Source organism: Solea solea, chromosome 19, assembly GCF_958295425.1.
Source record: "Solea solea chromosome 19, fSolSol10.1, whole genome shotgun sequence".
In the NCBI taxonomy this organism is placed as follows: Eukaryota; Metazoa; Chordata; class Actinopteri; order Pleuronectiformes; family Soleidae; genus Solea; species Solea solea.
In genome coordinates, this window is record NC_081152.1 from 4,630,520 (window position 1) to 4,737,571 (window position 107,052).

Below are 107,052 nucleotides of genomic sequence, written 5' to 3' on the forward strand. Positions count from 1 at the left end.
AGAAGTAAAAGTAAAGAGTTAGATCTTTTAGTAGTAAATTTATCAAAAACGTGAGGAATAAGGATTGAGCCATGGTGGTTTAGTGGTAGGGTGAGTTGTCTTTCAACTGGAAGGTTGTGGGTTCAATTCCTGACTATGATCTATGCGTGTTCTTGAGCAACACTTAACCCCATGTTGCTTTGTGTGAATAAATAAAAACTGTACTATAAAGCAGCTCATCAAGACTAGAAAAGCTGTATATAAATACAGACCATAATACTAACTCTTCTTCTTCTGATTTTATGTGTTAGTAACGAGTAAAAAAGACAGTTAGAGGAAATGTAGTGGAGTAAAATTTGCTTGAAATATAAACAAATAAAGTACAGATATGTGAATTTTGTATTGAAGTACAAATACTTTGTAGATTACAATACTGGTGGTAGGTGACAATTTATGGCCTTAATAAATACACATAATTAAAGAATTATACAAGATGTGATGATTTTATTTGGAGGACAAACAGGAGTGGAAAATAACGGTTGGAATTTACCAATATTTGGCTTACTTAGAACAATATGCAAAACAATAAAGCTGAACCATAACCTTCTTATTTTTCTTCACTTTCTGACATTTCCTGACTATGATGTTGTTGAAATCACAAATTTAAAACATGTACATAAAACAACCCCCAAGCCTCTCAAGCTCGGGGGGGGGGGGCTAATCCGTTTGCCCGCCTTTCCTCCCCAGTTGCAACAGCCCTGGTCTAAAGAAGCATTTATCTCTGATTTGGTCCTTGAGCCTTTTATTGCATCACAGCTTGTAACCCACCTGGGACGACCGTGAACGGGTTAGAACTGGATGTTTACCCTGATAGCTGCTGCATATGAACTCTGAGATGCATGTTTAAAGTGAACTCCTGCCACGGAGGAGCAAATTTCACCGATCATTTGACACAGAAAACATCCGTCAATTCTATTGATAAACCTCGTGATAAACTCAAGAACAGGATTGGAACTGCGATCCAGGTTGATGGAGGCTCATCTGTTTGTCAGGCACTTTGTGCCATTGATTGTAGTTAAAGTGAAATGTTGCCGCTGGTGCTTCGTCTGATCCTGACTAACATGGGCTGAAAAATGCTGAAAAATTACGTCTAAAATTAAACAAATGAAGACATTATACTTTATTAAAAGTTCATTTTGTCAGTAAGTATCTCCTCTACTTTCTTTTTTATAAAGTTTATAAATGTGTTTTCTTTATTTTTCTATTGCGTGCCTTCAGGGCCACCGTACTTGCAAGATGAATTAGCACCACATCATGCACAATTCAACCCACTAGATCAGGGGGGTCAAACATATGGTCCGTGGGCCAGAACCGGCCCGCAGGATGAATTTGTGAAAGTTTCACATCACTTGCACTAAAAGCCCTTTTTTTAAGAGGAAAAAAGAAGAGAGACCACATCACACCAGTGTTGCTCTCTCTTCACTGGCTTCCTGTTTATTTAAGGATTGATTTTAAGATTTTATTGTTGGTTTTTAAAGCTCTTAACAGTTTGGCAGCATCTCTTCTTCTTCACACTCCATCCCAAGCTCTGAGGTCTAATAACATTTTAGTGCAATAATCGCTTTTACAGACTCACCTCTTCTTTGACCTTCACTTCAGGATAAAAATAGTCAACCCAGACAATTCTATGTAGTTTTTACCATTTTACTATTTTATTATGTCACTATTTTACTTTTATTTTATTTTTAATATTATGATTTATACCTTTCGTGTTGCTGTGCCTTTAAATCTGTAAAGCACTTTTGTCAACCGTGGTTATTTTTTAAATGTGCTCGAGAAATAAAGTTGACTTGACTTTCTCTGTGGTGTTAATCTTTGGCTTTATAAACAGATAATCTCATCGCCATGGTAATCTGGGCAGAATGACGCATGTAGACAGGGTTTGTGTTGTGTGTCCATTAATGTCTGTGACTTTTTTTTTCATTAATGCATTTTTGTTTTACAAATGTTTTTCTTGAAATGCCCAGACTATGGTTGCACAATATAGTCCCTATTCTTTCCATTCTATTCTACATAAATAGTAGTGTTCTGTGTAGTTATGGCCTCTAATTGTTGTTTTTTGCATTTTAAATAAAAAGGGATAAGAGTGATGGGACCATTCTTTTGTGTTTTTACAAATGTGACCAAGTAGAAACCTGACGTAGGTATCAGGTATGTTAGAAAAAGGGGGGAATTGAGTCTCATCTGGTCGAGTCTCAGTCTCATTGTGAATTATTACAATAAAGATAAAACATTGCACCGTTATCCTGAGGGTTAACAGACACACTTTGATTTCATTCTCTCAGGAGGACATTTGACAGACGCAAAGCACTGAGTGGCAGGACAGACTGCAGCAGGTTCAGGTGACAGACGCAGGTAAACTCCACGAGGACAGCTGGTGGACAGGTGTGGAATTACAACCACTGACAAGTATCTCAACTGCAATGGTTTTAAAGTTAAGAGGAGTAAAACCGTCACACCTGACTGAGGGAGCGTTTGTGTGTATACACCAGCAGCAGAGCACTTTTCAGACGTTTTATACTCCAGCGCCCTCACTTCGTATAAGTCGTAATATTGGATTGGATTAGATTTTGTAACATTATTTAATTTAATTTTAAAATTGGTTTCTCATCTTGTCACTGGTTGTAGCATTAATCATGACTTTGCTTGATTAATAATGACTTTATTCTTGTAATATTCCAACTTTTTTCCTCATAATATTACAACTTTATTCTCATAATATTATGACTTTATTCTCATAATATTATGACTTTATTCTCATATTATGACTTTATTCTTATAATATTACGACTTTATTAATATTCCAAGTTTGTTCTCGTAATATTATGAATTTATTCTCGTAATATTACGACTGTTTTGCTGTAGAGGGTGTTGTTGTTGCTGTTGTTGTCCACTCTGCTGCAGGAGCATTAAATACTTCCTCTTGATCCTCTGCTGCTTTTTTTTTTTTTTTTTTACAGAATTGTCGTTGTCGGAACAACGAGGGAAGAGCTGCTGGTGAAAATAATATTTGATCCTTTGCACCAGTGATTACCAACTCGTGTAAAGGACTCTTCATTACTGTATCGTTTGTTTATTTATGTTTATATTCGTATTGATGGCATTGCACATATCTATATCTCCTTGGCTTCCTGCAGTAGCGTGTTTTCTACTATTTTTTACATTTACATTTTTTAAGGTTTTCTGCTATTTTATGGACCAAGCGATAAATCGAGAAATATAATCGACAGATTCATCAATTATGAAAATAATCGTTAGTTGCAGCTCTATTTAAAACGTCAATATTTTCCCTTTGAGAATTTACAAGTGGAATCACTGCCATCGCAGTTGTACATTAACTCACATGTCAATTAACCACCAGACCGACGAGTTCAGCGCAGTGAAGCAAATCAAAACAAGTTCAGGAAAATGCACAAGAGCTCAGAAGTTAATGTGGAAAACATAACCCAACTGATAAAAAAGTGCTTGCACTGCAAAGGGACGAAGCACGGAAGATGATCAATGGAAGATACAAGCCCAGGAAAGGTTTCTGCTCCTAATAAGCATATCAGGATGCCTGGAATAAGCTAGATCACAGAGATGGACAGTCATTTGTTATCCAGAGGGCCTTTAGAGATCCAAAAAATGTCAACCAAAACATTCAGAAGGCCTCAGGGATTTCTCAGACTTCTTGAATGTTTACCAAGATGCCATACCTCGCGTGACACTGTCTCCAGATATGAAACGCTTGCGAGGAGAATCAAAAGTTGCCTGATTGGTTTGCATCTCGCTGGAACCACCAGGTAACACAGATGCTGAATAACAAGAGACGATTTCCAGCCGTACTAGAAGGACAGCAAAGATTATGTGAAGGTCGCTTGAAGGTCGGTCCACAATGCGAAGGACTGTCGCCATCATCATTCCTGTGGCATTTGAATAGGAAAAACCTGTCACTCAGGTTGTTCCAGACATTGATGAACAATCAATCACTTGTTTACTTCTTGACACGCGAGGAAGTTAGCAGCTCTCTACACACTGACAAAGTACTCGTACTATAGGCTACAACATGAACAACCATGTTGGGAACGGACACAGTTGTGGAAAGTCAAAGAGTTTCAAAGCTTTGTGTGAGAGGCATTAATTCCACAGTCCCGATTGACCTTCCTCTCGCCTACACTAACAACTCTATCCCAGTATTTGGTGCCCAAATACATGTGAAACGGCAAAGCGTTTCCTCCACTACAAGACTGCGATGTTGGACTTATCATAGGCATAATACAAATACAGAAGGATAAATGTACTGATGTACTGTGAACGTGTGTTTTTTAAGGCTCAACCTTGTTCCTGAAGTTCATCGGTGTCGTACACAATTTGTCGGTGACATCTTTGGTGTGAATGGATTTAATAAATTCCTGAAACTTCAGTCAAAGGGTTCCCAATACTCTGGAAAACCTCATGTCCCGTCCCTGTTCCCAAAAAGACACGTCCCACCGCGCTGGGTGACTTCCGGCCAGTTGCACTGACAGTACATGTCATTAAGACCTTAGAACAGCTGATTGTCCATCACCTCAGACAGGAGGAGCACCACGTGCAGGACCCAGCACCATCCTCTACCTGAGTCCACTCATCTTGACAAGGGTTATGTTGCAGTAACAATCACATTTTTTGGTTTTACCAGCGCCTGCTGCCAGACAACGTGAATAAAATAAGTCAGCCAGTATTCCCCTTATCCATAAAAGCATGTTTTACTAAATCATTAAACACTAAATTATGAAAACCTCCAGTTAATAAATAGATACCATGTTAGTAATGTCATCTGTTTATTTAAATAACACAAAGTCCATCTTCTTTCGTTTCTCCCTTTAGGGGGCGCCACAGCGGATCATCTGCCTGTTTATGTAACAGTTATAAGTTTGTCATCTCTTAATGTAAGTATAATTGCTCAAAATATTTATTTTTGTATTCATTTTATCACACCTGATTTTAATGTGTGTGTGTTGCGTGTTGCCCCTCCCTTTTATTTCTTCTTCGTGGGTTTTTGTTATAAATATTGTCTTTTGTATATATTCTTCTGAAATCATGTATATTAAGCTTGTATGTCGCTCGCCCTTTCATTTTATGACGTCGGAGAGGTGTCGGAGTGGGCCGCGTTACTGATTTATGTCTTTTGTACATATTTCTCTGAAAATCAGTGATTAAAGACATCGCTGCAAACTGGTCTGATTCTTGGCTGAAAACACACACAACGCAGAGCCTCGCTGGTCACATTTAAAAACTCTAGACACCAGAAACAACAACGTCAGACTAGAGCACTAAGAACAGGTGAATGTCAAGTCATGAACCCTGAGAAATGATTATTCTGGGTGTTAATAATTCATTGGAGAGATGAATCTAAACAGAGTAACAGCATCTTGTGAGAAGTGCCAGCACTACGTAACTACGTTACTACAGTGATGCAAACTGCGATACGCTGGTTAAAGGGTGAAGTTGTTTCTGCTCAAGACAGACAGGTTACACACTGCAGCTTTAACTTTCATTTTATAATGTAACTTCTTTCCCTTTCTTATTTGAATCTGCTTTGATCTTTATTGACCATGAGCAGCAGTTTGTGGAGAAAAAACTAACATTTTAAACATATTCAATAATTCTAGATCTTTAGATATTATATTTACATTTTTAAATAGTGTTTATCTTAAAGGATTTGGCTTTATTTTGTAGTAGAACATTGTGTGTTGTCATTAAAGTGATTTACTTGTTTAATCCAAGTTCAGTATCACACACACGAATACACGACGACACTTTTATGCTCTGACAGCCCTCTTAGGTTAAAAAACATGGCGGTTTAAATAATGTAAATAACACAACTATAATTAATGCACTTTACAGTGTTACATTTGTATCAATACAATTCAAACACAGGTGACCCTGAGGTGGTGGGATGGAGCCTCCAAATCAAACACAGTAGGGCCCCATGAAGGCCCAGATCCTGAGGCTCTTGACTTTTTATCTTAAGTTAAAAACCTGTTTGGTTCTAATATCTCAAACATTAATGACGCAGACAGAGTCTTGCATTATTTGTGAAAACTGCTCGTGATAAAGAAGGAGGTCTTTAAACAGAAGACGCAGAAGCAGGAGAAGAAGAAGGGAGGCTGTGTGAGAGGCGGGCGGTTCTTGGTGACATCAGGACAAACCTCGCCCCTCTCTGATTATAAATTGAGCGTGGATCCCTCCTCAAAGCCCTTTCCAAACTCACAAGGACGCTGTAGTTGGGAAGAGTGGGCCGGTCACTGCTGCAATAACCATGGCACCAGCTGGAGAAAAGAGAGTAAGTGAGATGATTCTGAGTTTAAGTCACTTGAATTCCATCTTGGAGTTGTTTGGTTTTTCTTTTGCGCACACTGTGCGCCAACCATGTCACAGACTTGGTGCGCGTGTTGCTGTGTCCGTGAACGCAACTTTGTGACGCACATTTTGCTTCCACGCGCGCAGGGCATCCTGGAGCGTCTGGAGGCAGGAGAAGTCGTTATCGGGGACGGAGGCTTCGTCTTCGCCCTGGAGAAGAGAGGTTATGTGAAAGCAGGGCCGTGGACACCTGAGGCTGCTGCCGAGCACCCGGAGGCCGGTACGGAGCTGTTGTTGTTGTTGTTGTTGTTGTTTAATCATTAAAACAAGCGTTCTGATTTTCGGATCAAACAAATGCTCGACAGATGAATTGATCATGAAAATAATCGAAAGTTGCAACTAATTCTATTAGATTTTTCTCCTTAAACCAAAATTGAACGATACATTTGTTTGATTCATGTGTCCAAAATCAATGCACATCACATGTCAGTCATTCATATAAACTGAATATTATAGTGGTTCATAACAACACAATGTTTTTGTTTTGGCAAAAAAACACTGATTTCATTATTGTTTTGCAGTTTCTGTTCATCAAATATCTTGATTTCTGTGGAGAAAGTGATTTATTTATTTATATATTCTTTTACGTTGTCAGAAATCCACCATATCTCACAGTGTCTTTGCTCTTGCAGTGCGGCAGCTGCACAGGGAGTTCCTGAGAGCAGGCGCCAATGTCATGCAGACCTTCACCTTCTACGCCAGTGATGACAAACTGGTGAACAGAGGACACGCTCAGCGCTTCACCGTGAGTAGATCTGATCTGATCTGATCTGGCTGCAGCTGCTCAGTCCCCTCCTGAGTCCTGAGTGAAGGGGGGGTTTCTGTCACGGCAGCCGCTCATCATCACACATGGTGTGAAAGTTGACCCCCTGCTCGCTTGTCTTGTTTTTCCTGAACCGTAGGGCCAGCAGATAAACGAAGCAGCGTGTGACCTGGCCAGAGAGGTGGCCAATGAAGGTGACGCTCTGGTGGCAGGAGGCGTCTCTCAGACCCCGTCTTACCTCAGCTGCAAGAGCCAGGACGACGTCAAGGCCATCTTCAAGAAACAGATGGACGTCTTTGTCAACAAAAATGTGGACTTCTTGATTGCAGAGGTACGTGGTAGAAGAACAGCGGCTCCTTAAAGGCGTTACAGTCCAGCTGTGCGTCCACCACAGGCCTGAAGTCACTGAGGGAGCAAAACGTTGTCAGAAAACCTAATTATCTACCAAAGAATTGGTAAAACACACACAAATTGAATTGAGCATTAAAGCTGCACATGCAGCTTAAATATTGAGTCAAAATGAGAAATTTGAAGCTCAGAGAAGCAGCATCTCTCCATCTCCACTCTATTAACTAGTGTCTCTTCTGATCAAAGGGTGCATAAGCTGCAGCTGAGCAGGCTAAGTAACCTCTCCCCCCTCCATGCCCTCTCATAGCATCTCTTAACTGCTTGAGTTACCATACACTCACTTAAAAATAGCCTATGCTACATGAGCCATGTCATTTCATAACTTCCCAGAGTAAAGTCGCACGCAGTCACGCTGCACCTTTCCCTGTAGAACTTGTTCTTTTTTCCATGTGTGCCTCCTCACGTTAAGTAACACCAAATTAAAACCAAATTAAGTTCAGCATCAACAGACCCAAGTTGAGAGAAGCAAATATTCCTAAATTAAAAATAACCACAGAGCTCCTGTCACTCCACTTCAAGAAACTGTGTGTTTTTGGACACGGAGAACAGTAATACTGCAGTGTATAAAAACAAGGACAAGGAATTGGTTTCCATTTTACTAAATAACCCACTCAAAGTAATTAACCAGTCATCAAACATCATTTCAGCCTTTAAGTATAGATTTGGTATAGTTTTCGGGGAAAACTAGGCACAAATGTACATGGAGGAATAAGTATCTGCACCACAAGTTGTGTAACTTTGTGAAAAAAAAGTGCCAAAAGTCACAACTCTTGTATCATAATGTGCATGTTAATGTAAAATGTGTGGGTGAATGCGGCCTTTTTCACACAGAAGACACAGATTTTCACGCAGGAACTTGGAAATGATCAATGGAAGCTTATTTTTATTTTTATATCTCAGTCTTGCTCACGTGGATCCTTCAAATGCATCAGCACCAAGTGCTTTCCAGTACCTGGCAGTGATGCGACATATTCTAGCTTTAAGGTTACACTGTTATTTTGTGGAGCAACGGCGCCCTCTGTTGTCAGAAAGGGTAATTCATTGTGGTGGTTCTCAGAGTCTGAGGTGGTTTTGTTTTGGTATAGAACAAGCATCATTCTTTTGACACGGCTGAAACTCACTGGACTACAACACGGCTGAACTGTGAGAGTTTTCCATTTTGACAGGTGAAGGAAAAGCACAGGTGTAAATGACAACATGGCTGATTGCTGTCTGGGCTTCATTGTTTCGCGCTCGCCGTCACCTGAGTCGTGTGGACTGAACAGAGCCATCATGAGTGTGAACCTGTGCTTTTTCTAAACATGTGGAAAAAGTCTCATGTTTATTGTATATTCCTATATTCATGAGCTCTGGCTTTAGGACCTGCAAGTGTTGACACACACACCAAACCATTTTAATTCTTTGTGATGACGTTTTTCATTATTTTGAACTTATACTTTGAATTTAGGGCTGAACAATTAATGTTTTCAGTGGTTGCAATTTAATTTGTCCGAATTTGACTGTTTGGACTATACTGATTATCTTCTCTGCAAATTAAAAAATGCATACATGTCAGATCACATTCTAAAGTCAATACTGAACTGAACCCCGACTCAAAACATATCCCATATCCCAAATAGAACTGCAACTAATGATCAATTTTATAACTGATTAATCTGTTAATTATTATCTCGATTTAATCGATTTGTTTGGTCTATAAAATGTCAATCAGTGTTTCCCGAAATTCGTCTTTTCGTTCGTCAAAATTCAATTGTCCACAAACCAAAACAAACCACAAACCAAACTGTTTCAGTTTTAATTATACTTTTTTGGTCAAATGTAGCAGTGAAACCAGAGAATATTCACATTTAAGAAGCTGAAAAATCTGAAAAAAAAAAACTAAAACCTAATAATCAATTATCAAAATAGATGACGATTTCATTGAGTCATTAAATAATCTTTGCAGCCCTAATCCCAAATTACTCATCTGAATCCCAACACTCCAATGTGCTACAAGAAAGTGTAACAGAAATTTCACACGATTTCACTTCTAATAAGATGAATTCATGTGTTTTGTTTGCCTGCAGTACTTTGAGCACGTGGAAGAGGCTGAGTGGGCAGTCCAGGTTCTGAAGACCTCCGGCAAACCAGTGGCTGCATCTCTCTGCATTGGACCTGAAGGAGACCTGAATGGAGTGAGCCCTGGAGACTGTGCTGTCAAACTCGTCAAAGCTGGTACGACAAAACTCAAACTCACTGTGAATGTAAGACAAATTGTCGGGTCAGGGTTGAGTCTCAGCTTCTGACTCTGACTCAGTTAATGAAGATTAGACTTTGGCTCTTGGGACTTGAGTCTGGAAGGAATATAACACATTTGTCACTGTTTCATAGACCTGGCATTTGCCAAGTAAATGTCCCCATTCATGATTAACCTGAGGTTACACTGAGGGAAGGGAGAGGGAAGACAGTGGTTGGAGGCGGGGCTTGATGAGCCTGTCAGTAGCAGCTGTGACTGATGATATTTAAATGTGTAGACACCTCGTCAGGATTCCCATGGTCTCCTAACCCTGACTTTAAACAGAGTGAGCCCTGCCTCTGTGGCTAAAAACCAAAAAAATTATTCTAAAAACAATTCACCCTCATGCAATAAACAGGATTTCACAATGGTGTTTTAATCATGCTTCCCACAAACATGATGGTCTGATATTAGAAATGCATTATCCACCAATGACAACTAAGCACTCCCTGTGCAGCTGTCCAAGTACCTGCATGTGCTTTGAGTTTATATTTTCAATAGTTTCTTAAATGTGAATATTTTCCAGTTTCTTTGCTCCACATGACAAAAAAAAATCCCTAAACGAGAACATCATTTCCAGGATTAACATTTTCTGACATTTTTCAGTCCGAACAAGTACTCCATTAATTGATTATAAAAATAATCTATAGTTGCAGCACTAAAAATATATCTATTTATATATGTACAGCCCCTTTTACCTTTTAAAAAAACAAAAAAAACCAGTACATTTTGACTCCTTCTGTGTGAAGGAACGTGTGTTAAGTATCAAATCAAGTAATCAATGTCCAATCTAAATGAATATAATGCATTTATTTATATCCCGGGCACAGGTACGGTTCAGATCCACGTTATTTTTCTGTTATACAACGTCGGTAAATTAGGATACAAACTATACACATGCCTCCTCCACACACACCTGAGGATAATGAATGACCTACGTATGAGACCTTTCAAACCTAATGCCCTCATGAGTTAATACACATCAGTGTGTGGTGGTTTCTGATTCGATAACCTTGAGACCTGATCATCGTTTTTCCTTTTTTTGCAGGAGCTCACATTGTGGGCATTAACTGCCACTTTGACCCGGAGACCTGTGTGAACACCGTGAAGATGATGAAGGCGGGAGTGGAGAAGGCCGGCCTGAAGGCTCACTACATGTGCCAGCCGCTGGCCTACCACACCCCCGACTGCAACCGCCAGGGTTTCATTGATCTGCCCGAGTTCCCCTTCGGTACAAATACCCACCAACATTTTTTGTTTTGTTTTGTCACAAATGTCTGAGTCACAAACTCACTGACAATGTTGTGTCTTTTACAGGTCTGGAGCCAAGGATCCTGACCAGGTGGGACATGCACAAATATGCCCGCGAAGCGTACAAAGCTGGAATCCGTTATATCGGAGGCTGCTGTGGATTTGAGCCCTATCACGTCCGTGCCCTGACTGAGGAGCTGGCCCCTGAGAGGGGTTTCCTGCCTGCTGGCTCTGAGAAGCACGGCAGCTGGGGTAGTGGCCTGGAGATGCACACCAAGCCTTGGGTCAGAGCTAGGTAAAGACATTTCTGTTCCACACCGTTTCAACACTGGGTATGAAATTAATAAAGGGGCGTACACATGAGATCTGTTGCTGCTGTTTCTGGCTTCGGTCACAGACCTGGGAGGGTAGAGACATGTGGAGACGAGAGTAGAGCAGAACTCGATTCTCATCATGCCATGTTTGAAACAATTCTTGTGGGAAATGCCAAGATTTCCCGCAAGAAACGGGAAATGCCTGGCACATGGATTGCCATAGCTAACCAGCATGAGACTGTCATGTTGCTTCCCCTCTCGTGACGTGTGTGACAGATATAAATGATCTTACAGAACTCCTCTGTACCTCCCTATAGGGCCCGTCGTGACTACTGGGAGAACCTGAAGCCTGCCTCTGGTCGTCCCTGCTGCCCCTCCATGGCCAAACCCGATGGCTGGGGCATCACCAAAGGCCACGCTGACCTGATGCAGCAGAAGGAGGCCACGTCCCAGGAGCAGCTGAAGGCTCTCTTTGACAAGGCCAACAAGGGCCAATGAGCTCCATCCCTGAGGTGAAGATCTGAAAGGAAGGAGCCAAGCGGTGGTGTGCGAGGAGGCAAACTCACACATCCCCTGAGTTTACATACCAAAACAAATATAATGGTTATTTCTGTCTTAAGGACCATTTTTTTTTTTTAAATATAACTTTACAAATGAGCTTTCCAACCGTAACTAAGATTGAGTGCCTGTTTAAGTACAGTGATATCTGTAAAACTAACCTTTCTACAAAGCTCGGAAGAGCAGCTGTGATGTCCCTAACACTCCAAAACAAGTGCTTGTTGTCTTAAAAGAAATTAATTCTATGTCGCAATAAACTTCCAACTGAACAAAAGCAGCATGTGTCGGTGTTGTGTTTGTTTTTGTCAACAAGGGAGCAGGTTGCATGTTGTAGGTAAATCAAACCCTCAGCAAATAAACTCCTAAAGGATTATAGGACGTCGAGTCTTCACACTGAGAGTTTGTTCCCTTTGTTCCCAAGACATTTTGGACAATGCTATGCTTCCAACTTTGTGGCAACAGTTCGAGGAAGACCCTTTTCTATACCACCATGACCGTGCTGCAGTGCACAAAGCAAGGACTATAAAGACTTTACCGACCTGCACAGAGCCCTGACCTCAACCCCATTGAGCACCCGCCAGGATCAGTATCTGGTCTGGCAGATGATTTAAAAAAAAAAAAAAAAAATATATGATCTTGTTCTCATTATTTGCTTGTCTCCCATCTTTTTAGAGCTTTTATTCTGAAAAAATATGAACTGATTCAGTTTCGAGATTCTGTTGCTAGAATTGAGAGTTAAAAACCCTGCAAACAAATATCAACTGTACAAGTTTGTATCTCACACACATTTGTCTTCATAACAAGCTGCTGATTGAAGACAACGTCCACATTATTGTTGGCTTAAGGCAGCAAACGTGGGGTTTTGTTTTTGACTGAAGACGTTTGAAGGCCTGATGAAGATACGATGTTTTGGCCCAATATTCAATTCCCGCGGCCACATTTACTTACCGACTCCTGCTCTACAGAATGAATGGGCACTAATTCCCATAGTAACACTCCAAAATCTTGAAAGTCTCCAGACAAGAGTGCACACTGTTATAGCTGCAAAGGGAGACCAACTCCATATTAAAGTATTGTATTTGAAGCATTTGAATACTTTACAGTCCCTGTTGGTTTAATGGTCAGGCGTCCAAATACTTTTGTCCACATAACGTGTGTGTTCAGACTGTAAGAAATGTGTAGCTGATTGTGTTAATGGTGCAGTGGTGATGATGGGCTGAAAGACGGGGTGTCGACTGCACATTTTTAGTAGTGATATAAAGTAGCAATAATTGTGCAAAAGTCACAAGACAGACCAAGTGAACTTTGAACTGTGACAAATCCCCAAATTTTGCAAATTCAATCCGATTTTAAACATTTTGAGTACTTTTTGCTGTGTTTATATAGTGGGTGAAAATGAAAGAAATGTTTAATCAGAATGTCTAGGTTGTGCTGTGTGTGCGATGGCTTCGTAGAGGCCTGTTCAATAAAAACACAAAGACAAGCTTGTCATTTTATCTCCCTCTCTCGGGGTCGCCACAGTGGATGATCCATATATATTTGATTTGGCGGAGATATTTTTGTTGGATGCCCTTAATGATGCAGTCCTCCCATTTATCCAAACTTGGGACCAGCACTATGAGTACACAGGATGTGCCCCCCCTGTGGCTGGGGTCAATTTAGAGTTAACAATGAACCCTTGACCAGCAACCCTCAGCTTACAAGCCCAATTCCCTTCTGCTTGGCCATGGGCTACCCTCAATGACAAGTTGGTCATTGTGCAATCAATTTTTTTTCAACATTGTTCTGTAAATCAATCTTTTTGGTCATATTGCTTTATTACCAAATAGTGTTTTTTTTAAAGTTTGTTTTAAGTTTGTTTTGGGTTTTTTTTCAACGAAATGTCCACCGTACAAATGGCTTTGAATGCATCACATTTTAGTTCTATTTAATGAACATAACTTCAAACATTTGCAGCTTACACCCCTTAACCAGCTTGTTAACTGAAAACGGCATTCTACGAGCAACATGAACAAAACCCAGTTACAACCTAGAAAACAGGCAAAATATCTCTGTCAGGCAAAGTGGGACTTCACTAATCCACAGAACAATATTAAATTGACTAATAAAGTAATACATGTGAGAAATAAATCACTTTACCAGTGGTGTTTAAAGGTTGAAGATAATGAGCACATGAAAACATGTCCAACTTGAAACTTGACGTACTGTTACTGCCATCTAGTGGCCAAAATATCCAGCACACACAGGCTAAATACTTTGTATTTTCCCCCCCACCATTCAGTCAGAACTGGAGAAGCGTCCACTTGTCTACATCATAAGTACTAAAGATACATTAACCTGTGTGACTGAAAATCTTTATGGATACCCATGTTTGAATGTGTTTAGTTGCTTTTGTTGTTGTTTAGTTGTTTTGTAAGTGAAAAAGTTTGGTTTTCATCGCTTTAAAATAAGTATATTAGGCAGGCTGTCACCTTGCTGCACCAAGTTTCTACAGCAGCCCAAATGGACAAAACAGTCATCAGAGCACACATATCTTGAGACTTTTCACTCAATTAAAGAAGAGTGGCTCAGTTCACACTAACCTGATGCATGAACACATGAAGAAAGGGGGAGGAAATGGCAGAGAGAGTGGAGGGAGTTGTAAAAATGAGTGTTTACGTGCTTTCTGGTGAGTCAAGGCCATGTCGTTCCCTCACATGCTTGGAAAGTCTGCAGTCGTAACATTAGACATCGCTCATTTTTCACACACTGGGCCTTTAAGGCCTTGTGGTTGAATGTCAATTTAAATCACCAGGTGTATTTGACTGGATGGAAAGAGCCTGTTGAATCTCAAGTCTCAAAACAGAAGAGCCATGACTGTTCCTGCTCCAGAGTAGAATTATTAAAGTTAATATTTATACTGGACATCCAAAGGGACGTTTGGATGTCTGTGTTTCTTCAGCTGATCTCTCTCTCTGGTGATGACATGATGGAAATGTCAGGATGTGGTGTTTAAGAGGCTGGCAAACTGTGTAAAATGACATAATGTATGCCATTGTGCCCCAAGAGCATTATTAAAATCTTTCCTACCGAGTACCGACTGACTCCTTTTAAGATGTTTTCATGAGACCAAGCAGAGGCCCAGAAGGCAGGAGGAAACAAATTCATATTTAAACTAAATGTCATTCTCTGTTCATTCTGTTTTCTCTTTTTCTTTTTAAATATAAATCAGATGATTCACAAACAATTTGCAGCTGGTTGACAAATACATTTTTTTTCTATTTATTTAAATCAGCATTAAAAAAATAATGCATATCGGTTTATGTCAGAAGGTGTCAGTATTTTTGACTCAGCCGGGTTGCCGTACAGCGTCATAGATTTGCCCACGTGCAGATGTTTATGCTCCGCGTGCACGTTTGCGAAGACCGAGAGGGTGGGGGGGATTATTCATAACAAACAAAGAGCGTCGAATTATTTAATTATCAGAATTGATCACTGACATATAGAACTCGTTCATGTTGAACCGTATTATTTCCTTGTCGTCTGCTTTGGGTAACTGGAATGTTATGGTGCCTTCAGGACGCCTGGGGCAAAAGAGTGCACAAGTGTCAAAGGTGTAACCCAGTGCGACCCCGAGTAATGACATCTTTCACAATCACGTCTTCGTGTTCATTGCTGTATTAAATGTTCAATGTGACATTGACAGAACAAAAGAAGGCACGATTAGCTGTATTGTTTTGACTCAAACCTTCTTCAGTAGTAAAATATTATTGTGTTCACGTGGGTTTTGTGTGGGGCTAATCATTTCTTCGATCCACTCTTTCTAAGTCGGTACATTTTGGTCGATTAAAAGTGACGTTTGTGAAGAAGAAGTTTATTTTTTACTGACTTTTTTATGACTATAGTGAAGGCATCATCTCGGGGACGAAAGGGGAGGGCGCAGCAGTGAAATCCCTCCCCGGATTTGACGCTCGCTCGCACACGCACACACGCACATTCACTGCTTGTAAACAGAAGCTCACACGTGACACCGCGCGGTCGCATTGTCTGCACACGGACAAAGAAGAGTCCCAGACTGCGTTATTCTCGTTACCGACGGGTGTCGGGCAGGTGAGCGGGCAGGTGTCATGACAACCAATGTTACGTGTCCCGAAATGAAGCCGACTCGTCCGCTGCGTTTACACCGCGGTGTCCGGTGAACTTCTCCGCGCCTGGTTGCCAGAACCGAGCCTCCGGAGGGGGAAACGACGTGAGCTGCGCACTCGGCCGCTCGCGCACAGCTGACAGTGGGTAAACAAAGCTGGGAACCCTTTGTTTCACCGCTGAATATACACTGGTTCGTTCGCATCTGCCCTCATGGATTTTACTTTTCTGGTCAACGCTCATCGCCATAGCTCACTAGCTGAAGCCTTTTAGCCACGACATCTTTTTATATAGCTTACGTTAATCTGCTTGTCTCCGCCACTGGCTGAGTGAGATGTCATTCACCATGGAGGACAACTTGGAGTCCGGGTGGGTGTCGGTTCGACCCAGGGTCTTCGACGAAAAGGAGAGGCACAAATTCGCTTTCATCGTGGCCTGGAATGACATCGAGGGAAAGTTCGCCATAACCTGCCACAACAGAACCGTGCAAAGACGGGCCACTTTTCTGGACCCGCTCCTCGACTGTAGTCGCCCCCTTGCCGCCGCTGCTGCTCCTGCCCCCGGTGCCTCTGTGGCAGAATATCACAATAAAAGTCCAGTTACGAAGAGGAGAGATGGAGTCTGCCAAGCGACGAAAGTTAGACCTCATTCTGTCCCTAAAGGGGCAACGAAGACCAGCGCCGCCGAAAAGAAGGCTTCGAAAGTCGGGGGCTCACAGACATTAGAGTGCGTCAGCCACACGTTAGGGTCCTGGGACATTGTGACACCCAAGGTCATAGATATCGAAATACTGGACCCCGTGGATGTCCCGTTGTCTCCGGATGATGTAGACACAGGGGACAGCGAGGGCAGCGGTCGAGAGGACTACAGCTGGGCCGGACTGTTCTCCTTCCAGGAGCTGAGGGCAGCCCACCTCCAGCTGTGCTCCGTCAACTCGGACCTGGAGCCGTGTTTACCGTCTTTCCCGGAGGAGCAGTCCGGAGTGTGGACGGTGCTCTTCGGCGGCGGTGCATGCGCCGGGATGTCGCAACGGGAGACAGAGGCCCTATGCTATCAGCTGCAGGTGTACCTGGGTCATGCCCTGGACACCTGCGGCTGGAAGATCCTCTCACAGGTGCTCTTCTCCGAGAGCGACGACGCGGAGGAGGAGTACTACGAGAGCCTGAGTGAGCTGAGGCAGAAAGGCTACGAGGACGCGCTGGACCGAGCCAAGAGGCGGATGCAAGAGGTGAATCTATCTATCTATCTATCTATCTATCTATCTATCTATCTATCTATCTATTATGGATGCACAATATTGGACTTTTTGTCGATATACAGTATGCCAAATATCAGGGTCAATAACGATACCAATTCTCTACACGCAATTGCAGAGGTCATTTACTGTACTCTACTGTAGTAGAAAATAGTTTTCTTCATTGTGCAAAATAAATAAAGTTAAGAAATTTAAATTAATATAATATATCTGTTTATCTTCATCCATTAATGCAGTTTAAGGCCAATATCAGCTGATATCAATCCAATAATCATGCTTCCCTGCACACACAAACTGTCAACAGTGTCTTTATTTGGGAAACCTGTTCAACAGCTTGTTAATGCTGATGCACTATGCAAACACACTTTGAGATTTTGCATAGTTGCTATGAATGTTCTGCCTCATCTTATTTGTGTTTACTATGTGTTTGTAGTGGCCACATGGTTGGCCTCCCACATGCAGTGATGGGGATTAGGTCACTCTAAATTGACCATGGGAGTGGATGGTTGCTTGTCTCTGTATGTGCCCTGCGATGGACTGGCAATCTGACCAGTGTAGCCCACCTATTGCCCTAGGTCAGTTGAGATTGCCACAGCACCCCCCCATGACCCTAGAAAATGGATGGATCTATTAAGAAAAGTAAAACTAAATCAACTGGTTTCTTCAACACTAACTCAAGACCGAACATAACTTTTAACTATCTTGATTTTTTAATCGCGATAATTATTGACATCAATTGACTTTAAAACCTTTTTTACTAAACAAGCTTATTTGCATAGAATTTACTGCCGAATGTAATATATTTAATAATGTGATAATTACAACCATATGTCTTGTTATCACTCTATATTGTTAGCAAGCATGTTTACTTTTATATTCTGTCTCTGTTCTATCTATCATCTATCGACAGCTGTGCCTCAGCCACACACATGCTGTGTTTAGGGGTCACCGACCATGTTTTCTTTATAACATGATATTAAGTGTGGGGGGGGGGGGGGGGGGGGACCACTCGGGCTGTGAGTTTGGACACCTCTGCTCTATATCTTCCATACTGTGCTTATTATGACCTTAATACAGGGATTAGATTACACTTTAGATCAGTTGTTTCCAGAGATTGGTTATGGGTTGGTGATTTTTTTTCTTCCAACCTTTAATATGTTGAATGGTTGAAAGATGGTTAGAAAGTTACATGAAGTACAAAGTGTTTCAATATAAAAGGGGGAAAGTCTGCTTTAGATGGTACTGAAAAGTTTGAAGTTGAACTTAGAGGAAGCTGCAGGAAGAGCCACGAGACTGGTCTCATACTGCATGTAGTTCTCGCAGCATAATTGTGCCTCCCTCTCCTCCTCTTCCTCCTCCTCCTCCTCCTCACCCCCACTGTGATGAACCATCTGTTGCTGCGAGTTCACAGGCCTGTAATATGACCGCTCCTGGCCAGACATCGCACTCCAGTTGGCCGAGCAGTGTGAAGGGAGTCGCTCAGAAACACAGCAGAACAATCAGGGGTGGAGTTAGAGAGATGACGTGTCAGCACAGCTGTTGGGATTGTTTCAGCGTTGGTAGCCAGCCACACCAACCAAAGACATGCAGTTAGCTCCAAACAAGCATGTGAGAATCCACTGGATGTGTTACTTTATGGGTGTAGCATCGTTTGTCTAATGTTACCAAAGTGCTGTAGCAGTCACAACCGACAAATCCGGCTGGAGGAGAATAGATCTAGTTCAAGTACTACTAAATAAACACAGAGTGATGACGCTCCCTGGAGAGGAGACACGGCCCCAGGCAAAGTCTGTCACCTGCTCCCTTGTTTTTGTTCAACAGATTGACTCACAAAGAATAAAGAGCAGGGTCAGGACGAGGAGAGCGAGGGTCACTTTCATAGCCACACCAGTTAAACACAGTCAATCCCATATGACAGCTCAATATAATAGCATTTAACCTTTACAAAGATAATAAGTGTGCTTAATTAATGCAAGGATTAGCTTTTAACATGACCCGACATACAGTACTATATATCCTAAACTGCTTTTATCAATCAATTTACTGAAATGCATCGTTTGATTTGAAAACTGTTAATTAAAAAAGTTTGAACTCAATGACCTGGCAAAGAGACTCAACAGTCTGCTTGTTTTATTTGAGCAAGAAAACACTGAATGGATCGGTAAAGAAGATATGCAATTGTAAAAAGCAACAGAGACACAATTGTCTTCCTAACTCGTCTCTTTATTCATGAAATGAAATGGGTTTTTAATTCTTTAGTCCAAGGGCCTTTACAAACGCAGAGGAAGGAACACAATAACACCGGTTCTTCAACAATAGGACACGTTATTTTGAGTCTGCACATGCTTCCATTTGCACAATCCCCAAGTTCACTCTCGATAAACTTTGACTGTAGTTAATATAACAAAGTGATGCTGGAGGACTGACAGTCGTTCAGAGGTCATAGTCGGAATTTACTGGATAGTAAAGATAGGAAAAGGAGGACACACAAATGTTTCACCTCTAATGTAGTAACATCTCCTCTAAATAACAGTAATTTGACAGGTCACTCTGAAATACATTGTTGAGCTGTAATAGTGATGATTAGTCACTCAAAGGGAAAATCTGGGCTTTTTAGACCAAGTAATTCAATGTTCTGTGAGTTACGATCTGTGTTTTTGTCAATGCCATTAAAATAAAACGGTATTTTTTAAGACGGCAACAGTGAAGAATCTTGGTCCTCGCGACATCAATATTTAAACCTTGTTCTCTCCATTTTGGGGCAGGGTAGTATACCAAGTTTTTACTGATTGCGAACCACTTACACGATATGTAAATACACAAGATCGGAGCCAGCTCTAGGCATAGGCCATGTAGGCTGCCATCTACTGGAGGAGCACCACAACCACAAAGGGAAAACAATGTATATACAGTATATATATGAATTATATGGATACAAATCTGCCCATGGGTGCCTTACTTCCATTAACAAATGAAAATATCTCATAATATAATAATAGATCACTAAAATGCACGGGGCCGGCCCTGCACATGATATATAAATTATACGGTATATCACTTTTTAACCCTGCTCAATTTCAAATAATTGACCCCCAGCAAAACGAGACACTGCCAGCACAACATTTGCATTTACTTGAATCTTTCCATTAACTTTGTAGGTATTCTCTTTTCACAAGTACCTCAAAAATCCTGAACTATCACCTACACTAGGAATACTTTTGAGTATTTTGATGTTCTACCTCGTCACACATGAGAGTAAACTGAATGTTTGGGTTGACTATGAAAAGTGTTTCTTTAGTTTTTTCTGGCCTGGCAGCTGTGTGTGTGTGTGTGTGTGTGTGTGTATACAGCAGGTGGAGGATCACTGTTGTGCCCTTACCAACAACTTTACAACTCAAGATGCAGCCTCAGGCTCCTGACTCATCACACATCACACGAATAGGCACGAGGAAAAACCTGTGGAAAACATCAAATGCAGGACGTCCACGTGTCAATCATTGACCACAAATCACATTTTTTTTCTTATCTGAGGCCTGTGGTTAAACACACACACACACACACACACACAGCTCACCAACAGTAAACCCAACACGTTGCAAGCTTCGGGATAATGACTTTGCTTTGCTCTGTGTTCTGGTTATGATGTGTGTGTGTATATATATATGTAGATAGTAAAAAACTAATTAAACATTGACTACACTGTAATGGAGGGAGTATAAATATAAACAGTGTGATTGAAACAGCCTTGATGTTTGACATCAAACATGAGCCTTGTTGAATGTAATGTGACCCTGTGCCAACAACAAGGAATCCAAGTTACAGTTCCAACTACTTATTTTCATTATAAATGAATACTTAGATTAATTTTCTCTTAATAATGAGTGGAGTTTTACATGTATTCTTTAAAGAAAAACAAGACCATATAATGACACGTTGAAAACAGCACATATTTCAGACTAACTTCAGACTAATCACCTTCTTTCGAGGCTGCAGCGTGAGGTGTTGAGGAGTTTTGCTCACCTCATTAATATCAACCTATTATTAGAAACACCTCAGTATAATGCGGTTTAGTTCAGCAGCACTACAAACCACAGCCTCTAACCTTACAATTGAATCAATACAAAAGTTTAGGATGTGTCACAGCACTGTTGTTTTAGACTCCACTTGTATTTCTTTGTATCTTTGACGTGAATGATCTTTTTTTAAGCTCTTTAATAGCAATATAACAAAGGTCCAGGATACAGTCTATGCACACACATTTACTCAGGAACAAAAAAACTCTCTTAAATGATGTGATATTTGTTTTGCGATAACTGTCAATATTGACTTTCATATCCTTTTTGGCTATGGCTGAAAATAGGTGTTAGGTAAACAATTACTACTCAAAGTCAGCATGTTGGATGCAGGAGAAATGGGCAGGCGTAAGGAGCCAATGGCTAATGTTTCCGCCGGCTCGGCTTGCCTCGGCACATTGCGTTTCCACTAGCGATAGTACCTGGTACCAGGTACTTTCTTTAGTACCTGCTCTGGTGAGGTTCCAAGAGACCTTAGGTGATACTATGCGTGGCGTCGCCAGACTGCCGGCCACTGATTGGTCAGAGCGCCATCACAGGAAGAGACGTCCGACACAAGAATCTGTGTAAAACAAAGTCACGGCAGTTTCATGCAGCCGTGCAGTGATGACTCCGCCCACATTGAGTAGGTACTATTTTGTAATGGAAAACCAACCTAAACTGTGCCGTACTATGTCGAGGCGAGCTGGGGCCATAGGTGGTGGAAAAGGGCCTTTAGTGACTTTAACAAAGGGAAGATCACAACTGGATTAGAGCAAAAAGCCAGTCTAAAAAACGGCAAAAGCTTTTGGGATGCTCACGGGCAGCAGTGGCGAGTGCCTGTTGACACAAGAAAGGACCAACCATGAGCCAGGCTGAACTGAGCAACACGGAAAAGTTCAGTGATGTTTGCTGGAGGAAAATGTGCAGGGCTTCAGACGGTCCATACTGATCACAATGTGTTGACATTGTCCTCTATGAAACCACATTAGTAAAGGATTTGTGGCAGTCGGCCTGATTTCACTTGAGTCACGTCTGTGCTATTTGTGGGAAAGATAACAGTGTATTCCCCTCCCGATAGACTTCCTTTTCTTTCCACGGCTCTGAAATAGCACCCGCTTTCAAAAAGTGTCTGCTCGTAGCGCAGTTGAGGCGTGTTCTTCCTGTGAGATGTTTCAATTAAAAGGCAGAAAGAGAAGTGCTGCAGGAAAACAGAGCAGATTTAGCACAGGCGAACTGGAGTTAGCTGTGATGATAGGGCTGCAGCGACTGCACTCCAGCTCAAATCACTCTCAACATCCTGTAATTATGGACCCATTGCTCTGTGCAGCCTTGTCCACTTTAACAAATAAGTGTAGCACACAATATGTTGTTTTCGTGTTTCAATTAAGCACAGTGAATGTTACACTCATGCATGTGATTCAGATGTTTTTATGTTGATTCTGTAGAACACCTCTAGTATTTCATCCATATATTCTAGATTGATCAGGAGACTGAAAAGCAGAAAAATTAAAATTAATTAATGTTACATATTTAGCTTTTTTTTTTTTTGATGGATGTGGTGAATTGACGGTGAGATTGAGTACCAGCACGTGGAACTCTAGACTGACACAGACCCTCATTTCAGTATGAGTGGAACCATGTGTGGCTCTCCACAGACACAGAACGCAGAAAGTATAACCCTGACCTGACAGCAGCAATGGGCAGGAAGTGAGCCAAAGGACATCGCCAACAGCAGCTTTAACCAACTCATTCTTTTGACCACAGTTTACTTGAAAACAATTACTTTTCGATACCATGCGGTTTGATTACAGCCCACATTCTGTGAAAGTAAAGTAATTAACATTTTGAAACTAATTTAAATTTGACCCTCCACCTCACAGAACCTGCAAACACTCAACACATGGTGACTCTGCTGGCGATGTTGTTTTTGCCTTAGTTGTCCCGCGACTCACTGCAATGATTCAAACTGTTCAGATGTGGTCAATAATCAGTGTATAAATCAGGACAAAGAAAAGTGTCAGTCCTCCACAGTTAGACCCCCGGACCAAAGACTGATTGGCATTTTGCTTTAAATCAGTTGACTAATAGTTTTGGCTCTAATTAAGACATGTAACCCTGCCAGCTCAGCAGCTCTCACACACTCAACACTCACTGGCCTTCTGCTTTGCACCAACAATACATTTGACTATGTAAATACCATTACTGCAGAAAAGAGGGGAGGTTGCATTACAAACAAAAGCTAAAGAGGTGGTAAAATTAAATGTCTCTTAATCTTAACAAAATGTTCTTTCACTTAATATGGCACATAAAAGAGTTTTCTAGCTGGTGCCAGAGCAGGAGTCAGCTCATTTAGCTCAGGGATTTTCCCTCGCTGCCTGTGACTGCAGGGGCAAGGGAGCTGGTGCACGGTTGGCCAGTGGTTACCACGGAGACCCTGGACCCTAGGTAAACAGTAGGAGCAGTGTTCAAGCTGAATCGTGCTGTGTCTAGGCCAGTCCCCCAACATGGACGGCTTTGGGAAAAAAGCAGTCTGGAGTTAATATAAGAGTGTCCATTCATAACGAGAGAGAGAAGAGCACTTTATCCAGCACTTTGCACGAAGGTCGCATGGTGGCAAATTTCAATATTATATGAAGCAGGGGAGAAGGAGGTGTATTGTCCTGCGTAAATGGAATCTAGTGGTTTTCTGAGAGCAGGGAGATGAATTGTGTTTGTGTGTACAATAGCTGTTTTGATAGCATTTATCTCAGGAACAATGAACACTCTGTGGTTAGCTGGACATATGGTATGAATCAGCAGCAGTTGGGACCAGTGTATTCTCACTGTACTTCACTCAAACAATGTATTTTATAGGTTAATTCCTGACCACACATGCGAGTGTGTGTGCTTTCTCACACTCTTTGCTCTTGTTCCTATTAAAAAATGGCCTTGATTTTTTTTTTTTTTACCATGAGCCGTTGAAAGAGCTTTTGTTTGAGACTTGGTAATTATGAATAAGCACACATTCAAATCCTGGTCCAAAAGGTCCACTGTGTAACATTTAGGAGACATACATTGATTACAGTAGCCATAAATGTGTTAGTGTAAGTGTGTCATCGCTTTAGGAATTAAAATGGTTTGATTTTCATAGCCTTAGAATAAGACGGAGTGTGTGTTTTGAACAACATCTCATCTTCGTTCCAGGTGTTGGACAAGCACAAGGCCATGGACAGCATGGTGGAGCTGCTGCAGGTGTACCCTGAGGAGGACGAGGCGTATGGAGAGCTGCTGGAGGCGACGACTCAGCTCTACCACTACCTGCTGCAGCCATTCAGGGACATGAGGGAACTGGCAATGCTGCGCAGACAGCAGATTAAGGTAACACAAACGCACACAGACACACATACACACACACTACCATCTGTTTGAGGGCTTGATTTAAGTAGGTTTAGACCTCGATGTAACTGGTCTGTCCCTGGAACACACTTTGACTCGTGTCAGGCTGCTTCTCTAGTCGAGTGCTCTCTCTCTCCTGGTTACAGTGCTGTTTTTTGGTGGTTAGTGCTCAGAAATGGTCCCTGAACCACTCGCAATGAAGTCCTCCATTGGACGTACCCTTCTAAGCCCACTGTAATGACATTAGCATTAGTTGCTGTGGCTGCATGCAGCGGTGATGGTGTAGTAGCCGATCCGTGCTCCCCACTAGCTTTGTATCGGGGGGCTGTGGAGGGAAGAGGATCAGCCAGAGAGGCTTTTTTTTCCTCCACCCAGAGCAGCTTAACAACCAGCATAAGTATTATTACAGCAGCCACTAAACCACTCAGTAATTCTGCAGCCTCAGCACACTCTTCTGTTTTCCACATCCATCTTTTGTTGTTTTGCTTCGTTAGAGGCTTGAAAATGGAAGTAAATCTGCCGGCTAATCTCTACTGTCTCACAGCGCTGAGTTCATAGGAACACAAGACAAGCCCGGGTCAATAGGTCACAGTCCAACTGTTCTGCTTCTTCACTGCTTCCACGGGCTCAAAGAACGATGGAACATACTGTGTGTTACGGTTTCTGACTCAAATGCTTCTGATGTAATCGAAACACAGGAGGAGAATGGGTCAGTTCTCCAAGACCCAGAGTATTTCACCCTCTGTTTACTTTTCTCTCCCAGAGCCACATTCCTTACACAGCGAGATGATCCAACATTGTGTCACAGCACAACTGAGTGTTTGGGTGTGTTTATGAGTGTATATTATGATGGAATTTTGGTTCTTGGGCGGGTGCTGAATCTAAGTTTAGAAATTTCACTCAATCACCAAAATGTAAGCAGCACTTTCTCTAAAGTCTGTTGATAGTGGATGTTTTTTTTTTGTCATTGTCTATATTTATCCTGTTAAAGCAGAACTATGCAGGATTTTTGACCCAAATTGAACAGCTTCAGAGTCATGGTGATGGTTAAATGTCTTGTTGTAGGGAAAGTTGGGGGCTGTCTCCACTCCCTTTACTGATAGCAGTAGAATCAGGAGGTCTCTCAGTCTTGGGTCTCGCGAGAAACACAAATTACTTTACCGCACTACACACACACAACCCCTAGCCAGGTACTGGCTATAAGATCAAGGCAGTGATAGCGTTATTTTAGACATCGTGGCAGAGTGGGCAAAAAAAGAAGCAGAGGAAAACCGTTGTCGGAGGAAGCGAGGAAGAGGAAACGACTTTCTGACCGGGGAAAGGGGCCACACATAAATAAAGCATGTAAAATGGATGCCGACAGGCATGGACATGGCTGCATAGCTTATGTTCGCCAGCTCGGTTGAAAACAAATGCACATGGCCAGGAGAGGGGAAGGGAGGGGGGAGCGTCAGCATGGAGTTTTATGACAGTGAGGATAAAGCGGTAGACGATACCTGGATGGATGGCTGTTTAAAAAATATTTATTCCAAAATTTTAGGGGGAGCTCTGTAGAGTTCATCCTCATGTCACAAACTAACTCGCCAAAACACGACATCCGTCATGTTTTGGCGAGTTTTTAGCTCCATCAGTGAGGGTTAGGGTTAGTTACTGTTACATGCTCCTCATGACATGCTCCTCCTGCTCTCTACCTGAGAATGTAAACTCCAAACGTTGCATAGGTCTGGAGCTTTACCACCTGCTCCCCTTTAGGGCGAACCAACGGCTGAAAACAAAGCTGTATGCAAATGAATCATTGATGCCAGCAGAGGCAGTTGGTTGTTTCTGAACTGATGAGTCAGGGGATCACGAGAGAGATTTCACTCCACGTTAAAGGAAGGGAAGGGAAGGGAAGGGAAGGGAGAGCGAGCACCTCAGGATTTAGGACACGCAGTACTCGGTCATTTACATGCACTTTGCATCCCTGCATGATGTTGTTAAGCTGGGGGAAAACAAAGAGAGCAGTGCCAGTATGAGTATGATTTGGTAGAAGAAGGGAAGTTTATTCTGACTTCATCGTCTGCGAGTGTGAACGCACGTGTCACCATCACGGTGCCTCACGCTGCAAACCAAATGAAGTGCAGATGAGCTTCAGTCTGTTTCTGTTTATCAAACGTGGAGGAAATGTACAGACAAAATGTCCATATATTAGGAAATCATGTAGTGATTTATATCCGTGGGTTTTCCAGGTCCTTTTACAGAACCCCTAATGGTTATTTATTTTCAGTATTGATTCATTTTTCTATTAAAGCTGGAGTAGGTAAGATAATATTGGAGTTATTGATAAATATTTATCACTATTCCATGATTTAGCATGATTTCAATTAGTATAAGATTTAATTAGACTTGATCTATAAATTGTCAATGATTGTAAAGAAAGGCCTTCACAATTCCAATAGGCACAATGTGACATTGTCATGTTACTTTATTTTATTTTATGATAAGATACATCCTAGATACAATAGGATGTACTTTAATTGACCCCTAATTAGGGAAATCCAAAGTGACAGGAGCCAAATGTAGCAAGAGATAAATAAATACATTCATAAATAAGAACAGAAATAGATTGTAGATAAAATGTAGGATAAGAAAGATAAAAAAGTAAAAGAAATAATATAAAAATAAGACCATTATAACAAAGGAAGAATGGTAACGACTGAATATTGATCAGTCGACTCTATGATGATTAAGTCAGTAAAGCAACAGCTTTCCACCAGACCTGGGCCTCAGTCTAACCGAATGAGTGAATGACACAGCAGATGGACGGATGAATGAATGAGCACCTGAATGAATGGACAACAAAGGGCGTGGGATATTTCGGGTGAATGGTGCATTGTGGGACGGCGCTATTACATGTCAGCGCGGCGCAGGGTGGGTGTCCTGTTGCCTGGAAGGTCAGAGTCCAGCCATGAATTAATAATATGGTTTCTCAGTATGAGATAGTTTTGTAACACAGTGAGCTCCAGTTACTGTTTCACGTGGACTCGACCAATTACATGGCAACAGTTGTCATGGTAATTGAGTGAGCTCCGTTACCTGGCTTCACTGAAGCTAACGCTAAATCGTTTGGATAACCTGGATTCTCAGTTAATTTGGGGGTTTTAATGTCCGTATAAATATATTATATATTTAAAGGCATGTATTAATTTGTATTTTATGGGTTTATTCCTCTTGAACATCAGGGGGCTCATGTCACTGATCACAGGTGGAAGCAAACAGTTTTTGACTGTGCACGGAAGACCTGTGTTGGATGTATAAGGTCTAAAGACTTGGTATGAAAAACTTATTGAAAGTAACGTCGCAACAGAATGTGGACAGTGTGCAAATAAAGGCATTTTGTAGAAGAAAGTATCCGTTTGTCCGAGATACACATCTGAACAATCTATCATTTAGCAATCAGTCATGGCTGAAAATGGGACTTGCGTGTTTCTGCAGCTGAAGCAGAGAGAGGCAGTCAATTAAATGTTCTTTTATGAGCATAGAAAACATTAAAAAGTGAGTCTCGGGAACAAATTTAATTAAATAGAAATTGATATTATTGGCACAATATCGGTATCGGCCGATATTGGCTTAATAGGCTGCTACCGCCTTGAATTCTATGCCTGTTTATTTATTTTACTCAATAAAGAAACATTAATATCTACGTCTGCTGCGACATAAGTATGAAAAATATCATGTTAATTTCACTACTGAAGAGACCTCTGCAGTTGGGTGAAGGGAAAAACATGTATATATCTGTATTGGTTATCGTCAAAAAGCGCAGTATCATGCATCCCTAAAGAATATACAGTATGTTAGCTTTATATAGCCTGAGAATAAGCGTTCTATATGTACTTTAACCAAAGGGCCTTGCTTCACGAAAGCTGCCATCTTGTGCCGCCATGTTTTCACAGGAATGGACGAAGCAGTCAGAGTGTTTGTTTCATGTTTTGAAGCAGAGGCTTACTCTTGCTTACAAATGAAGAGAAGAACACCATCGCTTTAGGCCACCGTAGTCCCTGCAGACCCGTGGAGGTTGGTGGCTGCAGCTGCCTGATAAACGCTGTATAATCTAACACTGTTACTGACAAAAAAAAGGCTATTTTAACCAAATGAGATAAGGGCCGCCATGTCGTCGTCTCCATGCTGTAATCACTTGACCGCGGGAACTTGGGTCACGTCTATTTCAAGCGAGTGTGTCACGTCTGTGTTTTGTCACCCGCAGCCGTTAACCAGAGGTGTTACAGGAAGTGGTTCAGAGGCGGTCGTTCAGAGTCGTAAACAAACAAGTTGGCAGTGCATAACTTACTTACTTGAAAACAGCTGCGTTTACTGCTGCTCACAGACATGGTGACATTAACAAAACATTAGCATCTCCTGTTACTGCCGTGCATTGTGACAAGTGAAAATATGCAGCTTAAAATACAAGGGCTACATTGTGATGTATGAGGCTCACAATCCACATTTTAGTCGCCTAATTTCTCCTCAGTGTGTCTCACATTGTGCGATAATGTGTGTGAGAGGTGATGGATGTCACTTACATTGTGTTAGTCGGTGGGCTGCGATCAGGTCAGGTCACCAGGTGACTTCAGACGGCTGCAGCGGTAGATTATAGAGTTTCTCCATGTCCTCCTGCCTTTGTTATTCAGTCTGCTGTAAGAAAGTGATGTGAAGTGAGTTTTCTTAATGTTTCATACACAAACCCTGATTCAAACTAAGAGCAAAGCAGATACTTACTGTATACCTGCACCAAGAGGTCGCCTGACAGGTCATGTGACTCCCCAAAGTTTTTCTATCTTTGAATAATCACAACGTCAATCATGAGAACAGTGTATTGGCAACATTATATGCGTAAACAATACAGTACTCTTTGTGTTGTGAGAGGAGTAGAAGGAGGGGGAGACAATGGCCAAAAGGCCTGCTGCCAACTATCAGTCAGAGGCTTAAATACAGCACAGAACCACTGTTCACAATAGTTCACTGTTGATACAGTGCTTCAAAGTATTATTTCTCTTATGTTCTGACATCCCGATCAGTCATCCTCCTGCCAAGTCCCTCGTATTTCCGGTGAAATGTCCGAGTTCATGTAAGAACACGGGGAGAAAGTCTGGATAATCCAGAGCGGATGAATTCCTGCGTACACGAGCCAGGCTCCGCCCCCTTCACCTGGGTCCTCTGCAGTGTCTCACCCAAAACAGTGTCTCACTATGTTCCCCACATCTGAACGGCATTGACATTACTCCGAGTTCGCCGTTGACTTAATATTTATCTTGTCATTTGTCATCTGATGACATAATCCAGATTAAATGTTATGTTACGACCCAACCCTGGTCAAACAACAGACATCTTTCATTCCATTCGCGTCAAGCGTGTCACGGAAGCTCTCTGCTGGCATCAAATGTCGGGATTCCTGTTTGATGTGTTCACATGAAGAAGGTCGATCTCTCTCTCGTCAGTGCTGTGATGCTGAACTGTGTCCTCTCTGAAGAGAGATACCTTGACAGTGACATCATGTTATGAGGAAGGTTAAATGTCTTTTCCCCCCCTTTTTCTGCTCTATGACGTAATCTCTCCTCCCCCACTAGCTCCCACTTTCACCCCCTCCCCCCCCCAAAAAAAATAACCCTCCCTGTTCTTGTGCCTCACGTGCAGACACACAGTACAGAGCAGGGAGTCTGCTGCCTAACATACAGTAAATCAAGGCCTTTGAGGTTTGTAGTGATTCCCCGTGCTCTTGTTTGTTTTTGAGCACCTTCTCACATCTGTGTTGCATTCACTTATTCATATAAAATGGGGTGTGTGGCTCCACCCAGGGAGTTTTCTCTGTGTGCTTGATGTTTTTTGGGTCTTGTATTTCTCTGTAAATTCCCAGGACAGGACTCTCCACGTGGCACTGCTTATCCCACAACCCCCTCCCCCCCTTTCTCACCCCTTTTCTTTCCCCACAAGGCCTGAGACGAGCTGGTGAGCTGCCAGGAAACACCATGTGACCACCAACAAGGGACTGGCACGAGTGCAGTCTCACTGGTTTTGTTATCAAAGTTTTCCTCATCTTTTATACCAGCCCAGTAGGACACTGGGTTAGTGTCACTGTACACACAAACATGAACAGACATGCCTGTGATCATTAGCCACTGTGAGCACCATCTCCTGTAAGTTGCTGGAACTGCAGCACACTGCGGTGAATGATGTGGGTCCAGTGGCCCTCAGGATGGATGGGATGGGATGGATACAGGCCACATTTGAACACAACAGGAAGTAGCACTGAGCAATGTATTGTTTTCAAATTGGAGCCTCAATTTTTCATTGTTCTGTGCCAAGTTTACAAAATATCGTAAACCTATAATGTATTTTCCACAGAAATATTAATGTAGATAGATGTACATTAACCCTTTAACAAAAGTTAATGAAAGCTGAGTGGTTGCAAGTCAAAGCCAACATGTGGTTACTACGGTTATTTGCAGGAAGCCGACGAATCAGCATCTTTGTGACCAGAGAGGAATGAGTTGGAAAAACGTCTGAACATAGTTTGAATTTTTTTGGCCAGTTTTTGGAAATTGAGACAAAAACCCAAACACACGTTACTTAAAATATGTTTTACACTGTTCAAATATCAAACTTAACACACAAAATCTGGTGTTCATGTATAACTACAGTGTTGTTGTTTTTTAAATAAAACTTTTTGAATTGTTAATATACTATTTTAACATGCAGTAAATTGCAAATAAATGCCAGATATTGACATTTGAAGCTTAGGTGTTAAAGGGTTAAAATAAATACAACAAATATCTTTGGAAGGGAGAAGAAATTTTGTTTTGTTTATTACACATCAGAAATGCACCCATTTTGTTTGTTTGTTTGTTTGTTTTTTTCTATGAACTTTTATGAAATTTTGTCCTGGTTTACTTTTCTCTTTTTACTATTTCACATTACCTGTATTTGCCCTTAATTTAGTTATTTGTTAAAACTATACAGTATATACGGCACAAAGGAACTGCATTATTCCATATTCAAAACAAAAACACTTAAGAGAATAACTTTATATATCATGTCTTTGCTCAATGTGACATGAGATCTAAACACAGAGAGAGCTTTGTGGAGCTGATTGACCCAATCAGCATCGTGTGAACTCATTTTGTAATGATTTGAATGTAATATTTTTGTCGTGTTGCACATGCATAGAATGGGGGAGGTTTTCTTCACAGCTTGCGTGTGTGTTTCTGTACTGACTGTACTGCTGTTACCTGTCTGTGCAGATCTCTCTGGAGACGGAGCGGCTGGGTCCCCGTCGCGTGGAGAGCCTGAAGAAGGAGGACGAGGAGTGGCAGAAGAAGGCTCACGCCGCCGTACTGTCCATACAGGACCTGACTGTCAAGTTCTTTGAAACCACGACTCGGGCCCAGAAAGGTAAAGACAGCAGCACAGTATTTAAAGCCATCATTCCCCCGCCTCAGTTCCTCACCTCTGACTTCTGACTTCTGTAAGTTGCCCCTAGTTTACTCCAAAAAAGAATTTGAATCCACAAACAATCTCAGCTGTGTAAAGAAACAAGTCACTGGGTTGTCTTCTTTAAGTGTGAAATTGAAATTTTACTTTTCTGGATTTTCACTCAAACAATGTCCATCAGAGCTGCAACTAGCGATTATTTTCATAAACGATTAATCTGTAAATTATTTTCTCGAGTAATCGTTTGGTCCATAAAATGTCAGAAAACATTAAAAAAAAAATGTTGACCAGTGTTTGTCAAACCTGGACATGATTCAGTTTTTAATGATTTCTTTGTTACCTGGAGCAAAGCTTCAAATCCATTAATCGATTAATTTAGTAATCGATTAATAATCGACCAATCGAGTAGTTATTTCAGCTCTAATGTCCATACATTGACTCTTAATATGAAGGACATTTAGACATATTTTTGTATAAAACAAGGCACTCAATGAATCATTCATTGCATAACAATACATTCATATTCCTACAGTATAATTTGCAGAGCAGCTTTTAAAGTTAACCATTAATATTTTATAGTTATTTGAAACTGCTCACACTGCTTTATGGCTAATGTTCTTCATTGATTATTTTCATGATTAAATGGATAAATCTAAAAGCGATAAAGATATTGACTTTATACTGATTTTAAATGGAGCAAAGACGTCCCTCTCACATTTTATCACCTAATCATTTCTGTTGATGCATTAACTGCTGCCACTCGTTCAAACTGTACTTGTTTCAGCGATCCACGAGCGCATGCGTGCTGACCAGAGGAAGTTTGGCAAGTCAGCATGGGCATCGGCGGTGGAGCGCATGGAGCAACTGCAGTACGCCGTTTCCAGAGAAACTCTGCAGCTGATGAGGGCCAAAGAAATCTGCCTGGAACAGAGGAAACACGGCCTGAAGGAGGAGGTATAACATGTCTCTCTCATTTAGACTGAGGTGTGTGACGTTTATCTGAGTGAGTTTTCAGAGAGACAGAAACACTTGAATATGGAGAGAGAAATATGACCTCATGACCCAGACATCCTGTCATGGAGTCCATAACATCCTGCTGTACAACAGTGGAAATGACTCACGGGGAATGACGGCCAGGATCAGATGTTTTCTTTATGACATTTTCTAAACTGCAGCTCAATCCACAGGGATACTGTAAAAACAAAATACACATGTGAGGCAGTGGAAAATGAGCCCATTTGTTAGCTTACGGACGTGTGATGTAATTAATCATGTGGCTGTGGATCTAGATGCAGAGTCTCCAAGGTGGGGAGGATGCCATGCTCCGTCTGGACCAGCTGGAGGCGCTGTACTACGAGCTGCAGCTGCAGCTGTACGACATCCAGGCCGAGGTGCTGCGCTGCGAGGAGCTGTTGCTCACTGCTCAGCTGCAGAGTCTGCGCCGGCAGATGACAGGTGAGCACCAGTTACTTCACTCGGCACCACAAAAGCCGATATTAGGAAGTGACCATTGATGTTGGCAACTTCTGCGAGACTCCGCGAGTTTGTCGGCTGACAGCAGACAAAAGAATTCCATATCAGTGTCTTTAAAAACCAGATTCAAAGCATCTCACTGATGCCTCTACATGATGTATTCCTCGGTGACATCACAGCACTCCCACTCCTCTGCTACCATTGTTAACCCTTTAACACCGAGCGTATCGCAGACAAAATGTTTGCGCAAGTGCATTTTGCATTACCGTAATTACACGACGTTCGAGTTTGTGCATTGGAAAAATGTGGCACGTCAAAGCCAACGTGGTTATTACCGTGGATACGGAGGATAGAGTTGGAAAAACACCTGTAGATAGTCACTCAAATTACAAATTTAACAAAAAAAAGTACACTTTTTTAACATGCAGTAAAATGTAAGTAACTGCCACATATTGAAAGTTATTCTGGAAAAATAGATATTTACAGACATTTTGAGCCTTAGGTGTTAAAGAGTTGATTTCATTGATGAAAAATGTTCGTCAATGACCTTTTTATTGACGTTAAGTAAATAAAACTAAAGTCAGTATGACAAAAACTATGACGAAATGTACTGAAACTGATTCATATTTCGAAGTTACGCATTACAGCTTTAAAATAATCAATTTGTAGATGATTGACAAAACAACAACCCGCCACAATACTAACGTCATCATCAAAAAAAGTTATGCACTGCAGGTTTAACTTTGAACAGCAGCTAAACACAACTGTGCTCTTCATCAGTCTGTTCTCATGTTGCACCAGAGCGACAGGACGAAGTTGTTTACTATGACGCCTTTGAGAGCCCCGATGCCATGAAGGGAGTGGACGACCCCGCAGCGCCACCTTCTCCCCTCAGAGACGAGGACCTCGGAGTCCTGCGGCAGAAGACGCGGCAGCTCGAGGCTCGCCGGGGTCGCATCACCGCCAAGAAAGTCTACCTCAAAAACAAGAAGGCAAGCTCGGACGAGTCACAGTCGATGTCGTCGGTTGAAGATGTCATTCATTCATTCATTCATTCATGTGTTATTTCTTTTTTTGTATATACAGGAAATCTGTATTGTCAATCACAATCAGAAGCTCCAGCAGCGTCACGGTAGCTTTGCTGACAGCAGTTTGCCTCAGGAACTGCAACAGGTGAGACTCACACATCCTTTACAGCTCCAGATTTACTGCAAGTCATGTTTCACCACTCGGGCATTTGGGAGAATAAAGAAGTGAATGCTGTGCAACCTCAATCAAGCTGCACATGAAGCCAGAATAGTCACTTGTATCTGTCCCGCTGGGTAAAAGCATTAAAAGTATATTCAATTCAAAGAGCTTCTCAGTTACAGAGAAGGCAGAAGTCTGTCTTGACATAAAACAAATCACTTCCTGCATGCAGCAGGGGAATGTTGCAGTGCAGCGAACACTACGATACTGAGAAACACACACACACACACAGAGAGTTGTGTGGATCTGATAGGCCTCATCTGCATCATGTGACCTCATTTGAGTGGACATTTGTTTACATGTACAAGTTACACACCCTGCGGTTTTGAATAGTCACTCTGTCGTCGATTGAAGAACCCAAAACAAACGCCGTGCTACAAGGCCAAACCTCCTCTGTCGTTTCATGTTAAGGAGACTGAAGAGGACGATGAAGCCAAACAAAACGCCAGAGTGAGCCAGGACAGGCAGAGGACGCTGGACAGACTCCGCAGCCTCAAACAGGTGAGATCATCAACAGTAGGAAGTAGTAATTTAAGTCAATTTGAATGGAAGACTATGGAAAAATGGAGTTCATGGTCAGGTTTGTAAATGATGTTCCAATTTCCAAGGAAAATAAATGATAACGCACATCCCAGTGTGATTGACAGTAGCATCATAGGAGTGTAATGGTGAGTTGCCTCTTCTGAAGAGAAACCTGTCAAACAATCACTTCATCTCTGTTTCCTCACCCACACAGCGTTACCCAGGTCAGGTGACTCTCAAATCCAGCCGCCTGCGTCTGAGTCAGACTCACAGTCGGAGGAGAGCGGGAGAGCAGCCCAACACCCAGGCGGCCGGCGTTCAGACCGACCGCATCTCCGACCTCCCGCGGCTCTCCGCCGCTCCCCCCCCTCCCCCTGACATCTGCGGCTACGACAGCATGTCCCTACCAACCGTCGACCTTGACGGTCTCTCCTCTCTGCCTCCCTTCCTCTCGCTGCCTCCCGTCTCAGGTTCACCATCTGCTCTTTTGCCCCCTCCGCCTCCTCCGCCTCCCCCTCCTCCTCCTCCCCCACCACCTCCTTCCTTGGAGGACCAGTACCAGGGTCACGAGGACAGGGCTGGCAGCCCGGCGCGCCAGCATAACTGCGAGTCCGACTCCACCTCACTGCCCCTGGCCCCGTTTTCCCCTCGATTCTTTGACAGCAGCCAGCTGCTGACGGCCAGGAAGAAGCTGAAGAAGACGGCCTCGCTGGACGCCTCGCAGTGGAGGAGAGGTGAGGAGGCAGCGACTCGTGACTCAGTAAAAGTCATGAGGATTTACTTTGCTTTTTATAAATGTGATCAAGTGATTGCTTTAAACGGATCCTGAAGAATCCTGGTTGATTTGGCGACACCTTGTGGTGACTGGCTGCAACAGAAACACTTTTTTTTTTTTTATAACTTGTTGAGTCAGTAGAGGTTTATAGAACAAACATCACTTCACATCTACTGTATGTTCACAGCAAAGGGAAGTATAACAGCAAAACCGCATCAGAACCAACATTTGGTCTGATTAGATAATAGATCTCATGACTAAATCATTTCCTATATGATTAAATCAATGAATTAATCAACAAAATGACGGGGTAATGACAACAACTGATGCTCAAACCCTGATTATCTGCTTAGTATCAGCCCAACACACAAGACGATGGAATCAACAATGTGGTTTTTTATATCATATTTGTTGAAATCCTCTTCACATACCAATCACATCAAAAAATAAAGTTGTTATTTCAGAGGTAGGAGTTAAATAGGAGCAGATTTTACACACCTGCAGACCCCAGTGTTAATTAATCTGGATCAATATAATGACTGTTAATGCTCTCTAGTCCAGTTGGTGGCACAAACTTAGGCTGCATTCACACCAGTCCTTCTTAATCAAACCCTAGACTCTGGTCCGCCTAAAAACGTAGGTCTCGGTTCGCTTCAAGCGGACTACAACGCAGGGCATTGTGGGTAAACGCAACCAAAACATACGTGCGTGTAGAACGAAACGGAAGTTGTCCTGCATTAGCGAGTTTTCTTGTTTATTGTCTTCAGTAATTCTCGATGCAGCGCCGCCTCAGGTGCGGAGGGGAATACATTATTCATAAAGCTTGGTTCGTCTCACTAAAGTGCAAAAGTGTGAAAGCAAACTCGGACCAGCTGACTGTTGCAACCCTCAACTGAACCGAGTCCCCAATCGTACCGAGTCTAGCGGATTATTAGGTGTGAAAATGACATAAGAGGATAGTAACCATGGTACCCATACACGCAAAGAATACAAGGAAATGTAAACAAGGGTAAACTGGCCAGAAGTCGTCTCTTCACAGGCACAGAAAGTGTGACCTGGACTTACACAACACAGCTGTCGTTACTCACCCCCTGCTCTCTGCAGTCACTTTTATGAGTTCACCAGTCGTCCTACAGCAGAAAGAGTATAACCGGTTAATTGCAGCCAATAATCACGTCATGTTATGATCTCAAACCTGCTCATAAACCCCGTGCGTGTGTGTCTACAGCGAGCTCCCCCATGGACGAAGTGCTGGCTTCCCTTAAGCGGGGCAGCTTCCACCTGAGGAAGGCGGAGCTGCGCGTCCTGGCGCCCGACCCGGACGACGACAGCAACAACATCCTGGCTCAGATCAGACAGGGCGTCAGGCTGAAGAAGGTGCGCACCTGTCCGGAGCAGCAGCAGCAGCAGAAACGTCACAGCAGGACGTTCCCCCACTCGGCCGACGCTCTGACCCGCAGCATCCACGAGGCTCTGAGGCGGATCAAAGAGGCGTCACCGGAGTCTGAGTCCGAGGACGAAGGCCTTCCATGCACTGACTGGGAAAACTAGTTCATTGGAAGTCATTTTTTTAGCCATTATTATTATTATTATTATTATTGTTGTTATTATTATTATTATTATTACAAACGTGGAGCCAAAATGAAGAGACACTGAGCGACGGCTCAATTCAAGCAGACGTGTCAGGGTTTGAACGCCTGAAGAGTTTGGTGCAATCTGAACAAAAAACACCTTGATTTATCCTTTTTTTATATCAGAGAACGACTGAGTTTGTTTCCTGCTTGTTCATGTGTGTTTTTTTTAAAAAAAGATGGACCACTAATCTTTTTTTTTTTTAATTTTACATGTCGCTGCTGTGACATTGTTAGTGAGGAGACGACCTCTTGACCTCCCACTGAGTCGTACTGTACTGTAGTTTGCTGTGATGGGTTTGTTTTTAAGAAGTGAGTATTTTCCTTTTTCTGTGTCTCTCACTCTCACGGACAGATAGCGTTCAGACTCTCTCACTACACAAGGATGTCTAAACATTTATTATGCAGGACAGGAGGATTCCCACTCACCCAAAGAAGGAAACTGACCCTTGACTGGTTTAAACCTTCTCATCTTCCTTTTGAAAAATATTGGAACTATTTACTTAAATTTTTATTTTATTTTTTACACGTGAGAAGTGAAGCTGCTTCATAATGGAACATTGCACATTTTAGTTTTTGTTTCATATTCATCATCCTGACACCAAAACGTGCAATTTTTAATAAACATATACAGATCATGTAAAATATGATCTAACATAAAGATTATGTATATTAAACTCTTTGAATTTAGCTTGTCCTCAAGTACAGGCCTCATTGCGATAGTTTTTTTTTTATCAAAAACTGCTGTCCAAACAAAATCTGAACACCCAAACATTATACTATACAATATGATGCTATATTATTGTACTTTTTCAGATTAAGTGTGAATATCGCAGCACAGGGACACCATTAAATCCAGTATACATTATATTATATTAAACATAATTCCAGTCCTCTCAACTGCAGAACTTGTCACATTTTGAAGTTTTCAACTAATCCACTGAGACATGGCTGCTAAAGGCTAATTCTGCATATTTTAAATAGCGCTAATTTGAAAAAAAACAAACACACGAACAAGTTTGACAAGAAATGTAAGCGCGTTATCAACAGTTTAATTTGTGTCCCTGTGACTTTTTAAAGAGATTTTACTATTCAATAAACTTCCTGACTGGAACTATAAGAGTTAAAACAGTTAAATGAAGATTATTGTTAATAATCGTAACCGTTAACCTTTGTCTTGTACATACATACATACTCCCACGCTCTGAAAACCAAATCAGTATTTTTGACAAACTATACTGTGTACTGTCACTTTTTAAAACATATTTTGACACTTTTTTAAACGGGGGGAAAAATGTATGGATTTATATATCGATTCAGAGAGGAAAACAAAACACCTATAAATGTCACTGTGGGCACCAGGAAATTGTGACAGGACATTTTACATGATTTCATTTAACATATAATCAGTGAATTAAGAGAAAATCAGCCATATTTTACTGTTAAAAAAACTATATCCACACTGTTTTTGTTTAGTTTTTTCCTTTTAACGCACGTACACGACCGACTCCAGACGTGGAGCAGCGTTTAAAGTTTTATAGTGCGTGTGCAGAGATTAGCTGATCTCAGGGTTCAAGCTTCATTTATCTCTGGTGTCGTCATTGTCTCCACAACATTGTTTGATATTCTTTGCTGTCATTATTTTATTTACCCGAGAGTCTCTGTCGCTCTCTTTTTGCCTTGTTTTATTTCCCACGCTTGTTTACTTTACAGAGTTGTTGTTTTTGAGTTTGCTGTGTGTGTGGGTGTGTGTGTGTGTATGATTTTATACCAGTCTGTTATGTACGAACTGTGTCAAATTTACTGAAAACTTTTAAGTCACACTTTCTCGGATTTAACAAGTCACGCACTGAGAACCAAGACTTCATTTAAAGGACTAGTTGAACATTTTTGGACATGTAAACACTCTAATCTTGCTCAGAGTTAAAGGACTTTTTAAAAAAAAACACAAATAATTTCAGCTATTTTGCCAAAGCAAGCAAGTTTATCATCCATTTTGATCAGCGATACTGTAAAACTGTGGCCCTACAGTGTATTTAAGGTCACACTTTATGATTAAAGCTGAAGCAGGCAGTATGGTTTTGGTGTTTTTTGATCTTCTGTGATCTTGAGTTCTGGAAAAAGAAGTCGGCGTTTCTCTCTGACCAAGAAGAAACTGACCAATCACAGAGCAGTTCAGGGAGAGCGAACGACAGCAGCCACATAGAAGATAGAAAAGTTGCTATTCCAGCTTTGGCAACGACTGCCTACGCTGCAAAGAAACCTCAAAGAACTGAACTGAGAAGGAAAATCTAAGACAACTTGAGGAATCTTAGAAGAGTGTCCGTTAAAAACGCCTTTAATATTTGAACGGCTTTACAATAAAAACATGCCAACGCGTTTCAGCCATCATGGCCTTCGCGTTTTGGCGCGGAAGCTGGTTTTTTTTTTCATAAAAAAACGCCGCCGTGTGCATGTGACCTATAACTCAACACGAACATGAGCAAAATAAGTGACTTCCTCTTCACGCTACACTCTCTGAAGTGCGTAAACAAACAGCTGCCAAGAGTGAAAACTTAAATACGTTTTCTGTCCACGCGAACATTCACCCATATGATTTTTACGTCACGTGTAACTGTAAACCTCTCACTGCTCTCAGTTCCTTCATCCTTTCACAACAATCCAAATAATGACTTTCATTCCACCCCAGTTTGACCTTTAACCTTTTCTGTTTTTGACCTTATTATGCACGGAACTGGTCTGAGGACGAACCCATCACAACGCAAGTGCAATAACGAAAGATTTGAGAAGAAAAAACATGCGTCATTTCACAGATGACAGTAAGGAAATGTAAATCATGAAAACTATATCCGCATGCCTAAATGTATTGAAGTATTTATTGAGACTTCATATTTTTAAGAATTTTTTTAAGCACACAAATGTCAATGTACTTTATAAACTTTTGGTCGCTTTTTTTTTGTTTGTTTTGTCTCCTACCATGACATTCCTCTCTGCTTTCTATATCCTACGTAATATATATATATTTTGTGTCCTTTTAAAAATAAAATAAAGAAATAAACAAACCAACAAAATGGTTTTGAATGTTGTTTTTTTTTGTTTCGTTTTCTTTTTTCTTTGTTCTTTGTTCTTTTAAACAAATCAGACTTTAGTTTGTGTTCAGGATTTTGCAGCACTCAAAGGACACTTATTTATCATGTAGATTTAGAATTATAATCAGTTCTTACACATTAAATAAACAGTTGGCACCACAATGTAGCTTTGAGCAACTATAAGAGGTTATTCATGTGGTTTCCAGAATGCAGATTTACACTCAATATTAATAACAGCGTTTACATATGAGCTGATCACATGATTTACCTTTTCAGTCGCTTACAAAAACATTGCTGATCCCTGACATTGACGTACACACATTCATAGAATCGTCAAGGTTTTTTTTTTTTTCTTTTTTGCTGTCCAGACATTCAAAACCAAACTGAATAGCAATTGGAACAAGGTCCTACTTCCTGCAACCACATGTCCACAGAGGTCCATGTGACACATTTAGTCATACTCACATTTCTGAAGGACGACAAGTGGACGAACATGCACCTGTGAATTGTACGCGCCCAATTCACATCCAGTTGCTGTTGTTTTGGTCCAAAGAGACAACAAAGAGGATGGTAATCTGGGTCATTTATACACTGGGGGCCTTACTCTCTCACCTTTAAGGTAAAGACAGTAAGAAACAAGTAGAACGCTCTCTTTTCACCTGAAATGATCTGCACCATGTGAACATGAAGACACCCAAACGTGGACAGTATGACCTTAGTAGCCCTTAGATTCGAGTGTTTTTATGAACTAGGCTTGACCTGACCTGGACGGGGTAATTCTGGTGGAATCGGTTTCCTTGGCAACTTCATTCGGACTTTGAAGGAGTTCCTGTGAATTAGTCCAAAAGTAAAAAAAATGTAGTTAAATGGTTAGAGTGTGAAAGAACAACACGACAAGTTGATTTTCATTTTTCTTTTTACTATAAACTCAAAATTACAATTTGTGTCTTTCATCATGTAGTATAATCAACATTTAAAAGTATTATTCAAATGGGGGTTGTTATTTTTTTTTTTTTCTTCCTCCATTTGAAGCTGTAATATTCTCTATTTTTCGACGTGATAAAGTCACTGCTCAAGTCTCGCATATGTAACAGAACCAACATCAAGCCCTTAGATAGTGTTCTCCGGGTGTACGTGCTCCGTCCCTCTGAACATTGCTGAATTTTTGGCAATAGTTAATCCCACAAAAAAAAGGTATCGCAAGTTAGCTACCGTCGATGCATCTCTGTACCAAAGGCAACATCAGCACAAATTCTGTACAGGAAAACGTCATTTGGCAAAAGAAAATGAAAAAAAAAGTTTCTTTGCAAATCCGACTTCCGCTCGCCTGCCGTGTTTTCCACTTCCTTTGATAAATAGTTCAAAAATATTGCCTTTTTTTTAAAAAAAAACAAAACAAAAACAAAGTACCTTGACACCCATGTACCACACGATAAGAAGGATTACGAGATGTAAATAAAGATCTTTGCTTTTTGTACAGCTTTCATCGGTTACTTTAGTAATAAATTAAGAAAGGGAGAGAAGGATTCAATCATTGCACTTCAAGTAGCAACAGAAACGATAAGGGAAAGAAAAGCAGATCATCTGATTCACCCACACACACACACACACACACACACAAACTCCATTTTTACAAGTGCACTATGATCGTATAGAAAGAAAGACGACTGAATAAAATCCCAAGATTGGAGTAAAGTTACCTGAAAGTGTTGTTGTTTACCCTCTGATGCTGATCCCTTTTCTTTTTTTTGTATTGCTTTTATTTTGTAGAAGAATAGAAGACGTTCTGTTGTCGTCGTCCCTTTTTTTTTTTTTTTGGTTCGTGGTCCTTTAGTGGATTTCAGTCACAGGAGGAACACTGGTAGTTCAACACATTTGATTCTCCAGAGTTCAAATAATAATAACAATAACAACAATAACAATAATAATGATAATAATAACAATAATAATTAAAAACGATTGAATCTCAGGGTATAAGAAAAGCTCGAGTCCTTCTCACCTGACTCTTTAAAAGTGTTCATTTGGCTGATGATGACCGTTAGAGGCTGAGATAAAGAAACCAAAGAAGAAGATGGGGAGGGGGGGCATAATAATGGTCCGCTCCGGGTGTTTACAAAACTGCACCAAAGCCAAGCTGAAAGAGTCCAAACGTAGGAAGGAGCAAGAAAAGGTGACATCTGCTCGAAGAGGGTCAAAATAAAGAATCCAGAGTTTCTGTGTGTGATCCAGAGTGAGGTGGAGGGAAGGCGAGTCCCGAGCAAAGCCCTCGTCACTTGGCTGTTTGTAAACAATGTGGCTGTAGCAAAAATGTGTGTACCGTTAATGCATAACACGTGTAAACATACCCTCTCGCACGTATGTGGAAATCAAACAGCAGAAGAAGAAGAAAAAGAGAGGATTTCTTTCTTTCTTTTTTTTACATGTCGGTGATGAAGTGAGCGCCAACATGCAGGTGGAGCTCTTCCACTGGAGCGGCTGGTTGTGTTGGTGTGTGTGTGTGTGTGTGTCTCTCTAGCTACCCTCGATGAGCTTGGCCAGCGTGTCCCGCAGCTCGGTCAGCTCGAAGATCTTGGTGTCCAGCAGCTCCAGCAGGGAGCGCAGACTCTTGCGAAAGGCTTCCGTCTCCTGCTGGCTGCTCTCCAGACGCTGCTCCAGGTCGCCCAGCTGGGCCTCCAGCACATGGCTCTTAGTTTCTGCTTCCTGAAGCAAAACCAGAGGACACAGTTATTTGTTTTTCCCACATTTAAATGATACGGTTGACATTTCTGCTCATCAGTCTATGGACATTGTCACAATTTGGATTCAGAGATTGTGATTGTATTGATATACAGATTTTTAAGTGTGTAAGAATGAATGATATATAATGGTGAGACTACTCCGCTCACTCTTCCCCTGAACTACGGTGGCCTGCACGTACCAGAAAACTGGAAAACTATTGATGCAGAATCTTATTATAAGCTACGTGAAGACCACCATAGTGTCTCACCATTAGATGTCACCAATTCTTACAAATTCAACCTTTAAATGCCCCCAAAATAACTTGTACATGAGAGTCAGAGCTTTACTTGCCTGTAGTTTCTGTGTGAGAGAATCTTTTTGAGACTGGAACTCATGGGCGCTCTCCACCTCTGCTTTAAGCTTCTCCAACTCCTGAAACGACCAGACAAGAGCAAAACATGATGATGTATACGTTTGAAACTGTACTGTGCATAACTTACATAGAGTTACTACATATAAACACTTAAACCTGTAATCTCTGTATGTCTATATAGCAGTGTTTGGATCGTGTGTAGCCTGGCGTCACATAAACCATATAAAAATAACAACAATTGTGATTGTGAACAAACCTCCTCTTTGGCCTTCAAAGCAAACTCCAGCTCTTCTATTGTTTGGTTAAGTTCTGTCTTTTGAGATTTGATGACCGTAGTTTGACCGCTCACACACTCCAGCTCTGTCACCTGGAAAGCAAAGATTATTCTTTAGGTTCTTTATAAAAAATTAAAAGTAAAAAAAAGAAGAAAGAGAGAGCACATTTCATGTGTCCGTTACCCGCTTGTGTAGCCGCTCCGCCTCCTCCTGATAGGCTGCCAGCTGCTGCTTCCACTGTTTGACGTTGGCCGTGGACTCGAGCAGAGCTGCCGTCAGTTTGGCATTGTTCCCCTTCAGTGCTGCAAGCTCCGCCTCCCAGTGCTTATTGATGCAGGGTGAGCTGAAAAAAAAGAAAAGATAAAAAAGGCTGCGTGAGATTACTAACATTTATTTCAGGCCGTTAGCTCCTCTTTCAATCTGATAATCTGAGAATATTCAATGAAGAATTTGCTGCTCGTTACACTGTTTTGCATTTCAAGAGATTAAAAATATAGATGTGATTTGAAATGTTTTTACAATTTAAATAAACATGTGCAGTTGCGGCATTCAATGTTTTACAGACAACTTTAAAGGTCCAATGTACAACATTTAGGAGGGGATTATTTGTGATAATCTGCAGTCTCACCATGAGATGTCACTAATTCTTACACACCACATTAATAAGATACAGACTGAACACATGCTCTGTGCTAATCTCAGCGCAGATCAGTTCACTGAGGTCGCATTCTCATTTAAAAACAGAACGTAGGAACAAACACAGCTGAAACACACGCTTGCGTCGCTTGTTTTCTGACATGTCGTCGCTCTGACCTCAGGTTCCCACCCGCCTGTGGTTTACCTGTGTGAGAAAGGCAGTGCATTCTGGGAAGACTCTGCTCTGGCTTCCGTGTGTTGCGGTGTGTCTGGCGTGACCGCCTCGCTGTCTGTGCCGTTGATGCTCTCGGGGGACACAGGTGACAGCAGATCCCCTGGGGCGGACTCCTGGGTTTGACACATGATCATCATCATCATCATCATCATCAACAGTCATACTGAGAGCGAGACGAGGAAAACACCGTCGTTCTCACATCTGTCTGTCTGTTCAACATGGAGCCACACGAGTCAACTTATCTTAAACTGCTAATCTGGCTGTTTACATTAGATAACCTTTAAAACCCTGTTCAGACTTAGTATTAAAGTCTCTCCTGAGTGATACGATCAAGTGAGGACCGTCGTGAATCTTATCACAGGTCTCATCACAGAAAACAGATTCAGGAGTTTGGTTCCATTCCATTTAGTTTAAGAAGAAGAAGACACACTCCTGCTGTTGTTTGAGTCTAAAACACTCGACACGTTCATGTAAAGAAGCTTCTTCACGCTTCTTTTTGTGAATCTACAGCGTTTCTACAACAACAAATCAGACTTTAGCACAGCACGGTATTCTGATACACTTTTGTATGAATCAAGAGAAAAAGGGCATAAAACAATATTGATTACTGAGCTTCGAGTGTTGGCAGTTTTTAACTTATGCCAATTTAAATAAAGTAGATCCTCGCTGCAGACATGTAAATGCAAAGACATGAAAGTGTTTTTTTTCAGTGATTTATTCATTGTTTTATGATTGTGTGCTCTCAAAAAACCTCGCTACCTGTCTGTAGATTCATTCTATTATTTTCCCTTGATGGCGTGTGCTCTGTTTTGCAAATGAAAATATTTCAATATCAACAAGCTTGTGTGATGTCATTTGTTGACATTTACACACAAACAATTACACACATGACACAAACTGGAGGGTGGTGAGAGGTTTAAGGAGAGATGAGGTTATTTTGTCCATCACACATTAGGATCAGAGGCTGATGAGAGAGAGTGGTCCCCAGAAACTACTGCTGAGGTCAGACTACATGATCTTTGGGTCTGATATGACGGTCACTACGTCACGTTAGGGGGTGTCGGCCTAACTGACTGTAAACAATCAACAGCATCTGAAGCGATGTGTATGATGAAGTCCTGAGGTAAGTTTCATGTGATTGGAGGTCGTGATCTGTCCTTTATCGACCCCTTGATTGCGTTCACTAGGCCCCGACACCTTACGTCTGTCAGATCAGACCATAAACGAGTGTGACCCCGGCATGAGAGTGGTTTATTACACCAAAAGGATAACATTTCTATAATTAATGTCCCACAGAAGACAAATGCTGCAGGGGGAGACACCAGAAGGAAGAGTGGGGAAGACCGAGGGGGGAGAAAGGGGGGCCACCAGACCAGAGTCATGAAAATGAATCTTTCCATTTCCTTGTTACCTTCTTTTTACCAGGTTTGTTGACTGACAACACATTCCTTTTTACAGGCCCACTCTGACGATAAGGAGGTCAAAGAAAAAACAACAAAAACAAAGGGTGTTTGCTTTGTAAAACGTATTATATCAAAATGATCTGCTCAAAAATGACACAATTCATCTATTATATAAAAAGTTAGTAAATAATTGTTGTTTATTGTTGTGTATTTTAATAAAAGGTGCATTTGGCCTCAGGTTCAGACAAATAATTAGGATTGGGGAGGTTTTTGCCTGGGAACACTACAGACATTTCACATTCAGAGTTTCTACGTAAACACATACAGTTTGTGTCATATCTGATCTGACGAAATAACATCTAAGACGTTTTTTTTATTATTTCTTTTCTATAAAACTCTTCTTAAATAATTCAATACAAATAAGCTTCATTGCTACTACTTTGAAGATGGCGTCGTTGTTTACCTGAGAGGGAGTGCTGGTGAGTTCCATCTTCTCCTGAGACTTTTCCTTTGCTAACCGCGCCGCCTCCTTGAACTCGGCAAACTTATCTGCAAACTGAGAAGTAACGAGAGTAACTCAAAGCGCGCCGACCTAAGTGTGTACTGTAACGTGATCTTTACGAACCACCCTTCACGTCCTCACCTTGACCAGGTGACTCTCGGACGAGAAGCCCAGGCCGTAGACGGTGTTCGCCCGACTGTCGGCCCACTGGCCAAACTTTTGCGATGTCTTGGTGAATGTCATGTTGGGAGTGATGGTGCTGTTGATGATGGCCTGTGAGGGACAAAAACACACATGACAGTGACAGACTGAAACATCCTAAATGTCTATGTCTACTGTTGACAATGTCTATTTCAACTTTTTATGGTATTGTACTTTCACATATGTGGAAATGCATGTTTATAATTAATTATCTACAGCAATAGAGCTTCTGCTTTAAAGGGTTTTGCCTATGCAAATTACAAAAATGTACAATTATAGACTCGGGACGCTTCCCTGTACTTAACTAACTGCAAGGTCTCGTCAGAAAGAAGCTGTGCATTCATCAGTCCTGCAAATACTTCATAATAAAAGCCACAGATGTGTTTTTATGACAAATCTTGACTCAATACCAGTTAAGACTTGTTATTTGATATCACATTTCAGTTAGGAGTTAATCTCATCAGAATCAGTGAACCAATAAGCAGCATAATGTTTTCCCAAGATCTAACAGTGCATGCACTTTTCTGTCTCACGGCCTGCAGGAAGTTATAACCAGAGCTTATTCTTTTTTTTTTTTTCTTTTTTAAACCATAATATGGATTTTTTGTTGTTAAATTTAATTAAATTAATATCAAAAAATGTTGATATATAGTTCAGGAATCAGTATCCAAGTCCAGATATCAATACCATGAACATATTTATTCAATACCGAGCCCTAACACTAGAAAAACACTAGAGAGAGATAAGATTTAATGAATAATGCACTATATTATACCTATCTCATATATTATTTATCAATTTATTTGTATCTGCTACAGAATAGGCCGTCTCAAGAGCCTTGAAGAAAGTCTGAATATTAAATGAAATTGAATTTAACTGAATTAGAGTTGTGGAGCACAGTTTAGTCACAAGACACTTTCAGTGGCACAGAAGTTTGTTGGTTGTGAAACATCTTTTTTGATCTTTCACTTTTCAGATTTCCCAACAAACTTTGACTTCTTTTGTGTTTTATTTCACTGGGCCACATTTCACTGAATGCACTGATGCCACTTTACAAAAATGTGTAAACAACATGTTTCTGTTCATGTCTGGAATGGAGAAATCGTCACAGTCTGAGAGGTTTGCCTCTGTGTGACGTCTGTGTCTCAGCGTTATCTGGGTGTCTGTCTACGTCCTCCAACACCAGCCCACCTAATCTCTATTTCCAGCTGACTAACTTGCTGGTTCAACAACAGGAGAGGCTCACTCTTACATAACTGTGCTAACTCCACCCCGGCACCTCTCTCAAGACTGAAATACTCACTGCCACATAGCTACGACAGGCCCGGCCGCCCCTTCACTGCCTCAGTACAAAGAGGAGTCAGACATACTCAATGAAGAATTCATAGATATACTCACTATACACTATAAAACCAATGTTTCTAATTGTTGTTGTTGTTGTTGTTGTTGATGAGGAACGGTGGAGATTCTTATTAAGGGCTGTGACAATCACCAGGTCAATAATAGAGTTCAAGCATTTGCCAGCAATGCAGTTTTTAATATGAGAAAGAGACGTTTAGGTTGGTTTGTTTTTCTAAATCATGACATTATGAGAAACAATTGAGAGAATATCAGTGTTTCTAAGTTGAGTTAAAATGAAATGCAGTGTTGTAATGTAACAAAGCACAAATACTTCAGTTTAGTTTGAAGCTTTTTTCATGATTAAAACAAGTTTTCTGATTGTTTAAGCTTCTTAAATGTCATTATTTTCTTCATTTCTTTGCTCTGGATAACAAAGAAATCATTAAAGGTTAATCATTATGGTTTGTGGACCAAACAAGACATTTGAGAACATCATCATTTCCAGGTTTGAAGAACACAGATCAACATTTTTTTAAGGTTTTATGGACCAAACGATTAATCGAGAAAATAATTGACAAATTCATCGATGATTAAAATAATCGTTATTTGCAGCTCTAGTTAATATACTTAAGTACATCTGTACTTTTCCTTGTTATTTATATTTCTAGCAACTTTTACTCCACTACTTTCCCTCTAACTATCTTTGTTACTCCCAAATAAAATCAGAAGAAGAAGAAGAAGAGTTGGTATTATGGTCTGTATTTACATAGAGCTTGTCTAGTCTTGATGAGCTGCTTTACGCTACAGTTTTCACTCATTCACACATCGCTGCTACATGGGGTTAAGTGTATTACTCAAGGACACATATAAACAAGCAGAGCCAGGAATTGAACCCACAACTTGCCCTACCACTGAGCCACCATGGCTCAATCCTTACTGTAATACTTTTACTCCTAAAAAAACTACATTTTATATCAGAAAATGACTTTTGATACTTAAGTACAGTAAATGTCATATACTTTAAGACTTTTACTTAAATAATATTTTAAAAAAGTGACTTCAACTTCTGCCAAAGTCATTTTCTGGTAAGATACTTTTACTTTTACTCAAGTTTCCCTTTTAGGTACTTTATACAAGACTGATGAGATTGTGACATTCTAGCGGTGGATTGGTTAATTAACATACTGAACTATAATATATTTGCTAAAAGGAGGAAGATGAACAAACTGGGAGGCTTTTAAAAACCTTATTAAAGAGGCGAAACCAAAGTTCCAAAAACAGTTGTGACCAGGGTTCCCACACCTTGTTTGACACCAAATACAAGGACTTGTAAGAGCCTCTTCACCCATGACGTTCACTTTAATTGATTTGTTCTGCACAGGTAAATCAAGCAATGCAGGGCACATGAAATAGTAGGTGGCGTCGCAACAAACATAATTATTACCTGAACTTATTTCTTGCACAAAATTCAAGCACTTTCATGTGTCTATTTATGGCAAATCTCAAGGGCCTTTAAATTCAAATTCATAAACCTTTAAGGATTTCAAGGACCCGTGGGAACCCTGTGTGACACATGAGGTATTGGTATGTTCATTATCCCAGGGCTTGGAAAAGCCACAACTGAGTACGGTAACAGGACAGAATTAGAAACAATATGAATGAATCATCTTACATGTATGCTGTTTAAGGGAGGAAACGACACTGAAATGACGAGAACAAACCTTAGATCCATCCAGGCTAATGATGCGATATACATTCCTGGTACTGTCGAAGAAGTAGGACACCGTGACTGCATGTTTACTCGTGGGGACCCAATTTTTCTTGGTGTTGGGGTCAATCTGGAAGACGTGGGCCCGTGTGCTGAAGATGGGCTGCTCTCTGCAGAGAGAGAGAGAGGGAGATGGAGAACGCTGTAAGCTTCAACTCTGCGGTCAAGCTGGTTTAAATATATGCAGCATGGAACCAAAACAGTGGCCTGTAAGGACATTTTTAAATGGTTATACTTTGGTTAGATGCAACAATAGGAAAGTTAAGTGTGTGTGTGAGAGAGAGAGTCATCGCTGTTGTTGCAGACATTCCAGCAAAGGCCTTGGGGCTCAGTGTTTGTTACAGTTGAATATTTTTATTTATTTATTTTTTTTTAAACCTGCAGTGCTGCGAACATTATGATTTCTATGAGTTCTGTGTGTGTGTGTAACTTGTGGGAGGATTTATTAGCAGAAAGTGAATATATTATCTGTAAGTATTTGTGTATACATGAATAATGACTGTAAAATAAAAAAAAACTTTAATTTTTTGTTGTCTTAAAAGATTTCTATGTTTTTCCCTCCACTTTTGTATGACTTTCAACACACATAGAAACACTAATGCACACTCATTTATCGGTTTCAACTGTTCTGTGTTGACCATCGGGCTGTTATGTACATGCAGAGAGCAGAGAAGACTTTTAACTACTGTTGACAACAGGTGAAGACAGACTGACACAACAAACCACTGAACTCCAAGCTGTTCATCAGCCTGCAGCGGCTTTCACACTTCATTAACAAACACAAACTGAGAGCACGGAGCCGTTTGCAGAGTTGCTTTTCAGTACGTCTCCCACACAAAAGTACCTGCTAAATTCTAGGGATGTCCGATATCACAAACTCGAGTAGTTGCAGATATCAGCAAGATTCTGCCACTGCCACCTTCATGTACGTTTGCTTGGTTTCGCTCTAACCTACTCATTTATAGTAGGATGCCATGATCAAAGAAACAACAACAAACACTTGAGGGAATTGAGAATCTTTCCCCGCCAGAGTCTAAAAGTGTGTCTGTGAGCTTCGATGCTTACGATAACTTAAATCTTCAAATTAAAGATGCATCTATAGTACAATTCAACCAGAAATATGCAAATATATCCAAAAAAACATTTAATAGCAATCCATCCAGGGTGGTGTCAGGATTAGCAAATTCAGCTGGGAAACAAAGCACTAAACCATATGTTCACATATTATAATAAAAGATATAAAAGAGAAAGAGAAAAGCATCATGACTGCATCCACAACATTTTGCAACCATCCAGTCTGGATGCTGAAAATAATAGAACCAATAAAAGGTGGTGGACAGCAGCAGCAGTAGCAGCAGCAGCAGCAGCACAGCTTCAAGACAAAAAGCAAATGTGTTAAACTTCAAAGCTCAACCTCAAAACACTGTCTTGCCTGGGGAAGGAAAAAGTGGAGTATTTTATGGAGGAAGGTGAGAGAAAAAGCAGCTTCTCACATCCCAGGACATCCATAATTCACTTCCCTGCTGTGCTGTTGTAATACCAGTGACTGGAGGAGAAGAAGATAACAGAAAAGTGTGTTTATGTTTGAATGTACAAGCACACAAAACCCCCCTTCCCTTGTGTGGCACACGAGAGCAGATAAACATATCCAGTTCACACAGTGCAGACTTGGTATGAGCAATAATAATGCTGTATTAAAGTGAGCTTTCTTTTTCAGATAAATAAAACAAGGCAGAGTCAATATTAGGAAGAAGTGATTAACCATCATCCACCTCAAGTGGCAAAAAAGTCCATGTCCATCCATATAAACAGCAAGTAAACAATAAGTTAAATTAGCATCACTCATTTTCTGTATTCCCATAATAAACCTCCACTAGCTATTTAGTATACAACAAGTGGTTTTAAAAGAATAGCTGTAGAAGGTTTAAAAGAGAGAGAGAGATTGGATCATCTTTCTTCAAACCCACTGCCTCGAGTTGGCGGCGGAAATAAAATCATGCCTTTTTAAAAGCAGGAAACCTACAGGGCATATATGCTAATTTGCTTCCACTTTTAAAATAAGAGAAGCAGAGCCCACACAGGCATGGGTGAGCGTTATCTTCCCGAGAGCACAGTAGTGGCTGCAATGTTTCAGAGGTGACAACAGATTAAAAAAAAAAACACCTGTTTCAGTGGTGCAGAGGTTCAGAGGTCATCACAACACTCTCAGTGACTCTACTCTACAGCCAGAGCAGCTTTCCTGAACAAAGCACATGAGAGAGTGAGGATTGGGGTGATAAATAAACAACAGGTTGATTGATTAGACATGGTGGCATGGGCTTGGATCAATACTGTGTCCTTTCACACTCTAAACTTGTCAGAGGCAGCTTTGAATGGCAAGCTTGTGTCTGGCTTTTAAAATCAGCACATAACACGTAATATTTTTGTTATACATGTGTAGGTGTGTGCACAGAGAGGGTGAAGTGAGGCAGTGAAGCCAAAGGTGACCTAAAAGCACATGTGCCAACATACAGGAAGGTTAGAAGGCTCCGACAAACCTCTATACGAAGGAGTTCAATGAGTTTTATGCATCTGTCTGTGGTCTGAATGGACATGGAAATCCACAAGTTTGGATAGATTTTTACTTTAGAGTTTGAAACATAGAACTAATGCATGAACACAGCTCAAAATAAAGACATATATTAAGTATTTAACTACATATTTAAGGGAAAAATAAAATAATTCAGTTGGACAGTTGTGCTAACCTCTACCAAGGGATATTTGAGTTACCTTCATTATGAGATGTTGCAATCTTCCGGTAAAAATCCAGTATGCAAGCAAAGAATATTTTCGTACAAACATCCATTAAATATTAATATTTTGAGAGCTTCAGAACTGACACAAACAGTCATCTACCAGAAGATGGGGACTCCAATGACATCACTAGTTTTGCAGGACTACCTGGGAGAAATCTTATCACGATATGCTTTTTATGTGTCACAATATAAATCAAACCAATATTTCTGTCAAGCAATGTTCTGTAGGGCTGGGCAATATGGCTTAGGAAATATATTTCTTGATTAAAATTCCATGTATTTTCAATCAATATATATGTATTTATAATATTAAGTGTATTCAATGTGACAAATATGATGATAATCAATGCAAAAACCTTTAAAACCAGGAAAAGTCATCTCAAAATGTCACAATATAGATATTATCAATATTATTGTCCAGCCCCAGGTTAAATATCAATATACAGCTGCACCTATGGATTATTTACAGAATACATAAATTACAATACATCTTTAAATATTTATCATTACCAAAAAGAACACAAAAACAGTAAAAAATGATATTCAAAGTGCAAAGGTTGCTTCATGTCCAGCACTGCATCAGGTCACAGAAACCTCCTTTTCATGTACATCTACCATTTTGCACGCCTGAACAAACAAGAGGATGTTTGATCATACATGTTACTGGGCAGCTTATATGCCACAAACTCTTCAACTTGACACTGGTCTCTAACTGAAGTCTGTCTAGCTGGGGAACTACATTAGATTTGGTTGCTTGACAGGGACCAGATTGTCCCAAAGTCTTATTCTCTGGGTGACACAGACTGTTGCTCTCTGTGGGATGAACCTGTCATTACATCTCAGCGTGTTAATTAAAATCAGCAAAACTCAACGGAAACTCTGCAGATGTTATTTTAAGAGTGACAGTTCAATCAGAGAGTCGGTGGCAACGTGAGGGTGTGTATGTAGGACTAACACCAGCTCACACACATACACATGACAGCTCAGCAGGGAAGTGCACGGAAAATAATTCATGTCAAATACAGTACACAGGATATTTGTAGAGTACAGTACACACGGGCGAGTATTTAGATACCAAGAAAGGAGAGGAGATGAAAATAAATCTGAAGTGTGCATGTGCATCTACTATATTTGTGAGTGCTGCTATGAAGGTTTCATGTGATTTGTTTATTTTGATCATGTCCGTACGTCATATAAATTTAATTCTAGGCATAATTCGCTGATGTGAACTGATATCTTCCAATTAATCTGAGGCAGAAACCAGAAAAAAAGGACAGCATCCACCATGGATGCCATCAATAGACTGTGTGTTGCGTTCTATGTGCTGCAGTAAATAGAATAACCTGATCCATACAGAAACATAAGAGTCCGACAAGTTTGTGTCAATATACTTGAATGGTCCCCGAGGCCAAAGCTGCTTGTATAATAAAGGTTAAGTACATCAATCTCATGATGCATTGTACAACATAAAATTATTATTTTGTATATTTAAACCACTCAGAGCAAAAATTGATATTTAAATAATGAATAGTGGGGAATATAGAATATCCTGACTACAGCAATGGGCGAGTAACTTCCTGTGTCCTAACTTAGCTGCTGCCGGCGTTGTCATGGAAACAGCCCATGTGACTCAGGTCTGGTCATGAGCTGTGAACATCTTCCAACTCTGTCTCTCTCCCTGTCCTTCCCACATGCTCTCTCGCCCAATCCCATCCCGGTGTCCCTGTCGGTTAACCCACTCGCAGAGGGAGGCGGCGGAGGCTTGGCAAGGCAAAAACCGTGAAACACCCATATGCCACACACACACATACACACACAGAGCACTTAGAGCTTTCAGGGGCAGACAGATAAAAAAAAAGTGTGTTTATATGATTACGTGCAAAGCATCTAGGCTAAAACACTGAATGCAATACAATATGTCCTTTTCAGATTCAGTCCAGTTCTTTAAGACTTGTATATAACAGAAAACAGAAATTTAAAGACATTTCAGATATTATGAAAAGAGTGTGGCACAAGCTGACATAGTCACGCACCATCAGCTGAGGAAAAAGTCCCAGATTTTCAATCTCGTCCGTTATAAAAGGAGCCTGGAGTGTTCTCTCAGACCTCTTGTATCATAATTTCATCACAATTTAACAATAATTGAACATGAAATAAAGAGAGGGGGAATAAAAAGCCTAACATTAACACCCTTAACAGAACAGAAGCTCCTGTAGCTCTCACAAAAGCAAAGCCTGCCTGGCTAATTAAGGGGTAACAGCAGAAACATAGGGGGGCATGTTCCCTTTCTGTGCCTGAGGAATTGATTGCAGACTGGATTATTACCATTGGCCTTGAGAATTACAGTGGCTGAGCTTTGCATGAGGAGGTAAGCAGTTCAGCCCACCACCACCCCATCCTCCAACCACAATATGACAACAAACCAATCACAGGCTACATCATCTGCTTTCATCTGGAATAAGAACTAGGTCGCTCTTGATCAGGAGAATCACCACATCTGCAGGTTCAGCCACATGCATTACACACACCAAGTGCAGCAGAGATCATTATGGTCACACTGATTTTACGATTTACTGATTTTTTACAGCACTTCTTTGACCTGTTGTCAGTCTCCTTCTAGAAACAAATGTTATTCATATATGATATATGACTACAGCTACAACCAACAATTATCATTGAGTCTTTTGCTATATTTCCTTTTAAAATAATCTATAAAACTTACAGCCATAGCATTTTAACTGGGCCATGTTGTGAGCTGTTTATTTTTTATGGGAACAGAATATTCACTACACATTTGTTTCGGAAGTGGCTGTTTATGGCCAAGTGGTAATGTGAGCACAAATGCATTGTTAACCACTTAGTAGGTGATATCAATATCAGCCAATATTCAAGGTTGTAATATTGATATCAGTGTCAAGCCTCATAAATACTCTCTTCTGATAGGATTTTGTATATTTTTCCCTACTTGAGTCTCATTATCCAACTAGTTGCTGCTTATATTGCTGCTTATATATATATATATATATATATATATATATATATATATATATATATATATATATATATATATATATATATATATATATAGTGGTTAAGACCCTACCTTGTGTACCAAAGACATCATGGTCGCAAGTTCGATTCCACCCCTGGCTAATTATATAATATATATATATACACATACATATATATATATACATATACATATATATATATATATATATATATATACATACATACATATATATACACATATATACTATATACACATATATATCTCAAACCTCTGCACTGGCCTGTAACATTAACTATATTAAAGACTAATCTATCGGCTTTTATCTTCTAAAATGTTATCTTAAAGTGTATGGAGGCTATGAGTGGACATAAAATGAATAGAAAGCTCATGCTGCCTGTCACAACAGGCATCTTTCACACTTGCTGCAGAGTTGACAGCGTTGCAAGAACAAGAAGCGTTGGTGTCATGCTGAAATGCACAAAATGTCACATAAATACTATTTAATACTCACAAATCCTTTCTTCTGATTGGACTAATCTAATTATCTAATTGTTGAAACAGAAACAGCTTGTTTTTTCATTTTAGCTCACAGTGACTGGGTTATCATTACCTTTAACCTGTCTGTGACAACAAGTGAGTTCTGGCTTGTGTCATCTAAAAAGGTCAGTGTATGGTGGCCGTGAGTGGACATTACAGCTTCTGCTGTCACTACTCCAGTGTTGTCTTGGTCACTTTGTTAGGGACAGACACTTGAGTGCGTGTTATTCACGTGCTTCCAGGTTGACAGGGAAAACAGGAGGAACGCTGTTAGCAGGAGGAGGCTAGTTTGTGAAAGTGCAGCTCAAACACACAAAAACAAACCCCAGTCACACCCTGACGTGTTGAGTGGAAAAATAAAGCTTTACATTGTTCTGCATTGACACTTACGTACCCCATTTTTGCTGGTTTCGTGGCTAAAAAGTGAGTTGAAAATGCTCGTGTCGGCGGTCCGTGGAGGGCGGTGTGAACAGGCTGGAGGCTAACTGCAGCTTTTTGATCCCCTCTCTCCCACCACTGGTAATAAGCCGCTCTGGTTGCTGTTGTGACTTCACGGCCGGTGGAGCCACAGTGCTGTTTTCAGTCCGACATGACTTCTTGTTGTTATTTACGCCCTTGGGTTCATTTTGGGGAGTTAGCTTCGTTTCACCCGTGCAAACGTGCAGACATGATCACCGTGAACGCACCGCAGCTCTGTGGCAGTGGTTGCTACCGTTAGCTTGCTAAATACAACTCCTCGGTTATGGCCAAGCGAGGATTAACGACCTAAACTCTGACTGACAGAGCGGGCAGTGAAATTAAGCACCAATGCGTGAAGTTAACCTGTACAAAAACAAAGTTAAAATGTCCAAAAAAAAAAACTGCTTTGACTTTATCCATTGGTTGCTATCCCGCTGCTGCTGCTGCTGCTGCTGGTGCTGATGTGAGCTGTGAAATGTGACCGGATAAAAAGCACCCGTCAGTGGAGAGATGCTTATCCCGAGCCGTGAAAACCCATTCACCCTTCAAGCTCAATAAAGCGACAGTTCGTAAATCCCAGTGATAGTCCCTGGCTGCTTCTTCCTCGGGGTCCGCTCTGCCATCAAATCCTCCACCTCGACCAAGGCCGTCCAAGATTAGCGAGTTTTACAGGCGCAAAACAAGTCCTTTAAAGCGGACATCTTTCATGACAGGGCTTCGTCTCCCTCGCTTCTGGGGAAAATGCAGAGAAACGCATCAGTGCATGATCCTGACATCACATCCTTCAACAGATCATTCCCCGCAAAAAATGTACGCCGGTCCCTGGTCTTAGTCTTATTCACTTCTCTTTTTTTCCACTTGTCACGTCGCGTAAATTGGGGATTCAGACGATGTAGTCAGAGTCTGGAGAGGATGCTGATGCTCCACCGGACGGTTCGTCCTCACGTCATCTTTCCCGAGCCCGTCTGCCTTCTGTCAGCCCCTCTCAGCTCATTCATCAGCCTCGTCCTCCGCCGCCCGGAGGGATCGTTACATCGGCTACGTCATCGCGTTGCCGGCTGAAGTTTTGACGTAACTGGAAGTCATGGTTTTTTTTACACATCCGCTGTGCAGAAAAAGAAATTGATTACACATGGCCGGATTAACCTTTTGGTAGTCCCGGGAACTAAAAGGGGCCCAATGGGGCCCCACTAAGGGACCGCAGGGCCCGTTTACATGCAGCATTTTAAACGCGTGGAAGAAACCTGCCTGGATTTATTCTGATTTTATGGCTTTAGAATTGTCAAAAACATGTGTGAACCTCGTCTGTGATTGGACGGTTGTTCAGCGGAAGTCCTGATGGGTACCGTAATGACAAGTATATGAGCGCAAAGCTCGATTTCTCTGCTTTCCGGTATCCATCCATCCATCTCCTACTGGTGGTGCACACGAGGACACATTTTGCCCAGATACAACCTGTTGACTAAACCCTTTCCAACCCCTCCAGTCTTTCATTTGCCATGTCATCCCCCGTCACACTATACAACAGACATAAACAGGCCGACATTTTCATAGAGGCATCTGACAAAAATCGAGAAATTTATTTATTCATTTATTTTTTTACATAAAAATGACAGACATTTTGAAATGAAATAAGCACATACACCAATAAGTATTTGTTATTGAGGTAAAACAGTGGTAGAAATAGAGGTGACCGTGCTCAAGTTTGGTTTGATAGTTACTCATTTTATTTTCTTCACTGTCAAATGATTTAAAATGGGATTTGTGTTTAGTTTTATTAGATGTACACAACTAAAGACCAAAGTGTACCCACTTTCTGCAATGACAGGCTTGCTGACAGACTCTTGACACTGGATATACGTACACGTGGACTTGCAGCAAAATTTATATTTAGACTGAGACATTTACCTCATGCTGTTTCTTTTTATAACAGTTCATATTATTCATAGGCTTCCGTTTATTAACACAGATTAACCTGCATTATTGTACATACCAAATGCAAGGGTTGTGAGAGTGTGAACAGATCACAAATTAACCTTCCCGCATGTTGCAAATGCTTCACATGAAACACTGGAGGACTCGTTTTCTATTTCAAGATTAGGCTGAGCATGAAAACTGGACTCAGGCACTCTGACTTAGAATGTGATAGACAGAGCAGCACTGAGTTGTGTTGAGAGGTTGAAGCAAATTCATCAGGATATTACAATAATGGAATCCGTGACAGAAGACTTTGAACGGTCAGATGTGGACGCCGAGATGATGGTGTTGACACCGGAAGATATTACTGAGAAAAACCTTGAAGCCAGTGATGAAGTGGAGGACCTTCAAAACAGGTGACGATTGGTAACCCTTCATTTTTTCACATGTGATTGCAGGTAAAAGTCACAGTTTTCTGTGCCGCGTACATTGCACCGTCGTTCCCGCATGAGTTCATGTGAAAGGACTTTAAAGCATTCATATATCAAATGTCAGTTCATGGAGGAAATTGCATCAGCGCCACTGACCTGTGTGTGTCCAGTTGGACGTCTGTATACATTCAGTTGCCAATTTATTAAGAACACGTAATACTTAATCTTATGCAGTCAATATAATCTATGAAGATTATAAAGAACCGTTTACAAAAAAGAGCTGCACACTTTCTGATTATAGAGAGCGTTTTATTTTGTGTAGTTGTCACGCAGAAAGACTTTATTGCAAAAGTGAAAAAAACAAAGTTGTGATTTTTTGCCAGACAGCTGTTTATGTGTGAATCCGAGAAGAATGAGGTCTGAAGAAAATAACCCAATCATACTAAAATACAAACATTTAATCCTTTTGAAGCTTGAAGCCACATTGTTCTCTGAGCATTTGGCCACATATGCACATAACAAGCACTGAACTTATGACCCAGAAAAACAAAGAAAGAGTTCTCATTTTTTACAAGCAGCCAGTGTGTAAAAACAGGATCCTTAATGACAATATAAACTGAGAGCAAAATAGGCAGCCTTCTACAATAATATGATGGGTGAGAAATGCAAATGACAAAATCTCTCACCAGCACCTCAGAAATGAACATCATCCAGAGTTTGGTGAATCAGTCACTGGACACACAAATTAGTAAAACTACATGTAAAATATATTGGATAAGAGTAAAAGAAGGCCCAATGAGGCCCAATCCCAAACACGATGAAGTGAATGATGAATGTTATCTCATTGCCACATTGTCTGTGTGTTACTGTCTTCAGTTTACGTGAGGCTGTCCATGATGACAATGTCCAACCTAAGATGCAGTGCCTGATGATGGACTCCTCCTTCTCCATGGTAACTATGCAAGGCGAGGACAGTGGTATTGCATGGGAGACGACCCCCAGTCGCTGCAGCACACCGTGGGCATCAGAAGCTGGATACCCAACGGCAGATGCCAGCTCTTCAGTTGCAGGGCGGCCTGGGTCTGTTCCAGCTGGAAAGATCATCTTTGTCATGGATGAGGAGCTGATTTCAAGACGGAAGAAAACTAAAGAGAGAGTAAGCAGTCAGAAGACACCACAAGATGACCTTGGAGAAAGCTCTGACAACATTTCGGGGCGGCCAGAATTAGTGGAGTTCTCGCAGCCAAATGTAAAAGCCAAAGAAGGATCTGATGAGGAACCAACTGAGCCTCCAATAGATAAAGATCAATGGCTATTTAGCTTAGTGTCTGAAGGCTCTGAAATCCTCAACATTGTTGTTCCACCTAAACTGGCTACTGTGGATGAAGAGGAGAGCAAAGAAATGGTGGACAATTTATCTTACCTGGAGCAGAGTCCTGTTACTAAAGCAAGTGAGGAGACCAATGACAATGAGCTACTGATCTTAAAATCTCTGATGTTAGATGGAGCAAGAGCTGAACAGATAGAGCTGTCACATCCCATAGGTGCACATATAATGGATCCACCAGGGGCTCCAGTGGCCAGAAAACAAGGTGGAGGAGCTTCTGGAAATGTGGACTACTTTGAGCCTTTTGCGCTGATTGACGCCCAGGCTCCAGGAAGTCCTGCTGTGATAATGGAGGGACAAGTGAGACCAGAGGCTGAGAATACCACCATGAGCCAGGACTCTAAGAAACAAGTGCAGTCTATAGACACAGCTGAGGATAATGACTGGTCAGATACGGTCAGTCTAGGGGAAATCACCAGCGAGCTTCTAGATGAGGTTTTCTATTGTGGCACAGACAACTACCTCATGAAGAGTCTAGACAGCGAGGCCAAAGGTGGACAGGCCCAAGGTGTGCCCTTGAGACTCCCTCCAAAACCAAGCGGTTCTACTTTATTTGGGAGCCAAGAGGACATCCTGACCCCCATTTTTCTTCCTGAAGGTCCTCCAAAAATTATCGACCAAATTTTGCTGGAGGAACCGAAAGCCATGGCCTTTCTTTACACAGACCTGTACGAGGAAGCAATTGGCAGTCGACAAAAAGAAGAGGACAGAGAAAGTTTGACCTCTGAGAAGTCCTTCCACAGCAGGCATTCAGACCGGGAGGCCAGGGGATATTTGGAGAAATATGCCCTCATAGATGAGACTCCTGCAGTGCAGCCAGAACCAACTGATAAAGACCCGGATGAAGGTCCTCGGTCACTGTCTCAAGACTTGTATGATTTTAATTTTCTGACCAAGCCTGAAAAGGGTGACTTGCCTAACTATGAGGATGAAATCACTGACTTCTTCAGGTCCAGTGCAAATTCTTCTCCATGTGATATGGAGCCGCTCTCTCGATCAGTAGAAGACGATGACATACAAGTTAAGAGTAAAGCTAAGACAAATAAAAGTGTCTCCATAAAAGAAGTAAAGGTTGATAAAGTACCGGTAGATCCACTAAGCACCTCAAGCTCTGATTTTCTTTCAGAGGAATTAGACTGGGGATGTGCATATGATTTTCCAACAATGGTGGATGAGGAAGGTATCAGCAGCCACTCAAATCAGAGACTCTGGAAACAAGATTTGGAATTGCAAAAGCCTGTTGCCCCTCCCAGAAAAAAGGCAACGACTTCCCCTAAGACAAGTCTGGACCTAACACCCCTGACTCCCGTTGACATGATAACACAGGAAACAGAAGAGGCTGGTGGAAAAGAGCAAAGGCAGGAGGAGAAAGAGACGGCATCACCTGGGGAGACTGCTGATGAAGCAGATGGAGATGGAGAGAAGACAATGTACTTCTCAGAGGAATCTGAGGCCCTACAAAGTGAAAATGTACAAGAAAGCAATGCAATGACATTCAGACACATTCAACCGTCTGCGGCTGTGTGTACAGACACTGAAACAGAGGAGAGAAGTGAGACAGCTATACAAGTGACTGTATCAGAGGAAGTAAATATTAAGTCTTCAGAATCAGCTGAAACAGAGGTTTGTGCGGAAAAACAAGGAGATGATTCAGCTGCCTTATCAACTGAGACAGCTAAAGACAAAGGACGGTGTATAATACTTTGAAGATGTAACTGTATTTTCAAGACTTAACCGTGAAGTGCCATCCTGCATTTTACTGAAATTAAGTCTTAAAACTTAAATTATTTTTTGACAGTCAATTCATTGATTCAAAACCTTAAAAAAACTGCACAATTTAACATTTAAACTGAAAGATTTGCAGTAGAGATTTAAAAGATACTGAGGAAAGATCCTAAGATACTGTATATCCAGCAGTTTAATGACATTTTAAAAAAAAAAAAAAATATTTTTTAACTTTAATTGAAATATAACATGCAAGTTAATTTAGGATTTCTTTGAAGGATCGTAGATGGGGAACAGGTGGTAATAATGCATGAATTATGGTGTGTTTGAAGGGAGAGCTACAGGTCATGAGTGTGAATATACAGGGGGAGAGAGTGAGAGTGTTCATGTGATGTTAGGGTGGATCTTCAGCTATAAATAAGCCTCTGCTGCTGTGAACCTGACACCTCGTCTTAACTTGAAGTCTGTGTACCATGTTTCTGTAAACAAAAAAAAACAAGTGCATGATAGCAAACGTGCATATTCACACGAGCACTATGTGATGGATGACCTGTGTTTAATTGTTAATTATTCTCAGAATACTATGACTCTAATGTGTTAAATTAAAACAAACATGTTAACTGCGAGTACATGTTTCCACATTATCAACTTTCCAATCAGTCGGAAGTGTATTTAAAGGGGCTGCATGCAAGAAATATATTATATTAGCTCATAAAATGACTATGGTTGACTTGTTATCAGCGATTAAGGACACATGTTTACCAATGCCTGTTTATTCACAATTTAAATTGTTATTCGTTGTGTAATGTTTTGGTGTCTTGGTCTCTTGTGCCATTCCCCAACTTAATAACGCAGCCTTTTACGCAGATTGTCAGAATATTAACTCATGCACAGCAAACTGCAGCCATTGTCAGGGAAGCTGAACATTACTGAATCTAAAAAGCCTCATTTACATGTACCTCTCTCAAAAATGTCTTGACCAAAGGAGAAGCAAAACTGCAGAGGAGAGTAAAATACAAAGTATTATATTAATTATCTGGTTCTGCCAGAGATTTCTTCCTGTTAAAGGGTTGTTGTGATCTGTTGGCTTTCTTTCTGTCTTACAGTATATCATTCTTAAATATCATGCTTTAAAGGTTATTCAGTTTTAATGAAACAGCTGTCTGGTCAAAATGTCTTAAAATCACCTCTCTCTATTCTCCATAATTAACTAAGTCATTGTTTACCAATTTATATTCCACATAATGGTCACAGTGCTGCTGGAGCCAATCCCAAATTCCTGTTCCAGTTCCTCGCAGGACCAACATAGACGAAACAACCATTCCCTCTCAAATTCACACGGTGGTGGTCAATCTAAAGTGTCCAGTTAACCACAGCAGATTTTTGGACTGTAGGAAGAAACCGGAGAACCCAGAGGAAACCCATGCACACACGGGGAGAACATACAAACTCCATACAGAAAGGCCCTCAGTCACACTGGGTCGCAAACCTGAACCTTCTTGCAGAGAGGCAACAATGCTTACCACTTTACAGCAATTTATATTTTTCAAATTTGATTGCTGGAAAAAGATGCTTCCTACTTAACCATAATTCCAGTTTCCACATCACACCTTTTACAAATTCACCTTGAGCTCAGAGAATTGTGTTTTCTTCAGCAGGTGGAATATAAAAACAGCCTTATATGTTAAACTACAACACATTTTTGCATGTGCACTAGAAACAGACTGTACAATGTTCACCTCACATCTACTGTAGATCTCAGCAGTGATCCCGGGGCCTGCTGCCCCTGAAGAGAAGCCCTCGAAATCACATTCACAAATATAAACACACACATGCACAAATTATTCGTGAGAAAAGACAGAGGTCAAAAGGGGAAGTGTACAGTGGTATTTTGTTTTGGTAAAGAAACAGCCATGTTTTAAGGATTGAATTTCCTGTCTTCACCATATTGGACCTGTGTTGTCTTCTCTTTTATTTTGGCTTTGGCGACACCCAGTGTCACAAGTATGAATGTACACGTTTTGTCACCTTTTAGATAACAACTCTTAACCTCCAGTTCCCTAAAGTATAGTGATTATAAGCATGTTTCTTTTTTATGCACACATCGAAATGGAGGAGGATGAAACACCAGCTTTCTGTTTTTTTGCTCTTCTAGCTCAACAAAATAAATATATTCAGTTAAATCATTCTTAAATTTAGAATTTTTATATATACAATATAAAACAAACAAACTAAATTAAGTCCAAAAATTCAGTTATCAAAGAATACCTTTGGACTCAGACGTCACGACACTGCTGCGTTCATGACAACCGCAGGGTTTCCTCCTCCGGTATCTTCACTGCTCGCGTTCCGCTGATTGGACCTACTTGGAGACATTTCGCAGTTCTTCACACACATTTCCGGGGAGTAGTAGCGGGACACTGGTGCGAAAATGAAGCCGAGGAGGCAACACGTCCTGCTGCTGTGGCTGCTGCTCAGCTCCGGTGTGTTGACCGAGGCCATCGAGCCCATCAGCACCACCATCGCTGTCGGCGTGGCTGCGACGCTGACGGCGTTCATAGCAAGTTACCCGAACATGTTCTACTATTTCCACGAGTGCTGTCGACCTGAGTGGATTTCGTTCAACAGGACAGGTGAATGTGCACACAGCTAACACGCGTAGCCAACACATTTCACTCCTCTGTGCTGTTTTCAAACTTTGAAACAGCGTTAAACTAGGTTTGTTGTTAGCTGTCACTACCACTGTCGGTTAGCCACACAGCACAAAATGAGTAAAAAAAACAATAGAAAAAAAGGGATTTAAGGCTTTGTAAATACTTTTTATATAAAAATACTTTTAAGAGGAATGTTGTGAAATTATTTTTTGTATCAAAATATGATTACATCCTTTTAAAATGACTCTTAATCTCACATAATACTTTAAAGCATCATTCCTCATAAATTAGGAAGGATTTTAACATGAGGAAATGTAAAGTATTATGGTTTTGCATCCTTTTTTCCTACTAAACATTTTTGCTTTGAACTGTCACATGTTGATGACGTGTGCGGAAGTTCCGCGTTGTAAGCGAAACAGTTTTGCTTCGCGGTATTAGCGCGTCTGCACGGCGGTTTTAATGCCGTTTTTTTAATCACGTAAACGCTATACTTATGTCAGCGATCTCGCGCTTTTGAGAATGAAACCTTCACGTTTATATCTGTCGATGTACGTGTTCACGACAGTCAGCGTGCTGGTGAGCGCGTTCGATCCGTTCACAACAACAGTGCTGGTCGGCGTCGGTGCAACTCTGGGCCGGACGATCTACAATTATTTACACGAAAGTTGCGATCCACAGTGGATATCCTTCAATGTAACAGGTAAACGCGTGCAGCCTCTTTGAATTCGACTAATCGATTAGTAGCCATTTAGATATGTTTTCACTTAACTGGTTAAAAATAAGCAGACACGTTCCTCAGGCTCTGCGCTATGACACACTGAGTTTGAAATTAAAATGATGGCTGTTTTTAGCTTCAATGACAAAGAAAATTAAAAGGTAAAATAAAGAAACAGTGCAGTGAGAGGCAGAAAATCCACTTGTTTCTACTTGATTGTTTTCTTGATCAACAAAATATTGTGATTTTAGATGATCATTGTGTAGTTTGGCTTTTTAATTCGGAGTCATATATGTAAACAATCATCATTGCACACCTGACCTGGTCACCTGGTCCTCACTGACATAATACAGTAGTAAGAGTCATTTGAGAGTCCACCTGAGGAAGATTCCCACGCTGGATCAATCAGGCTTTTGTGGTTTGGAGTTAGTGAAGCACAAGGATGGTCACACCCAGTAATGTTTTCATCAAGCTGAGGAAAACGACACGCTGAAACATGTCTGTATTTATGCCGCCGTGCATTGATTTATTTATTTAAGTGAGCAGGACCTGAGAGTGACTATTTTTCTGCAATCAAATGCAATCCAAAATGTTCTATTCCAGCTTTTATCTGTTGTAGGTTTTTTCTTTCTCCCTGTATAGAGTGGTGGGTTGATATCAGTTGATTGACTCTTTTACTTTGAAAATCTTTTAGTAGGGATGAGCCGGTATGATACTCTGTATAGGGCCCAATACTGGTCAGAATCACTAGATCTGATGTCAGAAATAGAACAAACAGAAATCCATAACAATTTGTAAACCCTAATATTATAAAATATACACCAATAAGCAAGGAAAACTATCAACATTTTGTCCTTGTAAGCAGAGTAATTGTCAAACTGTTGGAACATTGTTTTTAAAATGGTGGTAAGCTCAAATATCTTAGCAGTATCATTAATAAATGTACGTCATTGTTATGTCTTTGTAATTGCTGGTCCACAGTGTGTTTGTGTGCATTAATTTTTACTCTTATTTAATGAACTTGTCTGTCACATTTTCAGGCGCTCGAGTACAAGTTTGCTAAAATCAAGTTTGATATCATATTTGATTGGTTACCGTTGTCGTAACTGTAATTAAAAGTGTCACTGGTGGGTACGTAACAAAGAAAAGAATGAAGATATTTCTCAACTCAGGGGAATCTGAGGTTGGGAAGCACAATTTTGAAAAATACTACCCCTATTCTGGTAATATCAAGCTAAATACAAATCGGTGAAGTATTCCTTTCAGCTCAGGGCTAATCTGAACCTGAGATTATTGACCAAACCTGACACAGGTCCTGTATTTTACTTACACAAAAGTAAAAAAAAACACTATTGATGTGTCCAAACCCTTGGTATCCACACTCCAATGCTATTGGAGGTTTATCACCCCCTTTAAATAATCTGACTCATTGTCGTGTACGTTGCAGGCCTCCAGGTAGACCTGGACAAGAAGCTGTTCGGCCAGCACATCGCCTCACGCATCATCTCAAAGGCCGTGAATGGATTCATGACCAATAACAACCCAAAGAAGCCACTGGTGCTTTCTCTGCACGGGTGGACCGGCACGGGGAAGAACTTCATCAGTAAGCTGATCGCTGAAAACATTTACAAGAAGGGAATGCAAAGCAGCTTTGTGCACGTGTTCACATCGACGCTTCACTTCCCACATCAAAGTCAGTTCCTTGAGTACAAGGTATGGAGTATGAAGACGCTGGTTCCTTTAACGCTCGTATGATACATTTTTTTCCCCCCTGCATGAAATGAAATTTGAAATTTGCGATTGTTTCCCCTCAGTCTCAGCTACAGCAGTGGATCAAAGGCAACGTCACCAATTGTGAGCGTTCCATGTTCATCTTCGACGAGATGGACAAAATGCATCCTGGCTTGATCGACAGCATTAAGCCGTACCTGGACTACTACGACAATCTAGAAGGAGTTTCGTATCGGAAAGCCATCTTCGTCTTCCTCAGGTGAACAGCTCAAAGTATTCTGTCTGAAAAGATTGTGTTGCTTTTTACGTGGTGTACTCGGGTCGCGTCTCCTGAAAAAGCACTCAAAAGAGTTGATAACGGAGATGCGTCACAACAGACGTGATTCCGACTTAATCGCCGTGGAGAAAGAGTGTGGAACACCTGTGGAGCTGAGCTGCACGCTCAAGCAGGCGGTCAAATGTGTGAATTTATGTTGAGAATGGGTGAAAATCCAATTAAAAGCAAAGGTTTGGTGTTGACTTTTTGTCAACTGTGATATTGACAAACACGTGCAAATCTGTGTCTTGTGCTGAAGAGTCAAGTAGCCTTTCCAGGTAACAATACACAGTGTAAATTGGGCTCTTTTTTTATAACAAATGTTGATCTTTAACACAACAAAAGCCTCTTGTGATGCTCAAATTTAACATTTATTTTGAGCACCCAACTGTACTTTTGAATTGTTTCACTCCTGCATGCCTTAGATTTGGTTACATTGCCATTTAAAAAGGATAATTGTGATAATGAAAATTTAATTATTAACAATTAATCGATCAATCGTTTTATTAATCGATTACTAAATTAATCAACAGCTATTTTGAAAATCGATTAATCAAAGCTTTTTTCATGATTAAAACAAGATTTCCGATCAATTCTTATTTAATTAACTGGCCGATTATTTCCTGCGTGTGTCATTTCACGTTCCTAGAAACAGATTGGAAAGATGTGTGGGCAGTTTTGTGTATCATGTGTTATAAAAACCAATATTGGTCAACCCTGTAGTTGAGTCCTTCTCAGTGTTTCCATTTTGACATTTTAAGCAGGAAAATCACAGGTGTTGAATATGACAGTGGCTCTGTGTCAAAGTGACCTTTACCCCTCAAGGTTTCAAAATCACTCTTTCTGTCGTCTTTGTGAAAGTGTGACCTGAGGCGAGTTCTAACATGTGTCTCTGATTCTACTCACAGCAACGCTGGGGGAGACAGCATCGCACAGACCGCTCTGGATTTCTGGAGAGGAGGACAAAGCCGAGAAGAGATCAAGCTCAAAGACCTGGAAACCTTGCTCTCGTTGTCGGTGTTTAACAATGAACGAAGTGAGTGTAAAAGAAATTACACACAAGGAGCTTTGATTTAAAAAAAAACACAAAACAAAAAAACACACACACCCTGACAAATCAATCAATCTCTCTATAGGTGGCTTCTTTCGTACAAGTTTGATCGACAAGAACCTGGTGGACTTCTTTGTCCCACTGCTGCCTCTGGAGTACAAACACGTCGTCCAGTGCGTCATGGCCGAGATGGAGGCCAAAGAGAAGGAGCCCAACCAGCACGTGGCCGACATGGTGGCCAAAGATTTAATCTACTTCCCCAAAGCGGAAAGAGTCTTCTCCGTCAAAGGCTGCAAGACGATAGAGAGCAAGTTGGACTATTACTTATAACATCACTGTGGGACGGACCTTACGTTTGAACACTATATGCACTTGAGAAAAGAAAGTAACCCACTCGCAGCCAAATGACTAAAGAGTGGACGTGGAGCTGGCTGGACTCTGAGGGAGCTCTCTTCCACATGTCTTATAGTGACTGAAAGCACACTGCCAGTTGAATGAAGGATCAATAAGATTGAACTGCTATTCTTTGGAAGTGATTCCAAAGGTTGAGATCTCTGCCTTTTTGTCCCACAGTAACAGCAGCAGTAGAGTTTCAGAGATGTTGTTTTGTCTTAAATCCACTGTTTGCATTTATGTGTAATCTTTACAGTTCACTGGAGAACACCTGCCTTCATTCTTATTTTAACGTCAGCGTTGTGGGTGAGGTCGTCTGCACTGCTGAATACAACATGAGCAAGATAGGATTGTTTTTGGGTTGTTTTTTTTTACATAGTTTTTAATCTGTTTCTGGAGCTAAATATTGAGAGAGGATGTGGACGACAAGAATCTGTTTTTAGCTGCAGGAGAACACTACGCGAACTCAGGGTAGTTTTCTCATTTCAAAAAGAAGACAAATGATATATTTTTTTATTTAAATGCAGACAGTTCACAAAATGATATTGAGATGACTTTATGGAAGGTTGGTTGATTATTTTTAATTTTTTTTTTAAAGATTGTGCTCTGATTGAAGTTTTTTCTAAATTACAATGCTTGTCTTGAGTTTGCCTTCGTGGTCCTGTCCTCGCAATGTGAACTTTTTACCTTTCTATTTCATAGAAACAGCCACAGGTTAAAAACACTGTAACTTGTGGATGTAAAGCGGACACGAGCGAGCGTCTCCGCTGTAAACACCACCTGAAAAACAAATCTCCATTAAATTTAATACATTTTTTTACCTTGTCAGTTGTTTTTTTTTTTTTAAATGTAACACTACCTCAGAGTAATTCAAGTGATTAATAAGTAACCTGTGCCTGCTGTTCATAAAGCACCAAAGCTTTAATACAGTTAAAGGAGACTTCTGGTGTTTTAAATGTGTGTGTAAAAAAAACTTTATGGATATTATAGTATTAAAATATAGCACGATATTGTTTTTATTTAAGCTCATTCTCACAGAGGCGATGACAGTGTGATAAATTAAAGATACAGTATGTATGTCTGCAGTGCACACAGAGCAGCGATACAGCAACATTTTTATATTCATGTAGGTTACACTAATAAGTGATGCAATAGCATGGTGTGTATACTGTGGTACTTGAAACAGTATTGGAGTACAGAAATGATGAATCATCACAACAGTCTGACGGTACCAACGCTCTTTTTTTTCCTATATTTAATTAATTTAATGGTCAGGTCACAGCGTGACGGTAACTCAGCGGTAGGGCGAGTCGTCTTTCAACTTCAAGGTCGTGGGTTTGATTCCTGGCTCTGCGAGTCTACGTGCCGATGTGTGTAACCCCCACGTTGCTCCTGTGCCGACAGCGTGTGAACGGGTATGCAAGATGAGTGAAGGTTGAAAGGTCAGCCTGTTTCAGGAAGTCTTCACTGGATTTCACTCATTGATCACACTTTTTTCTGTTGTTTGTTTTTTTTATTTTGAAACTTTGATGCAGTGTTTAACACACACACACATGCAAACATCACTTTTAGTGCATGTACATACAGCAAACAATGCCAATTACCAAAAACGGCATCATGTAAGCAGTTTCAAAGCATTCAAACAGTAAAGTCTAAACACAATGATAGGTGGCTTCTTTCGTACCACTTTGATCGACAAGAACCTGGTGGACTTCTTCATCCCACTGCTGCCTCTGGAGTATGAACACGTCGCCCCATGCACCATGGTGGCCAAAGATTTAATTAATCGACTTCCCCAAATCGGAAGTCTTGATTGGAGTCTTCTCCGTCAAAGGCTGCAAGGCTATGGAGAGCAAGTTGGACTATTACTTATAACATCACTGTGGGACCACCTAATTACACAGAGTCTTTCAAACCCATTGTGTTTAACGCAAATGGCTTTAAATGCATCACATTTTAGTTGTATTTAACGAGACATAACCTCAAACATTTGCAACTTACACTCCTTAACCAGCTCATTAACTCAAAATGGCATACGACGAGCAACATGAACAAAAACCCAGTGAGACCCCAGAAAACAGGCAAAAGCTCACCGGCTGCTTCTTCCTTGATTGAACAAGCTTTACTCTGCACACAGTCGTTTTAGATCCACAGTCCATGTCCGTCACTTCTCAGCTGTGTGACTCAAAGACCAGGTGATTAGCAGATCACCCTCAGCTGGTGCACTCAGGCTGGAAGGGGGTGTGAGTGAATAGGTGTGAATGGGTGAATGGCATCACTGTAGTGTAAAGCAGCTTTGAGTGGTCATCGCGACCAGAAAAGGGTTTATATAAATACAGTGGAAACATCACACGTGGAGAAAAAGAGGCTGTGTTCCATTTAGTCAACTTGTCAACATGGTTTGCTGAGCAAGGGAACCATTTACTCCACGTACGACACAATCTTTCAGCGTCGTTCAGCTTTGGTTTCCTGTGCTCACTTATCTCTGACACAGCAGTGATGTAATAATTAAACAGCCTGATAAAAACTGCACAGGGCAAAGTGCTGTTCACAGGTCAAATGCTACTACATTTATAGAAGAGAAAGTGACAGACGACACAAACAGTCAAATGATAAAAAGGATCTACACTATTTAGTGTTCTCGTGGCTTTTGTGTTGAAACATTTTTCCCCAGATAATTTTGCTGCTAAGTTTACGTTTCCTTTCAATGGCTTTCAGACAAAAATCAGTGTAACCACAGGAGACCCATGGTAACAGAAAATCCCCTTCATCCTGTGTAGATATTTGATTTCACAGTCACTTTATTGAAGTTATTTTTACTTCAATAAAGTGACCGTGAAATCAAATACCTGCACTGATCAGTTACATGAAAAGAGAGAACTGGGTATGATCAGTATGCATACACATCATATTTAGCTCTACACTTACCTAGTATAAAATGCAAGACTGTATTACACCTGTGAACCAACAAGAGTCAGTTTGACTGTTTTAAATAAAAAATACTTGTTATTATAATTATAATAATAATGATAATACATTTATTTGTATAGCACTTTTCCATCAAAGTGCTTTACATTACAAAATAAAAAAAACATACACCATAAAAATGTACACAATAACAAAATAAAAAATGATATAAAAATGAAAGATAATAATAACAGTAAAAACAAAATGTCAGTGCTAGAGAAATATCATACACAGTAAAAGCAGTGATCCTAAAGCAGCATAACAATTTAAAAACAGGATTTGATTCAGCTTTGATTTAAAAACCTCAACAGGAATACTGTTGTTTGCTTGTTAATAGCTTGTTCACCAACTCACAATTTGGACAACCAGGCTGCTGCTGTCCTGTGATCAGTGACCGTGTGGGCACATAAACACATATTAAGTCCGATAAGTAAGAAGGTGCAAGACCATTTAAGATTTTGTAAGTGAGGAGCAGCACCTCGAAATCAGCCCTAACCTGGACCGGGAGCCAGTGGAGAGAAGCCAATACAGGACTGATGTGCTCGCATCTATTTGTTCCCTTCAAAATGCGAGCCGCCACATTTTGAACCATCTGCAGACCTCTGAAACTCTTCTTTGGCAGCCCTGACAATAATGCATTACAATAATCCAGCCTGGATATCACAAATGCATGTATGAGCGGTCTCAGCATCATTTAATGAGAGGATTTGTCTCATTTTTGTTATTTTTCTTAAATGGAAAAATGCTATACGTGACTTTGGTGACCTGTGTCATCACCATCAAACGTCTTCCTCTCCATGTTGATGAATACTGTGGTGATGGCTCATGACCATGTTGCTCCTCAGAGCAGTGTTGCTGTTGTTTCACCTCTCTCTCTGGTACGGGTGCAGGGATGTACGATGAGGCGGGGGGAGGACAGGATTGAAGCTCCAGGAGGGGGCGCTGCAGCTGCTGGGATCCACACAATAAGTAGATGGGAGTTTTGTTCTGGCAGATATCCAACACTGCAAGACAACAGAAACAGACATACACTCTCAGTGAAAACATGCAGCAAGGACTCAAGAAAAAGCCACTTTATAAAAGTGTCTGATATCTTCAGAAGACCTTCACTGCTTAAGCTCTCCATTAGACTGTGTCTTCTGACAGAAAACTGAAGTTTGTAAACTGCTCACTCTCCAACCAAAGTCTGTAGAGAAAGTCAACATCTGCTGCCTTGTTTGTTTAAGTTTGTAGAAGTTTGAAGTTGATGGAGGCAGCAGTGCATCAACAACTCCTGTGTTCTGTGATGTAAATTCTGTAGGAGAGTGATCAATTTATAAAGTGATGAAAACGCCAGGTTCCTGTTGGAAAAGGATGTTTAACAGTGAGAGAAGTGACAAACATACTGAGAATCAGGCTGGTTCACACAGTGCAGTCAGCATTAGGTGTTAGTACCAATGCAACCACATTTCACAAAACCTGAACTATCCCTTTAAAAACATTTGATTAAAGCATTGACTCACTAATGACTGCAGGAGGCGGAGCTTGCTGGTGAACCAGTGTAGTAGCATCCGACGGGCTGTGGCTGCACCGAGCTGAAGTTTTCCCTTCTTCTTCTCATCCTTTTCTGCTGGAACTCATCTGCATATTTTTCACCGTCGACGACTCGGATCTTGAAGACATGAAGGAGATTGATCACTATTTCTCCTCTAATATCAGACAAAAACTCATGATGAACGATCAGAAAGAAGACCTACATGCAGGACAGGAGGTCGCCCAGAGAGATGAACTTCCTCTTCTTCTTCCTGCTCTCCATCCCTCTGTGAACTGTTCTGGAATCAGACTGTGGACATTTTAGTGTTACGATTCTTTTAGGACAAACACACAGACTCAAAACAATATGCAATATATGCAGCAATGTTTGGGTCAGTACCTCGGGTGTCCAGAGGGTGGTGCTGCAGCTGTTGTCTCATCTCTGATCCTGAGTCTGCATCATTGTTCTCATCTGAAAATACAACACAACTGAAGGTAAAAAAAATCACATATGGCAGTAATAATTAAATATCAACAGTTGAAAATGATAAATGAAATGATTAGTTAATAAAACAGGAAACCTGATTTTTCAGTCTGAACTGAAGTTGAACTGAGCATCTTCACCTCTTGAAATAAAAGGAAACATACTTACTTTTTGTCTCTGAAGAATTACTTGTTACCTTTGTCACCTCTTCTCTCTCATCTCCCTTTTTCATCTTACCTCCTCCCTCTCATCTACAGACACACAGGTCAGCTCCAAGAAAGAAAGGTGCAAAAAGCACCAGTGCAAGATGCACCAAACTACTGACCTGTGCATCACAACCAAAACAATATTTACAAATACCCAAAGTTTATAGTCTACAAATATAGAATGTTCTCCTCCAAGCCTCTGCTGATCGAGATCCCGGTGCAAGACGCTACCTGGGACACTGCTAGCCCTGCCAGACGCTAAGGCTTCAGCAGTGAGGAGTAAAACCGTTGCCGCTGTTCTCTTCTCCATAAACAGATACACAGGTCAGCTCCAAGAAATAAAGAAAAGTGCAAAAAGCACCAGTGCAAGATGCACTAAAAACACTGACCTGTGCATCACAACCAGAAAGATATTTACACATATACAAAGTTTATAGTCTGCAAATGTTCTCCTCCAAGCCTTTGTTCAACAGAAGTCCCGGTGCAAGTCGCGACCTGGGACACTGCTAGCCCTGCCAGACGCTAAGGCTTTAGCTTGGAGGAGTAAAATGTTCAACAAATGCAGCAACAAGGTAAAGTGTGTGGAGCATGCAGGTCCTGTTAGGGACCATCCAATCACACACGCAAGCATCTCTGTGTAGACTGAACGCTGCTCTCTACCTCACGATGTGACCTCGTCCTCCGAGCCTCTGCGTAGTTTGCAGACTTTGCTGTAAACTTGCACAGAACGGACACGATCATGTGTCCGTTTGCACCGTAGTCACTCACTCTCCAGAGGTTTCTCCTCTCAGAGCCGTCAGAGAGGAAGACGGGAGAGATGACTCTGGTCACAGGCTTCCCGTCCACCACCAGGTGTTGGACACGGTTCCTGCGTTCCACCCTCAGCCATCCCTGCTGCAACCACCTAGGAATGACTGGAGTGAAGATGGCGGACAGTGTAATGCTCTCCACGTCCTCCTCTATGACAAAAGAGCTCCTCTGAGCTGTGTGGGAAACTCCAGCATAAGGAATAATGGGGTATTCCTTGGAGCCTGTGCAGAGGTTGTGATACAGGCTCAGGATGGAGTCTTTCAAGGAGAGGAGGCTAGTGCGACTCAGAGGACCCATCATTTTGTTGGTGACGGAGAGTTTCAGGATTCTTCTCGTCACAGGTAAATCAGCAGCTGAAAGAGAAGAAAAAGACAAGGTAAACATTAGCCACATTAGTCAGGGTGACGTGATGAGACTCATCACAGCCTGGAATCATAAATCACAGTTACGCTTTTGATGAAAAATACATAAAAACTTTAAGCAGGATGTACATTATGTTTCAGGTTATTTGTGTTGTTTTTATACTTTCTACAGTATATTATTGTTTTAGTGTATGTTTTACTGTTAGTTCTTAGGTCTACTAGGTCTCATGGTTTTATATTTTATTTGTTTTATTTATCTCTGACGTACAGCACTTTGTTTCAGCTGTTGTTGTTTTTAAAGTAGTTTATAAATACATCGTTGTAGCTCAAGATGAACAGTTCTCAAAAAATTGAAAAAAAAGATCAAAAAAATCTACAAACATGTTCAACACGACATAAAACCACTTTGAATCTCATCAGTTTCTGTTTGAATCGCTGAACTATTTTAATAAATGATTAAATACAAACATCATTAATTAAAACCTAAAAACAAGGTATGTGTTATCAGCTTCTTAAATGTGAATATGTACAATTGGGAAGCAGGTAAACAAGGTTGTGTGTGTGTGTGTGTGTGTGTGTGGTTTTCACCTGTGACTGTGACCTGACAACACTGACGTCACAGTGCCTACAGCGCGCGCCGCGCAGTCAAATAAAGCGTTGTTGTTTAAAATTCAACGGTCGCCATCGTTGTCTTACAGTTTTAACACAAAAACTCAAATGTTATCAACCACTGCTGAATAAACATCATTGATTGATACATGATAAAATCAACTAAGCTAACTTTACAACAATATAACACGTTGAATGCGTGCGTGGTGGTTTTTTTAAACTTAAACACTCAGAGAGCAAAAACCTGTGCTAAAGCTAATTAGCTTCCCCACACTATTAATAAACTGCTATCTAAGTGTTTTTTCACCAATAAAATCTCATAATTTCTTCATTGGACTATAACACATTAGCATAAAGCTTAAGCTAAATTTGTTCTTTACCAACAACATCTCATAATTTCTTCATCGGACTAAAACACATTAGCATAAAGCTTAAGCTAAATTTGTTCTTTACATTTTGAGTTAAACTGCTCACACACAGACAGATAAACCAGGTCCAATACATAACTGACGGAGGTGCTAACACAAACATTATCATACATATCATATAATTCTTATTTTTGTTCATATATTATATGTCATATATATACTATTAACGGTTTTTTTTTTTTGCGGCAGAGCAAAGATGTGCTTACCATAACGGTCATCCAGCACTTCGGAGATGCCGAGGATCAGCGTGTGTTTCTCCAGGTTAATCCAAAAAGGAGCCATGGCTCCTGTGCCGAAGCTGCTCTCTCCACCAATAAAAGGTAAATAGTCTGTATCTATAAAGCGCTTTTCTAGTCTTGATGTCCACTCAAAGCTGCTTTATACTCGAATAGTATGCGCCTGCAATGCCAAAGACAGTTGATGCACCAGTAGTTTCCACCACAGATTCGTCCAACTGTTCACTTCACCTGATCTCAGTCACTCTTATACACTTTTACTACGTCATTGCGGATCACTATGACAACCTGAGGTGTTGTGATAGAAAATGATTCGATTCATAATTTAATCCAATTCATTTTTTATTATTATTATGATGAATGATGATGTAATAATGATAATAATGTTGTTATTATTATTATTATTATAATAATAAATGTTTTATTTATTTTATTTTTTATTTTATTTTAAGATTGAGTCAGTTTATCAGAGGCACAGTGTCAGCCATTATTAAACTCAATTCTACATTTAAATTCTGTTCTTTTTCTTCTAAAGTCAACTCCATGAGCACCATTTTATTTATTTATTCGTTTATTTATCATCATATGACAAAACCTTTGCATAAAACCATACAATGAAAATAATAGTTAGGTGCGTACTATTATCAATGATTCAAGTAGGTTTCAAGATGGGGTGATTGCCTTGTTTGGTTTTGTTTTAGAATTCATGGTTGTTCATTTAGTGCACATTTGCAGTCATTAAACTGGTTTACTGACTGGTTTGAATCCAAGTCCAGTATCACTACGCTTTCTAATACTAATACTAGGCCACTTTTGTGACTGTACTGCGACCTAACTTTTATCTTATTCTATAGACCTCCTGGAGTCTGCAACAAAGATTTAATTTAATTTCATTATTAATAATATTCAAACACCGGATACTCTGAGATGGTGGGAGGGGTCCCAACCAGATCAAATTCAGCTTTGGGCCCCATATAGGCTTGGGTCGGCCCTAACCAGTTGCCAATGTCACATCTTACCACCTTTGTCTCCTTCAACATGAGGGGGATTCATAAGTCGACAAGAGTGCAAATATTCATTGAGAGAGAACCAAGGCAGTGTTAGATAAATCCTAATAATAACCATTAACATGGTTATTATTAGGATTTATTGATCACCTTAGGGGAGATTCAGACGTTACAGAGTAAGTAAAAACTAAAAATCAAGGAGTGTTTTAAACAATTAGGACTATAAAAAGAACAATTAGGAGAAAATTTAATTTTGCATTCACACAAAACATGACATAATGTAGCAAAACAAAAAACATATGAAGCTATTATTTTACAAAACTGCTCCTACATGAGGATAAATACTGAGTCCAGTGGTAGTGAATTCAGATTTTATAAATTCTACGTTTTACCTTACAACTGTTTACCTTTAAGAACAAAGAGTGTTTTTGTTTCAAGTAATCCAAAACCTGTATATTATCTGTACAACGACCCAACTGTGCATTGAACTAATCTACACTATTTACATATAAACAAACAATATCTCAACTTTATTTTAATGAGCAATAATTGCTTTTAAACAAACCTTAAGTACGTCCTTGAATGGGCTACATTTGCAAAATATAGTGACAAATCTATAATCTGATATCAGGATTTTTTTTTTCTAATACAAACAGAAATTGGTCACAGATGATATCACTAAAAAAACAAAACACAAACATAGACATTTAAAAGGTTTGCTATGGTACAATATTCACATGGTTATAGTTGGTATAAAAACAAAAAAAAGATTTTATTTTTATGATTTGAAAAAGGTGTTGGCCTCTTCAGTCAGACGATCGTGATTTCACAGTCTATTATTGACAAACACATTTTCAAAAGAATATAAATTATACAGCAACTATATACACTGAATTTGTATAATGTATACAAAGAAATGCATTATGCAGGCACATTCAAAAATCCTTGCAATAATGAAAATGTGTTTGTCAGAATAACAAATTCAGCTTTAATTCACTGTAGCAAAAATAATAAAAACTGCCTTTTAGTCATGAATAAACCTTTATAGAGACGACTTTACAACCAAACCCTGGGCAGGTTCTCTCTCTCTCTCCACCTCTGTGTGACTTTTAATCGTCTTCCACTTCAGTAAAAATATCACTGAGGAAGTACTGAGACACATTGGTGGGCTCCTCCTCCGACTCGCTCTCTGGACTCTGCTGAGGAGCTGAAACCTGGAACAAAGAACAACAAAGAACAACAAAGCATCAGCTGCGATTAACTCCTTTTGAGTGAATGAATGAAGATGACTCACGTGCAGCCTGTGTGCCATCCTTACCTCTGTACAAGAAGTGCTAGGGATGGGGTCTGACCGGAGTTGACTGTGATCAGTGCTCCGCTGAATAACATCCACCTCTAAAGCTGCTGAAGTGGTAGACGCTGAGGGGATTTCCTCTGGCTGTTGTGACGAAGCGGCTGTGGGAGCGACATGGAGGGACGCTGAAGCTGCAGGTGATGGCTGCGAGTATTTCCTCCTTGTTTGCGGAGTTTTGACTTTAGAGTCCTTGGAAGCTGCTTTGCCAGAGGAAGGATTACTTGAAGCAGTATTACTGTTCGTGTGAGAGATAAAACAAAGGAATTTGGTCATGTTGTCAAAGGTAAAAATATCATTTGTTAATTATTACATTATATAATTCCTCACCTGTTCCCTTTCCTCGTTGCAGCCTTTGGAGTTTGCGTTTTTGCTCCTGTGTGGTGGCCGTCTTCAGGACCCTTTGCACCTGCTGGAGTCTCCTTTTCAGTGTTTTCAGGTTCATTACTTCTTTTCTGTGGTTCACTGAGGAGGTCACTGCCTGCAGAACCTTCAGGTTGCATGGAAGGTCCAGGAAGTTCAGAGTCCTTGTTGGTGTTTTCAGACTTGCTGGCACGCGTCTTCCTCATAGTATGAGGTTTAACCTGGAGCTTGGCTGGTTTTGAAAGGAGACGCATGCATGATAAAAAAGTTTGCCAACAGTGTATGTGATTACAGTGTTTATATGTTTATATTTTGCACACCTCTTCTTCCAGTTCCTGTTAATCTCTGCTTTGTAGGGGGACTTCCAGTAGTCTTATTGTCATCTACAGTTTCTTGTAATTTTGAGGGCTGCACTGTTGTATTCTCTGTTCCACAAAACAAATCAACATTAACTGTTATCCTGAGACACCGGTCTTTAGCTTAAAAAATGACAATGTATGTTCTTTACCCAGTGGATCCACTTGATTCTCAATGATCAGATCCTGTTGTGGACAGAAAAAGAAATGAGACAAATGCAGATATTTTGCAAGCAAAAGTAGTTCTTTGCAACTTACAGTACTGTCAGCTGGGTCCGACCAAGCATCTTTTACACTGAAAAAGCCCACATCACACATCTCTTCTGTGGACGGTGACACAGGGTCATGAATGATAGGTTCTTCTCCTGCTGGTGCCAAACTCTCTCCAGATAAACTGCTGTGGAAGAAAAAGATGCTTAAGAAACCACACTGAACAAAATGGTCTCCATGACCAGAGGAAGGCACAAACCTCTGTTGCTGTATCGATGTCTCTCCAACCAAAGGGAGAGGCTCTGCTGCAGTTTCCACCAACTCCCCCGATGAGCCGACTGGGATCTCGGTGAGTGAGAGGATGAAAAACGGCTCATCTTTATCCGAAGGCACCTGCTCTGACGTCACTGAGGACGGATGAGAGAGGTTTTCACACAAAAGCACCAGTGTTTATGCCGCGTACAATTCACAGCACAAATATCGGGAGGTGAGTGGAACGTCTATGTTCTACTTACTGTGTGGAAAAAGCGTGAGACACGGATGACTTTGGGTCTCCCCCTCTGTCGTTAATATTGGTGTATTCTATGATTAAAGTAATCAGAGGATATGGATTAGAGGTCACACAATATTGTTCACAGTTGTGTTTATCAATGCAACGACAAATTCAGATTGTTTCAAGAACCCCGACTTCCCTCATGACACTAAACTGCAAGGATCCATTCACATGTTTTCTCCGGGTACTATGTTTCCTTCCACAGTCCAAAAAACATGTAGAGGTTATTTGGACACTGTAGGTGTGAGTGAGAGAGTGCATGGTTGTTCGTTTCTGTGTGGTGGCCAATGTAGGCTGGGATTGGCTCCAGCCCACCCAGGACCCTCATGTGGAGGATAAAGCGGTAAACAATGAGTGAGTGAGGGAGGGAGGGTAGGGAGCCTGAGAAGTGGCATATGTGGAAAAAATATCACTTTGCTTTAATTATGCATCGGAATGAGATGCATAACTTGTGGACACTCATTGTGTGTGAGGCAGTTGTTTTGTACTAAATGAGCTGGACGAACAATACAGAGCAGCTGGCTCCATATTTATATGGAAAATATGGAAACGCTTAAGAAGCATTTCAATACACAAAGACGATGTTAACATAAATGATGCCCCTTACATATTAATTAATGCCTTACCTGAGAGGAAGTGTCCAGTACTTGTGTCAAACATCCCAAAGGAGATGCAGCATCATTTGGAGAGGGTTGATCAATAATTTGTGTCAAGCACCCCAGCAAAGACTCTGTGTTACTAGGAGGACACTCTGGTTTACTGTGTGTTTCAATAGCCCCCTCGACTGGTTCTGGATTGTCAGGTTGTAATTTTGACACAGGGTCATGGGAAACAGAAGCATCCCTGTCTTCAGAATCTGATAAAGAAGAAAAACATTGGTAGTGGGAATCCCAAAAATCTGCTATGCATTTATATGGATAACACAACTTTAATATTCGGGTGTCAAACCTGCTTCTGCTTGAGTGGAATTCTGGACTTGGGGTTGCAGAGGACGACTTCCACGGCCCAACTTGGGTTTAGGTTTAATGAGCCTGCCTCTCCGAGTTTGCATGGCTTCTTTTGAAGACTTGGAGGAATCCGACAGAGCTGAGTGTGTGGGGTCAGTGCTTTAAGTCGGGAAAATAAAGTTACAAGAGGGTTGTCAATTTCTTATATCATATGAAATTGTAAATAAAAACTACTACTAAAAATAATCTTACCTTTGGGCAGATTGAAATTTGTCATTTGAGGTTTGTTCAGTGTTACTAGTTTCTGAAGAAAGCTGCGTTTCATCTCGACTTCTCACATCTGCATCACTTTGCACACATGAATGAGGGCTGCTTTCTCTTGTATCTGGTATGGAGGTGACAGAAGGTGCCAGAAGCAAATCTGTTCTTGATACTGTGTGACCATCTCCTGAAGCTGCAGTTGAATAATCCACTGGTTGGGTATTTGACAACAAGGATTGATTCTCAGTTTCCCCAGATGTTGCCATGGAAATAACATGAGCGGACATGCTCTCATCATGTGTGCTGGCAAGTCTCTTTTCAGACTCATCAAGTGCAGATTGTGTTGAGCCGAGTTCAGTATTTAATGTACAGTGTGAAGATGTCAAGTGCACATTATTGTCTGTAGGATTCAATTCTGCTTGTGAATTTTCCACAGGTTGTTTTTCTAAGGTTACATTTGAAGAACTGATACTCTTTGTCTCTGGCTTTGTCCATGTAGGTCTGGTGGATGACCCAACATTGGGTTTGACCTTGGGAAGGTGTCTTCTTCTTTGAGGTGCTTTTGTTTCTGAACTGTCTGAGCTGCTGGTAAGTGCAAGCTCTGTCTTTTGTTTCATAGTCGCAGATAATTCCTCTGTGGTATTCTGAGTAGTGCATATTTCCAATGATGGCACTGAAACTGAAGAAGTGTTAGTACTTTCCCTTGGTTTTACAGGAAGGTTGACACTGCAAATTGGCAGAGCTTCCACCTCTGCTGCTGCATTGTCAGTGGATCCAGTCTTTGAAGTTGGGCTAGAGGGTCTTTCCTCAAGCTGTACAGGCATGACTTGAGGTTTAGACTCGACAGTTCTCGATGACTGCACTAGGTTTGGTTTGGGTTTGACTTTAAGGAATTGGCCTCTCCTAGGCTGAGAAATAGCTGTAATTTCACCTCCTTGTTTTTGACTGACAGGTGTAACACATGTTAAATGATCATCACTGCTCTTTTGGAGTGGAGCTACATCTTGTCCAGTTTGTGTTTCAGTGGGAGCTGAGTCAGGTGTCACAAGGTTTTGATTTTCTGAACCAAACTGACCTGATGTTGCTCCAACAGTCTTCGCCTGACCAACAAGCTCGTCATCTGTCCTCTCCCCCTTTTCAGTTGTAGACATTTCCTTTGTGGTTGCAGGAGAAGAACCACAATCCTCAGATGATGTAATCAACACTGAAGGAGGTTCAATCTGTACTTCTGTTTTTTTATGAAGTTTTGAGGTTGGAGTTGTATCGGAGTCTTTTGTCGTTTGAGGTATGAGTAGAGCAGTTCTTGATCTCTGTGGTATATGTGGTTTGGGTTTGACTTTTTGTGATCTACTTCTTCTAGGCTGGCAAGTAGATGTAACTTCATTCTGTTCTTTCTGACTGACAGATCCATCTTCAGGTGTAACATGTGTGGCAGGATCTTCACTGCTCTCTGTCACTGCAGCTAAGTCTTGTCCAGCTTGGGATTCTGTAGCAGCTGAGTCAGATGTCACAGAAATGTCAGTATTCTCAGTCATTTCATTTTGAGTAAGCCATTTCTGATCTGTGGCTGCAGATGTTGACCCTGTGTCTTTGTTGATGGGTTCAAAAGAAACATCAGAAAAGATCTTGTTTTCTGAAACACTCTGGCCTGATGTTGAAGCAACAGAGAATACCTGACCAATATGCCCGTCATCTGTTCTTTTCTCCTTTTCACTTGTAGGTAATTCCTGAGTGGTTGAAAGCGTAGAGGCTGAATCACATGATGATTCCACAGCTTTCATGACTGGTGTTGGGTTGCAGTCTTTCTCTACACAGTCTTTTGTTGTTTGAGGAGTGGAACGAGGGGTTCTTGGTGTCTGTGGTATTTTTGGTTTGACTTTTTGCAATCGATTTCTTCTCGACTGGCAAGAAGTTTTGACTTCACTTTCTGCTTTCTGAAGAACAGGTAAATCATCTACATGTGTGGCAGGATGCTCTCTGCTCTCTTGTCCTGCTTGTGATACTGTAACATCTGAGAGAGATGTCACCAGGTCATCACTACTCTTAGCTGGTTGACCTTGAGTTGCTCCCTTTTCATCTATAGTTACAGATGTTGATCCTGTGTCTCTGCTGCTGGGTTTGAAAGAAACATCAGAGAGACTCTGGTTTTCTGAGCCACTTTGACCTGATATTGTTGCAGCAAAATCCAACTGACCAACAAGCCCATCATCTGTCTTTTTATCCTCCGCAGTTGTAAACGGTTCCTTTGTGGGTGACAAAGTAGACTCTGGATCAAATGATGACATCAAAGCTATAGTAGGACCAACACTGTGACTTGGTTTTTCAGGAGAAGTTCCACAATCTCCTTCTGGTTTGATCACTACCATTGCCTTTTCTTGGAGTTTCAAGATTGGTGTTGGGTTGGAGTCTTTCTCTGCAGAGCCTTTTTTGTCTTTTGTTCGAGATTTGAGTAGAGCAGTTCTTGATGTCTGTGGTATGTTTGGTTTGGGTTTGACTCTTTGGAATCGACTGCTTCTTGACTGAGAAACAGATGTGACATCACTTACTTCTTTCTGTTCTACAGATCCATCTTCAGGTGTAACATGTGTGGCAGGATCTTCACTGCTCTCTGTCACTGCAGCTAAGTCTTGTCCAGCTTGTGATTCTGTAGCAGCTGAGTCAGATGTCACAGAAATGTCAGTATTCTCAGTCATTTCATTTTGAGTGAGCCATTTCTGATCTGTGGCTGCAGATGTTGACCCTGTGTCTTTGTTGATGGGTTCAAAAGAAACATCAGAAAAGATCTTGTTTTCTGAAACACTCTGGCCTGATGCTGAAGCAACAGAGAATACCTGACCAATATGCCCGTCATCTGTACTTTTCTCCTTTTCACTTGTAAGTAATTCCTGAGTGGTTGAAAGCGTAGAGGCTGAATCACATGATGATTCCACAGCTTTCAAGACTGGTGTTGGGTTGTAGTCTTTCTCTACACAGTCTTTTGTTGTTTGAGGAGTAGAACGAGGGGTTCTTGGTGTCTGTGGAATGTTTGGTTTGGGTTTGACTTTTTGCAATCGATTTCTTCTCGACTGGCAAGAAGTTTTGACTTCACTTTCTGCTTTCTGAAGAACAGGTAAATCATCTACAGGTGTGACATGTGTGGCAGGATGCTCCCTGCTCTCTTGTCCAGCTTGTGATACTGTTACAGCTGAGAGAGAGGTCACCAGGTCATCATTACTCTCAGCTGGTTGATCTTGAGTTTCTCCCTTTTCATCTATAGCTGCAGATGTTGACCCTGTGTCTCTGCTACTGGGTTTGAAAGGAACATTAGAGAGACTCTGGTTTTCTGAGCCACTTTGACCTGACGTTGCAGCAAAATGCAACTGACCAACAAGCCCATCATCTGTCCTTTTCTCCTCCTCAGTTGTAAACGATTCCTTTGTGGGTGACAAAGTAGACTCTGGATCAAATGATGACATTAAAGCTGTAGCAGGACCAACACTGTGACTTGGTTTTTCAGGAGAAGTTCCACAATCTCCTTCTGCTCCAATCTCTACTATTGCCTTTTCTTGGAGTTTCAAGATTGGTGTTGGGTTGGAGTCTTTCTCTGCAGAGCCTTTTTTGTCTTTTGTTCGAGATTTGAGCAGAGCAGTTCTTGACGTCTGTGGTATGTTTGGTTTGGGTTTGACTTTTTGGAATCGACTGCTTCTTGACTGAGACATAGATGTGACATCACTTACTTCTTTCTGACTGACAGATATATCTTCAACAGGTGTGACATGTGTGGCAGGATCTTCACTGCTCTCTGTCACTGCAGCTAAGTCTTGTCCAGCTTGTGATTCTGTAGCAGCTGAGTCAGATGTCACAGAAATGTCAGTATTCTCAGTCATTTCATTTTGAGTAAGCCATTTCTGATCTGTGGCTGCAGATGTTGACCCTGTGTCTTTGTTGATGGATTCAAAAGAAACATCAGAAAAGATCTTGTTTTCTGAAACACTCTGGCCTGATGTTGAAGCAACAGAGAATACCTGACCAATATGCCCGTCATCTGTTCTTTTCTCCTTTTCACTTGTAGGTGATTCCTGAGTGGTTGAAAGTGTAAGGGCTGAATCACATGATGATTCCACAGCTTTCAAAACTGGTGTTGGGTTGCAATCTTTCTCTACACTGTCTTTTGTTATTTGAGGAGTAGAACGAGGGGTTCTTGGTGTCTGTGGTATTTTTGGTTTGACTTTTTGCAATCGATTTCTTCTCGACTGGCAAGAAGTTTTGACTTCACTTTCTGCTTTCTGAAGAACAGGTAAATCATCAACATGTGTGGCAGGATGCTCCCTGCTCTCTTGTCCAGCTTGTGAAACTGTTACATCTGAGAGAGATGTTACCAGGTCATCACTATTCTCAGCTGGTTGATCTTGAGTTGCTCCCTTTTCATCTATAGCTGCAGATGTTGACCCTGTGTCTCTGCTACTGGGTTTAAAAGAAACATCAGAGAGACACTGGTTTTCTGAGCCACTTTGACCTGATATTGTAGAAAAATGCAACTGACTAACAAGTCCACCATCTGTCTTTTTCTCCTCAGTTGTAGACAACTCCATTGTGGGTGACAAAGTAGATTCTGGATCAAATGGTGATGCTAAAGCTGTAGCAGGACCAGTGGCATGACATGGTTTTTCAGGAGAGGTTCCACACTTTTCTTCCAGTTCAAGCTCTACCATTGCTTTTTCTTTGAAATTTGGAAAGATCAGTGTTGAGTCATTCTCTGCTGAGTCTTTTGTGTTTTCTATTGAAGGTGTTAATCGAGCAGTTCTTGAGGTCCGTGGTATGTTTGGTTTGGGTTTGACTTTTTGCAATCGACTGCATCTAGACTGAGAAGTCACTTCTTTCTGACTGACAGTTAAATGTTCTGCAGGTGTGACAAAAGCAGCAGTATGTTGACAACTTTCTTTAAGTGGGACAGAATCTGTGTTGGACCCTTGTTCAACTTGTGTTTCTGTAACTGATATGTCAGATGTCACTAAATTATTAGAAAGAGGTGCTATTATTTCAGCAGGAGATGTAACTTTTTCATTGGAGGACTCAGATGTTGACTGAGTGTCTGTGTTGACAGTAGTCAACAAGCAGTGACTCTGGTTCTCTGAGATACTCTGATCTGATGTTGCTGCACTGGATCCTTCCTGACAGAAAGACAGCTTTTCTTCAAGTTTTACTTTAGTACAAGAAATGTCAGAAAATTCTGGTATGTTAGGGATCGTTTCTTCGGGAATGGACAATGTCTCAGTGACTTGGTGATGGTTTGCAGCTTCGGAGTTGCTCTCCTCCGCTGTCTGTTCTGCCGGTGTATCTGGTTGGGATTTAGGCTGTACAGTCTTTGAGCTGCGGTCCAAGTTAGGTTTAGGTTTCACTTTGGATAAGTGTCCTTTTCTGGTCTGTGGATAATTTTGTTTTGAACTTTCTGTCTCACATTGTAAACTAGGATCAGTTTTTGGCTCATCACATGTCTGATCACTGGTTTTAATAATGGGAATACAACTACTGTCAGTTAAAGCATGTTGCTGCTCCACAGTAAATATCGTCTCTGATGTTTCAGTGTCTTCATGACCAAACATAAGAAGAGTGTCATTGCTTGCCTCTTGAAAAGCAGCTTCTTCCATGTGTTGCCCAGGTTGTTTTGCACTGACTGACAATATCTCTGCAGTTAAACAAATAGAAACATTATAAAAAGGTATTGTAAATTGACTGAATACAATGAATACAATACCAATATGAGGAATATCGTGGGGTCTGTCTCTTACCTGTTATGTGATCTTGTGTGGCTAACTGAGTTTGTGCCGTCTGTGGTAGATGAGTTGGGTTACCGATGGCCAACAGGGTTTGAGCAGCCTCATTGTAGCTCTCGTCTTCACATACTGAAATTAAAAATATTTAATTGAATGAAAAGCATCTTTTTCCAAATATCAGTAATCCACAACCAGTTTGTCAGGATTCCTCTTCAACATACCTTCTTTGTGTTCTGAAGAAAGGAAGTCTATAACATCCTGTCAGGGAAACAAATACAGTATGTTAGGTATGTTGTTAGGTTTCAGAGTTCATGCAACTTGACAATGTACTAAATACCAAAGCTGCAAGCATCATTGCTCAAACTCATATATAAAGTTGTTCTTCATTTAAGAAAATGTACAAAACAAAGCTGGAAATAATGCCAAGCCATAACATGAGTGTGATTCAACCACAAACCATGTTTAACAATGGAAAAGAGGAGATTGCTTTTTATCATTGTTGATAAAATAACAAATCTTTCAGTCAAATCTGAAAGACTGTATCTATTAAAATCATACAAAAGTTAAGAGTAACAGGGGATAATGATTTGATTTCACTGGTTACCACATTTTAGACATGGGACACTTACAACTAGCAGGTCCAACTGATGTTCACATGGTTCAGGTGTGTCTGTCTCATTTTGTGCCTGCTCCCAAGAGACACCAGGGCATAGTGCATCTTGGGAGATGCCCAACACATCGGGTATATTTGCCAAGATATCAAGCTAAGGGTGGGATGGGGGGGGGAGGGGGGGTCAGAGTGGAGGGTGTGAAATATGGAATGTAAATCCGTGCACAAACAAAAACAAATGCAAAGAAACCCAAACATATGTATGCATGTTTTATGAATCATGGAAAATAAAGTGAATGGATGCAGTGCATTTGTGTAAAAAAAAAAGAAATGTTTTATACCTCCTCCATAGTCTCTTCCACCTGTGAAATCACAGGACGTGGGGAACGCAGGCTGGCGGGCACAAAGACAGGGGCACTGCTGTCCTCGATGAGGCTGCATGCAAATTGCTCCTCTTCCTCCTCCTCTATCTCTGCGTGACCCTGCTGCCTTTCATCCTCGTCATCACTGTATTCTGTGCGAGAGGCCCTGAGGGTGACTAGTTTGGGCTTTTTGGACACTTGGGCTGATTCTTGCTTTGACGGTCTTACTCTCTTGGCTTTGCATTTGGGTTTAGGCTTGGTAGTGGAAGCAGTGGACCCCACTGGTGAGCCAGGCGTGGCATCAGATGCAGAGGAGTGTGCAGCTTCCTTAGCAGGGTAATTCAGAGGCTGGATGGGTTTAGGCATTCTTCCATACCTACAAAACATAATCAGACATTGACCAACAATTCATGTCTTTATATTGACGACCACTGAAAGCTGCTTTACACTACATTTTTGCCATTCACTCACACTTTCATATAAAACATTTTCTGTCACTCATCTTTCCTACCCATCCACACACTGCCACGGCCATCAAATGCCAAGTGTCTTGCCAAGGTCAGGAATCGAACATGCAACCTTTGAGTTGAAAGACAACTTGCTCTACTACTGAGCTTGTCGCCCCCTCGAATATATTATTTAGATATCAGTCTCAGTGTTGGGTACAGGTATGTTTTTAATAACAATGTTGGAATGGAAGTGTTTGAAAGAAGACGTGAAACATTTTCAACCTGGTAGGTTTTGGAGGTTGAACACTGGCAGGCTCGTCTTCAGAGGAAACATCACCATCAGCTGACTGCTTCTTACTGGCTTGCCTCAAAGGTGATGATTCTTTATTTACCTACAAGTTTGGCACATAACACATTTAGTGAGGTGAAGTGATAATGTATAGAAAGACAAAATGACTATAGTGAAGCCGATACAGTAACCTGCTCCTTCGATACTCCATCATCACACACGTCATGATCTCCATTATCTGGTGTAGTATCTTTATCCTTTCCAGAGTCTGGAGGAGGTTTTTTACCCCACTTTCGGCCCAAGGGTACAAGTGACTTTGGTGCTCTGCCTCGTGAGAGTCGAGCAGGCTTGACGGTCGTGTCCTTGGATGGATTTTCATTCTCAGTCTTTTCAGTTCTGATAATTAGATAATTAGCAACTTAAGAAACATACAATTCTTTATTTAAGGCGACATCTGGAATATTCTCTTACATATCTGAACTTGTATGTTCCTCAGGAAGTGCTGCTTCACTATCTTCAGGTATGCAAGCCTCAGCTGAGAATAAAAGCAAAGCAAAATATATAATCTATGATCAGATGTCAGCAAAGGTGAGGCACAAATTGAGAAAAGAACTTGGGTCAAAACTAAGCATATCAAATAAACAAGATGGTGTATTTTATATCAAAGACAAACAAATAATTCCTGAACAATGAAATATGATTGCATTTATCTGTAGCTCTGCAATATGTCACATTATAAAAAAAAAAGAAAATAAACTGAGATATTCCAGATCAATTTGCAAGACGGGATTGGTCTAGTGATGCCAGGTAGTTACTTTTCTATCACGCTCCTATAAAGCATATTAAGATAATTGAAATTGCAATTCTCTTAGTCTCTGTACAAACATTATTTAATTTTCATGAAATATTGCATTACCTTGATCACTGCTCTTTTCACCCTTTTTCCTTTTCCTTTCTTTTGGTTCCTCGCTCGAATCGGCCTGTTTGGTCTTTCTTTTGCGTTGCCTCTTGGGCTTAGAAACAGGGGATTTGCCTTCATTACAGAGAGCTTCATTCTCTTTCTCTCCCCCCTCCTCATCATCCAAGTCAGGAACTTCATCATCCTCTTCTTCTTCATCCACATCACTTAATTTGCTTGTAGCTTTTTTTTCTGTGGAGGAGGTTTTTTACCGGTAAAATAAGGTAAAACTGTATTTCAGACAGATATTAAGTAAAAAGATAATACACTATGATTTAAACAGGACAAAAATAAAGCAAGCGAGTTACCCTTGCGCTTTCTCTTCTTGGGGGCATTTTTCTTAGCAAGTGACTGAAGTTTCTTTTTGTTTTTCTGAAACTCCAGAATTTTTTCTAGCAGCTTAGAAAAATACTCTATGTCCAGTTTACGCCTCTCTCCTACAAAACAGAATAAATTCAATCATTAAAATTTCAATGCCATTTGTAAAAACTTAATTATTGTTATTAATTATTACTGAATACTCACTGAAAGCTTTATCAATCCTCCAGGAATTCAGTCGCTCCTCTTTTTTGAATTTGTTCTGGAAATTAAAACACAAACCATGTGATTTAGACAGATATTTTAATATACTGTAGTTATTAAAGCACAGAATGGCTTCTTCTCCATCTGTATATATAGTTATTACTGACCTTAATTTCTGATCGAGCTCTGTGAGGAAACAGTTGAGAAATCATGGAAAAGTCTGTCCCCACCATACTGATTGCCAGGAAGAACATGTCGGTTTCTGATGAAAAGCAGAAATGTACACACAGATGTGAACAAAGAAAAAACTTAGATTATAAAGATATTCAAAATCAAAATGATTTATGCCAACTAGACCTTCACTGGACCAGGGTTTTGTGTGGGTCACGGTTCTAAAGCTTGTGTAAGTTGTAGTGGACCCTCGCTCAAAAATGGGATCTCGCTCCTGTGCTGGGTTTGGTCCTTTTGCTCGCAGGACCTCCACTGTCAAGCTGAGACACAGGTTGAAATTATATTATATGATTAACAATTGGTTTTCATCTCCTCTTATACCAAAATAATTCGACAATGTTTGAGTTAAAATAAACCATATCTCTATAGAACAGTCTGGATGCAACAGGGACCCTAATTACGCAGAGTGTATCAAAATATTGAATAGTGTATAGGATTGAGGTGTGTACAGTGTTTACCAACAATAACTGAGAGAAGGAGAAGTAGATAAACATAAAATAGTGCATTTTGTGACCTATGAAAAGCTAAATCAACTCACCTCTCTTCATCAATGATCAGTGAACCATCCTCTGCTACTTTAAGCTGGGGGACCATGAGTGAATCATCTTGCTCATCTTGTTCATCCTCTGCCACTTCCTCCTCCTCCTCCTCACCACTAGGGTTCACTACTTTAGGGGGGACCTCAGGTTCCTTTGCACTCTCTGGAGACCTGTAGGCAAGACAAAGACATTGTACTCCAAGATGCCAGCTACACAGCTATTTGACAAAGACTTGGTTGGTAAAATTACCAACCGATGCACATCTTTGACCAATTTTGTGGCATCAATTACATTTATTTGGTGAAAGGGCTTAGCATTTTAGCCCAGTGCTCTTCATAACACATGCAGAAACTGAATACAAATTGTTGAAACCTATACCACTTCTGCCGCTAATGATTTAGCACCAAAAGGATATTTGATTTGGGAAGCTGCAGTATTTAATCTCAATATTAACGCCAGGTCTAAGTTCCATTGTCCACGTCTTGAGAGATTTCTTTCGGATTTATTCCCGTCAAGCATAACTTTGGATTGCTGAAGCTATTATTGTCAAATGAATTGTTTACTATTATGTTCCAACTATTTTTGCTTTGTTTCAAACAATGATGATAGTGTCAACTTACTCTTCTCTTCCTGGTGAAGGTGGAACCACAGTTTCATTCTCATTCTCCTGATCCATGTCTTCTAAACTAGATCTGGAAAACAGTACAAATTTAAGTCACATAGGCAAGACAATGTTGGCAAAACATTGTCGCCAAATAAGATAGAGGACAATCAATAAAAAACATTATCTCATGAAGCAAGAGATAAATAGTTCTCAAATTTGACAGAAAGTCGACAAAATTGCCAAACAGACACTTACGTCATGGGGTTAGACAGAGGGAGATAATGGATAAGGTCACTCATGGTCATTTTTGAAGGATCTAAAGTGTATTCCTTTACACGAGTTTTGGATTTCCTGGGTTTCTGCAACATCAAAGTATACAACTCCTTTAATTTAAGAAATCAAAATATGCATAAAAGAACATCCAATTAACTTCATGATGAGGGTTTGAGAGTTTGTGCTTAAATAATAATCTGAACTCACCTTGTCTTTGTGTCTCTCCTGTCTGAGCAGCTCTCTAAGTTTTTGGGCCTTTGCCAGCCTCTGTAGATCAGATGGGTCATTCAGGAGCTTACTTAAAGATGTGGACGGTGTGAGAGTCCGTCCACTCTTAGATGACACTAAAGTCTTGGCCTTCTCTGATATTTCAACAGTTTCTCTGTCTGGTATAGAGAAGAGTACTTTATCTTGAGGTTTGGGAGGGACGTCTTTAACTTGGCTCTCTGAATTGCTTTCTGATTGTTTGCCACTGTCCGTTGTCAGATTAGTTTTTTGTAGCACTTCATCAGGTAGAGGGACAGTTGGAGGTCCTGCAGAGTCAGAAGGAGGGAGAGTGATTTTGGGTTGCACTTTGGGCTGCTTGCTCTCTTCCGAAGGCCTTCGTCGCTTTGGGGACTGGAGTCCTTGAGGGGCTGCTGTAGTCCCAGTTTGGCTGGATGTTGTTTGCTTATCAAGATCTGAGATGGGCACTTCAACAGGAGTTTCAGACACTGACTTGATGGGGGATTTTGGAGTCCGACCAATGGTAGAGAGGCGGCCTGGGGCCACTTTGGGCTTGACAGAAAACCGCTTCCTTCTCTGGACTGCTGCTGAGGAGCTACTACCTTCCACAATGTGATCACCGCCATCCCTAAAGATTAGAAAAAATAAATGTTTTAATTAAATGTAAAATAAATAAATCCTTTAGAAGCCATTTACTGTATTTTACTCACCCTGAGGCTGTACTTGTCACTGCTGGAGTAACAGCAGGTGTGGTATCCGTCACAGCAGTAGGAGTGCTGCTCGTACTTGTGTCTCCGGGGGTCTCAGTGGCCTCCTGATTTGATGAGGGGGCTTCCTGGGATGTCACTGCTGTTCTGCCTGTAGTGCCGACATTGGGCCGCACACTAAATCTCGACCGCCGAAACATTTTGACCTAAAAAATGGGGGGTGGGAGGTGTCAAAACATTCATTTCAACAGTAAAATTAAAGTCAAGAGAATTACACTGCAATAGAAAACAGCAGATGTATGACATATGAGCTTAAAAAAATCAGTGACCAAAACACGTGCAAATTAGCAGATTATCTACTACAAGATACATCTCTTGCAAACCTCACAGGTAATTCATAAATCATACCAGCAGAAGTGTCACTGCTCAAGTTAAGCAGTCTTCACTCTCAATCACTGAATCAATGCAATGCGTTTACTCTGATTAGAAGCAAAGATACTAATCAGCTATCAGAATGTATGACGGACGAGAAAGAAAAACAAAAATGAAATGCAAATTCTCTCCTATCCTTTCTGTCATGCTCTTATAGTGTTTCGTATATCAGCTACAATTATGTCAATTATGATGTTATACAGTGTGTTTTCCAGCAACCAAGTTTTTAACAAGGTTTGACCTTTTTGGCAGATGACCCTACTTGAAGCTAGTAATAGAAAAGGAATAATGAATGTGGTCTCAATATGAGAAAGCAGGATTAAAAATATTAAAATTCATAATCGAAAAATATGATTCCATCACTCCACACTTTATCCTCCACAACTGGAGAGATACTCCCTGGACAGGTTGCCTGTCCATCCCAGTCCCAACATACAGAGACAAAACAACCATTCACTGCCAACCTTCTTTGTTGTGAAACATTCATGATATCTACTCATATACAAGCAAATGAACCCTTAGTTGTTCTGTATATTTTCTTCAGACAGTGTATAGTGTTCAAATATACTAATTCTGCAAAATGACATTTTTTAAATATTCCTTTAATACAAACCCCATGAGGCAGACCTGAAACTCATGAGCAGTATCAGTGGCCTTGTATAATAATGTGTGTGGGGAAGAAATCACACAGTTTTCTATAATAGGATCACAATACTGATAATAATACTTATTAATCATTACAATGTACTGTCTTATCCAGACTAATGTCATAATAAAAGTAGGCATACAAGTAAAAATACTGTATGCTGATCAACAGCCAAGCACTACACTGTATTTCATAAATAAACTCGATAACATGGGTAGAAAAGTGGAAATCTAGAGACAAATGTGAGAGTACAGAGAGTGTTCCCAACTAAAACTGTGCTAATTGTTGGACAGGTAGTTGATAAAGTAACAGTATATTGAGTATAACCTTTTTCAACCATTTTTTCTGCAACAGTTGTACAGTATGACTCTGCAGCGTAGACACAACCCAGCAAAACACAAGCACTTCGTGACGGGTGCTAACCTCAGCTATTCCTTTTTACTGACAGGACTAGCGACGTTAGCAGGACTAACTGTAAAATAAAAACACAAATAGCCATCACCAGGTTTAACAAGCAAGGGGCATCGCATTTAAACACGTACAAGACTTAGAAAACCAGACCTTAACGCACAACACTAGTCGGGAACGACAACAAAAAAACGCCTGGAATGAAAGTCGACAGGAGTTGTGAGTATGTGAGTCTCCCACGGTAACCCTTACTGTAATGAAAACTGACAGACTAAGGCAGCCGCATTCGTCATTCCATCACGTCTGCGTGTGTTATAAGGTATACAACAACGTACCTGTGCAAGAAGAAGTCGTTCACAGGGAGAAACGAGCTCTCATATGTTGACGACGAGTGTCAAATAGCGGACTCCATGCTCACTGTCAGGCGCCATGTTTTTCTCCATTGACGCATGCGCGAGTGAAAGGACTTGTGGGAAATGTAGTCTCTATGATGTAACGCGCTGGATGAGGCAAGATCAGAGATCAAACTGTCACCGGGCAAGACACTGGCTGGCTCTGTCGTTCTGAAACAAAATATATTATACAATAGCGTAGAAATAGACAGTTAAATTAAATTCAAGTAAATCATTTGATATTAGTAGCAGCACTTATTTTAAACCGGAAAATGCAGTTGGGGCTCGAGTCAGCTGAGTAGCCTACTTATACTGTTGCCTTTGATGTGCGTTAAAAATGGGGGGCGCGGCGTTAATGCGTTCATTAATGCGTTCATTATTTTTTGGAGTCTGGCCTCATTGAAGAACTGACTTATATTAGAAGTGACAAAGGGAAGAAAATACAGAGGAATGAAAATACTATTGCGTGTATATATATATATACATATACATATACATATGGCACATATATATATATATATATATATATGGCACACCTGGAAGATACTATTTGTTTTAAATATTTTAAGCATTTCTAAACATTTTAAACATATTATATACATATATATATATATATATATATATATATATATCATTCATCCATTTATCTTGGTTTTATACTTTTAATTACTTTAACTTGTTTTGCCAACCTTTAAGACTACATAAGTAAACCAATACTTGCCTGATGGCTGCCATGTTTTCAATGGACTTTCCTTTTTTAAACTTTTAAGGGTATGTCAGTTTCCAAAAGCTTTTCCGCAAATTTTACATTGAATTTCCAATCCAAGAAGTCATACTGTAATTATTATACCATTTATACAAATTTACAGACAAATTATAGATATAGTGGGCTTTTATGGTTTGTATCTTTTCTTAATCTTATCCTTACTACAGCGCCATTGCCACTGTACATTTTTTTATAACGCCTAGTTTCATGCTTGGACCTAATATTGCTTGTCATTGCAATTGTACAAGTGTATATCCATGCTCTCAATGTACTCCATCAAAACAGGGCAAAATCATTGAATCTTGAATCATACTCCACATCTGCCAAACTTCTGAACCTCCAGGAAGTACAGTCAAGGAAGACAAGAGACTTGTCCAAACCATGCAGAATTATGGTTGAATTATTTTATTTTTTTAATACACACAACATCCGCAGAGAGCCTCTTTGGACATGCCTTCTCTCATACATCCCATTTCTTTCTTCAGCAGATCATGACACAACATTTACTTCTAAGATCAAGTGGTCTTCAGAAATGAGGGAACTACTAATAGGACAGGAAACAATGGTATCAGAGGGAGACATAAAAAAAAGGAGAGACAACAGTCAGAAGAGTTTTAGATTGTCTCAGGCAGGCAGCTGATTGTCCCAAAGACGTGAAGATCTCCATTCACTCTAATTTCACTGGAAAGAAATAGGAGAAAACAATGAAAATTGCATTGACATGAAAACAGATGGAGTACGTCATTAAATAGCCAAACAAAACACTTACTGAGAAGAAAGCTGTGGTCAAGCAAAAGGGTTTCCAAAAGGATCTCCAAAGCCGGCTGTTGAACCAGAAGTCTGACCAACAGTAGCAGTCTGCTATAATATCGATGAGAATAAAACAGACCAGAATTACACATTATAAACACTGTGACCTTATTGTGTAAATTTGAGTCCATATATTCATCTGTGTACCATAGTTACAGGTGGCACTCCAAATGAATTAGAGTTTGGAGCCCCGAATGCATCATCAAACATGTCCGGATTGAAGCCTTGTCCCTGGGACTGTGCTAAGTTTTTGGAGACAGGAGCAGAAGAGAAGGCGGACTCGAGAAGGCCAGAGTTGAAGCTTGGAACAAGGGCTGCAGCTGAAGCAGGTGCAGGTTTAGGGATATCTAAAAACAGGCATATTACAACACAAAACAACATTATTGAGAAATCTCAGATTCGTTTTCATATCAACATGCAAAGTTTAAAGTTTAAGTAATTATGCAGCCGCATTACCATTAACTGCTGGCATCTGATTGATATCAAAGTCATCATGATCTGCAGCGTCCTGAGGCACACCCACTTTACTGGAAAAGTACTGATCAAATGCCCCAGTTTCATTGCTGCCGGAGGCCGGAACAGAGTTGGACCCAAGCTCCCCTTTCCTCGCTGGAATGGCTGGAGGCTTGACAATCTGGAAATCCTTAAACATGTCCTTTCCCATCTTCTTTTCTTTATCTCCAAGAGGGTCCAAAGCTGTGAAGGCACTGTTCTCTACCTTTGGAGGAGCCTCTTTAGCAGGCGGCCTGGGAGGTGGACGTGACGGACCTTGCTGGTCAACCATTGCAGGGAATGTTCCAGGGTGGAAAGGATTGGTCACTGTAGGCTGACCCCAACCTGGAGCACCCAGTGGACCAGGTGGTGGAGGCTGGCCCCAAACCTGGGGTTGGACACCAAACTGGGATGGCACTGGCTGACCCCAGGCTGTGGGTGGTATGGGTAGACCACCAAATGCAGATGGCTGTGGGTAGTTGGGCCTGGGGCCTGGAGCGGTCATACCTGGCACAGGAAACATGTTGGGTGCAGCGGCGGAGGCTCCCCACATGCCTGCAGCAGGGATACTTGTGGTCGCTGGAGGACTTAGCTGAAGATTCCCTGAATATGGAAAAAAAAGTGGGGACATGGCAGTTTAAAGCCTGAAAAACACATTTGGGTAAGCAACAAAAGTTCCCCTCTTGTGTATTACCCAGCGCAGCTAGGGAGGAGGGGGCGGAGTTGGCAGGTGCACTGTTGAAAAAGTTGCTCGGCGATTCCTCCGGTTGAACAGGAGCAGCAAAAATCTCTGCTCCAAACAGGTCACTTGACTAGTCACAAAAAATACAACAATATAAAAGACGCATCGCCAACGCTGACACCATAGATGGTGTCTGTGGCACAGCATACAGTGAAATAATACTGCAATTATATGTGTCAAAAAATAAAAACTACTGTATGAACAGTAAAACATATACATGCTTTTCCACTTACCCTTGCTTTTGTCACTGTAGCATGAGTGTTAGAAAATATGATTATGAGCAGAGGTGAAAGAGTGTGCAGTTGATTGTTCAGCAGGACAGTCAAAGTGTCATATACCAAAGCCAGTTAGGGAAGCATGTGACCAACCTGTGCATGCACCAAGACAGAATGGATCCAAACAAGCTTTTAACCACAGGTCTAAATTACAGGCTGTGTATAAACGCATAAACCCAGTGCATTCTCGAGCATATCACACCCTGTCTGACACCAATGTGCAACTCAAATGCTCAGAGAGGGAGATGTTAGCAACTGGTCATTGTAAAATGTACAAAACTCCATATTTAGGCATCACACATGCAATTCTACTGTGATTCATCTGGCTATGGAATTTCACCTTTGCACTCCTTCGACCTCGTCCTGCCTTAGAGCTCTGTGGAGGCGGGTTTATGACAACTGAATCCTTGCTATGGGTCACAAGGGGCTGTGTGTGATGAGCTATGCCGTTAGTGACAGCGGATGTTTTCAAAGACGAGTCAAAAAAGGGGTTTTTGTGCGAGAGAACTGGTCCAGAATCATTCCCATCCATCATGGTCGTTGTGCTGCCTTGAGTTATTTTGCCCCCTAGTGGCCACTGTCCGTTACTGAGAGCAAGGATCATGGTCTTGCCGGTTAACCCATTTATCTGCTGACTAAGAAGTTCAGAGTTTCCATTCAAACCACCGTTAATAATTGTCTCATTAGTGCTGCCAGCAGTGCTGTTTACGGGACTGGTGGTGAGGAAGATCTGGGAAGGAGCGGGTGCTGGCCGAGAGAGGGGGTCATCTCTAAAAGGGTCGCTGTCTGGGGTTGGAAAGTAACCAAATGTCGAGGAGAAGGGATTCTCTGTCTGGAAAGATGCCCTATTGTCGGGGCCACAGGAAGTTACATAGGAGTTTCCCTTTATGCAATTCTGATTGCTGTCAACTTCAGCAGAAAAGTCCAACAAGAGAATATCATTTGAGTCCTGGTTAACGTGTGAGGGAAAGCAGGAGAGAGAAGAACAAACAAAAAAACAGATTTATGAATCATTTCTGCAAAAGAAGATCAAACATGTGTTAACAATGAAAAATGAATCATATGGTGTGAGAAGAGTGAACGTTTAAAGCTGCTACCTGAATATCTAATATTTATCGTCCAACTTCCAAAAGCTAGTTGTGACTAAATTGTCACTTATTCTAAAAAGCATTTTGGTATAAATGCGCTTTAATCAGCACTAGCAAATCGACATATAACTCTACCTGTAGCAGCTTTAAACATTCAATGAACAATGAGATTGTGAACATGAAGCATAAACTCGGTTCTTAAAAGTGTGTGTTTTTGCACCTAAAATTTCCAATTTATAAACAACATTAAACGTGGTCTTTTTAGAATCGAGTTTACACCAACAGACACACACACACACACAACGGGATTGATTTGGGAGGAGCTGTGGTTATTCAGTGAGCTTTTTTTTCTCAGAAACACAAAGAAATGTATTTGGAAACGTATTTCAGACAATTGAGTCAACAGATTTCAAGAACTGCACCCACAAATAATTATAAATTATAAATAGTTTGCCAATCCGACTACAAAAAAAAGACTATTGTAACAATTTAGATGAAATAAAACTAGGTTATTTTAGCTCAAGTGTAGCTAAATACCAGCTACACTTCATTGGCTAAGTATAATTCCACTATGTGGTGAATAAAAGGGACATTTGACACTATGGCACCACACTTACATTTGGAGACTGAATGTCTGGAGGGGTTGACATGGCTCCAAAAAGGTCAAGCTGCTCCACTGGCTGGATGTCAAGAAGAAACAGAAACATACTGTATTTATCCAGCTCCTAAAATCCACTATAACAGTGATATTTTTTATTCAGCGTTGAGGTGCAAACAAGAGCAGGGGATCTTACTTGAGCAGGTTTGACATCATCCATACCTAACAAGGCACTATTTCCATTCTGCAAAAAAAAAATTGGAAAAACAGAAAGTTGAAATAATGACAAGAGAAGCTGAGTAAAATTGAGTGCTTCCCAGGGCTTACCTCAACCAGTGCACTGCCATTTTCACCCTGTAAACAGAAGTGGACAGTTAATGATTACACGTATTTTCCTGTCATTTCACATCATTGCCCAGAGATGTGATTCCCTGACAGAGCACAGAGAGGCAGTGTTGGCCTTCCAGAGGTGTTTACAACGTGTATCCTGAAAGCCCTCCCACACGTGTACGCTAAAGGCTTTTCAGAGGGAAAATGTCCTCACTGGTCCAACTTTTGAAAAGAAGAAAAAAAAGCATCCCAGTGTGAAGCCAAAAGTGCCTGAACCAGTTACCTTCTGCGAGGCCTCTGCCTCTTTCTTCCTAACGTTGAAGATGACTTGGAAGAGATCTTTCAGATCAACGACCAGCGGCTCTGCCTGTTATGGCGACAGCAAAAGACAGCACATTTGCATCGTTGCATCCATCACCTTTCTTATTATCATGCAGTTTATGACATTGGCGCTCAAACAGGAGAATGTATACAAAAGCTTCAAAGTAAAATAAATGGATTTTGTTTTCATTTTGTAAATCGGAAATAGGTAAAAAAAAAAAAAAATAAGTGACTGTCAAATTATTCAAAAGGAAAGCACATAAGGTATTGTTTAACGTTTAGAGCTGACATTCCTGGAGCCTGGGTTGGGACCCACAGATGGGTCACAGGAGATATTTCTGCAGCAGGCTTCACTTTTAAAAGGATAGCTGGTTAAACCATTCAAAAAGATGTGTAAGAAACTGCAGTAAAAATAGTCAGAAATGCTATATAACGCACAAATATGCTCTTGTTTTCACCGGGATTACATTGTGAATTGGGTCACATTAGTTTGTCATTATTAAATAGTATAAAAAAAAAAGACTGTTTTAGAGGGTCTCTGGCTTTAAAACAGGGGGATCTGAATGTGTCATGTCGTGTTCGTTTGTACCTGTTGTGCGGTCTTTATGGCGAAGAACTGGTGCTGCCCCTCTGCACCACACACATACCCAAACGCCCTGTTGTCTGTTACATCTCTGGCAATGAAGGAGATCTTGTTCACCACATGCTCGTGCTCAATCACCTGAGTGACGGGGACACGGGACTCGTTAGCATAATAATAACAACCCCATTTGATCTGACGGGGTGAAAAAGGGACAAAAAACTCACCCCTGATTTCTCATCGATGATCTTGATTCCCGACATGGAAATGTTGACCCAGATCCTCTGCTTGTGTTTGCCCTGGGACCGAGCAGCAACTGCCATGCCCTAGAGTGAAAAATGCCCTTTTTTTAATGAAATGTAAATAAACACAACAGGACTAGTTTCGGCACCACGTCGCCCCCTGGAGTCACAACACATCTACAGCAAGCAATGTCTGTGTGTTGAATCAGCAACACCTTCGCTATATAAATACAGACCATTACATGAACAATGATACAGATAATACTGAGTGTAACTACTGTGTTTTTCTATGTATTTTGGGTTTGTATGTACTTGTTTTGATGTGGGCAATTAAAACAAGTATGTTTTATAGTGTATTATATGCACTATAGGCAAGGGCCTTGTTTTACAGAGGCCGCCATCTTGCACCGCGACTACATTAGCCCGAATGGACAGACCAGGCCAGAGTCTGCGTTTCCGTTTTAAAACAGAAGCTTACTACACAAACAAAGAAGGACGATATCCTTTGTGGAAGGTCACGTTCTTCTCTGGCACACTTAGGAAATGAGAGGGGTGAACGGAAGAGTCCTACAATCTGCAGTCTCACCATTACATGTCAATATTTTTTTTCTTTTTTTCCAAAGGTCTCAGGCTGCACCTTAAGTTTCATCATGGAGTCCTGGCACATCTTGTCTCCTCTTGCCTCTGGGACGTCATCGACGCCAATCAGCTTGGCCTTGTATCTCACACCATCACCTTGAAACCTGCCCAGCAGGTACTCATCCGTTTTCTCTGGAGCTGTAAAAAAACAAAACAATGATTGCAAGAAATAACAAACAATAAAATAAAACAAATGGTTCATCCACAGTCTCGATGATGGGTCACCTTTCTTCTTCTCTCTTTTGAACGGAACCTTGGACGTGGCTGTGGCAGGGGAGGCTGGAGGCGTGGTGGAGGATGTGCTCGTCGTCGGTGAGGTGGCGCTGGGGTCGGCGGGGACTGCCGCGCTGTTCTCCACCTCTGCTGACATCGTGTGCGGAGAGAGCCTCACTGGAGGAGAAGACGGTCGGGAGGAAAGCAGACGGCGACTCTGTGTTCAGGGACAGCGAGGTCAACCGGGCAGATGACTCCTCCTAACACCCGCACATGCTTCAGTGTGGAGAAAAAAGTGAAGTCGGTGTGGGGTGAGGGGGGAGAAAAAGGAAAATATGGTTGATTCTTTCATACTTTATGAAACCACAAACAAGGTGTGACTGTAATTGGTGATAATTAAAAAAAAAAGACTTTTTTAGTGAGTACTAAAAAGGTTTTGTAGGTAGCTGAACATCATAAACAACCATCATGCTTTTAACAATCCACAGTAAACATTTACAACGGCAGAAACATTCAGAGAGAGAAACACAACACGATCTATGAGCCATAAAATATCATTGCATCATATAGAAAACACATGCTCTTTAACCCGGCTTTAGACATGCTACTGTGACGGAGAAAGTTATCTTAAAAGACAAACACAGCAACGGTAACGCTGGTCACCTCTTCATAAATAAATCTCTTTTTTTTATTATATTGGCTGGAAAAGCACACACTGCCTGACACATCATGTGATGTGTCAGTGATACCCTAGTAAAAAAAACAATTCAGTGAGCCACGGTAACTCAACACAGTAACAATAATGTCTTCAGCTGAAGTGGCAACATACTGACTGAAGTGTTGCCTCTGGACTGAGCAGGAAACTCGAGCCAAAGTCACACCATCAGCTGATGTTCACCCACATCTTCTCTCCTCTGCCATGTTCAGACTTACTGACATTACTATCCTCATCACAGAATAAACACCACCACTAATCACATGCCTTCAGTCAGACTTTCAATCCAGAAACTGCACAACGCAGTGGAACAGGAGTGCAACATGTACTGTACGTACCTTGAGGAACCACTTCCACAGCACAACACTGGCCACAATAGCAGTGCAAAGCCTTTGTGAGCATGTTAGGGTGGACCAAAGGTTGATCGTGGGCAAAGGTTGAGCAATTACCTGACGTTCATTTTACGCCAGCAAAGCAAAATCATCTCGTGATGGCCAGCTAAGCAACTATGAGGAGAATTTGGAGCCTTCAGTATGATCATTGACTCATAATGTCCTCAACAGCTTTCATGACAGGCCTATTTGACATGTAAAAGGTGATGTGGGTCCTCAAAATAGAGAGCGATTTAGATGTGACTGTATATTTGTGAAACAAACAAACAAAAAACTGTCCAATGCAGGCAGGAAACTGGTGTGATTCATAAAGGAAATGAGAGATAACAGATGTAGAGTTTTTATCTTTATCTACCAAATCTGAGTAAACAGAAGCTGTGAGTTCAACAGCGAGGATGAAGAGTCACTTTGTAGATTTGTCATGTTTTTCTTATCGGCACAATGTGCCGTTTGTGAGACCATGACATCACGAGAGCCACTGTGTAAAACAGCAACAACTTACAATTTGATCTGCCACTGCCAGTTTTATTTAAGTGAAGAAGAACAAGCAGGATACGCCCTTTGATATATGTTTGGATCCCAGTGGTGACATTTAAATTTCCCACAAGGTTCACATGCTGTTATTTTGCCGCTGTGCAAGGGAGCGTGGAAAAACAAGGTCCCAAACACTTGTTGATGCTCCTTCTAACACGAGCATTGCACATGACTGTGTCAGAGTCCCACTCACTGCAGGGAAAAAAGGGCTCATAAAAAAAAAAAAAGGGCAAAAGTGTCAGCTGCTCACTGCAGATGTTTAGTTAAAGGATTATCCTTTAACAATGAGCTGAGGATGAGCAGAGGAATCTGGAGGGTTTTTTGTTTTTTTAAAACAGCATCCGCCAGCGTCTCTCGGAAAGAGAGAACTCGGTGCCACAGTGAGCGAATTCATATTTGTCAGCAGAATAGCTGCTGCACAGCAAAAGGCAGAAATGTCACAATCCTGGGTCAGTCAGGAAACGTAAACTAGTGCACATCTGGAGGAAATCAGGGAATGACTCAGTCTGCAAGTGAATGAGATGGTGAAATACCACAGGGCCCACTGTGAACACAGAGCATGCAAACACTTTCATACAGCACACAGTGAACAGTGAAAGCTGTTCTGCTTAACACAACTATATATATATATATATATATATATATATATATATATATATATATATATATGAATTTTATGACTTTCTAAACAAAAGTCATTTAAAGCGTTACGTTTAAGAGGAAAACAAGTCTGTAATGTTGGTCATCTGCATAGAAAGACAACACAGAGGAAAACAGTTTGTTATTTTTTTGTCCAGGCACAAAAAAAAGACCATAAATGAAACAAAACACACAATTAAGCTGCATTTTAAAACAGTTTTGTTGTTTTTTTGACTTTAGAGCACCGGCTTTCACCAAGTACTTTCAAGAACATTTTCACTGCACACTGTTAATTAATGCACGGATGGAAAAGACACAACAGCAGCAGCAGCAACAGCAGCAGGAGCAGCAACACAATAACCGTACCTGTGTGAAAGACAGCGCACAGACAGTGATGGTGGCGGTGACTGAGTCAGTGAGATCCTGCTGGACACGAAACGCCGCTTCTTCTGCTGCTGCTGCTTCTTCTCCTGCTTCTGCTGCCGCTGCTGCTGCTGCTGCTTCAGCTCAGACTTGTTTGGTTTCCCGCGATGTCTCCGCGGCCACGGCGCAAGTAAAAAAAAAAAAGACCCAAACTCAACAAACACAGCCACGGAAAACGAGCAGGAGTCAGATGTTTTCCGCTGAACGCAGTGGACGGAGAGCAGCCAGAGAGAGAGTGTGGCGAGCTTAACCCTTCACCGCCTGAAAACTCTCAAACTCTCTCTCACTGCTCATTTCTACTGGGGGAGAGAGAGAGAGAGAGAAGCAGTGGGCGGTCTCTTCTAACACCAGCCACCACACAGCCTTGAAGTGCATCATCAATTATATACGTGTGTGTATATATAGTGATGGGCAGTATTTCTGATACATGTATTTCATTGAGATGACGAAAATGCCTTCATAATTTGTATCAGAAATACTTCAATGTTTTTGTTTTAAATTCTGTAAAATACATACAGGATGACATAATAAGTGTTATGGCCACATTATACATGAAACAGCATTAATTCTGAGTAATGAGATTAAAGTCATTCTGAGATTAAAGTGAGTATTCTAGAGAAAAAAAGTCAGAAAGTTGGAATTCTGAGAGGAAAGTTAGAGATTAAAGTCAGAATTCTGAGAAAAAAATACATAATTCTAAGATTACAGTAAAAAAAAGTCAGAATCATGCTGTTTTATTTTTTTATATTATTATTATTATTATTATATTATTTAATATATTTTTGATTTAATTAATTAATTCATAACTTAATACTCATCTAACATCAGCAGATATTGGCTTTAAGATGTATTATCGGATATAAGCAAACACACCAAGACAAACTTTTTAGTTACGATGCAACATGAAACATCATTAGAAAATGTTATTAAATGTTACCCAATGTACCTTTAAGTGGTAGAAATTTAATAATAGTATCCTTAAGTATGTTTGTATACATGAATAAACATTTGAAAACTGTAGTGTGCAACTTTCAAATATAAGTGTCACAGTGTGACATTCCAATAACACTATCAGCTCCACACAACCTTCTCTGTATTTCTCAGTATACTGTTGTAAAAGTCTTGTGTTGCCTGGCAACGATCTTGTGCTGCACACAGGAAGTGATTTGTTTTTTGTCGAGTTTAATGGCGGCAACGTCACCATTGCACGAGTAAAGCAAACAAGTTGGAGGGTGACTCAAAACATAAGAGGCAAACTGTCATTCAGCAGTTTTACATGATCACATGTTAACACTTCTTGACCCCTACCTGAACTGTCGCTGTATACACATAAATGCTCCCTCTGTCAAGTCTGATAGTTTTGCTTGACAGAGCACGTTTTCAGATGTATAGAAAGCAGCGTACAAATAAAATAGCAGAAAACACTGGCAGAACAATCCCATCAACAACAATAAAAATCACCAAAAGTTATAGCATGGCAGCTATGAAATAAATAATAATTTGGTTTTCTGTGTAGGAACAAACCTTACTGTGGTTTCCCGCTATGTTTCCACAGCAGCCTAAATGGTGCATGTTCTTGCATTTTGACAAATACAAATATAGAGGAACAGCATTTTT

The 107,052-nt window shown here is 40.8% G+C and overlaps 7 protein-coding genes across 15 annotated transcripts; 3 read left to right on the forward strand and 4 right to left on the reverse strand.

The window, feature by feature from the left end:
* The first annotated feature begins 6,210 nt into the window (after positions 1-6,210).
* bhmt (betaine-homocysteine methyltransferase) lies at positions 6,211-12,266 on the forward strand. The gene is made up of 8 exons (XM_058618195.1): positions 6,211-6,343; positions 6,508-6,640; positions 7,053-7,165; positions 7,323-7,514; positions 9,658-9,805; positions 10,915-11,097; positions 11,184-11,412; positions 11,749-12,266. Exons 1-8 carry the CDS (start codon positions 6,320-6,322, stop codon positions 11,927-11,929), a joined length of 1,203 nt encoding a protein of 400 aa, XP_058474178.1. The 5' UTR covers positions 6,211-6,319; the 3' UTR covers positions 11,930-12,266.
* Positions 12,267-15,931: 3,665 nt separating this feature from the next.
* On the forward strand, positions 15,932-38,076 carry jmy (junction mediating and regulatory protein, p53 cofactor). 2 transcript variants are annotated; one of them, XM_058617241.1, is made up of 10 exons: positions 15,932-17,339; positions 24,605-24,778; positions 32,071-32,221; positions 33,045-33,214; positions 33,550-33,715; positions 34,514-34,725; positions 34,820-34,906; positions 35,393-35,482; positions 35,718-36,237; positions 37,507-38,076. In XM_058617241.1, the coding sequence occupies exons 1-10, from the start codon at positions 16,446-16,448 to the stop codon at positions 37,827-37,829; spliced, it is 2,787 nt and encodes a 928-aa protein (XP_058473224.1). In that variant the 5' UTR covers positions 15,932-16,445; the 3' UTR covers positions 37,830-38,076. The 2 variants fall into 2 exon arrangements, with proteins under 2 accessions (XP_058473224.1, XP_058473225.1); XM_058617242.1 differs by having other exon boundaries at positions 34,535-34,725.
* Positions 38,077-43,009: 4,933 nt separating this feature from the next.
* Positions 43,010-58,387, reverse strand: LOC131446645 (homer protein homolog 1-like). Its single transcript, XM_058618030.1, has 9 exons — positions 57,190-58,387; positions 50,404-50,560; positions 47,282-47,413; positions 47,102-47,194; positions 45,206-45,348; positions 44,548-44,707; positions 44,346-44,456; positions 44,068-44,148; positions 43,010-43,698 (listed from the first exon to the last, which is right to left on the reverse strand). Exons 1-9 carry the CDS (start codon positions 57,192-57,194, stop codon positions 43,510-43,512), a joined length of 1,071 nt encoding a protein of 356 aa, XP_058474013.1. The 5' UTR covers positions 57,195-58,387; the 3' UTR covers positions 43,010-43,509.
* A 6,641-nt stretch (positions 58,388-65,028) lies between these two features.
* On the forward strand, positions 65,029-69,941 carry tor1 (torsin family 1). 2 transcript variants are annotated; one of them, XM_058616465.1, is made up of 5 exons: positions 65,029-65,347; positions 67,531-67,796; positions 67,898-68,073; positions 69,039-69,166; positions 69,267-69,941. In XM_058616465.1, the coding sequence occupies exons 1-5, from the start codon at positions 65,146-65,148 to the stop codon at positions 69,509-69,511; spliced, it is 1,017 nt and encodes a 338-aa protein (XP_058472448.1). In that variant the 5' UTR covers positions 65,029-65,145; the 3' UTR covers positions 69,512-69,941. The 2 variants fall into 2 exon arrangements, with proteins under 2 accessions (XP_058472448.1, XP_058472449.1); XM_058616466.1 differs by lacking the exon at positions 65,029-65,347 and adding an exon at positions 65,775-66,068.
* Positions 69,942-71,091: 1,150 nt separating this feature from the next.
* Positions 71,092-77,424, reverse strand: LOC131445891 (uncharacterized). 2 transcript variants are annotated; one of them, XM_058616626.1, is made up of 6 exons: positions 77,159-77,424; positions 75,404-75,906; positions 74,454-74,525; positions 74,278-74,352; positions 74,044-74,192; positions 73,644-73,881 (listed from the first exon to the last, which is right to left on the reverse strand). In XM_058616626.1, the coding sequence occupies exons 1-3, from the start codon at positions 77,232-77,234 to the stop codon at positions 74,490-74,492; spliced, it is 615 nt and encodes a 204-aa protein (XP_058472609.1). In that variant the 5' UTR covers positions 77,235-77,424; the 3' UTR covers positions 73,644-73,881; positions 74,044-74,192; positions 74,278-74,352; positions 74,454-74,489. The 2 variants fall into 2 exon arrangements, 1 of the variants encoding a protein (XP_058472609.1); XR_009233864.1 differs by lacking the exon at positions 73,644-73,881 and adding an exon at positions 71,092-71,417 and having other exon boundaries at positions 74,454-75,906.
* A 1,001-nt stretch (positions 77,425-78,425) lies between these two features.
* Positions 78,426-95,879, reverse strand: zgc:162472 (uncharacterized protein LOC553495 homolog). Of its 3 annotated transcripts, none has more exons than XM_058617063.1 (29): positions 95,580-95,879; positions 93,762-93,964; positions 93,034-93,679; positions 92,809-92,912; positions 92,570-92,641; positions 91,949-92,119; positions 91,537-91,670; positions 91,347-91,441; positions 91,183-91,237; positions 90,966-91,094; positions 90,616-90,849; positions 90,171-90,234; positions 89,891-90,095; positions 89,693-89,802; positions 88,941-89,337; positions 88,619-88,753; positions 88,211-88,247; positions 88,005-88,118; positions 82,228-87,901; positions 81,977-82,134; positions 81,655-81,884; positions 80,991-81,057; positions 80,735-80,882; positions 80,524-80,659; positions 80,418-80,451; positions 80,230-80,334; positions 79,877-80,141; positions 79,514-79,784; positions 78,426-79,409 (listed from the first exon to the last, which is right to left on the reverse strand). In XM_058617063.1, exons 2-29 carry the CDS (start codon positions 93,956-93,958, stop codon positions 79,305-79,307), a joined length of 10,092 nt encoding a protein of 3,363 aa, XP_058473046.1. In that variant the 5' UTR covers positions 93,959-93,964; positions 95,580-95,879; the 3' UTR covers positions 78,426-79,304. The 3 variants fall into 3 exon arrangements, with proteins under 3 accessions (XP_058473046.1, XP_058473045.1, XP_058473047.1); XM_058617062.1 differs by having other exon boundaries at positions 80,524-80,662; XM_058617064.1 differs by lacking the exon at positions 88,619-88,753 and having other exon boundaries at positions 80,524-80,662.
* A 912-nt stretch (positions 95,880-96,791) lies between these two features.
* dab2 (DAB adaptor protein 2) lies at positions 96,792-105,719 on the reverse strand. 4 transcript variants are annotated; one of them, XM_058617774.1, is made up of 15 exons: positions 105,379-105,719; positions 102,745-103,008; positions 102,518-102,657; positions 101,866-101,964; positions 101,648-101,779; positions 101,021-101,104; positions 100,735-100,761; positions 100,604-100,651; positions 100,427-100,489; positions 99,062-99,670; positions 98,399-98,516; positions 97,669-98,307; positions 97,360-97,559; positions 97,172-97,260; positions 96,792-97,083 (listed from the first exon to the last, which is right to left on the reverse strand). In XM_058617774.1, exons 2-14 carry the CDS (start codon positions 102,887-102,889, stop codon positions 97,189-97,191), a joined length of 2,376 nt encoding a protein of 791 aa, XP_058473757.1. In that variant the 5' UTR covers positions 102,890-103,008; positions 105,379-105,719; the 3' UTR covers positions 96,792-97,083; positions 97,172-97,188. The 4 variants fall into 4 exon arrangements, with proteins under 4 accessions (XP_058473757.1, XP_058473754.1, XP_058473756.1 ...); XM_058617771.1 differs by having other exon boundaries at positions 97,172-97,263; positions 105,379-105,717; XM_058617773.1 differs by lacking the exon at positions 105,379-105,719 and adding an exon at positions 103,786-103,847 and having other exon boundaries at positions 97,172-97,263.
* Positions 105,720-107,052: the final 1,333 nt, after the last annotated feature.

Excerpts from the sequence above, each read along its gene's own strand:
- tor1 (XM_058616465.1), top strand. The coding sequence starts at position 65,146 with ATGAAGCCGAGGAGGCAACACGTCCTGCTGCTGTGGCTGCTGCTCAGC. Across the intron at positions 65,348-67,530 it reads GATTTCGTTCAACAGGACAG|GCCTCCAGGTAGACCTGGAC; the intron begins GTGAATGTGCAC and ends TGTACGTTGCAG. Across the intron at positions 67,797-67,897 it reads GTCAGTTCCTTGAGTACAAG|TCTCAGCTACAGCAGTGGAT; the intron begins GTATGGAGTATG and ends GTTTCCCCTCAG.
- bhmt (XM_058618195.1), top strand. The coding sequence starts at position 6,320 with ATGGCACCAGCTGGAGAAAAGAGA. Across the intron at positions 9,806-10,914 it reads TGTCAAACTCGTCAAAGCTG|GAGCTCACATTGTGGGCATT; the intron begins GTACGACAAAAC and ends CTTTTTTTGCAG. Across the intron at positions 11,098-11,183 it reads TCTGCCCGAGTTCCCCTTCG|GTCTGGAGCCAAGGATCCTG; the intron begins GTACAAATACCC and ends TGTCTTTTACAG.
- dab2 (XM_058617771.1), bottom strand. The coding sequence starts at position 102,889 with ATGTCAGCAGAGGTGGAGAACAGCGCGGCAGTCCCCGCCGACCCCAGC. Across the intron at positions 99,671-100,426 it reads CAGACATTCAGTCTCCAAAT|GACTCAAATGATATTCTCTT; the intron begins GTAAGTGTGGTG and ends CACGTTAACCAG. Across the intron at positions 98,308-98,398 it reads CTCCTCCCTAGCTGCGCTGG|GGAATCTTCAGCTAAGTCCT; the intron begins GTAATACACAAG and ends TTCCATATTCAG.
- LOC131446645 (XM_058618030.1), bottom strand. Across the intron at positions 44,149-44,345 it reads CTTTGAAGGCCAAAGAGGAG|GAGTTGGAGAAGCTTAAAGC; the intron begins GTTTGTTCACAA and ends TGGTCGTTTCAG. Across the intron at positions 43,699-44,067 it reads CTCTCACACAGAAACTACAG|GAAGCAGAAACTAAGAGCCA; the intron begins GCAAGTAAAGCT and ends GTTTTGCTTCAG.
- jmy (XM_058617241.1), top strand. The coding sequence starts at position 16,446 with ATGTCATTCACCATGGAGGACAACTTGGAGTCCGGGTGGGTGTCGGTT. Across the intron at positions 32,222-33,044 it reads CACGACTCGGGCCCAGAAAG|CGATCCACGAGCGCATGCGT; the intron begins GTAAAGACAGCA and ends TACTTGTTTCAG. Across the intron at positions 34,726-34,819 it reads TCTACCTCAAAAACAAGAAG|GAAATCTGTATTGTCAATCA; the intron begins GCAAGCTCGGAC and ends TTGTATATACAG.
- zgc:162472 (XM_058617062.1), bottom strand. The coding sequence starts at position 93,958 with ATGTTTCGGCGGTCGAGATTTAGTGTGCGGCCCAATGTCGGCACTACA. Across the intron at positions 89,338-89,692 it reads CAACCTCCAAAACCTACCAG|GTATGGAAGAATGCCTAAAC; the intron begins GTTGAAAATGTT and ends TATGTTTTGTAG. Across the intron at positions 87,902-88,004 it reads CACACAAGATCACATAACAG|AGATATTGTCAGTCAGTGCA; the intron begins GTAAGAGACAGA and ends GTTTAACTGCAG.
- LOC131445891 (XM_058616626.1), bottom strand. The coding sequence starts at position 77,234 with ATGGCTCCTTTTTGGATTAACCTGGAGAAACACACGCTGATCCTCGGC. Across the intron at positions 75,907-77,158 it reads AGTGCTGGATGACCGTTATG|CTGCTGATTTACCTGTGACG; the intron begins GTAAGCACATCT and ends CTTCTCTTTCAG. Across the intron at positions 74,526-75,403 it reads GGACGAGGTCACATCGTGAG|ATGAGAACAATGATGCAGAC; the intron begins GTAGAGAGCAGC and ends TTGTATTTTCAG.